The 116336-nt window shown below is 42.6% G+C and overlaps 3 protein-coding genes across 5 annotated transcripts; all 3 read right to left on the bottom strand.

Moving 5' to 3' along the window:
• Window positions 1-819: 819 nt before the first annotated feature.
• LOC106568507 (AF4/FMR2 family member 1) lies at window positions 820-72966 on the bottom strand. Of its 3 annotated transcripts, none has more exons than XM_014138925.2 (19): window positions 72738-72966; window positions 62839-62956; window positions 53258-54088; window positions 29467-29526; window positions 28815-28901; window positions 28461-28497; window positions 27135-27189; window positions 22988-23141; window positions 20547-21512; window positions 14809-14903; window positions 11007-11211; window positions 10730-10821; window positions 10560-10623; window positions 10298-10434; window positions 9947-10018; window positions 9666-9759; window positions 7072-7118; window positions 4936-5168; window positions 820-4669 (listed from the first exon to the last, which is right to left on the bottom strand). In XM_014138925.2, exons 1-19 carry the CDS (start codon window positions 72752-72754, stop codon window positions 4545-4547), a joined length of 3489 nt encoding a protein of 1162 aa, XP_013994400.2. In that variant the 5' UTR covers window positions 72755-72966; the 3' UTR covers window positions 820-4544. The 3 variants fall into 3 exon arrangements, with proteins under 3 accessions (XP_013994400.2, XP_013994401.2, XP_013994402.2); XM_014138926.2 differs by having other exon boundaries at window positions 4936-5165; XM_014138927.2 differs by having other exon boundaries at window positions 29467-29508; window positions 72738-72965.
• Window positions 72967-95930: 22964 nt separating this feature from the next.
• On the bottom strand, window positions 95931-98629 carry LOC123726114 (uncharacterized). Its single transcript, XM_045692627.1, has 2 exons — window positions 98267-98629; window positions 95931-97585 (listed from the first exon to the last, which is right to left on the bottom strand). Exons 1-2 carry the CDS (start codon window positions 98499-98501, stop codon window positions 97236-97238), a joined length of 585 nt encoding a protein of 194 aa, XP_045548583.1. The 5' UTR covers window positions 98502-98629; the 3' UTR covers window positions 95931-97235.
• A 3648-nt stretch (window positions 98630-102277) lies between these two features.
• On the bottom strand, window positions 102278-110843 carry LOC106568506 (dorsalin-1). Its single transcript, XM_014138924.2, has 5 exons — window positions 110311-110843; window positions 108910-109067; window positions 105828-105914; window positions 105450-105592; window positions 102278-103535 (listed from the first exon to the last, which is right to left on the bottom strand). Exons 1-5 carry the CDS (start codon window positions 110436-110438, stop codon window positions 103398-103400), a joined length of 654 nt encoding a protein of 217 aa, XP_013994399.1. The 5' UTR covers window positions 110439-110843; the 3' UTR covers window positions 102278-103397.
• Window positions 110844-116336: the final 5493 nt, after the last annotated feature.

Here is a 116336-nt window from a genome sequence, read left to right as displayed (position 1 = left end):
TTGAGAGTGCGCTGATCCTGGTGCTAGAGGGGGTAACGCAGCTGGAGGTTGAATTTTAAGGGGTACGGGACTATGAAAAGTTTGGGAACCACTGGTCTACCGTATCAAAAGCTTTGGCCAAGACAATAAAAATAGCAGCACAACATTGCTTAGAATCACGGGTAATAGTGACAATCATTGAGGACCTTTAAGGTTGCAGTGACACATCCATAACCTGAGCAGAAACCAGACTGCAGAAAGCTGATCAGTTGATTATTGACAAGTTTTTCCAACACAAACAGGGCAAAATAGAAATAGGTCTATAACAGGTAGGATCAGCAAGATCTCCCCCTTTAAATAAAGAACAAACTGTGGCTGCCTTCTAAGCAATGGGAACCTCCCCAGAAAGGAGAGAGGTTAAAAAAGGTTAGCGATATGCTTGGTGATGATAGGGGCAGCAACCTTAAAGAAGAAAGGATCTAAACCATCTGACCCAGATGTTTTTTTGGGGTCAAGTTTAAGGAGCTCCTTTAGCACCTCAGACTCAGTGACTGCCTGCAGGGAGAAACTTTGTAGCTGGGCAGGGGAAAAAGAGGGAGGAGCATCGGGGAGAGTCGCATTAGAAGGGGTGGGAGATGAGGAAATGTTGGACGGGCAAGGAGGCATGGCTGAGTCATCAGCAACACAGTAGTTCATTCAGTTTTTTGAAAGTATCCGGGGTTACATGTTCTTGCATTGAATTCATGTTTTATAGCAGACGTCATAATTATGAAATAAATCAGAATGTTATAGTTCGATGTGGCACTGTACTTATAGCAAAAATAATTCACAGAGCCAGCACATTTTCCCCAAAGTTTATTGCCTCAAACATTTTACAGTGCAGGGGGTCTGGTCTAGATGTACTGTTGAGCCAGTTAAAACATTATCAACAACTCATCAGCTACAGCAGCCAAGTTGCAAAAGGTCTGCAAAACAGCATCTTTGGGGGAAAAGGAACTTGAGTCAAAGAAAACCAAAATTCATTGTCAAATCAGTCTTTATACATCTCTGTACATTGCAGCTCAAACTATTTACATATTTCCACAAGGCAAAAAAGTTTAATTACAAAAGATTTCTACACATTTTCCCAGTAAATGACCAAGGTGACGTTGTTCCTTTTAGTGTGATATCATATATTTATGGACAATAATTCTAAATTCTGCACACAATAACTACAACTGAAGCGCAAAAAGAAAAAAAGATTGAAATGAAGCATGACAATAAAGCTTCACAAATATGAAAAGGACATGTAGCATGACAGAAACCAGAGCAACGTTTTAGTAAGTACAAAATGTAGAATGTCATATCAAAACAGGACAACATTTCATTTCATGTGCAGTTTGACATCCAAGTTGGGTAACTCAAAGTATGATTGATTACCTACAAAGCAGCCTACTTTGGAGGAAAATATATTTTAAAAAAGCCATGTTACCAGTATAGTCTATTCATACGGTTCATATTTGTGATAAAATAAATACATGAACGCATTTTTCTTTTGTGGTTCCATGTGCAGCCCTTATATATTTGCACGCCAATAGAAATAGCTTTTCCAGTGAGCTCCAATTTTTTTTTTTTTTTAAACAGTATAGTAACAATAAAACAATTCAATCAACTAAACGGCATAGATTTAGTCCATTTTAAGCAAAGCATGGTGATGTAAACCAATCTCCAATCTTTCATCAAAAACAGTATTTTATTTAATGTTCTATGTATTGTTTTGCATTCGCCGCTCTGTTTTATTGCTCTTAACCAAAGTCTTACAACGAGCAAGAGGACTGTGACACGTCATCGTTGTCTTTTCTGTCCAACCCGGAGGAGGAACACTGAAGGAAACCGAAAATACACTGAAACAAGTGCAAACGATACACGTTGTTTTATCTTGCTGTAAGCATTGTGTTAATGCTGAAATGAGAGAGGCAGGGTTGTATAGGATTAAATATCAGAATATTGATTGACTGATACAAAATAATAAGGACCACTAGTATTTCGCCATCAATAACATCCGTTAAACATTAAATAAACCACTGATTTAATCAAATACAAGTGTGTAATTGTAATAGCGTCAAACCCCCAACCTTTTTGAAATCAGAAAAACAAATACCAAGTCATTCATTCTACAGAAATTGAACAGGGCGCTTTTTAAAGGGAAATTATGTCAATTCATTCTACAGAAAGGCATTGTCTAGGTGTGGTAATCTTTGATCTCCATGAATAGACGGTGCTGAACACACACGATGTAGATAAATGTCCAAGATAAAAATGTAATACTCCTCTAGAGACATTGTCTATGTCCCAAATTGGACCATGTTCCCTACATAGTAGACTACTTGGTCAAAAATAGTGCACTATATAGGGAATAGGGTGCAATTTGGGACGCATATCTTGTCATCTAGGGAGTTGTGTGGTCTAAAAATGGTGGTAATAGGTACTGAAGAGATAAAATGGGCAATAGGGTCAAAGGCCAGTTGTAAGATTTAGCCAATCATTTGCCCAGCCACTTCTGTTGACCTGTGTGGTACATAAATTGTAGTTTCGAATACCGTACAAAAAAAAAAAAAAAACATCAATAATTTAGATGTGTTGACAAGTGTTATTTTCAAATGACTTGGGCTGTTATTGTATGTACGCACAGGATGTGACACCAGAGCTACGCAAAGGGTGTAAACAAAACAGCCCGTCAACGCTTCCTCACAGGTTGCCAGTCCTACAGTGAATCATTTCCAACTGTCATGGCTGTTAGTAAAGAGAAGAGTATCCTGCTTTCAATACTCCTACCACATACTCAATCTACTTTTGACTTCAGTTAATGGGACTTGCTTTGTCAATGATCAATACAAGATGATGATATATTCAATAAGTATTTCATTTGGGAAGACAGACGCAAGTGTCCTTTAAAAAAAAAAACATTAAGGCACTTTTATTTCTACTGAACGATGCCATGTCTGTATAAAAACTGGTTTGATGCGCAGCTTCAGCCTGCGTGTTAAAAAGCATGTACGCTGAATAGATTGCAGAACTAGAGAAAACGCTCTCAACCATCACATTAGGCCACAGTCCCTCCCTCTCTCCCCTACCATCAGACAGCGTTGCTCTGCTTCCCATGTGCAGTGAAGATGAGGTAGTTACTTCCTGCTTCCTGTCTGAAGAGTAGGGACCAGGGCTACTGGTCAAATCAGACTATTTGGTTTCTTATCTAAATGTCTTAGATGAACAGTTATTGTTGATAAAAAAAGGGAAAGTAAGTACAAAATCCAACTGAAATCATATTTCTGTTATGACTGATTGAACATAGTGGACCCACCCTGGCACGTAGAATCCATCTCTTTTGAAGAGTGAAAAAAAATTAAAATGGGAAAAAGAATAATAAATCGTCACAAAAAGCATCAAGGACCATCTTTGACTCCTTTCAAGAATACTGACGTCCATATTTCAGGACAATGCATCTAGTCACTTTAAAATACTTTATGGTAGATCAGAGACATACTAACTATATCCTGCCGAATTCGACCAGTATTATTAGACGTGTCTGGGATGCATAGATCCCTGCTATAGGACCTTTTAGTTGGCTGTGAAGTAAAACATTGGCCATATCAACGCTTTTGATCAACAAAAAAAAAACATCAACAACATATTTATAGTGATATAATAATAAAGATCAAGATAATGAGGCTAATAAATAAGCTTTTTTTTGTCATCACTGCTTTGCATTACCACAGGAGAAAAGGTGAGAAAGCCTCTGAACCCCAACCAAAAAAAAACAAGCAGGTATCTTCAGACAACCATCCAACAGGGACACGCCCTCACTGACCTCCAAGACAGACAGGACCCAGAGGGGTGGGGCAGGCCACGGGAGACACCCCTACTGACCCCCAGAGGGGTGGGGCAGGCCACGGGGAGACACCCCTACTGACCCCCAGAGGGGTGGGGCAGGCCACGGGGAGACACCCCTACTGACCCCCAGAGGGGTGGGGCAGGCCACGGGGAGACACCCCTACTGACCCCCAGAGGGGTGGGGCAGGCCACGGGAGACACCCCTACTGACCCCCAGAGGGGTGGGGCAGGCCACGGGGAGACACCCTTACTGACCCCCAGAGGGGTGGCAGGGCCAGTCAGCTGGCTGTGTGGCCCGTTGTTGAGAAAGGGAGGGAGTCCTATTCAGCTCAGCCTCCATCAGCCCCCCCTGAGCTCCAGAGGATGTGGTAGTTGTTTGTTAATGGAACCTTCAATGTGACCAATAGAGGACAGGGACCCGGAAATGCATGTAATCCGTGTGTGTGTGTGTGTGTGTGTGTGTGTGTGTGTGTGTGTGTGTGTGTGTGATATATATAGATATATGTAGTTGAGAGAAAATGAAATAAAAGGTGACTTGATATCAATGTGAACAACTTGTAGAGGGACTTGGGATCCTGCATTCATCTGATGGCCCGTCTATAAATAAAACCAAAAAGGATGTTGTGGACAGGGAAATCCAGGGCAGGGAAATCCAGGGCAGGGAAATCCAGGGCAGGGACGGGGATGAGAAGCGGTCACTGTGTCTCGCGGGTGTCCAGTCGGAGCCACTGCAGTCCCTGCCGTGTGTGACGCACCAGAGAGGTCATGGTGGACGTCAGGCTCAACGGGCCCAGAGCCAAGTCCAACTCAGACAGCAAACCTAGAAAGATAAGGAAATAGACAGTAGGAGTAATGAAAACACTCACATGAATATTACTACAATCAAAATCTAATTTATTTATAAAGCCCTTTTTTACATCAGCCGATGTCAAAGTGCTGTACAGACACCCAGCCTGAAGCCTCATCACCAGTATCTGTTCCCCACAGTGATCATGACCTCCAGTGGTGACATACAGAACTACAGCTATAAAGAATCCATTCCTGTGACTTTAACCCTCCCTTCCTTCCTTCCTTGCTCCTCCTCACCACTGCCTTTGTGGGCCAGCTCGTCAGCCTGCTCCCAGATGTCGTGAGCACTCAGGAAGAGTGCCGTGATGTTGACGTAGGAAGACGCCACCTGCTGGATGACCTGTGGAATGGCCACGGTGCTGACGGTGCCTGCCCCCGCCCCGCTGCTGCTGTGGTTGGAGCCCGGCCCAGAACTGGCTGTGCTGGCAGGAGATGGCATGGGAGACATGGGGGATGGGGTACCCGTGCTTCTGGGGAAGAGAGAGCAAGCCAGGGCATGAGACTGAGGGACAAATCATTCACTAAACCCTAAAACTCAACTAAATCGTCTAAGAAATATATGTGGAAATTGAGCAAGTTGAGGTGACTAAACTGCTTGGATTGTAAACGGTCATGGTCAAAAAACATACTGATACAACAGTAGCTAAGAAGGGTAGAAGTCTGTCCATAATAAAGCGATGCTCTGTCTTCTTCAAATTTCAAATCAAATGTATTTTTATATAGCCCTTCGTACATCAGCTGATATTCTCAAAGTGCTGTACAGAAACCCAGCCTAAAACCCCAAACAGCAAGCAAAGCATGTGAAAGAAGCACGGTGGCTAGGAAAAACTCCCTAGAAAGGCCAAAAACCTAGGAAGAAACCTAGAGAGGAACCAGGCTATGAGGGGTGGCCAGTCCTCTTCTGGCTGTGCAGGGTGGATATTATAACAGAACATGGTCAAAATGTTAAAATGTTCATAAATGACCAGCATGGTCAAATAATAATAATCATAGTAGTTGTCGAGGGTGCAACAAGCACGTCCGGACGTTCTTAACAACACAATCAACAAGGCAGGTCCTACATGCCCTAGTTTTGTCACACCTGGACTACTGTTCAGTCGTGTGGTCAGGTGCCACAAAAAGGGACTTAGGAAAATTGCATTTGGCTCAGAACAGAGCAGCACAGCTGGCCCTTGGATGTACACAGAGAGCTAACAATAATGTGCATGTCAATCTCTCCTGTCTGAAAATGAAGGAGAGATTGACTTCATCACTACTTTTATTTATGAGAGGTATTGACATGTTGAATGCACCGAGCTGTCTGTCTAAACTACTGACACACAGCTCGGACACCCATGCATACCCCACAAGACATGCCACAAGAGGTCTCTTCACAGTCCAGAACAGACTATGGGAGGCACACAGTACTACATAGAGCCATGACTACATGGAACTCTATTCCACATCAAGTAACTGATGCAAGTAGTAAAATCCGATTAAAATAAAAAACAGATAAAACTACACCTTAGTAGATTCAGATTTTTTTTTTTTTTTTTAAATAGATAAAATACACCTTATGGAACAACAGGGACTGTGAAGCAACACAAACATAGGCACAGACACATGCATACGCACTATATACACACACACACACTGTAGATATGTGGTAGTAGTGGAGTAGGGGCATGAGGGCACAGTGTGCTGTGAAAGTATTGTAACATTTTTAAGATTGTATAAACTGCCTTAATTTTGCTGGACCCCAGGAAGAGTAGCTGCTGCATTGGCAGGAACTAATGGGGAGCTATAATAAACCCCAGGAAGAGTAGCTGCTGCCTTGGCAGGAACTAATGGGGATCCATAATAAACCCCAGGAAGAGTAGCTGCTGCCTTGGCGGGAACTAATGGGGATCCATAATAAACCCCAGGAAGAGTAGCTGCTGCCTTGGCAGGAACTAATGGGGATCCATAATAAACCCCAGGAAGAGTAGCTGCTGCCTTGGCAGGAACTAATGGGGAGCTATAATAAACCCCAGGAAGAGTAGCTGCTGCCTTGACAGGAACTAATGGGGATCCATAATAAACCCCAGGAAGAGTAGCTGCTGCCTTGACAGGAACTAATGGGGATCCATAATAAACCCCAGGAAGAGTAGCTGCTGCCTTGGCAGGAACTAATGGGGATCTATAATATAAACAAACACAGATCTACAACAGTCCATATAGGTATTATGTGGGTTCACTGGGCTGTATACTTCACTGTCAATCAATCATTACTTATAAAGCCTTTTTCATATGAACAGTTGTCAAAGTGCTATTGATTGATTGTGTATTAGAGAAATGGTACATGTCTAAAAGGAGACAGGCTGGAGAGAAGACACATTAGGTGAAATTACTTACTTTGAGACACATGGTGAAGGAGCCTGGGCTGCAGACTTTAAGGAACTCTGAAAAGGAGGATGTGAAACAATGTCTTATTTTAATTTCAAATGTTTAAATAAATACATAAATAAAACATAGGTTGACTGCTCCAGAGATCAGTATCCCCAGAATCATATACTGAACAAAACTATAAAAAACGCAACATCTAACAAATTCAACAATTTTACTGAGTTACAGTGGTCTAAGGCACTGCATCTCAGTGCAAGTGGCGTCACTACAGTCCCTGGTTCGAATCCAGGCTGTATCACATCCGGCCGTGATTGGGAGTCCCACAGGGTGGCACACATTTGGCCCAGCGTCATCCAGGTTTGGCCGGCATTGTAAATAAGAATTTGTTCTTAACTGACTTGCCCACTTAAATAAAAAAGGGTAAAAAAAAATATTTAAGGAAATCAGTCAATAGAAATAAATTCATTAGGCCCTAATCTATGGATATCACGTGACTGGGCAGGGGCACAGCCATGGGTGGGCCTGGGAGAGCATAGGCCCCCCACTGAGGAGCCAGGCTCAGACAATCAGAATGAGTTTTTCCCCACAAAAGGGCTCTAATACAGACAAAAATACTCCTCAGTTTCATCAGCTGTTCGGATGGCTGGTCTCTCCTGCAGGTGAAGAAGCCGGATGTGGTGGTCCTGGGCTGGCATGGTTACACGTGGTCTGAGGTTGTGAGGCCAGTTGGACGTACTGCCAAATTCTCTACAACTACGTTGGAGATGGCTTATGGTAGAAAAATTCACATTAAATTATCTTCCAACAGCTCTGGTGGACATTCCTGCAGTCAGCATGCCAATTGCACGCTCCCTAAAAACTTGATATCTGTGGCATTGTGTTGTGTGACAAAACTGCACATTTTAGAGTGGCTTTTTATTGTCCCCAGCACAAGGTGCACCTGTGTAGTGATCATGCTGTTTAATCAGCTTCTTGATATGCCACACCTGGGTGGGGGGGACGTGTTTGCCTGCGCTGCAGACGGCTATATCGGTCAGCTAATACAAGACTATTAAAGGCCCAGTGCACTACTTGTGAAAAAAAAGTCTTCAGATTTTTCAGAGTGCTACATCATCCTTAGCGCCCCTACTTCCCGCAGCGACGATGGGCCCAACACCTTACAAGTTGCGTTTATCGATCAGAGTACTATGGGCTTAGGCGTGTGCCCGAGTCGACCGAATGCTTTATTTTCTTTCGTCTGTTTACCTAAATGCAGATTCCCGGTCGGAATATTATCGCTTTTTTATGAGAAAAATGGCATAAAAATTGATTTTAAACAGCGGTTGACATGCTTCGAAGTACGGTAATGGAATATTTAGATTTTTTTGTCACGAATTGCGCCATGCTCGTCACCCTTATTTACCCTTTCGGATAGTGTCTTGAACGCACGAACAAAACGCCGCTGTTTGGATATAACGATGGATTATTTTGAACCAAACCAACATTTGTTATTGAAGTAGAAGTCCTGGGAGTGCATTCTGACGAAGACAGCAAAGGTAATAACATTTTTCTTATAGTAAATCTGACTTTGATGAGTGTCATTGATCTAGATCTGAAAAAAAAAAAAAAAAAAGCACTTCAACAATGATATTTTTTATAAAATAAAAAAATCTTAGCTTAGTTATCTTCATTAAACTAAGTCAAGCTGGACCACGACTTATCGTTTCCAATGGGAGCAAATTAATCATATTGGGCAGAACAAGCAAGGAGGTGGGCAGTGCCAAGCACGAGCTAACGAGATCCTATTGTCGCGTTCTAGCATGTATTTGCATATTTCCGTTAGGGAACATCTACTCTGAAGTGAATGTGTGCAATAACTCAATTTACCCTTCCACTCATAAACAATGCAATTTTTGGCAACTTGGGCAAACAGGAAATAAAACAATAAAAGATGTAGTCCACTCTTCATAAAAACAGATTCTAGTTTTGGAAACAGAAAACTGTATGGAGATCCAATGTTTAAATCGATGAGAAAATTAGCAGAATGACGGTCCAAGTCCATTGCTCCATCTTCATCCACTTCCTCTCGTCACAATATTTAGTGGTGAGTGGAAATGCCAACCGGATGCTTCAGATTTATACATCCGGTGAAACCTCAGAACTCAGGACTCCCCCCGCTGCTCGACTCCTCAGGACTCCCCCCGCTGCTCGACTCCTCAGGACTCCCCCCGCTGCTCGACTCCTCAGGACTCCCCCCGCTGCTCGACTCCTCAGGACTCCCCCCGCTGCTCGACTCCTCAGGACTCCCCCCGCTGCTCGACTCCTCAGGACTCCCCCCGCTGCTCGACTCCTCAGGACTCCCCCCGCTGCTCGACTCCTCAGGACTCCCCCGCTGCTCGACTCCTCAGGACTCCCCCGCTGCTCGACTCCTCAGGACTCCCCCCGCTGCTCGACTCCTCAGGACTCCCCCCGCTGCTCGACTCCTCAGGACTCCCCCCGCTGCTCGACTCCTCAGGACTCCCCCCGCTGCTCGACTCCTCAGAACTCCCCCTGCTGCTCAACTCCTCAGAACATGTGTGTAGACTAAGAAACAAAACGACAAATACGTAATCCTAGAAGCCTACCTTGAAATGATCTGTGAGGGTCCTTGAATACTTAAGTGCTGCTTCTCGTTTGTAGCGAAACATGGCCATCTGTAGAAGGGACAGGCCCCTCATACTGCCAGACAGAAAATAACAAGGTTACATTCTCATAATCCTCTCCAAGGAACATTTCATTTAAATTACTTTCTGAGGTAAAAAATGTATCCAAAATGTGCCACTACTTTACATTTCGGTTACATTTGGTAAACTATTATGTGGTGTAGCAGGGTACACATTAAATATAGTTGTGGTTATCCATTTACCATAAAACTGTAAAGTCCTTGTCTGTAGCAGGGGCCGAGGGGTTGACAGAGCCCTTTAGTTTCAGTATGAACCTGTGAAGACCGGCAGATGTGGTATTTAAAAAAAAAACACAACTAGCCGAAGCACAGCAAACACAGTAAAGCAAAAGGAGAGTTTCACATCGTGTCCTAGATCACACATCCAAATTGTGTTACGTCAGCAGTCAGAAAGGGGACAGTAGAGGGAGTACTTTCATCATAGTTTCATTCCATTTTTCTTGTTTCTATTATTCTGTGGATAGTCTCAGTGCGTAGACTACTCACTACAGCTAAGAAGCCCTATCTAGAACATATTTGTTTTCGGTTGCTCACCTGATCAGATCCAAGGTTTCAGCGAACATCGTATATGCCGACTTCGGGGTCTGGGGATCGGTTTCCATAGCGATGCCGCTCTCCACGAAGGACATGGCAGCATCTAGGTAGTTGAAAGCTTTGCCCACCTTATCCGGCTGGATTAAAACACACAGACCTTGATTTAAAATTGGGACACCGAATCCACTGAGCTCGTCTCTTATGAGAAAGTGAAACAGAAATGTAGAATTGAGAGAGAATGAGAGAAAGACTGGACAGTTACCGTGGCATCTGCTTTGTGCTTGAGTGTTTTGGCTTCCTTCATATGATACTCCACTGGCTGCTGCCTGTGGGCGGCAGGAACAGAGTTACTGATCAGACACAACAACACCCCTCGGAGAGATGGAGAAATGGCCACTCGTACAACAATGACAAACAGGGAGGGACGTTTACCTGTCTTCAAACTGGAGCAGGGGTCTGGAGGACAGGGCAGCCCTGGTGGGCTGAGAAGGCACGGAGAAGGCAACGCTGCTCTTGGGGGCTTTCTGCCAGAACCACAGACGAGAAAGTATTAGAACAGCCTTCATATCAACATCTGATTTTCATTTATTTCATATAAGCTTCATACAACCAATTAAATGCTACATAAAATACTGAGCTTCTTTCCTTTGTATAACATCTGACACACATGCGTTAATGTATAACATCAAAACGGACTCAAATATACTACCTTGGCATGCTCTGTGCGTTGTTTTCCAGTGCTCTTCTTGTGCTTGACCGGTGTGGAGGCCTCCCTGTCCCTGCGGTGGGTTGCAGATGCTGTGCTCGGCTCTGGGGCATCCACCTCGTGCCGTTTGTGGCCCCCCTGCCCTTTCCCAGGGTCCTGAGTGGTAGTGGGCTGCAGCAGAGCCCCCTTGGACCGCTTCTTCTCAGTCCTGTGAGAAAGCAGGCCAGACAGCATGTTACAGAGGGGAGAGTAGAATGAGGGGAATAGGAATGCTGTTGATCTCTACTGGGGGGGCGGGACTTTCCAAGTTTGACACCCAGACCAGTCTCTAGGGTGGCATATGGCCAAATGAGAGGTAATTAAGGTGCTTGGAAATCACCAAACCTTTTCTTTGATGCATCTCCAATATCTTTGTAATGTTAGAAGGTAAACAAGAAGAATGATATACCAGAAGTAGTTTGGGGCAGAGAAGCTATGGAAGGATGGATCCGCTGCATAGATATGAAGACACTAACTAGGAGGAGAGAGAGAGAGAGAGCAGGTGTAGTGTTACTCACTAGATAGGAGGAGGAGGAGGAGAGAGCAGGTGTAGCGTTACTCACTAGCTAGGAGGAGGAGGAGAGAGCAGGTGTAGCGTTACTCACTAGCTAGGAGGAGGCGGAGGAGAGAGCAGGTGTAGCGTTACTCACTAGCTAGGAGGAGGAGGAGAGAGCAGGTGTAGCGTTACTCACTAGCTAGGAGGAGGAGGAGAGAGCAGGTGTAGCGTTACTCACTAGCTAGGAGGAGGAGAGAGAGAGCAGGTGTAGCGTTACTCACTAGCTAGCTAGGAGGAGAGAGAGAGCAGGTGTAGTGTTACTCACTAGCTAGGAGGAGGAGAGAGAGCAGGTGTAGTGTTACTCACTAGCTAGCTAGGAGGAGAGAGAGCAGGTGTAGTGTTACTCACTAGCTAGGAGGAGGAGAGAGGGAGCAGGTGTAGTGTTACTCACTAGCTAGCTAGGAGGAGAGAGGGAGCAGGTGTAGTGTTACTCACTAGCTAGCTAGGAGGAGAGAGAGAGCAGGTGTAGCGTTACTCACTAGCTAGCTAGGAGGAGGAGAGCGAGAGAGCAGGTGTAGCGTTACTCACTAGCTAGCTAGGAGGAGGAGAGCGAGAGCAGGTGTAGCGTTACTCACTAGCTAGCTAGGAGGAGGAGAGCGAGAGCAGGTGTAGCGTTACTCACTAGCTAGCTAGGAGGAGGAGAGCGAGAGCAGGTGTAGCGTTACTCACTAGCTAGCTAGGAGGAGGAGAGAGAGCGAGAGCAGGTGTAGCGTTACTCACACTAGCTAGGAGGAGGAGAGAGAGAGAGAGCAGGTGTAGCGTTACTCACACTAGCTAGGAGGAGGAGAGAGAGAGAGAGCAGGTGTAGCGTTACTCACACTAGCTAGGAGGAGGAGAGAGAGAGAGAGCAGGTGTAGCGTTACTCACACTAGCTAGGAGGAGGAGAGAGAGAGAGAGCAGGTGTAGCGTTACTCACACTAGCTAGGAGGAGGAGAGAGAGAGAGAGCAGGTGTAGCGTTACTCACACTAGCTAGGAGGAGGAGAGAGAGAGAGAGCAGGTGTGGCGTTACTCACACTAGCTAGGAGGAGGAGAGAGAGAGAGAGCAGGTGTAGCGTTACTCACACTAGCTAGGAGGAGGAGAGAGAGAGAGAGCAGGTGTAGCGTTACTCACACTAGCTAGGAGGAGGAGAGAGAGAGAGAGCAGGTGTAGCGTTACTCACACTAGCTAGGAGGAGGAGAGAGAGAGAGAGCAGGTGTAGCGTTACTCACACTAGCTAGGAGGAGGAGAGAGAGAGAGCGCAGGTGTAGCATTACTCACACTAGCTAGGAGGAGGAGAGAGAGAGAGCAGGTGTAGCGTTACTCACACTAGCTAGGAGGAGGAGAGAGAGAGAGCAGGTGTAGCGTTACTCACACTAGCTAGGAGGAGGAGAGAGAGAGAGCAGGTGTAGCGTTACTCACACTAGCTAGGAGGAGGAGAGAGAGAGAGCAGGTGTAGCGTTACTCACACTAGCTAGGAGGAGGAGAGAGAGAGAGCAGGTGTAGCGTTACTCACACTAGCTAGGAGGAGGAGAGAGAGAGAGCAGGTGTAGCGTTACTCACACTAGCTAGGAGGAGGAGAGAGAGAGCAGGTGTAGCGTTACTCACTAGCTAGGAGGAGAGGAGAGAGAGAGAGCAGGTGTAGCGTTACTCACTAGCTAGGAGGAGTAGAGAGAGAGAGAGAGAGAGAGAGCAGGTGTAGCGTTACTCACTAGCTAGGAGGAGGAGAGAGAGAGAGAGAGAGCAGGTGTAGCGTTGCTCACTAGCTAGGAGGAGGAGAGAGAGAGAGAGCAGGTGTAGTGTTACTCACTAGCTAGGAGGAGGAGAGAGAGAGAGCAGGTGTAGTGTTACTCACTAGCTAGCTAGGAGGAGAGAGAGAGAGCAGGTGTAGTGTTACTCACTAGCTAGGAGGAGGAGAGAGAGAGAGCAGGTGTAGTGTTACTCACTAGCTAGGAGGAGGAGGAGGAGAGAGCAGGTGTAGTGTTACTCACTAGCTAGGAGGAGGAGGAGGAGAGAGCAGGTGTAGTGTTACTCACTAGCTAGGAGGAGGAGGAGGAGAGAGCAGGTGTAGTGTTACTCACTAGCTAGGAGGAGGAGGAGAGAGCAGGTGTCGTGTTACTCACTAGCTAGGAGGAGGAGGAGAGAGCAGGTGTCGTGTTACTCACTAGCTAGGAGGAGGAGGAGAGAGCAGGTGTAGTGTTACTCACTAGCTAGGAGGAGGAGAGAGCAGGTGTAGTGTTACTCACTAGCTAGGAGGAGGAGGAGAGAGCAGGTGTCGTGTTACTCACTAGCTAGGAGGAGGAGGAGAGAGAGCAGGTGTAGTGTTACTCACTAGCTAGGAGGAGGAGGAGAGAGAGCAGGTGTAGTGTTACTCACTAGCTAGGAGGAGGAGGAGAGAGAGCAGGTGTAGTGTTACTCACTAGCTAGGAGGAGGAGGAGAGAGAGCAGGTGTAGTGTTACTCACTAGCTAGCTAGGAGGAGGAGAGAGAGCAGGTGTAGTGTTACTCACTAGCTAGCTAGGAGGAGAGAGAGAGCAGGTGTAGTGTTACTCACTAGCTAGCTAGGAGGAGAGAGAGCAGGTGTAGCGTTACTCACTAGCTAGGAGGAGAGAGGGAGCAGGTGTAGTGTTACTCACTAGCTAGCTAGGAGGAGGAGAGAGCAGTGGTAGTGTTACTCACTAGCTAGGAGGAGGAGGAGAGAGAGCAGGTGTAGTGTTACTCACTAGCTAGGAGGAGGAGGAGAGAGAGCAGGTGTAGTGTTACTCACTAGCTAGGAGGAGGAGAGAGAGAGCAGGTGTAGTGTTACTCACTAGCTAGGAGGAGAGAGAGAGAGCAGGTGTAGTGTTACTCACTAGCTAGGAGGAGGAGGAGAGAGCAGGTGTAGTGTTACTCACTAGCTAGGAGGAGAGAGAGAGAGCAGGTGTAGTGTTACTCACTAGCTAGGAGGAGGAGGAGAGAGCAGTGGTAGTGTTACTCACTAGCTAGGAGGAGGAGAGAGAGCAGTGGTAGTGTTACTCACTAGCTAGGAGGAGGAGAGAGAGCAGGTGTAGTGTTACTCACTAGCTAGGAGGAGGAGAGAGAGCAGGTGTAGTGTTACTCACTAGCTAGGAGGAGGAGGAGGAGAGAGCAGGTGTAGTGTTACTCACTAGCTAGGAGGAGGAGGAGGAGAGAGCAGGTGTAGTGTTACTCACTCGCTAGGAGGAGGAGGAGAGAGCAGGTGTAGTGTTACTCACTCAGACTTGCGGGAACCAGGACCTGAAGAGGAGGGTTTAAGATCATTCTGCAGCTTTGGCTTCTTCCTTGGCACGGTTTTCACATCCTTCTCAGCCTGAGAAACAAAACGTATTAGAGACACGCTCGCTCTTCTTCCAGTTCTAAAAAGGGCCAACCAAGCGACTATGGCGAAACCACCATTATCACAGTACTACCACTTTATAACGTCAGTCAACCATACAGGTTGGCAGCCCTCAGATGGGCAATGACACACAGCCTAGATAAGAGCCTTGTGAACGAGGCCAGGCTGCCCTGTACACCTCAACAGCAGAGAGCCAAAGAAAACAAACCAGATACTGTACATAACAATTCGACTCAATTTTTTAACTAAGCCATAGACTGGTCTCTCTAAATGCAATCAAAAATCGGACGAGTACACATATTATCATAGATGCAGCTAAATGTTTCTGACTTCAACAGTGCAGCAATACCTAACAATACACACAAATTACCAAACTACAAAGAAAGGAATAAATAAAAAATAAAAAAACGAGCATATGCAGAGTTCGGAATACATATATAAAATGGTGTGTATAGACAGCAGTTACAATAGGCTGGTGTGTATAGACAGTAGTTATATAGGATGGTGTGTATAGACAGTAGTTATATAGGATGGTGTGTATAGACAGTAGTTATAATAGGATGGTGTGTATAGACAGTAGTTATATAGGATGGTGTGTATAGACAGTATAGACAGTAGTTATATAGGATGGTGTGTATAGACAGTAGTTATAATAGGATGGTGTGTATAGACAGTATAGACAGTAGTTATATAGGATGGTGTGTATAGACAGTAGTTATATAGGATGGTGTGTATAGACAGTAGTTATATAGGATGGTGTGTATAGACAGTAGTTATATAGGATGGTGTGTATCGACAGTAGTTATATAGGATGGTGTGTATAGACAGTATAGACAGTAGTTATATAGGATGGTGTGTATAGACAGTATGGACAGTAGTTATATAGGATGGTGTGTATAGACAGTATAGACAGTAGTTATATAGGATGGTGTGTATAGACAGTAGTTATATAGGATGGTGTGTATAGACAGTAGTTATATAGGATGGTGTGTATAGACAGTAGTTATATAGGATGGTGTGTATAGACAGTAGTTATATAGGATGGTGTGTATAGACAGTATAGACAGTAGTTATATAGGATGGTGTGTATAGACAGTATAGACAGTAGTTATATAGGATGGTGTGTATAGACAGTATAGACAGTAGTTATATAGGATGGTGTGTATAGACAGTAGTTATAATAGGATGGTGTGTATAGACAGTAGTTATAATAGGATGGTGTGTATAGACAGTATAGACAGTAGTTATATAGGATGGTGTGTATAGACAGTAGTTATATAGGATGGTGTGTATAGACAGTAGTTATATAGGATGGTGTGTATAGACAGTAGTTATATAGGATGGTGTGTATAGACAGTAGTTATATAGGATGGTGTGTATAGACAGTATAGACAGTAGTTATATAGGATGGTGTGTATAGACAGTATGGACAGTAGTTATATAGGATGGTGTGTATAGACAGTATAGACAGTAGTTATATAGGATGGTGTGTATAGACAGTAGTTATATAGGATGGTGTGTATAGACAGTATGGACAGTAGTTATATAGGATGGTGTGTATAGACAGTATAGACAGTAGTTATATAGGATGGTGTGTATAGACAGTAGTTATATAGGATGGTGTGTATAGACAGTAGTTATATAGGATGGTGTGTATGGACAGTAGTTATATAGGATGGTGTGTATAGACAGTAGTTATATAGGATGGTGTGTATAGACAGTAGTTATATAGGATGGTGTGTATAGACAGTAGTTATATAGGATGGTGTGTATGGACAGTAGTTATATAGGATGGTGTGTATAGACAGTAGTTATATAGGATGGTGTGTATAGACAGTATGGACAGTAGTTATATAGGATGGTGTGTATAGACAGTATAGACAGTAGTTATATAGGATGGTGTGTATAGACAGTAGTTATATAGGATGGTGTGTATAGACAGTAGTTATATAGGATGGTGTGTATGGACAGTAGTTATATAGGATGGTGTGTATAGACAGTAGTTATATAGGATGGTGTGTATAGACAGTAGTTATATAGGATGGTGTGTATAGACAGTAGTTATATAGGATGGTGTGTATAGACAGTAGTTATATAGGATGGTGTGTATAGACAGTAGTTATAATAGGATGGTGTGTATAGACAGTAGTTATAATAGGATGGTGTGTATAGACAGTATAGACAGTAGTTATATAGGATGGTGTGTATAGACAGTATGGACAGTAGTTATATAGGATGGTGTGTATAGACAGTAGTTATAATAGGATGGTGTGTATAGACAGTATGGACAGTAGTTATATAGGATGGTGTGTATAGACAGTAGTTATAATAGGATGGTGTGTATAGACAGTATAGACAGTAGTTATATAGGATGGTGTGTATAGACAGTATGGACAGTAGTTATATAGGATGGTGTGTATAGACAGTATAGACAGTAGTTATATAGGATGGTGTGTATAGACAGTAGTTATATAGGATGGTGTGTATAGACAGTAGTTATATAGGATGGTGTGTATAGACAGTAGTTATATAGGATGGTGTGTATAGACAGTATAGACAGTAGTTATATAGGATGGTGTGTATAGACAGTAGTTATATAGGATGGTGTGTATAGACAGTAGTTATATAGGATGGTGTGTATAGACAGTAGTTATATAGGATGGTGTGTATAGACAGTAGTTATATAGGATGGTGTGTATAGACAGTAGTTATATAGGATGGTGTGTATAGACAGTAGTTATAGAGGATGGTGTGTATAGACAGTATAGACAGTAGTTATATAGGATGGTGTGTATAGACAGTATGGACAGTAGTTATATAGGATGGTGTGTATAGACAGTAGTTATATAGGATGGTGTGTATAGACAGTATGGACAGTAGTTATATAGGATGGTGTGTATAGACAGTATAGACAGTAGTTATATAGGATGGTGTGTATAGACAGTAGTTATATAGGATGGTGTGTATAGACAGTAGTTATATAGGATGGTGTGTATAGACAGTAGTTATATAGGATGGTGTGTATAGACAGTAGTTATATAGGATGGTGTGTATAGACAGTAGTTATAATAGGATGGTGTGTATAGACAGTAGTTATATAGGATGGTGTGTATAGACAGTAGTTATATAGGATGGTGTGTATAGACAGTAGTTATATAGGATGGTGTGTATAGACAGTAGTTATATAGGATGGTGTGTATAGACAGTAGTTATATAGGATGGTGTGTATAGACAGTAGTTATATAGGATGGTGTGTATAGACAGTAGTTATATAGGATGGTGTGTATAGACAGTAGTTATATAGGATGGTGTGTATAGACAGTAGTTATATAGGATGGTGTGTATAGACAGTAGTTATATAGGATGGTGTGTATAGACAGTAGTTATATAGGATGGTGTGTATAGACAGTAGTTATATAGGATGGTGTGTATAGACAGTAGTTATATAGGATGGTGTGTATAGACAGTAGTTATAATAGGATGGTGTGTATAGACAGTAGTTATATAGGATGGTGTGTATAGACAGTAGTTATATAGGATAGTGTGTATAGACAGTAGTTATATAGGATGGTGTGTATAGACAGTAGTTATATAGGATGGTGTGTATAGACAGTATAGACAGTAGTTATATAGGATGGTGTGTATAGACAGTAGTTATAGAGGATGGTGTGTATAGACAGTTATAATAGGATGGTGTGTATAGACAGTAGTTATAGAGGATGGTGTGTATAGACAGTAGTTATATAGGATGGTGTGTATAGACAGTAGTTATAGAGGATGGTGTGTATAGACAGTAGTTATATAGGATGGTGTGTATAGACAGTAGTTATAATAGGATGGTGTGTATAGACAGTATAGACAGTAGTTATATAGGATGGTGTGTATAGACAGTAGTTATAGAGGATGGTGTGTATAGACAGTAGTTATATAGGATGGTGTGTATAGACAGTAGTTATATAGGATGGTGTGTATAGACAGTAGTTATATAGGATGGTGTGTATAGACAGTAGTTATAATAGGATGGTGTGTATAGACAGTAGTTATAATAGGATGGTGTGTATAGACAGTAGTTATATAGGATGGTGTGTATAGACAGTATGGACAGTAGTTATATAGGATGGTGTGTATAGACAGTAGTTATATAGGATGGTGTGTATAGACAGTAGTTATATAGGATAGTGTGTATAGACAGTATGGACAGTATATGAATAGAAAAGGTGTGTACAGCAGTAGTTATACATTTATTAGGTACACCACACCCTTTATGAAAATGATTTGCTCCTACAGACAGTGAGTCACGTGGCTTGCTATATACTATAAAGCAGGCAGACATTGAGACTTTCCATTACGGTTTGATCGAACGCTAAAATGTGCAACAACGAGTGACCAAAGCGTGGTATGATCGTCAGCGGCAGCTCTGTGGGCGAAAAAAAACTGCTTGTTGATGAGAGACAGGTCGAAGGAGAATGGTAAGAATCATGCAAGCTAACAGGCGGACCCACAAACAGGCAAATAACGGCGCAGAACCACAGCGGTTTGCAGAACGGCATCTCAGAACGCACAACTCATCGTTCCTTGTCACGGGATTGGCTATTTGCAGCAGACGACCACACAGGGTTCCACTCCTATCAGCTAAAAAACAAGAAGAAGAAGAGGCAGCTCCTGTGGGCACGAGATCACCAACACTGGACAATTGAGTGGAAAAAACATCGCCTGGTCCGACGAATCCTGGTTCCTGATGCGTCATGCTGATGGCAGAGTCAGGATTTGGCGTATGCAGCATGAGTCCATGGACCCCATCCTGCCTGGTGTCATGGTGTGAAGAATGGTTTTCCTTGCATATGTTAGTCACTAAGGTGCAGGGTAGAGTACTGGGTGATAGCTAGCTAGTGACAGTGACTGATGTTCAGGGCGGAGGCCTGCTAATGGTGACTGTTTAACAGTCTGACTGTCTGGAGATAGAAGCTGTTTCTCAGTCTCTCGTTCCCAGCTTTGATGCACCTGCACGGTCTCCGCCTTCTAGATGTTAGCAGGGTGAACAGGCCGTGGCTCAGGTGGCTGAGGTCCTTGATGATCTTCTAGATGGTCGCAGGGTAAACAGGCCGTGGCTCAGGTGGCTGAGGTCCTTGATGATCTTCTAGATGGTAGCAGGGTGAACAGGCCGTGGCTCAGGTGGCTGAGGACCTTGATGATCTTCTAGATGGTAGCAGGGTGAACAGGCCGTGGCTCAGGTGGCTGAGGTCCTTGATGATCTTCATGGCCTTCCCTGTGACACCGTTGGCTGAAGGTGTCCTGGAGGGCAGGTAGTTTGCCCCCGGTGATTCGTTGGGCTGACCGCACCACCCTCTGGAGAGACCTGCGGTTGCGGACGGTGCCGTTGCGTAACAGGAAGGTGTACAGGTAGTACGGGACACGGTGTCTGCCGGTATGATAGCAAGCACAACCCCATTGTGTTTTAGCACTGCTGATACACCTACACCGGGCTAGGAGTGGGAGAAGGTTACTACTAATACAAAGGGCTGCTGAACCAAGACCAGCTCATCAAGCAAAAAACAACAACCACTACTAACCTGCAACACCATACCATTTCATCATAACAATAAAAAGCCAACATACCGGTCTCTTCTTGCAGACTTTGGTAGGGATGGGGGCAGCAGGGTTGGTGTCCCCCCTCTCTGGGGCCGTGTTGGGTCCCTTCCTGATGGCTGGCTCCTGGCCCCCTGAAGGAGGCCTGGAGCCCTGGGAGGGCACCCTGGACAGCAGGCTCAGTTCTATCTTTACCAGCAGGGCCCGTGTTGGCCCCTGGCGGACCCTGGAAGCTTTGGCTGAGGACTCCCGCTTGGCCTTGTGTGACGGGTCTAGAGAGTGGCGCCGGGGCTTCTTTTGGCCCTTCTGAGGGGCCGGGAGGGTCTCTGTCCTGACACTGGTGGTCTTCACCACAGCTGGGGCTGGCTGGTCTACCTCCTGGGCAGGGTTGGGACTAGGAGACTTCTCCCTCTTACAGTCCAACACCAGAGTCACCTTGGGGCCACCCTGTGACTCTGGTTGTTCGGTCTTCTTCTCAGAGGCGCCACGCTTGGCAGGCTTCCTGCTGTTTGTTTTGGCTCCGCTGCTCTTGCTACTGCTGTGGCCGGTTTTCGTTTTGACCTTTGGCCTGTCTGTGAACGAGGAGTCTTTGTCACGGGGGACCACCTCCACACTCTCCACCTGTAACCCAGCCTGAGGGTCTTCAGGGCGGGTAGCCTTGGCTGGTCTGGAGGGGTGTTTGTTCCCCACTGTCTTTCTCTGGCTGCTGCTGCTGTTCCCAATGTGCGAGGCGGCCGGGGACTTGTGTTGGACATGCTGGTTGTGGGCAGCGCCTTCACTGCGTTGAGGTTTGGCTTCACCGTCACTGAACTCTGGGCGATGTGGGGGTGTGTGGGATTTGTAGTCCCTGGGAGGAATGGCCTCCTCCTCATGGCTCTGCTGCTGTTTGTGTAGAGGGCTCAGTAGAGTGTCACTCTGGCTCTCTGTGCTGGGGTTCTGCTGGCTCACTCGGATCCAGTTGTTCAACTGCCAGTTAGTCACCACGGGGCCCTCCGTCTGGACAGACAATATAGGATCAATGAAAAGAAACACAAATATATATTAGCGGAGGCTGCTGAGGGGAGGACGGCTCATAAGAATGGCTGGAACGGAACGAATGGAATGGCATCAGACACCTGGAAACCATGGAAACCATGCTACTCCAGTCATTACCACAAAAATAAATAAATAAAATATATATATTTTAGTACCAGTCAAAAGTTTGGACACCTACTCATTCAAAGATTTCTTTATTTTTAATATTGTAGAATAGTGAAGACATAAAAACTATGAAATAACACATGGAATCATGCAGTAACCAAAAAAGTGTTAAATAAATAATTTCAATTTACAGGTGTGTACCTTGTTAAAAGTTAATTTGTGGAATTTCTTTCCTTCTTTAATGCGTTTGAGCCAATCAGTTGTGTTGTGACAAGGTAGGGTTGGTATACAGAAGACAGTCCATTATTAGTTTAAGACATGAAGGTCAGTCAACATGGAACATTTTAAGAACTTTGAAAGATTCTTCAAGTGCAGTCGCAAAAACCATCAAGCGCCATGATGAAACTGGCTCTCATGAGGACCGCCACAGGAAAGGAAGACCCAGAGATACCTCTGCTGCAGAGGTTCAAGTAACAGACACATCTCAACATCAACTGTTCAGAGGAGACTGTGTGAGTCAGGCCTTCATGGTCAAATTGCTGCAAAGAAACCACTTCTAAAGGACACCAATAATAATAAGAGACTTGCTGGGGCCAAGAAACATGAACAATGGAACGGTGGAAATCTGTCCTTTGGTCTGATGAGTCCAAAAATCTCAAACGACAGATTTCTACTGAAAGAAACTTTCAAAGTTCTTCAAATGTTCCATATTGACGGTCGTTTCCCTTTGCTTATTTGATCTGTTCTTGCCATAATACAGACTTGGTCTTTTACAAAATAGGGCTATCTTCTGTATACCACCCCTACCTTATCACAACACAACAACTGATTGGCTCAAATGCAATACGGAAAGAAATTCCAAGAATTAATTTTTAACAAGGCACACCTGTTGATTGAAATGCATTCCAGGTGACTACTTCATGAAACTGGTTGAGAGAATGCCAAGAGTGTGCAAAGCGGTTATCAAGGCAAAATGGTGGCTACTTGGGAAGAATCTCAAATATATTTTGATTTGTTTAACACTTTTTTGGTTACTACACGATTCCATATGTGTTATTTCATAGTTTATGTCTTTACTAGTATTCTACAATGTAGAAAATAGTACAAATGAAGAAAAACCCTTGAATGAGTAGGTGTGTCCAAACGTTTGACTGGACCAGGCACAGATTAGAGGACTAAATCTAGTTCTGAGATTGTCCATTGAGCAATTTTTTTTAGTCCAGGACTTTGTGGGGTCAGTTTCCTGGACACAAATTAGTGTATATATGATCAAAGCACATTTATTTAAGTGTTCTGAGTGCATGACTAATCAGTGTGCTGTGTGATTGTACCTTTGTCACAGGTGGGCTGCTACTCCTGAGGGGCTGTGGTGGGGCCTCTGTCCCACTCTCACTGCTCTCACTGCCTGACTCTGACCCTGAGCTGCTCTCAGAGTCACTGGAGCTGGCTGACTCCACCCCACTGGAATGTGCTGCTGTAACCGTACTGAGGGACCAGAAAGAGAAAGAACAGGGTTACAACCAAACTGAGACAGAGTAGGGTTACCTGCAACCAGAGAACACAGAGACAGACACAGATTAAAATCAGATCAGCAGGTTAAGATAGGACAGAGAATGAAAGTCTCATATCCTGACACAGCATGACCAACAAAAAAAACAATACTGTTTAAAAAGCAAATGTAATGAGTTACGATTAGGGGTGAATCGGTGATGACATTTTGTCAGCCGGTTATGGTCATGCAGATGACTCCCGGTCTCACGGTAATTGACCGTTAATTAATAAAACACGTTTAGCATCTCTAGGCTTCCACACATTTAAAAGCCACTGATATGCGCCGTTGGAACATCTACATTTAAAAATGTCTAATAAAATCCATTTAATATTCACCATCACTAAAAAAAAAGTGGATTGCAGTCAGATGGAACAGAGTAAATAGGCATTTTAACGTCATAGATTTAGCCGGTGGTAATTTGTGGAATAGACACTGGCTGGAATGCGGTTATCACTAACTAGCATTCAGGATTAGACCCACCCTTGTATAAGTGGCTGTGCACCATGCCACAGGCTGTAGGACAGTCCATTGCGGAGCGAGTGCTCATATGAAGTGGCTATGTTGAGCATAAAAGTGATGTGTAGCACAAAGTAACCAAGTCCATCCACTATACATAGATGTGGGCTTATTTACCTGATGATAACATTTTGTAGCGCATTTATTAATAATAGATTGTGTATATAAACACGCTGTTTGAGATGTACTGTACATTTACAGTCCACACTCAAAAAGGTGATTACTAGAATGATTAATTGTGGAGTATAGGCTTGCTAGATCAATTATGACATCTTACAATTCACAGTGTAGGGTGCCGTCTTTCAGATGGGACGTTAAAACTGGTGTCCTGACTCTCTGTGGTCACTAAAGATCCCATGGCACTTATCGTAAGAGTAGGGGTGTTAACCCCGGTGTCCTGGATAAATTCCTGATCTGGCCCTCATACAATCATGGTCACCTAATCATCCCCAGCTTCCAAATTGGCTCATTTATCCCCCCTCCTCTCCCCTGTAAATATTCCCCAGGTCGTTGCTGTAAATGAGAATTTGCCCTTGTCAACTTACCTGGTCAAATAAAAACGGTTAAAAAAATATATATTTGTAAATGTTTTTCTGCTGTGTGTGATATGCAGTAGGCTGATTGGGCTCATATATAGGCCTATTCATATGGGTGTTTTGAATTTAATCACCTCCTTAGAAAGTGCTGTCCATTTCAATAGGTTAGGCTTTAAAACAACATCCACAAGGACCATGTTTTACACTCAGTTTCAACCTGCTGTTGAACTTCCATCTTTAAAATGGATCAAATCACAGTGAGGTGAGTTTTAAAAGCACGATACAGTGTTTGATGTGATTTTAGATTTAATTTGCATTGATGTCAGAGTGGTTAGAGGGAAAATAGAGTCCTGACTAACAGGCCAGTAGCGACCTGAGGATCATTAGCGAGTTGGGTACTACAAAACGCATGTCCATAGTGCATAACAGGAGATTACGCAGACCCAACGGTCACATAAATGTATAATTCTTGTGAAATGTATATTTACAGGCTACATTTAGGTATTTCTTTTCATTCTTTTTGGCTATCTGGCATCATTGACTAAAGCCTAAGGCTTAGGGCCTAACTGCATGTGCGCCAAATAGCCAACAAGCCAACTGCCAAATCCTTTTGGGGATGGGCAAAATAAATAAATTTTTAAAAAAGTTAACATCGATCCACGGTGGCAAAAAAGGACAATGTCGGAGTTTAAATCAGTAAGAGAAAAAGAGAGTTGAAAATAAATAATGTTTTTAAAAAAGTTGGTGACGTGGTAAAAAAAGGATGATAGCAGTGATGTTATGCGTGATGATTGTGAGGCGCCAAACATATTCGACAGTCACAAGACGGGTACTTCTAATAGGCCTAAGGGAACTTGCAGGCTACTGTTCAGATGTAAACTGAAATCTGGATACTGACTGTGCATCTTTAACCTCTCATATTGCCTTAATCTTAACTCCTGCAGATTTAAGCATTCCTTGCATTATCATGACACACCAAATTAAATTAAGATTTTCACTCGGGAACAAGAGTGGAGAAATAGGATTTCTTTCTTTCAGAATCTTGAGAGGGTGTGAATGTGCAGTTCGATACCATCTGTACAGGTGCTTTCTTCACCAACGTCATAAAAGCTGACATCTTAATTTATACTATTCATCCAGGCCGAACTGAAATATGATCAGAAACATGTTGAGTCATTTTTCACAGCTTTCTATTTCCTTACAACCAGTCAAAAGTTTAGACGGAAAATCTTTTTTTGTTATTGCATTTTCTCCCCGGTCCCTAAATGTCTTTGCTCCACGAAAGAAGCAGAGATGACAAGGAAAACTTTACAGTTGTCAACTAAATTGAAGCATTCATTCTATCGATTTATGACATTCTGGTGAGCAAGAGTTGATTTAGTCTTCTAGGGCAACATATAATGACAGAAGAGAAGCTGTATGTATCCAATTATAGTCAAAGTTGACTAACAATTAGCCTACCAAAATGTTAGAAATGATAAGCAGGAACATATCTAAAATCAGACAAAAAGAAATCCTGCAGGCATGCCTGTCACTCTGACAGAGCTCCAGATTTCCTCTGTGGAGATTCACATTTACATTTAAAAAAAAACAACATTTTAGTCATTTAGCAGACGCTCTTATCCAAAGCGACTTACAGTTGTGAATGCATACATTTCTTCTCTCCGTACTGGTCCCCCCGTGGGAATCGAACCCACAACCCTGGCGTTGCAAACACCATGTTCTACCAACTTGGAAACCTTCCTGTTTTCAGGTGTAGGTGAGTGAAAGGGGGTTACTGTAGAGCTCTTTCACCATCCACCCAACCTTTATTTTACTGCGGTCATGACTCCCGGTGTGGCGGTAATACGGTCACCAGAACAGCCCTAGTAAAGACGGTGATTTTCCCCCTGCAACATCACTATATACCCTGAATTGAGGGCTACCTACACAAATTCATATAGCCTAGGCTAGGTGGCATAGCTGCAATTTGACAAGAGATGAACACATTCCATGAGCTAGCAAAAAAATGTTTGGCCCCCTAAGAGTGAGTGGAGGTTAATGACGCGCGTGTTGACTCATAACCAGTGGTCAACCGCGGTTATATCCGCCGGGCGGACGGGTTTACGGTCATTAAATATTGTGTGGATGAAGGGTTGAATAAAGAGAATACAATTCCTTAAAAACAAGGTGTAGGTGAGTGAAAGGGGATACTGTAGAGCTCTTTCACCATCCATCCAACATGTACTGTAGCTATAAATAGGATTGTCAGCCCACCTGTCTATTGTAATAGGACTGTCCCCTGGGTGCATACCCCAACAGAAGCCGTTTACGCTTGGGGCCCACTAGCCTGAGCCCTCAACTCCTTCCTGTGCTCAGGTGGCTCAGGTGTTGTGGGGGGGGGAGGTCACCTGGGGGAAACTTTGTTTCAGAGGTCCCCATCACACACAGGTGAGGAGCATGCATGACATGGCGTTTTTGTATGTCATATTGTAAGGGGGAATTCATCTCACCTCAAAAAGTTTTGGTACGTAATTTCGCGGCTGTTTTTTGACCATGTCCTCACTGACGTTAAAGAGACGGGGTGGGAATTTCCCAGCTGTGTTCTACTACAACACATAGAAAGATGTTTAGGTAAGAAACCGTGACACACACGGCTGTGTGAGGACGCTGGCCCTCTGCAGGCTCAGTCTGTAAAGAGAGAAATGGAGTATGTGGCACTCATGCAAATGGCACTCCCACATGTGACTAGAGGCTCTATGTGTCCCTGCCGGTGAAACCTCTAATCTGAGAGCGATCTATACAATTTTTTCAACCCGAACGGAAGGCCAGGGCCTGGGGCACAGTGTAGCTCCTTGTTGGGGACTTGACACAGGGTGAAGAGTGTATACTCACCCTGAGCTCTGTTGACAGATGGAGGGCGGGTCTAGTGGAGGTGATCCATAGTGTTCTGGGAAGAGAAGAGATAACACCAAACATCATTACTAAAACGCAGACAGAATAAAGGATGCAGCACTAAACAGCATCACGGCCCGTCACCAAATCAGTGAGCTCAGTGGAGGAGATTCAGGCATAGTGAGCGCAAGAGAGAGAGAGAGAGAGAGAGGGCGGGCGAGAGAGAGAGAGAGGGCGGGCGAGAGAGAGAGAGGGCGGGCGGGCAAGAGAGAGAGGGCGGGCGAAAGAGAGAGGGCGCGAAAGAGAGAGGCGGGCGAAAGAGAGAGGGCGGGCGAAAGAGAGAGGGCGGGCGAGAGAGAGAGAGAGAGAGAGAGAGAGGGCGGGCGAGAGAGAGAGAGAGAGGGCGGGCGAGAGAGAGAGAGAGAGGGCGGGCGAGACAGAGAGAGAGAGGCGGGCGAGAGAGAGAGAGAGGGCGGGCGAGAGAGAGAGAGAGGGCGGGCGAGAGAGAGAGAGAGGGCGGGCGAGAGAGAGAGAGAGAGGGCGGGCGAGAGAGAGAGAGAGGGCGGGCGAGAGAGAGAGAGAGAGCGGGCGAGAGAGAGAGAGAGCGGGCGAGAGAGAGAGAGAGAGAGAGGGCGGGCGAGAGAGAGAGAGAGAGGGCGGGCGAGAGAGAGAGAGAGGGCGGGCGAGAGAGAGAGAGAGGGCGGGCGAGAGAGAGAGAGAGGGCGGGCGAAAGAGAGAGAGAGAGCGACAGGAGTGGAGGAAGTGACCATTCTCCAGTAGTTTTGATGTTAAGAGGCCATGGGAGGGTTTTAAAGTCTCCTCTGTCATGAGGATAATACAATCTGACACCAAAAGGGAAGGTGTCGTCGTGGTGGATTGAGAGAGAGAGAGAGGAGTGAAAGGGAAGGAAGGAGAGGGAGCAAGACACACAAGAGGAACAAATGTAGATAGAGAGAGAAAGCAAGAGAGGGCACCCAGGTGGTATTTAGAGCACAACCACGGAAACAGAGCTGCACAAGAGCGACCCCCCCCATCAACTGCCAATGAGCTAATAAAAGCCTTGTTCTACTTTGAGAAGTACATTGCTGAGCTAGTGTTTAACTTCATGCTGTAATATGGTATATCCAGTGACTATAGACTCCCAATCCCCCACATTAACGTGTTGTAATATGGTATATCCAGTGACTATAGACTCCCAATCCCCCCACATTAACGTGTTGTAATATGGTATATCCAGTGAGTATAGACTCCCAATCCCCCACATTAACGTGTTGTAATATGGTATATCCAGTGAGTATAGACTCCCAATCCCCCACATTGACTTACTTTGTCCTGGAGATGCAGGTGGGACATGCTGTGCTTCCTGTGAGGGGGACAAAGTAGAGGCAACCAGCCTTAGTGACACTAACATAGACTCCCACACACACGACAAGGGAGGCGTTATGCTTTCCCTCAGAATCTACGACAACAGACTACAACACTGATGATTAATGTATGTAGTGTAGGTGCTGTGAATGACTAAGTGGAACATGCGTAAAAGGACATTTTTGGGGGGGGATTCTGAGTTGCTATTTAGAGTAGAACCCATGGCCTGAAGTGTTTTGAGGTTGAATACCTAAAGTGAATACTAGTTACAGTAGGTTGTGCAGCTCAGGCAATGCAGAGGGCCTTCAGGCTCACCTTGACTGGGAAGGAGAACTTGGAGGGCTCAACTGTGCTGGGTGTCTGGATGGCAGTCAGGAGAGGAGGCCAAGAGTGGGTCATTTCCTGAAGGAGGGAGAGAGGCAGAGAGAGAGAGGGGAGTCAACCCAGAGAGGAGGAGGACTAACTACCCTACCCAGCAGGACCCAGAGACGAGGAGGACTAACTACCCTACCCAGCAGGACCCAGAGAGGAGGAGGACTAACTACCCTGCCCAGCAGGACCCAGAGAGGAGGAGGACTAACTACCCTACCCAGCAGGACCCAGAGACGAGGAGGACTAACTACCCTACCCAGCAGGACCCAGAGAGGAGGAGGACTAACTACCCTACCCAGCAGGACCCAGAGAGGAGGACTAACTACCCTGCCCAGCAGGACCCAGAGAGGAGGACTAACTACCCTACCCAGCAGGACACCTATGACTCATTCATACAGCACATGAAGTGGGGTTCTGTCCTGAATAAATGCTAGCTAGCTAGCTAGCTCTTTAAACATGGGTTGGATTTAACACAAGAATGTGAAAAGTGCTCAGCGGCTAAATCCCTATTTAGCCATGATGATAATGAACACTAGCAAACTGAGCCACCTCCACCTCTCCACGATTCATTAGTAAAGATTTGAGAAGTGCTTACCCTCAGAATGTCTTCCACACAGTCAGCTTCATTTGACGGCGTCTGGAAGGCAGCACAACACTGTTTGAGTGACACAGAAACCAGCCAATAGGGGAAGCTTGAACAAAACACATACATAACACAGGCATGGTGGTAAATGCTCTGAAACAACTACGATCATGTGACTTTCCCCTGACACACACACACACACACACACACACACGATACAGCCCAGTGAGCTTGAGAAGAGGCCCCTTCTCAGAGGTCAGTCTGAGGCCAGGACAGGGTGTGTGTGTGTGTGTGTGTGTGTGTGTGTGTGTGTGTGTGTGTGTTCTCCATGATTGGAATCTCAGAGCTCAAAGATGGTCACAGGATTTCAGTTCAAGTTCGGACAATCAAAGAATTTGCCTTTTTGGGTGGACTTTCATATTTAACAACTTGCCTTTTTAGTTCTCTCTCTCTCGTCATTGTATGTCACACAAACAAATAAATGTTCAAGATTTGGGATAATTGTTTACAGCAACTTTTTAAGTTGTTTCTTATAAGAACAGCAATGTCTTGAGTGCACAGACGTGTCAACTAAAAGGCTTACATGATTTAGGCTATTCATTGATAGGAATGTAAAAACAAGGCAGGAACGATGTAGCGGCGCATCAAATTATTTTATCAGATTAACATTGTGGGACACATTCTGACAAAACAAAACAACAGTATTCAGTTGTCACTTCAGCTTAGTCAGCTGAGCCAGGCAGTTTTCAGTGAAACATTTCAACTGCCTGGTTTCAGTAGCCTATAGAGTACCAAAGACAGACTTTTAAAAGATGTAGGCCTAAATTACATCATGTCAGGGATTTTTCTGCCATTGTAATCCTTGGGCGGGCCACCTAAGCGGTTTTTTCAGGGTCGTCTAAGTCCAAACAGTGTTAAAAACATATATATTTTTTTAAAACTATACATTGGGGATGAAAATATGCTTTCAGTGTAAACTTCAACTACATCCAGATATAAAAACAGGTAGATATCTAACATGAAGAAAAGATAATGGATCACTATATTATTAAATAACCATCTTCGGGAACTAACAAAAATCACCAAAATAAAAGCTAAACCAGGGGGTTCCCAAACTTTTGACCCTTGACCCCATTTTGATACAAAAAAATATATAGATATGCAACCACACCATGTAGAATGATGTAATCTAATGCCAATGGTTCTTTAGTTGTTTTTTGTTTTAATTGGGGTTATGACAGTCAATTACAAATCAGTCTAACAGTACTTTTGACGGTCTTTTATTGTGAAAGAAGTATGGTTTGAAGTGACAAATAATTCAGAAAAGGTATTGGGAAGTTCAAAAGAATCATCAGGCAATAATTTTTTTAAATGAATTTCTGTGTAGAAAAGCAGCTCATCATTGAGGTTCTTTCCCCCCCCGGTCTTAGTGTCTGGTCTCGTCCACTCTGTTCTAATGAGGCTTGTGGACATTGTAGAGGGAAACAGAAGGTATATAGAGTGCATTCGGAAAGTATTGAGACCCCTTGACTTCTTCCACATTTTACGTTGTTACAGCCTTATTCTAAAATGGATTAAATGGGTCCCCCCACCTCAATTTACACACAATATCCCACAATGACAAGCCAAAAACTTTTGTTTGTTTGCAAATGTATAAAAAAAATAATTAACTGGAAATATATTTGCAAAGGTATTCAGATCTTTTACTCAGTACTTTGTTGAAGCACTTCTGGCAGCAATTACAGCCGAGTCTTCTTGGGTATGACGCTACCAGCTTGGCACACCTGTATTTGGGGAGTTTCTCCCATTCTTCTCTGCAGATACTCTCAAGCTCTGTCTGGTTGGATGGGGAGCATTGCTGCACAGCTATATTCAGGTCTCTCCAGAGATGGTCGATCGGGTTCAAGTCTGAGCTCATGCTTGGCCACTCAAGGACGTGTCCCAAAGCCACTCCTGCGTTGTCTTGGCTTAGGGTCATTGGCCTGTTAGAAGGTGAACCTTCACCCCAGTCTGAAGTCCTGAACAGGTTTCCATCGAGGATCTCAGCTATTTGCAGGTCTTTCCAGAGATGTTCGATTGGGTTCAAGACCGGGCTCTGGTTGGGCCACTCAAAGAGCAGGTATTCATCAAGGATCGCTCTGTACTTTGCTCCATTGATCTTGCCCTTGATCCCAACTAGTCTCCCAGTCCCTGCCGCTGAAAAACATCCCCACACAGGCACGTTCACACAGATGAGCAGGGACCCTGGGCATCTTTCTTTTGGTGTTTTTCAGAGTCAGTAGAAAGGCCTCTTTAGTGTCCTAAGTTTTAATAACTGACCTTAATTGCCTACCGTCTGTAAGCTGTTAGTGTCTTAACGACCGTTCCACAGGTGCATGTTCATTAATTGTTTCTGGTTCATTGAACAAGCATGGGAAACAGTGTTAACCTGTTAGGGCTAGGGGGCAGTATTGACACGGCTGGATAAAAAACATACCGATTTAATCTGGTTACCACTCCTACCCAGTAACTAGAATATGCATATACTTATTACATATGGATAGAAAACACCCTACATTTTCTAAAACTGTTTGAATGGTGTCTGTGAGTATAACAGAACTCAAATGGCAGGTCAAAACCTGAGAGATTCCTTTACAGGAAGTGGCCTGTCTGACCATTTCTTGAACTTCTTTTCCATCTCTATCATTTACTAAGGATCTCTGCTCTAACGTGACACTTCCCACGTCGTCCATAGGCGCTCAGAGCCCGGGAAAAAACAGAATGTCGTCATTCCAGCCCCAGGCTGAAACACATTATCGCCTTTCTCAAGTGGCCGATCAAGGGACACTGGGCTTATGCGCGTGACCCCGACCGCCCCCGCCTTTGGGATTTTTTCCTCTGTTTGCCGAAAAGGAGATTCCCTGTCGGAATATTATCGCTTTTCTACGAGAAAAATGTCGTAAAAATTGATTTTAAACAGCGGTTGACATGCTTCGAAGTACGGTAATGGAATATTTAGAATTTTATTGTCACGAATTGCGCCATGCGCGCGACACTTCTTCACTATTTCGGATAGTGTCTGGAACGCACAAACAAAACGCCGCTATTCGGATATAACGATGGATTATTTTGGACCAAACCAACATTTGTTATTGAAGTAGCAGTCCTGGGTGTGCATTCTGACGAAGACAACAAAAGGTAATCAAACTTTTATAATAGTAAATATGATTATGGTGAGTGCTAAACTTGCCGGGTGTCTAAATAGCGAGCCCGTGATGGCTGGGCTATGTACTTAGAATATTGCAAAATGTGCTTTCACCAAAAAGCTATTTTAAAATCGGACATATCGAGTGCATAGAGGAGGTCTGTATCTATAATTCTTAAAATAATTGTTATGCTTTTTGTGAATGTTTATCGTGAGTAATTTAGTAAAATGTTAGCGAATTCCCCGGAAGTTTGCGGGGGTATGCTAGTTCTGAACGTCACATGCTAATGTAAAAAGCTGGTTTTTGATATAAATATGAACTTGATTGAACAAAACATGCATGTATTGTATAACATAATGTCCTAGGGTTGTCATCTGATGAAGTCATCAAAGGTGAGTGCTGCATTTAGCTGTCTTCTGGGTTTTGGTGACATTATATGCTGGCTTGAAAAATGGGTGTCTGATTATTTCTGGCTTGGTACTCTGCTGACATAATCTAATGTTTTGCTTTCGTTGTAAAGCCTTTTTGAAATCGGACAGTGTGGTTAGATTAACGAGAGTCTTGTCTTTAAATGGCTGTAAAATAGTCATATGTTTGAGAAATTGAAGTAATAGGATTTTTAAGGTTTTGAAAATCGCGCCACAGGCTGGCAGTGGCTGTTGGGACGCAAGCGTCCCACCTAGCCCATAGAGGTTAAAACCCTTTACAATGAAGATCTGTCTGTGAAGGTATTTGGATTTTTACTAATTATCTTTGAAAGACAGGATCCTGAAAAAGGGACATTTCTTTTATTGCTGATTTTATATTTGACAACATTTACTTAACTACATTCCTGAAGAAAATAAACGTACTTTTTAATCCATACATTTTCGCTAACACCCAAAAGTACTTTTTTTGAATGTTGAATGCTTAGCAGGACAGGACAATGGTCAAATATATGCATTCATCAAGAAAACATCCCTGGTCATCCCTACTGCCTCTGATCTGGTGGACTCACTAAACACAAATGCATCGTTTGTAAATTATGTCTGAGTGTTGTAAATAAAACAGTGCTATCTAGTTTGCTTAATATAAGGCATTTGAAATTATTTATACTCTTACTTTTGATACCTAAGTATATTTAAACCCCAAAACTTTTTTTCAAGGGTGACTTCCACTTGACTCATTTTCTATTATGGCATCTTTTACTCAAATATGACACTATGGTACTTTTTACATCACTGCTGCCAAGTGCCTTTTACCGAGGAGTGGCTTCCGTCTGGACACTCTACCATAAAGGCCTGCTTGGTGTAGTGCTGCAGAGATGGGAGAACCTTCCAGAAGGACAACCATCTCCACAGAGGAACTCTGCCAGAGTGACCATCAGGTTCTTGGTCACCACCCTGACCAAGGCCCTTCTCCCCCGATTGCTCAGTTTGGTCTGGTGGCCAGCTCTGGGAAGAGTCTTGGTGGTTCTAAAACATCTTTCATTTAAGAATGATGGAGGCCACTGTGTTCTTGGGGACCTTCAATGTTGCAGAAATGTTTTGGTACCCTTCCCCAGATCGGTGCCTCGACACAATCCTATCTGAGCTCTACGGACAATTCCTTCGACATCATGGCTTGGTTTTTGCTCTGACATGCACTGTCAACTGTGGGACCTTATATAGACAGGTGTGTGCCTTTCCAAGTCATGTCAAATCAATTTACCACAAGTGTACTATAATCTATTTTTTCAAATATCAAGGATGATCAATGGAAACAGGATGCACCTGAGCTCAATTGAGTCTCATAGCCAAGGATTTGAATACTTGTGTAAATCTAAAAAATGTTTTGCGCTTTGTCATTATTTGGTATTTTGTGTCGATTGCTGAGCAAAAAAATAAAATAAATGAATATTTTCCAAGGCACTGCGCGTTTGGAGTTCCATGGTTGTCGGGGGAGATAGGACAGTGTTCCTGACGCATCTAGCAGCTACTGAGGTAACCTCGGTTCCATGAACCAAGCGCAAATGTATTTTAATTCACAGTGTCTCGTGACCCATAGCTTGGAAACACTGAGCTAGACAGTCAGCATGAATTTAAAAAAATTCCAAAAACCCAAGAATTTAGAGAGTATTGATTATATTATTTTGTTTGAGCAAAATAACACTAACCATGACAAAATGCACAGAATTGCAGCAAAATTAGCTTTAAAAATAAAATAAATCTACTTCATATTTATCTCCAGCACAACCAACATGTGAAAATTACACATTATGTTTCATAGTAAAGATAGAGGACAATGTGTTTTCAATGACAGCGGTGTACATCGTGTGGTTTTAACCAATTATGAGTAAGCATTGCCTACTAACTGGTTGATGTCATTGGAAATTATTATCTTCCTCCATCTTTTTTTCACTACAAAATTTTGAGAGGGATCGATTCTCAAGACATTATTGTGAAGTAAACTTGCAAAATTCTCACGTCTCGTGCGCTAACGTTACCTCCGGAGGTCGTGCCCGACAGTTGCCTCGCTCAAAGCAGGACTGTGTAAAACAGAATCTCGTTCAGCCCAACACTCCTACAGTATAAATGGTAATAGCAAAGCAATGTTTCTGTATAATCTGTAAAATGTAGAAATGTTCTGAATATTTCAGAGAGTTTAAACTGGAAAGTGCAGTATGTTAAATTCAGCAGTAGCTGCCTAAAACTATGGAACCCCATCCTCACCGCCAACTTTGTAAAATATATATTTTTATGACGATACCATCTAAACATATCCTATTTGTATTGTCTTTCATTTGTAACATTGTGGTGATTTCAGCGGTTGTCGTCGGTAGGCTGCTCTAGGCTACCTGCGGTTGTCGTCGGTAGGCTGCTCTAGGCTACCTGCGGTTGTCATCAGTAGGCTGCTCTAGGCTACCTGTGGTTGTCATCAGTAGGCTGCTCTAGGCTACCTGTGGTTGTCATCAGTAGGCTGCTCCATGCTACCTGTAGCTGTTGTTATCAGTAGGCTGCTCTAGTCTACCTGCAGCTGCGTGGTTATCAGTAGGCTGCTCTAGTCTACCTGCAGCTGCGGTTGTTATCAGTAGGCTGCTCTAGGCTACCTGCGGTTGTAATCAGTAGGCTGCTCTAGGCTACCTGCATCTGTCAACCTGACGTGAATTCACTTGTACCCCCGTTTTCTGTCACAATTTGCTTTTACCATATGTAATGATTTGCATGATATTGATAAAAATGCAGTCTGGTTAGTTGTAATGTTGTACAGTAAGTGTACCGTACTTTAACGATTAACCCTCTCATATGAATATGTATTTTTTAATAGGCTAATGTTACTTAAAGACATGCTGTTAACAACTCTGCACTTTTGTCTTGAAGATAAAAATGAAAGGAGTGTAGCCTACAGATGAGAAAAATAAACTCTTTGTCTGCACATGCTTGTTAATTGTTGCATTACTCAAGAGTGTAATGTGGTTAAGATGAAGTCGCTTGCATAGTTCCAGCACCCCTCTACACACAACAGTGAGTTAAATTAGATTTAATTCAACTGTGTAGGTGTTTTGTCTGTCAGACAGACTGACTCATCAACATAACAGCACTCAGACAATTACCCACTGACTCCTAGGCTACACCCCCAAATAGTGCACTATTTTTGACCAGGACCCTATGGTTTCTAAATCAAAAGTAGTGCACTATGTAGGGGATAGGGTGCCATTTTGGGACAAACACCACAAAACAGTAGAGATGTCAAACCACAGGCAATACAAATCAGACTTCTTCTCCTCAGACTACTGCTGCACAATAACAGTGGTTAGGGGTTAGTGACCAACTACTGTACTCCAACATACCATCTTGAAGTGAAATATTTGTTTATAAAAACTGTGGAAGGGATTATGTCTCCGATACGGTATTTCTACTCAACAACAAAAAGTTTCAGCAGAAAACATGGTGTTGTGTGACAAGTCTTTCGCTGTGTCCCCCCCCTCCCCCTCCCTCAGGTTTCCATGTTTCAGATAAGGGGACTAAAGTGGTCCTCACTCAGCTCACAGCAATAGTTACGTAAGGTGGTGATGACAAAGCAAATGTATTGTGCTGCTGAAGGGAGGGCTGAGTGGAGAACTGCTGCTGGCAAGCTCTCAGTGGCAGCTGAGGTCAATAGCTGCCTGGCTGGCTACCACACAAACAGCACTAAGCGTGGAGGGGTGGGGGAGGGCTTTTCTCTCTGTTGGAGTGAACAATGCCACACCACAGCACAAACACAGCCTGGACCGGAGAGCCACTTAATACTTAGCCAACCAGTGCTGACTAGGTCATTAAATGTAGATAGCCACACATCAAGGGTTCCAGGATTTAGTCTTTAGAAAAGGAGGGGAGTGTGTGTGTGTGTGTGTGTGTGTGTGTGTGTGGGCGTTCGCTGGCTACTACTGCTCAGACAGAACTACACCACCTGGGGCTGGGCGAAGAGAGAGGGGCATCCCAACCTAACATGTAAATCAAAGTTTATATGTGGCATACACAGATTTGTGGATGTTATCGCAGGTGCAGCGAAATGCTTATGTTTCTAGTTACAACAGAGCAGCAATATCTCGCAACACACACATCCACAAGTTTATAAAATAATTAAGACAGAATGAGCAGTATCAAAAAGAGCAATGTGAGTCCGGAATATAAATATATACAGTTGAAGTCGTAAGGTTACATACACTTAGGTTGGAGTCATTTAAAACTCGTTTTTCAACCACTCCACAAATGTCTTGTTAACTACTTGCGGACTAGTGGGATGCTAGCAATTTCCGGTGGAATTGCAGAGCGCCAAATTCAAATGAAATTACTATAAACATTAAACTTTCATGAAATCACAAGTGCAATACATCAAAATAAAGCTTAACTTGTTGTTAATCCAGCCGCCGTGTCAGATTTCAAAAAGGCTTTACGGCGAAAGCAAACCATGCGATTATCTGAGGACAGCGCCCAGCACACAAATGCATAACAAATCATTTTCAACCAGGGAGTTGCGACACGAAAGTCAGAAACAGCGATATAATATATGCCTTACCTTTGAAGATCTTCTTCTGTTGGCACTCCAAAAGGTACCAGTTACATTACAAATGGTCCTTTTGTTCAATGATGTCCTTCTTTATATCCATAAAAACTCAGTTTAGCTGGCGCGCTTCAGTCAAAAATCCACTCGGTTTCACTCCTTCAAAATGCATACAAAATGAATCCCAAACATTACCAATAAACTTATCCAAACAAGTCAATCAACGTTTATAATCAAACATTAAGTACCCCAATACGCAAATAAATGATCAAATTTAAGACGGAGAATCGTTATTGTCTTTACCGGAAAAAAATAACAAAGAACTCGCTCTCATTCACACGCTTGGAAACACTACAGCCAAAATGGGAGCCACCTGGAAAAACTACAATTTCTGGCTCATTTTTCCAAAAACCAGCATGAACCTCTTTCTAAAGACTGTTGACATCTAGTGGAAGCCCTAGGAACTGCAATCGGGCACGATTTCGCCCCATTATAAAAGTGCCAGCCATTGAAATCAGTTGTATGATGAAATCCTTTTTTGGGGGGGGTGTCCTCGGGGTTTCGCCTGCCATTTCAGTTCTGTTATACTCAGACATTATTTTAACAGTTTAGAAACATTAGTGTTTTCTATATGCATATCCTAGCTTCTGGGCCTGAGTAGCAGGCAGTTTACTTAGGGCATGCTTCTCAACCGGACATCAAAATACCGCCCCAAAGAAGTTAACAAACTATAGTTTTGGCAAGTCGGTTAGGACATCTACTTTGTGCATGACACAAGTAATTTTTCCAACAACTGTTTAGACAGATTATTTCACTGTGTCACAATTCCAGTGGGTCAGAAGTTTACATACACTAAGTTGACTGCCTTTAAACAGCTTGGAAAATTCCAGAAAATGTCATGGCTTTAGAAGCTTCTGATAAGCTAATTGACATCATTTGAGTCAATTGGGGGTGTACCTGTGGATGCATTTCAAGGCCTACCTTCAAACTCAGTGCCTCTTTGCTTGACATCATGGGAAAATCAAAAGAAATCAACCAAGACCTCAGAAAAAATATTGTAGACCTCCACAAGTCTGGTTCATCTTTGGGAGCAATTTCTTAATGCCTGAAGGTACCACGTTCATCTGTACAAACAATAGTACGCAAGTATAAACACCATGGGACCACGCAGCCATACCGCTCAGGAAGGAGACACATTGTCTCCTAGAGATGAACGTACTTTGGTGCGAAAAGTGCAAATCAATCCCAGATCAACAGAAAAGGACCTTGTGAAGATGCTTGAGGAAACCGGTACAAAAGGTATCTATATCCACAGTAAAACAAGTCCTATATCGACATAACCTGAAAGGCCGCTCAGCAAGGAAGAAGACACTGCTCCAAAACCCCCATAAAAAAGCCAGACTACGGTTTGCAACTGCACATGGGGACAAAGATCGTACTTTTTGAGAAATGTCCTCTGGTCTGATGAAACAAAAATAGAACTGTTTGGCCATAATGACCATCGTTATGTTTGGAGGAGAAAAAAAATTAAAAAATGGGGAAACTTGCGAGCCGCAGAACACCATCCCAACCGTGAAGCATGGGGGTGGCAGCATGTTGTGGGGGTACGTTGCTGCAGGAGGGACTGGTGCACTTCACAAAATAGATGGCATCATGAGGCAGGAAAATGATGTGGATATGTTGAAGCAACATCTCAAGACATTAGTCAGGAAGTTAAAGCTTGGTCGCAAATGGGTCTTCCAAATGGACAATGACCCCAAGCATATTTCCAAAGTTGGCTTAAAATTGCTTAAGGACAACAAAGTCAAGGTATTGGAGTGGCCATCACAAAGCCCTGACCTCAATCCTATAGAAAATGTGTGGGTAGAACTGAAAAAGTGTGTTTGAGCAAGGAGGCCTACAAACCTGACTCAGTTACACCAGCTCTGTCAGGAGGAATGGGCCAAAATTCACCCAACTTATTGTGGGAAGCTTGTGGAAGGCTACCCAAAATGTTTGACCCAAGTTAAACAATTTAATGGCAATGCTACCAAATGCTAATTGAGTGTATGTAAACTTCTGACCCACTGGGAATGTGATGAAATAAATCACTCTACTACTATTCTGACATTTCACATTCTTAAAATAAAGTGGTGATCTAACAGACCAAAGACAAGATATTTGTTACAAGGATTAAATATCAGGAACTGTGAAAAACGGAGTTTAAATGTATTTGGCTAAGGTGTATGTAAACTTCTGACTTCAACTGTATGTATGTCAATGGTGTGTATTGACAGTATGGACCGTATATGAATAGAAACAGTGTTCAGCAGTAGTTATATAGGATGATCCATGGCTAGAATACTGTAGGCTTGGGCGGTATCCAGATGGTCATACCGGGATATTTGGCACTGAACACAAGGGCCTCTATTTTCAAAACCCCACTGGGCTTCTGTAATCCGAAGGTCAGCAATGCTAACAAGTGTATGTAAAAACATCCTATAGAGAAACGCTAACGAGCGCATTGCAAACATTTTATACAGTCCGAAAACTATTTGTAGGACAGACATCCCAGCTCATAAAGTTATACAACTAACTAAAAAAAAAAATTACTCTGTTTGCTGCACGCACAAACCAAATATTAGAGACAGCAACGCTCTTGATCCAGGAGGGGATTCTCAGCTGTTAGCAAGGTTGCTTTTCAAATATTTGTATTTTATTAGGATCCCCATTAGCGTTTGCGAAAGCCACCACTACTCTTCCACATGTCCACACAGTACATTACATAACAGAGCATTAAAAATAGACAAGAACAGAAGTACACACATTTAAAAAAACAGCACATATATGATAGATAGATGTATATCTATCATATATGTGCTGTTTTTTTAAATGTGTGTACATACATACACACACACAATCTAGGTCTAATATATATATATATAGTCTATCAATTAGAGGTAGACCGATTAATCGGAATGGCCGATTAATTAGGACCGATTTCAAGTTTTCATAACAGTTGGTAATCGGCATTTTTGGACACCGATCATGGCTGATTACATTGCACTCAACGAGGAGACTGTGTGGCAGGCTGACCACCTGTTATGCGAGTGCAGCAAGGAGACATGCTAAGGTGCTAGCTAGCATTAAACATATCTTATAAAAAAAACAATCAATCTTAACATAATCACAAGCTAAATACACATGGTTGATGATAATACTAGTTTATCTAGCTTGTCCTGCGTTGCATATAAATCGATGCGGTGCCTGTTAAATTTATCATTGAATCACAGCCTACGTCGCCAAACGGGTGATTTAACAAGCGCATTTGCGAGAAAAAAAAGCACTGTCGTTGCACCAATGTGTACCTAACCATAAACATCAATGCCTTTCTTAAAATCAATACACAGAAGTATATTTTTTTAAACCTGCATATTTAGCTAAAAGAAATTCATCTTAGCAGGCAATATTAAACTAGGGAAATGGTGTCACTTCTCTTGCGTTCATTGCACACAGAGTCAGGGTATATGCAACAGTTTGGGCCGCCTGGCTCGTTGCGAACTAATTTGCCAGAATTTTACGTAACATTCAAGGTTGTGCAATGTAACAGCAATATTTAGACTTAGGGGATGCCACCCGTTAGATAAAATACAGAACTGTTCCGTATTTCACTGAAAGAATAAACGTTTTGTTTTTGAAATTATAGTTTCCTGATTTGACCATATTAATGACCTATGACTCGTATTTCTGTGCGTTATTATATTATAATTAAGTCTATGATTTGATAGAGCAGTCTGACTGAGCGGTGGTAGGCAGCAGCATGTTCGTAGAGCACTCATTCCAACAGCACTTTCCTGCGTTTGCCAGCAGCTCTTCACAATGCTTCAACCATTGCGCTGTTTATGACTTCAAGCCTATCAACTCCCGAGATTAGGCTGGCAATACTAAAGTACCTATTAGAACATCCAATAGTCAAAAGGTATATGAAATACAAAATGGTAGAGAGAGAAATAGTCCTAAAATAACTACAACCTAAAACTTCTTACCAGGGAATATTGAAGACTCATGTTAAAAGGAACCACCAGCTTTCATGTTCTGAGCAAGGAACTTAAACATCAGCTTTTGTACATGGCACATATTGCACTTTCACTTTCTTCTCCAACACTTTGTTATTGCATTATTTAAACCAAATTGAACACGTTTCATTATTTATTTGAGACTAAATTGATTTTATCGATGCATTATATTAAGTTAAAATAAAAGTTCATTCAGTATGGTTGCAATTGTCATTATTACAACACATACATACATAAAAAATAATAAAAATAAATAAATAAAATAATAAATAAAAAATAAATGAATAATAAAACAAAAAAAAAAAATAATAATCGGCATGGACTTTTTTTGTCCTCCAATAATCGATATCAAAAAAATCATAAAATCGGTCGACCTCTAATATCAATACATACACACAAACTATCTACGTCAAATCAGGGAGAGGCCTTGTGTCGTGAGGTGTCGATTTATATATTTTTTTAAACCAGGTTTGCTGTTTATTTGAGCAATATGAGATGGAACAGAGTTGCATGTAATAAGGGCTCTATATAATACTGCAGGCCTTCTTGAATTTGTTCTGGATTTGGGGACTGTGAAGAGACCCGTGGTGGCATGTCTGGTGAGGTAAGTGTGCGTGTCAGAGCTGTGCGTTATCAACACTTTCTTATAAAAAGAAGAAGTGATGCAGTCAGTCGCTACTCAACTCTTAGCCAAGAGAGACTGGCATGCATAGTATTTATAGTAGTATAGTATTTATAAAATCAGCTCTCTGACTATAATAAAGAGCAAGACGTGCCGCTCTGTTCTGGGTCAGCTAAAGCTTAACTATGTATTTTTTAGCAGCACTTGACCACATGACTGGACAATAATCAAGATAAAACTAGAGCCCGCAGGACTTGCTTTGTGTTGTGTGGTGTCAAAAAAGCAGAACATCTACTACGGACTGACCTTTCCCCATCTTTACAACCACTGAATCTATATGGTTCTAACCATGACAGTTTACAAGCCAAGGTTACACCAAGCAATTTCGTTTCTTGAACTTGTTCAACAGCCACACCATTCATTACCAGATTCAGCTGAGGTCTAGCGCTGAGGGAATGATTTGTACCAAATACAATGCTTTAAGTTTTAGAGATGTTTAGGACCAGCTTAATACTGCCCACCCATTCCAAAACTGACTGCAACGCCTCGTTATGGGCTTCGGTGACTTCATTAGCTGTGGTTGCTAACGTGTACAGTACCAGTCAAAAGTTTGGACACCAACTCATGCAAGGGTTTTTATTTTTACTATTGTAGAATAATATTGAAGAAATCAAAACTAAGAAATAACACATATGGAATCATGTAGTAACCCAAAAATATATTTTGATTTCTTAAGTAGCCACCCTTTCCCTTGACAGCTTTGCACTATTGGCATTCTCTCAACCAGCTTCATGAGGAATGCTTTTTCAACAGTTTGAAGGAGTTCCCACATATGCTGAGCACTTGTTGGCTGCTTTTCCTTCACTCTGCGGTCCAACTCATCCCAAACCATCTCAATTGGGTTAAGGTTGGGTGATTGTGGAGGCCAGGTCATCTGATGCAGCACTCCATCACTCTCCTTCTTGGTCAAATAGCCCTTACACAGCCTGGAGGTGTGGCATGTCGCTGCAGAACGCTGTGGTAGCGTGTGCCTTGAATTCTAAATAAATCAGAGTTTCACCAGCAAAGCACCATCATACCTCCTCCTCCATGCTTCACGGTGGGAACCACTCGTGGAGATCATCAGTTCACCTACTCTGCGTCTCACAAAGGCAAGCTCAGATTTCCACCGGTTAATGTCCATTGCTCGTGTTTCTTGGCCCAAGCAAGTCTCTTCTTATTGGCATCCTTTAGTTGGGGTTTCTTTGCAGCAATTTCACCATAAAGGCCTGATTCACACAGTCTCCTCTGAACAGTTGATGTTGAGATGTGTCTGTTACTTGAACCTCTGCAGCAGAGGTAACTCTGGGTCTTCCTTTCCTGTGGCAGTCCTCATGAGAGCCAGTTTCATCATGGCGCTTGGTTTTTACAACTGCACTTGAACAAACTTTCAAAGTCTATGAAATTTTCCAGATTGACTGATCTTCATGTCTTAAAGTAATGGACTGTCGTTTCTCTTTGCTTATTTGAGCTGTTCTTGCCATAATATGGACATGGTATTTTACCAAAATCGGGCTATCACCCCTACCTCATCACAACACAACTGACTGGCATTAAGAAATTCCACAAAATTCACTTATAACAAGGCACACCTGTTAACTGAAATGCATTCCAGGTGACTACCTCATAAAACTGGTTGAGAAAATGCCAAGAGTGTTCAAAGCTGTCATCAAGGCAAAGGGTGGCTACTTTGAAGAATCTCAAATAGATAAAGAACAGGCTTTAATGCCAGTGGCGTGTCGTCGGTAAAATATTTCAACTAGAGGGCCTACATGTTTGACATCCCATTAAAGAAAACCCTCAGTTCTATTAGATACATAGCTCTGAATCCACGATATAGCAAAGGTTGAAAAGCCATAAAACAAGTTCTCAACAGGCTGCACTGAAATCTAACAGTACAGCTCCCACAATCATTTTATCGTCAATATTTTGCAACCAATCAGTCATGTGTATCAGTGCAGTCAGAACATGTTGATTGCCTTTTTCTACAAGCCTGTTAATTTGTTTACTGAGCAATAGCATTGTATTTGGTAAAAAAAAAATAATATCAAACTGTTTACTAAGAGCTGGCAGCTTATAGGTCTGCTGTTAGAGCACGTAAAGGCCGCTTTACCACTCTTGGGTAGCGGAATGACTTTGGCTTCCCTCCAGGCCTGAGGACAAAGACTTTCCTCTAGGCTCAGATTAAAGATAGGAGTGGCTATAGAGTCAGCTACCATCCTCAGCAGCTTTCCATCTAATACCCTGACTACACCGCGTTGCGTACGCGAGCGTTACAAAATACATTTAGAAATCTATATTATCCAATTATTGCACCCACACTGCTCATGCGCGCCAACGAGCATCTGCGTTGCCAAGGGCTAAAAATAGAAGTCAGTTCTATTTGTGACACAGATCGCGCTGCAAGTCCTGCCTTTCCTATCTCCTCATTGGTTTATAGAAGCAGGTACCCACGTGCCATCGGTTATACCCACGTTGGTGACTGAAAGACGAAAGGTCAGTGGCGGTAATGCACCTAATTTATGAAAGTTGCCAATCGCAATATAAAGTCCAGAGAAGAAAAAGCCTGAAAGGAGGAGAGATGACTAGAAACGAGTCGGTTGACCGTTTTATGTGTGGATTAATTGCCGGAGTGGAGGACCTTGTGCATTTCAGGTAAAATAACTCAATGTTTATATCCCAGGACAAATTAGCTAGCAACAGCAGACAAATTAGCTAGCAAGTGCAAGCTAGCTAAATTGCCATAAATATTTCATGCTTTTCGACCTGTCCCCAAATTAATGTAATTGGTTCAGAGTTTGTTTTGATATTTGAACCTGCGTGTCCTGATCGCGTTTGGTGTTGGGGGACAAAATAAATTGATGCACGATGGCGCAGCCGGTTTGGGTTCCGTGTTAGTTGTCAATGCCAGGAGTTGTCAGTATTGAGCAATCATTTTTCCACCTGTCCCACACTAACTTTACAAAATTATAACTTACAATGCTTTTCTTTCATTATTATTTTTTTTTATTTTTATGCATGAATACATGGCTCACTGTTCGTTGTTGGCATTTCCTGCTTAAGTTCACCCACTTTGGCAATGAGGTAATCATTAAAATAATAGCCAATATTACATAGTTTTGTCATGAATAAGCCATCTGATTCAGCGAAAGGAAGCCATCTGATTCAGCGAAAGGAAGCCATCTGATTCAGCGAAAGGAAGCCATCTGATTCAGCGAAAGGAAGCCATCTGATTCAGCGAAAGGAAGCCATCTGATTCAGCGAAAGGAAGCCATCTGATTCAGCGAAAGGAAGCCATCTGATTCAGCGAAAGGAAGCCATCTGATTCAGCGAAAGGAAGCCATCTGATTCAGCGAAAGGAAGCCATCTGATTCAGCGAAAGGAAGCCATCTGATTCAGCGAAAGGAAGCCATCTGATTCAGTGAAAGCGAAAGGAAGCCATCTGATTCAATGGAGTTCAATGTGTCTTTCCACCCATAACGTAATTTAAAGTATGCCAAAGCTGTTTTCCATATCATTGATATTGGCTTTATAACCGTTTCTTATTTTGTTAAGTTTAGTCACAATTTCCAGTAAGTCGGCCAGACTTAACCACTCCCTTTGACTGACCCCCCCCCCATATTTCAACTCCTCATTAATCCATGGAGCCAGTTTAAAAAGTTAGTTTAACAGTTGCATGTTTATCAATAATTGGAAGAAGCAATTTCATACATTCATTAAGGAGTAGCGCCTGGATGTTCCTTATTAAATCACGCCAAACCAACACATTTTTTACACCATTCACATAAGAGTCACAGCAATAACTTTGGTATGATCTCTAACACTATTTTAAGGCCCCGCTTTAGGAACCTTGGTTCTCCTAGATATAGTCACTATATTGTCATCACTACATCCAATGTGTGTGTGTGTGTACACAGCTTTAGAATAGAGTTCTACAGTATTAGTAAACATGTGATCAATACATGTGGATGATCTTGTTCCTGTAGTGTTTGTAAACACCCTGGTAGGTTGATTAATAACCTGAACCAGATTACAGGCACTGGTTAGTGAAGCGTCCTTTTGAGCAGACAGCTTGATGAAAGAGTCAATATTCAGGTCCCCAAGAAAGTACACCTCTGTGTTTACATCACATACACCATCTAGCATTTCACACACATTATTTAGACACTGACTGTTAGCACTTGGTGGCCTATAGCAACACCCCAAAATAATAGGCTTTAGATGAGGCAGGTGAAGCTGCAACCACAACACTTCAATAACACTTGACATGAGATTTTCTCGAACGAACGAACATATACATATACACACATACATATATATATATACACACATATATAGCAACACCTCCCCCATAAGCATTCCTGTTACTACTGCAGTATAAAAGGAATTATCTAAGCGAGTCTCAAAAATAGCTAATATATGAATGCTATCTGATGTTAGCAATTTATTGATTTCATGAACCTTATTTCTAAGGCTACATATTAATATGGGCTATTTTCAGCCCTTTCCTGGGTAGCTTCTCCAAGATAGTATAATATGGAGAAGAGCAAACAAAGCTAAATATACATTTTGTCCATTAATCATTTGGTGTGTGTGTGTGTGTGCGTGTGTGTGCTGCGGGGTTGAAGCTACGAACCCATAGGCTTGGTTCTCTCATTACTTCCAGGCTCCTGGGAGGGAGGGTGGACAATGAGCCGGTCATATCAGATGTAAGTAATGTCCCCACGCGCTCTGGCAGCTTTCATGGCCGGGATAGTTATTTTCTCTTCTGGCACACAGCTTCAGGATAGTCCTTGTTGAGGAAGATGTTTGCTCCTTTCAAGTTCTTGGCTCTTTCCAGAACCGCTACCATGTCCTTGAACCTCAGGAACTTGACCACTATCGGCCTGGGCCTGTCACCTGGGCCTGTCACCTGGGCCGGTGCTGGGTTTTCCAGTCCTGTGGGCGCACTCCAACTCAGATCTTCCTGTGGTCCATCTTCAGTTTCTCCGAGATCATTTCCCTCACATTGTCCTCAGACTCCGTCTAATCTGGAATAAGCTAACCACTTAGCTTTCTAGCTAACTAGCTAGTATATTAGGTTTGCTAATCAATAAATTAGGGCCTAATAAAAAAAGGTATTTAAATTGACTAATTTACTTTTATGAATTGTAACTCAGTAAAATCATTGAAGTTTGTTCTTCAGTATAGATAATGTATGGAAAAACAGTATGTAAACATTATTCAAGTGACCAGTGTTCAATGAATATGTATATAGGGCAGCAGTCTCTAAAGGGACAGTGTAAGGTTCTGGGCAGGGTACCGGGCAGAGGCCGGCTAATGATTGGCTAATGATGGCCTGGAGATAAACAGCTTCTATCAGTCTCTCGGTCCCAGCTTTGATGCACCTGTACCGTCTCTGCCTTCTAGATGGTAGCAGGGTAAACAGGCTGTGGCTCGGGTGGCTGAGGTCCTTGATGATCTTCTAGATGGTAGCAGGGTGAACAGGCCGTGGCTCAGGTGGCTGAGGTCCTTGATGATCTTCTAGATGGTAGCAGGGTGAACAGGCCGTGGCTCGGGTGGCTGAGGTCCTTGATGATCTTCTAGATGGTAGCAGGGTGAACAGGCCGTGGCTCGGGTGGCAGAGGTCCTTGATCTTCTTGACCTTCTACCTTCTTGTGACACCGGGTGCTGTGGATCTCCTGGAGGGCAGGCAGTGTGCGGTTGCAGGCAGTGCAGAATGTTCTCGGTGCATCTGTAGAAGTTCGTGAGGGTCTTAGGGGGTCAAACCGAATTTCTTCAGCCTCTTGAAGGGGGGGGGGGGGGTTGACAATGTCGCAATATAATTTTTGCGCTAGTTGGCTGCATCTGAACCGAAATCCCAGTATTTTTCCATAGCTTGTTCTCCATCTTGTTTTTAAATAGGGAGCAAAAAAAAAAAGAAAAGTCTGCACTATTATTTCCATGACTGATCAAAACTAGTTCTCTCATGTCTCTGCAGCAGACATATGCAGCAGACATATGGTGAGCAATGTTTGGAACATCGAATTACAATACATATAGAATCGTAACACACATTGTATCAGCACCTAAGTATCGTAACGATATGGTATCATGAGGTCCCTGGCAATCCTACAGAGTATGCCTCGAAATGTCAAGATTAATTTTTTTTTTTTTTAACTCAGTAGCCAAGATGAATCATATTTACTGTTAACACGACACACCCTTCTTTCCAAACCCCATACTACTGTAGTCGGCCACCAGACTACTGCTCAGCCACATTCCAACACACACACACACGACTAACCAACGCTGGGGATTTAGGATGGGGTACAATGGCATGGACTGTTTCCAAACAGGAAGCCGGTCTGGATCACAACATAAACAATCACCATAGCAACACCACCTCACTGCATTCCTTATGTGTACCATACAGGTAGTAGTATAGTCTAGCTACTTTGAGCATTGCAGTTCTAGGTGAGAGACTTAGGCTGTGTTTACATAGGCAGCCCAATTATGGCCAAACGATCTGATCTGATTGGTTAAGAGACCAAATAGTAGAAAAAACAATTTGGCTGATGTATAAATACAGCCTCAGAAATGTACAGCTGTGTGATAAAAATCTAGGAATCCGTTTGGCCTACCTTGAGTTTGGCCAGTGGCTACAGAGAAGCCTCCTCAACAACCATGTATTACTACTGACTGTGATCGTCTCACTGCGTGTTAAACAATCACCAGAATGCTGGGCCTAATGACAGTGCGTGCGTGTGGGCGTTTTGCTGAAGTGCAAAGCCACACAAACACACACACCCATTTCTCGGAGCGCCTTTACTTCAACCTCGTCACTGACCCCAGAAGACTTTCCCGACTGTCCGCACTACTAAGCGTACGTCATTATGGCCAACATGTGTGCTACAGATCCAACGCTTTACTATGTTTATTACTATGTTTAGTCTCGGCTTCACTTTTGTAAATCAGTACTTTATTTAAAAACAGCAAACATTTGCTGAGCGTATTGAAGATCGTTCACAAGCAGGCATTTCTTTAGTTTTAGTTCGTAGGTCTATGTGGAAATGTACTGAACCAAACAGTTTCTCTCAGTACCTTCAGCCACACTCTAAAGTTCCCGGGTGTCTCAGAGTCTAAGTTGCCCAGGCAAACAACCAGAGAGAGATTATTGTGCTAAATTCCATTCTTAAAAATAAAAATAATAATAATAAAATAAAAATAATTTAAAAAAAAATAAAATGGCAGAAGCATTACACTACTGTATGACTGAGGCAGGGCTTAGACAGCAGAGTAGAAGCACAATGCTTCAAATTATCCGGGGAGGGAGAGCGCAGGCAGCTTCAAGCTCGATAACCAATGGAACCCCAGACACAAAACACCTGAACATCACCCACTCTCCAAGACATTCACTATGGATTCAAAATCAATGGAACATCAGGGCTGCATGTGTTCAGTAAGACGTAACATTGTGGAATGTTCAGATAGAAATATATAATCTAGAACAGATGTGCCCCTCTGACAATGACTAGGGGAGTTATCTGACCCGTCAGCTTTTTTCGTGTCCAGTTTGTAGAGTGAGGGGGTGAGTTGAAGGGTCGGGGTTATGAGTCACTACACAGCTATCCTCTGCTGGATTAGCGCCCGCAAATGGGTGGAAACGGCAGCCTGCCAAATCAGCACTGCTGGGTTAGTGTCCACGTGTACCAGGGCCAGGCGAGGCAGGGGCCAGGGCAGGGCGAGAAAGGGGCCCCAACAATGAGCAGAGCTGCTGCAGGTGCAGCCTGGGCTGTGGGAGGGAGGGTGAGAGGGGGTAGAGGGGGAGGACAGGAGATTGGCCACATTCCACACAAGAGAGACGTTTAATATAACTGGATTGTGGACAGCCTTGGAAAGGCTGGCTTAATAAAACTATGACGTGTGCTGCTCTGCTCTCAGAAGATGTCCTCTCTAGGTGGAGAGAAAGTTAGAGAATAATCTTGGCTCTAAACAGTATCGTCAACAAGCTCAGCTCTTCCAGGGTTATTTTATGCATAGAAAAGTCTTGGACAGGCAACATAAAAAAAATACAAATTGAAAAGGAGACTCTAAAATTCCAAAAAATGTCATGATTGGTTTTGCTATAATGTTTGAGTCACTCAGAATAAGAATACGGCATAAACCATCGCAAAATGTGTCACACCTTCGCCATGCCCACCACCTAAGCCCCATTTTGATCCGGAAAAATCCCTGTGAAAACAACCAGACGGAGAATTCTCTAGTTGGATTTGATGAGGGCCATGAGGTGATTAGTGAAATTGGTCCAAATCTAGCCTGCATAGCTCTGAAAATGGATTCAAACGTTACAAAATCTATTGATTATATTACATTCTTTCTACCCTCCAAAAATACATAATCTTTTGTGACAATTGATGAGTCTTCTTCATTGAGTGACAACCCATGTCACTTCCTTGGTTACTGGTCATCTAATTGTGTTTTACTGGAATAAAAGTAAGCTACCGAAGACAACTCGTCTGTCTGTCTACCTGCTGAACGGGGCTGACAATAGATTTTACTTGGATTGTTTCATTTCACCATCAGCAATAGCTTTGAAAGTGTTTCTTTAAACAAAATCAGTGTATATGGTCATTTTTAGATATGAAATTATCAACTAAACCCTGTATAACGAGGAATCTTTTGCAAGGCGCACTGCATGGACGAAGCGAGAAGATCACTCCATAAAAACTTCCAAACGGTCAAAAACCATTTGATTGTGCTATACACAGTGCATTCGGAAAGTCTTCAGACTCCTTGACTTTTTCTACATTTTGTTAAAATTACAGCCTGGTTCTAAAATGTATTAAAATAAAAATCCTCATCAACCTACACACAATACCCCATAATGACAGAGAAAATGGTTTAGAAATTTAAGCAAATGTATTAAAAATAAAAATAGAAATACCTTATTTACATAAGTATTCAGACCCTTTGCTATGAGACTCGAACATTGAGCTCAGGTGCATCCTGTTATCATTGATCATCCTTGAGATGTTTCTACAACTTGATTGGAGTCCACCTGTGGTAGATTCAATTGATTGGACATGATTTGGAAAGCCACACCTGCCTATATAAAGGTCCCACAGTTGACAGTGCATGTCAGAGCAAAAAACAAGCCATGATATCGAAGGAATTGTATAATAACTGCAACCAAATATTTCTTTACTGGGAATATTGAACCACCAAATAAGGAACTAAAGTAGACATGGCACATATTGCACTTTTACTTAAATTTTGCATTATTTAAACAAATAACATTCATTATTTACTTGAAACTAAATAATGTATTATATTAAGTAAAAATAAGTGTTCATATATATATATATTATTTTTTTTAAATGGCCGATTAAATCGGTATCGACTTTTTTTGGTCCTTCAATAGTCAGTATCGGTGTTGAAAAAATCATAAATTGGCCGATCTCTACCTAAAACAAGGCCAATTCTACACTGGAGTTTCCGACCAAGAAGTAATGAATGTTCCCGAATGGCCGAGTTACAGTTGTGACTTAAATCTACTTGAAAAATCTATGGCAAGACTTGAAAATGGACTCACAACTGCCGAAGGTCACTGACATGCATTGACTCTGTGTGTATGAATACTTACGTCAATTAGATATTTAACTTTCAATAAAATGTGCAAACATGTTTTCACTTTGTCATTATGGGGGTATCCTGTTTCCATTGTAGTGTGTGAGATTTATTTTGAAGAAAAAAAAAAAAAATGCATTCATGCTGCAATAAGTGGAATATGAACACTATCTTAAGGTAATGCATCTTATCCATTTAGCGCTGATCCAGAGAGACAGGAGCAATTGCTCAAGGGCACAGACAGACATTTTTCTTTTTTTAACCAAGTCGGATCAGGGATTCGAACTAGTGACCTTTTGGTTACTGGCCCAATGCTCTTAACCGCTAGGCTACCTAGCGACCCTGTATCAAGACACGCGTGAAATCATCATGAAAAAGAGAAAGATGCACAACCCTAACGACTAGGCTAATTATGCCAGAATTCACTTATTGAGACAAATTGTCACCCGTCTGTCTCGGTGAGCATTCATTATCATTGGAGACTACTGTAATGACCATCACTACAGGACACACGTGTGAATACACTAAAGTTAGGGGACAGATTATTTCGCTGTTGGTGTCCGTCTTCTGTTCTTCCCGCAGGTAAACAGGCAGGATGAGGTCCCACCGCAAAGTCTGCTTCCCAAATGGCACCCTATTCCCTTTATAGTGCACTGCTTTTAAATCAGAGCCCTATGGGGTCCTGCTCAAAAGTAGTACACTAGGTAGGGAACAAGGTGCCATTTGGGAAACAGACAAAGTCTCATCAATGCCAATTATGGAAATATTCCCCCATAGAGAGAATAGGACTAGACTAGAGCATGCAAATCTGACATTTGGTTCTGCATGATTTCCACTGAGCTGACCTAGCCTCACAGGGTGTGTCAATAAGCTACATCGACACTGGACATGAATGCAGTCTCTCCAAAAATTGTCATCCATCTGTAGTTTTAAGCTGATCAAACATCGAAGTGCTACTTTCCAGAGCAAGTCGAGTCACACAAAAGTACAATATTAACCAACTAAGAAACAGGTCCATCTGATACATGTTCCATTTTAGGATATGTTCAAGGTTTGTTAGTTTGATGTTTATCTTTCTCTTTGCTGACCAACTATTTCTTCCATCTAAAGTCCACCGTCCAGTTCTTATCTAAAGTCCAGTTCAAACCCAATCTCCCAGGCTTGTGTGTTCATTATGCGTCTGGTATTAACTGATATTTCTCACACAGCAGGCTATATAGGCTAGTCAAAAAAAGGAACACGCACACACGCACACGCACACGCGGTTAAAAACAGAACATGGTTCTGCTTACCTCTATAGACTGTGATGGTATCTTCAGTTTGGAAAGGCTGGGCTTGGTGCTTTTCAAGTCTGGTAAAGGTTCATGATAAGACTGCCCATGGAAGTCTTCTGGGGAGGGCTTGAGGTCCGGAGACTCGCTGGTCACCTGGTCTTGGCCGTCCATGGGCCGGACGTAGGCTGTGGGCTTCTGGGGCATAACCAGGTTGGGTTTGGAGGCCAGCGGTGGAGGGAAGGTCTGAGAGGGCAGGGTTGTCCCCTCGATGGCCGGAGGCGGGATGTCTTTCTGGGGGTCATCCAGGGGGGACACCATGGGGAAGTGCGAGTCGGGGTGTAGGGGAGAGGCCGGGTGCCTCTCAGGGTGCAGGGGGGAGTCCTGGTGTTCAGAGTCGCTGGGGTCACTGGAATGTAGGGGGGATAGGGGCTCGGCTGGGGGGGACAAGGCGGAGAGGACTGGAGGAAGACTGGCACACTCCCTCAGGTCTGGCCAGAGCTCAGTCTTTCTCTGGTGTGGGTCTGGGCAGGCCTGGCCCTGGCTGAGACCCAGGGAGGACTGGGTGTAGGAGGAGGAAGGACCCTGGATCTTCTTCAGAGGCTGGCCAGAGTGGCTGCCACGGGGAGGACCACCACTCTGGCTCTGGCTTGCCCCGTACTGAGGAGGGTTCTGGAATGGAGGCTTCGCTCGGTCTCGGCTGCGAGATGGCCGCCCATACTTTGTGGTGACGTGAGATTGAGGGTCCTTAGAGAAGCTGTCCAAACACTGGTGAGTGATGGGATTGTTCACGTCTTCATAACTACCCAGCATCCTCTGGATACGGCTGGACAGCTCATCTCCTTTGTTCGTCTGAAACAGAAAAGAAAAGGTTACTCAGGTACATCAGTGTTGTTAAGAAGATGGATCATAGCAGGGTTCTTATCAGCTCTGCAGTAGTTAGCCTTGAAAATGAATAAGAACGATACAGTCTGAGACTGAGGAGGAGAATAACATCTTGCTACACGCTCTTTGTTGTTGCGAAAGTTGACCTGATACTGCTAAAATGTTTACTTTGTGTCGCTGAGTCTACCTTTAAAAACCAAAACACCGTAACATGCAGTGAGGATGAAACTGTTGTTTCACAGATAGAAAAATCAGCTAAACTGTGTTCTTTCTAGATAGTTTAACTATCTAAATATTACTGTTGCCCTTCGTCTCTGTATGTAGCTGACTTTTTTGGCAACCAATCAATATGACCTTTAAAAAGCAGGAGAGTAGACAAGACGAAGTTCTCTGTTACATTAGCTAGCTAACCCCACAGGCTGTGGGTTGCATGTATGGGCTCACTGCATCACACCAAAACATCCTCCTCAGAAAAAGGGCAACGTTGGGCTGTGGTTCAGGAAATAGAAAAATAGCCTTCACCAACACACTCCCTGTCATGGATTTTTTTTAAAGTATAGGATTGGCGTAAGCATTGGCTTGAAGGGAGTTTCCACTATTGTGGAATGCATGGCGGGGAGTGTGCACAAGTACACGTCAGGAGAAGGGTGGAGAATAAGGTTGCCAAAGTACCAACAGTAGAAGACACAGAAACCGAAGAGAAAGCGAGACAACTCGCTGGCTCCTTATTTCTGGTTCATATACAGTCAATGAACTAAGTAGACCAGGCCAAGCTGCAATCGCATTGGTGCCTATGGGAGAGCCACCCCTTAAGCAGATGGGAACTGTGCCAATTTTTGGGGTCAAAATGGTGAAAAAAACCCAGCCTAAGACATCTTCATTTATCCAGCACCTTTGGTACAGCATCACCTCGTGAAGACCAAGAATTCACCTACGCTTTGCTTCACCATCAATTCACATGGCCTGGGCAAGTACAATGCCTGTCCCTAAAAGACTCCTACCTCGCCTCTCTCTGGTCAATATGAGACGCTATGCATTGTGAATCAACCAGCAGTACCTAACCCTAAGCCTGGGATGTTAGTGACAGCTAATTCACATCCTACAACATTGTTCACCTTGAGAGGCTGGCCTTGTTCACAGACCCAGCTGACGACAACGCAACATAAGGATTTGCCAGAATGAACCAAATGCATCACAACAGGCAGCCGACCAAGGAAACAGAGCCTCCCATTCATCCACTGAACAAACAAAGCAATCAGCTTAGCCATGGTAAAGGGATATACTTTACAGCTGCCAGCCACCAAGGGAAAGTAGTGCTTCTTTATAAGAAATAACTGAGTTAACAGGAGAAAAGACTGAAAGAAAGTGATTGAGACGGTGTTAAGTAGAAAGGGTGGACTATAAAATGATCTAATAACATTATTAGGTTCATATTTTCACAATCATTTGTAATTTTCTATTTTTTTTTTTTAAGGATTGCTTAGAAACGTCTCAAGCCTTAGCCTACTTCCCTGACCACACACACACACACACACACACACACACACAAAATGCATCACTTCCCATGTGCCCAATAATGTTTTGTACCATGTTTTGTGCTGCTGCCATGTTGTTGTCATCGTAATGTGTTGCTATCACGCTTTGTTGTCTTAGGTCTGACTATGTAGTGTTGTGGTGTCTTGTGATGTGTTTTGTTCTATATTTGTAATCCCAGCCCCTGTCCCAACAGGAGGCCTTTTGGTAGGCCGTAATTGTAAATAAGAATGTTAACTGACTTAAATAAAAGGTTTAAAAATATATATTATACAGCCTCTCTCTCACGGACCCACTGGACACCAAGGCCAACCAGCACACAGACACGGAATTAAAAAAGAGCCTCACCAAATTGCATTATTTTAAGCTGCACCCTCTTATTTTCTAGGAGCCTAAATAGCTAACTGTGTTCCTTTAAAATCAGGGGTGGACAACTTTGATTGTAACTCATGAGGAAGAGGGTCTGCGTACCCACATCCATACCGACAAAAGCCCTAGCATTTTGGGGGACCGAAGTTGTGTTTTCCGGGGCACCCCCCCCCCACCTTGCAAGCAAAACATTTTATCAGCCCCACTTGACTGCAGAGATTCATGCAGAGTTCTTTTTCTGCAATTCTACACATTTTGCCATTGGGCAGAGAGAAGATTTAGCAATTTTATAACTAATTTCATGGTCGGTAATTTGACCATGATTACTACAAATTCAGATATCTGAACCTTTAGTCTAAATAGCTTTTGTCAAATTGACAACAAAAATGTATTACTTTTTGTATTTTAGCTAACCCAAACCATTTTCCTAACCTTAACCTAATTATCCTGATCTGCCATGTCAATTCTCCCAACTTGCTGCACAAGTTATATTAACCTGCTATGAAAATAAGTCAATTTAGACTAAAGCTGTATCCATTCTAGACAAAACCATCCCTGCTTTAAATAACAAGCGGCTGCTGGAGCTGACAGGTTCTGACGGGGGACAGAACCAACTGGTTGGTCCTCCGGTTTAGAGTACTCCTCAGGGGTTCCCATTCCCTCCTGAGTAGTGGCTCCAAGAGGCCTCATTACCCGAACAGCTCCATGGTCTACAGAAGAAGTGGCTGGCTGGGGATTCCATCTATTTCCAGAGGACATGGCTGACTGGGGGTTCCCATCTGTCTCCAATCACAGGCTGGGATTTCCATCCACATGGCCCCATCCTCAGTGATGTCATCAATAAACCAAACTGTGTGAGGCAAACCTATCAAAATCTCATAGCTACTTGCATAGCCTACTCTCTGTAGTCTGTTAGGCAGAGGTTCTCAAAACCATGTGTTTGATCTACAACCAGAGCTGGCACACCTGATTCAACTTGTCAACTAAATCATCAAGCCCTTGACTAGGTAAATCATGTGAGCTAGTTCAGGGCTAACAACAACATTGTAAACCGTCTAGGATGAGTTTTGAGAACCACTGCTGTACAGTGTATGAGGATGTAGTACTATAAACAATTCCTCATGAAATGCTATTATAAAATCATTTAGGCACCGTTTCCTTGCTACAGCTTGCTAGAGCTCCTCAAGGTGTGAGTACTATGAAACATGCACAATAACATATTAGCTAGATGTGCCTCGTAACGGACTCCCCTGTTACAATCTGATATGGATTTTCTGCAGTACACAACTGAAAAGCAATAAAGTAGTTCCTCTAACCTGGAAAGGCCCAGATTTAATCCTCTGGTATATAAACAACTTACTTTTGGTAAAGTGGACACCTGCTCATCCAACATCTCATTCCAAAAATAATGGGCATTAATATGGAGTTGTTCCCCCTTTTGCTGCTATAACAGCGTCCACTCTTCTGGGAAGGCTTTCCACTAGATGTTGGAACATTGCTGCGGGAACTTACCACAAGAGCATTAGTAAGGTCGGGCACTGATGTTGAGCGATTAGGTCTGGCTCGCAGCCGGCGTTCCAATTCATCACAAAGGTGTTTGATGGGGTTGAGGTCAGGGCTCTGTGCAGGCCAGTCAAGTTCTTCCACATCGATCTCAACAAAGCATTTCTGTATGGACCTCGCTTTATGCACAGGGGCATTGGCATGCTGAAACAGGAAAGGGCCTTCCCCAAAACAGTTGCCACAAATTTGGAAGCACAGAATCATCTAGAATGTCATTGTATGCTGTAGCATTAAGATGTAACTTCACTGGAACTAAGGGTCCAAACCATGAAATACAGCCCCAGACCATTATTCCTCCTCCACAAAACTATAGTTGGCACAATGAATTGTGGCAGGAAGTGTTCTCCTGGCATCCTCCAAACCCAGATTCCCAAATGGTGAAGCTTGATTCATCACTCCAGAGAACACATTTCCTCTACTCCAGAGTCCAATGGTGGCAAACTTTACACCCTTCCAGCCTGCGCTTGGCATCGCGCATGGTGATCTTAGTCTTGTGTGCTGTTGCTCGGCCATGGAAACCCATTTCATGAAGCTCCCGATGAACAGTTCTTGTGCCGATGTTGCTTCCAGAGGCAGTTTGGAACTCGGTAGCGAGTGATGTCAGCCGAATCCACTAATTTGAAGGGGTATCCATATACTTTTGTATATACACAGTGCATTCGTTTCCATATACACAGTGCATTCGTATCCATATACTTTTGTATACACAGTGCATTCATAAAGTTCAGACCCCTTGACTTAACATTTTCTTACGTTACCACCTTATTCTAAAATGTATTAAATTAGTCCCCCCCCCTCAATCTACACACAATACCCAATATTGACAAAGCAAAAACAGGTTTAGAAATGTGTAAATGTATTCAAAATAAAGTGAAATATTACATAGGTATTCAGTACGTTGAAGCACCCTTAGCAGTAATTACAGCCTAGAGTATTCTTGGGTATGACGCTACCAGCTTGGCACACCTGTATTTGCGGAGTTTCTACCATTCTTCTCTGTAGATCCTCTCAAGCTCTGTCAGGTTGGATGGGGAGCGTCGCTGCACAGCTATTATCAGCTCGCCTCAGATGTTCGATCGGGTTCAAGTCCAGGCTCTGGCTGGGACACTCAAGGAGACTCCTGCGTTGTCTTGGCTGTGTGCTTAGGGTCATTGTTTCATTGGAAGTGGACCTTCGCCCCAGTCTAAGGTCTGGAGCAGGTTATCATTAAGGATCTGTACTTTTCTCTGTTCATCTTTCCCTCGATCCTGACTAGTCTCCAACATCCCCACAGCATGATACTGCTACACTTCACCGTAGGGATGGTGCCAGGTTTCCTCTAAACATGATGCTTGGCATTCAGACCAAAGAGTTCAATCTTGGTTTTATCAGACCAGAGAATATTGTTTATCATGGTCTGAATGTCCTTTAGGTGGCTTTTGGCAAACTCCAAGTGGGCTGTCATGTGTATTTTACTGAGGAGTGGATTCCATCTGGCCACTCTACCATAAAGGCCTGATTGGTGGAGTACTGCAGAGATGGGAGAACCTTCCAGAAAGATGACCATCTCCGTAGAGGAACTATGGTCACTCTGCCAGAGTGACCATCAGGTTCATGGTCCCCTCCCTGACCAAGGCCCTTCTCCCCCGATTGCTCAGTTTGGTCTGGTGGCCAGCTCTGGGAAGAGTCTTGGTGGTTCTAAAACATCTTTCATTTAAGAATGTTGGAGGCCACTGTGTTCTTGGGGACCTTCAATGCTGCAGAACGTTTTTGGTACCTTTCAACTGTGGGACCTTGTATAGACAGGTGTGCCTTTCCAAAATCATGTCCAGTCAATTTGAAATTTTACCAAAAAGTGGACTCCAATCAGGTAGTAGAAACATCAAGCATAATCAATGGAAACAGAATGCACCTGAATCAATTTGGAGTCTCAAAGCAAAAGGTCTGAATACGTAAATAAGGTATCCGGTAATCCTGTTTTCGCATCATCATTATGGGGTATTGTGTGTAGATTGAAGAAAAACATTTAATCAATTTTAGAATAAAAGCTGTAATGTAACCAAATCTGGAAAAAGTCAAGGGGTCTGAATACTTTCCAAATGCATGTATATAGGCCCTGCCCCCTACTCATTTCAGACCTCCCTAAGAATGACTCAAAGCCAGGGCACTAGGCCTATTCCCTACATCAGGGACGGGTAGCTCCAGTCCTCCAGGGCTGGAGGGGTGTCACACACTGTCCACATCCCTAGTCAACACAGCTGATTAAACTAATTGCATTCTAAACTGAAGGTCACGATTGGAGTCAGGTGTGTTAGCTGTGGCAAAAGTGTGATACCAATCAGGCCCCAGAGAACTGGAGTTGCCCATCCCTGCACTAGGCTGAGACAGTTACATAAGAGAATATCAAAAAACGCCCTTAAGCCTGGAGCTAGCCTTTACTACAGCTGCATCAATGAGAGCATCTTGACTGGCTGCGTCACCGCTTGGTATGGCAACTGCTTGGCATCAAACCGCTACAGAGGGTTGTGTGCACGGCCCAGTACATCGCAGGGGCTAAGCTCCCAGCCAATGAGGACCAAGTGGTGTCAGAGGAAGGCCCTACAAATTGTCAAACACTCCAGCCACCCACATCATAGACTGTTGTTTCTGCTACCGCACGGCAAGCAGTACCGATGCATCAAGTCTGGACCCAACAGGACCCTGAACAGCGTCTACCCCCAAGTCATAAGATTTCTAAATAGCTAACCAAATAGCTACCTGGACAATCAGCATTGACCCTTTTGTCACTAACTCTTTATTATCCATGCTGTTGCCTAGTCACTTTAGCCCTACCTATACATACATCTCTACGTCAATTACCCCATACCCCTGCACATCGACTCTGTACTGGTACCACGTTACTCATTGTGTATTTATTCCTTGTGTGTTCTCGCTGCATTGTTGGGAAGGGCCCGTAATTATGCATTTAACGATTAGTCTACACCTGTTGTTTAGGAAGCATATGACAAATCCATTTTTTTTTTCAATTTTATTTGACTTCCGTGGTAACTAGACCTAGGCCACAGAGGGGGGGTCACGGTATGAACTAGAGGTCGACCGACTAATTAGGGCCGATTTCAAGTTCTCATAACAAATCGGTAACCTGTATTTTTGGACACCGATTGTGGCCGAATTTAAAAAAATGTTTGAACACCTTTATTCAAACTAGGCAAGTCAGTTAAGAACACATTCTTATTTTCAATGACGGCCTAGGAACGGTGGGTTAACTGCCTTGTTCAGGGGCAGAACGACAGCTTTTTACCTTGTCAGCTCGGGGATTCGTTTTTGCAACCTTCCGGTTACTAGTCCAACGCTCTAACCACCTGTCTTACATTGCACTCCACGAGGAGCCTGCGTGGCAGGCTGACTACCTGTTACGCGAGGGCAGCAAGAAGCCAAGGTAAGTTGCTAGCTAGCATTAAACTTATCTTATAAAAAACAAACATAATCACTAGTTAACTACACATGGTTGATGATATTACTAGTTTATCGTGTCCTGCGTTTCATATAATCGATGCGGTGCCTGTTAATTTCTCATCGAATCACAGCCTACTTCGCCAAACGTGTGATGATTTAACAAGTGCATTCGCGAAAAAAAGCACTCATTGCACCAATGTGTACCTAACCATAAACATCAATGCCTTTCTTTAAAATCAATAGACAAGTATATATTTTTAAACCTGCATATTTAGTTAATATTGCCTGCTAACATGAATTTCTTAAAACTAGGGAAATTGGGTCACTTCTCTTGCGTTCCGTGCAAGCAGTCAGGGTATATGCAGCAGTTTGGGCCGCCTGGCTCGTTGCAAACTGTGTGAAGTGCATTTATTCCTAACAAAGACCGTAATTAATTAGCCAGAATTGTACATAATTATGACATAACATTGAAGGTTGTACAATGTAACAGCAATATTTAGACTTAGGGATGCCACCCGTTAGATAAAATACGGATCGGTTCCGTATTTCACTGAAAGAAAACGTTTTGTTTTCGAGATGATAGTTTCCGGATTCGACCATATTAATGACCAAAGGCTTGTATTTCTGTGTGTTATGTTATAATGAAGTCTACGATTTGATATAGTAGTCTGAGCGATGGTAGGCAACAGCAGGCTCGTAAGCATTCATTCAAACAGCACTTTTGTGCGTTTGCCAGCAGCTCTTCGCTGTGCTTCAAGCATTGAGCCGTTTATGACTTCAAGCCTATCAACTCCCGAGATTAGGCTGGTGTAACCGATGTGAATGGCTAGCTAGTTAGCGGGGTCCGCGCTAATAGCGTTTCAAACGTCACTCGCTCTGAGACTTGGATTAGTTGTTCCCCTTGCTCTGCAAGGGCTGCGGCTTTTGTGGAGCGATGGGTAACGATCCTTCGAGGGTGGCTGTTGTCGATGTGTTCCTGGTTCGAGCCCAGGTAGGGGCGAGGAAAGGGACGGAAGCTATACTGTTACACTGGCAATACTAAAGTGCCTATAAGAACATCCAATAGTCAAAGGTATATGAAATACAAATCGTATAGAGAGAAATAGTCCTATAATAACTACAACCTAAAACTTCTTACCTGGGAATATTGAAGACTCATGTTAAAAGGAACCACCAGCTTTCATATGTTCTCATGTTCTGAGCAAGGAACTTAAACGTTAGCTTTTTTACATGGCACATATTGCACTTTTACTTTCTTCTCCAACACTTTGTTTTTGCATTATTTAAACCAAATTGAACATGTTTCATTATTTATTTGAGGCTAAATTGATTTTATTGACGTATTATATTAAGTTAAAATAAGTGTTCATTCAGTATTGTTGTAATTGTCATTATCATTTTATTTTTTTTTAAAGTCTGATTAATCGGTCGACCTCTAGTATGAACGCAGGTCATCATGTCCAGAGCAACGCCTAAATACATCAACGAGATGTTCTGAAGAGTTTCTAATAAAAAAGGTTGGAGTCGGGTTCACAACAGCTCATCTCTTAACAGCAACACACTGACAGGTGGACTGTGTTACAAAACAAACTGTTACATTATCAACATGCAAATGCATTGGTCATGATGTCATCAAGCAAAACACTTCCTCTGGCCTCTAATTCTCTTATTTCAAATAGAATGGAATAATGAATAGCATCATGAAATAACCTGCATTTTGGGAATACGTCGCATGTTTGTAGTTGTTAGTATGTCCTCCTGCAGTCCTAATAAGGGCCTAGAGAAAAGGGGGGGAAAAAAACAGGAAGTAGTCTGACCTTATAGGGTTCCCCAAACAGGGGAACGGTCTCCTGGTAGAACTCCTTCTCCTGGAAGGTTCCCTGATTCCGCCGCTCCCGCTCTCGGATGCGAAGGAGGTTCCTCTCTTCATTGTAGCTGTGGGGAATCAGACAGATAGGTTTAGAGTGGTCACTTAGAACAGTACACATTTCTGAAGTCAGTATACACTTAAGATTTCAGTCAATTAAATTATGCACAGATATCAAAAATGGAAGACTTGGGTAGATCTCAGGTTAAGATTTGGGCTTTATAGGAGAGCAAGTTGGATTGATAATTGATATTACACAAAGTACACCATTACCAGAAAAAAAATATCCAATGACTGACGAAGGATTTTGAGGGTCCAAAATCACTTCGGTGTAACAGGGGATGTGTTCGCATCATTTCTGGGGACAGGTGTAACAGGGGATGTGTTCCCATCATTTCTGGGGACAGGTGTAATTGGGGGGGGGGGGGGGTGCACATCATACAGTGAGTGCCTTCAGTAAGTATTCACACCCCTTAACGTTTTCCCACAGTGTTGGGTTACAGCCTGAATTTAAAAAGTGATTCAATTGAGAAAACACATTTCACTGGTATACACTCACAATACCCCATTGTGTCACGAAAATGTTTTGAGTTAATAAGTATTTAGACCCCTTTGTTTTATGGCAAGCCTAAATAAGTTCAGGACCCCCAAAAAAATGTGCTAAACACGTAAGTTGCATCGACTCACTGTGAGCAATAACTGTTTAACACGAGGTAGTCATTCAAAAATCATCTCTGTACCTCACACATACAATTATCTGTTAGGTCCCTCAGTAGAGCAGTGGATTTCAAACACAGATTCAACCACAAAGACCAGGGAGGGTTTCCAATGCCTCACAAAGGGCACCGATTGGTAGATGGGAAAAAAAAGGGAAAAAGAGCTGACATTAAAATATCCCTTTGAGCATGGTGAAGTTATTAATTACGCTTTGGGTGGTGTATTGATACAGCCAGTCACGACAAAGACACAGGCATCCTTCCTAACTTAGTTGCCGGAAAGGAAGGAAACTGCTCAGGAATTTCACAACGAGACCAATGGTGACTTTAAAACAGTTAGAGTTTAATGGCTGTGATAGGAGAATACAATGTTGATCCATCAGTTTTTACTCCAAAAATACTAACCTAGTGAAAAGGAAGCCTGTACAAAATAAAAAATATTCCAAAACATGCATCCTGTTTGCAACAAGGCACAAAAGTAATACTGCAAAATATTTGGCAAAGAAATTGACTTTTGGTTATGAATACAAAGCGTTAATTTCATATTTAAGCATGCTGGTGGCCGCATCATGTTATGGATATGGGAATTATTTTAGGATAAAAAGAAACGGAATAGAGCCAAGTACAGGCAAAATCCTAGAGTAAAAAACTTGGTTCAGTCTGCTTTCCAACGGACACTGGGAGACAAATTATTCTGCTGAAAGGTGAATTAAGTAAAACACAAGGCCAAATTAACACTGGAGTTGCTTACCAAGAAGACAGTGAAGGTCTTTCAGTTAATCTACTTTAAAATATATGCCAAGACCTGAAATGGTTAAAAATGATCAACAACCAATTTGGCAGAGCTTGAAGAATTTTGCAAATAAATAAGTGGGCAAATGTTGCGCCGTCCAGGTATGGAACCCAGAAAGACTCACGGTTGTAATCAATGACAAAAGTGCATTTAAAGTATTGACTCAGGGGTGTAAAAACATTTGTATGAGATATTTCTGTATTTCATTTTCAATAAATTGGCAAAAATGTCTAAAAACATGTTTTCACTGTCATTATGGTGTATTGTGTGTAGATGGGTGAGAGAGAAAATATATTTTATCAATTTTGAATTCAGGCTGTAACAAATGTGAAATAAGTCAAGGGGTATGAATACTTTCTGAAGGCACTGTATCTGGAGACAGGTGTAATTATAGACATACAGTCCTATGGGGTTGACATCATCGGTTTCAAACACTCCCTCTAGAATGGCACGCTGCCAGAATACATGTAAAAAGGACAACGACTTACTTTACTGGATTTAAAAAAAAAATCTTTAAAAAAAAATCAGCTCTGTTGAAGTAAGAAGGGTGTGGATCACTTGATCTGGGTGGAGAACTTGGATGTAGCTTCAATTGTCATTTGGAAATCTGGCAACAAAATATAGACTGCCCTCAAACAGCTAGGCTATCGTCCTGCTCTGCCCGGCATCAAGTAATTTTATAGGAGGTTCCTAGAACACACTCACAATCCAGTGGTATAAAGTACTTAAGTAAAAATACTTTAAAGTACTACTTAAGCAGTTTGAGTATGTGTACTTTACTATTTATATTTGACAACTTTTACTAAACTACATTCCTAAAGAAAATAATGTACTTTTTACTCCATACATTTTCCCTGGCACCTAAAAGTACTCGTTGCATTTTTTTTATTTTTATACTTAACCATTTCTCTGTCCTGCTAAATTCACACCCTTACCAACAGAACATCCCTGGTCGTCCCTACTGTCGTTGATCTGGCGGACTCACTAAACACAAATGTTTTATTGGTCATTTCTGTCTGAGTGTTGGAGTGTGCCCCTGGATATGCATCAACAAAAAAAAAAACGTTTTAAAAATACAAAATATTAATATAGTAATTAATATATTGAGCTCATGTGCATCCTATCCCCATTGATCATTTATTTAAACCTTTATTTAACTAGGCAAGTCAGTTAAGAACAAATTCTTATTTACAAAGGACTGCCTACCCCGGCCAAACCCGGACGACGCTGGGCCAATTGTGCACCGCCCTATGGGACTCCTAATCACGGCTGGATGTGATACAGTCTGGATTCAAACCAGGGACTGTAGTGACGCCTCTTGCACTGAGATGCAGTGCCTTAGACTGCTGTGCCACTCGGGAGCCCATCATCCTTGAGATGTTTCCACAACTTGGTTAGATTTCACCTGTGGTAAATTCAATTGATTGGACATGATTTGGTAAGGTCCCACAGCTGACAGTGCATGTCAGAGCAAAAACCAAACCGTGAGGTTGAAGGAATTGTTCGTAGAGCTCCGAGACAAGATTTTGTCAAGGCACAGATCTGGGGAAGGGTACCAAAACATTTCTGCAGCATATAAGGTCCCCATTGACTCATCACATACAGTGCATTCGGAAAGTTCAGACCCCTTGACTTTTTCCACATTTTGGTTACATTACAGCCTTATTCCAAAATTGATTAAATAGTTTTTTCCCCCCTCACCAATCTACACGCAATACCCCATAATGACAAAGCATAAAAACGTTTTTCGAAAAAAAATGTTTTTTTTTTTATAATCATCATATCACATTTACATAAGTTTTCAGACCCTTTGCTTAGTACTTTGTTGAAGCACCTTTGGCAGCGATTACAGCCTTGAGTCTTCTTGTGTATGACGCTACAAGCTGGTCACACCAGTTTTTTGGGAGTTTCTCCGAATCTTTTCTGTAGATCCTCTCAAGCTCTGTCAGGTTTGATGAGAGCGCCGATGCACAGGTCTTGCCAGAAATGTTCGATCGGGTTCAAGTCCGGGCTCTGGCTGGGCCACTCGAGGACATTCAGAGACTTGTCCCAAAGCAACTCCTGCGTTGTCTTGGCTGTGTGCTTAGGGTTGTTGATCTGTTGGAAGGTGAACCGTCGCCCCAGTCTGAGAACCTGCTCCAGAATGCACAGGACTTGAAAGATCTCTGTACTTCACTTCATTGATCTTTCCCTTGATCCTGACTAATCTCCCAGTCCCTGCCGATGAATAACCTCCCCACAGCATGATGCTGCCACCACCATGCTTCACTGTAGGGACGGTGCCAGGTTTCCTCCAGACGTGATGCTTGGCATTCAGTCCAATCTTGGTTTCATCAGATCAGATAATCTTGTTTCTCATGGTGTGAGTCCTTTAGGCAAACTCCAAGCGGGCTGTCATGTGCCTTTTACTGAGGAGTGGCTACCGTCTGGCCACTCTACCATAAAAGCCTGATTGGTGGAGTGCTGCAGAGATGGGAGAACCTTCCAGAAGGACAACCATCTCCACAGAGGAACTCTGAAGCGCTGTCAGAGTGACCATCAGGTTCTTGGTCACCTCCCTGACCAAGGCCCTTCTCCCCCAATTGCTCAGTTTGGCCGGGCGGCCAGCTCTAGGAAGAGTCTTGGTGGTTCCAAACTTCTTCCATTTAAGAATGGAGGCAGGCAACTGTGTTCTTGGGGACTTTCAATGCTGCAGAATCTTTTTGGCACCTTCCCCAGATCTGTGCCTCAACACAATCCCTTCTCGGAGCTCTACGGACAATTCCGTCGACCTCATGGCGACATGCACTGTCAACTGTGGGACCTTATAAATACAGGGGTGTTCCTTTTCAAATCATGTCCAATCAATTGAATTTACCACAGGCGGACTCCAATCAAGTTGTAGAAACATCAAAAGATGAATAAAAACAGGATGCACCGGAGCTCAATTTCGAGTCTCATAGCAAAGGATCTGAATACATATGTAAATAACGTAAATATTTTTTTTTTGTTACTGTTTTTGCTTTGTCATTATGGGGTATTGTGTGTAGATTTCAGGAAAAACATTTATTTAATCAATTTTAGAATAAGAATAAGGCTGTAGCGTAACAAAATACAGGGGTCTGAATACTTTCTGAATACACCGTACACTGCTGCTACCTATCTGTCACTGTATTCCTAGGTATACCTGTATGTATACTGAACAAAAATAAAACGCAACATGTAAAGTGTTGGTCCCATGTTTTATGAGCCGAATTAAAAAGCCCCAGAATATTTCCATTGGCACAAAAAGCTAATTTCACTGAAATCTTTAGCACAAATTTGTTTACATCTGTTAATCCAGCCACCTGACAGGTGTGGCATATCAAGAAGCTGATTAAAAAGCATTACACAGGTGTACCTTCAGCTGGGGACAATAAAAGGCCACTCTAAAATGTGCAGTTTTGTCGCAACACAATGCCACAGATCACCCAAGTTAAAGGAGCATCGATGTGCATGTAGCATTTATATATATTTGTTCAGTATACATCTACCTCAATTACCTGGTACCCCATGTATATAGCCAAGTTATCATTACTCATTAGTGCTACCCCATGTACAGTTGAAGTCGGAAGTTTACATAACTTAACCAAATACATTTAAACTCAAGTTTCACAAATCCTGACATTTAATCCAAGTAAAAATTCCCTGTCTTAGGTCAGTTAGCATCACCACTTTATTTTAAGAATGTGAAATGTCAGAATAATAGTAGAGAGAATTATTTATTTCAGCTTTTGTTTCTTTCATTACATTCCCAGTGGGTCAGAAGTTTACAAACACTCAATTAGTATTTGGTAGCATTGCCTTTAACTCTTTAGGGATAGGGGGCAGCATTGGGAAGTTTGGATGAAAAGCGTGCCCAGAGTAAACTGCCTGTTACTCAGGCCCAGAAGCAAGAATATGCATATAATTAGTAGCTTTGGATAGAAAACTAAGGTTTCCAAAACTGTTAAAATAATGCCTGTGAGTATAACAGAACTCATATGGCAGGCAAAACCTCCTTTTCACACAAAACCGGATGTTAGTTTGAGACAATGCATTTCTGAACATAACGTGCCAATTTCAAATTAGGTATTTGGACATAAAGATAAACTTTATCGAACAAAACAAACATTTATTGTGTAACATGGAGTCCTGGGAGTGCCACCAGATGAAGATCAAAGGTTATTGATTAATTTTAAAGCTATTTCTGACACCTCTCCTTGGCTGGAAGATGTCTATGGTTTTTTGTGGCTAGGCGCTGTCCTAACAAACGAATGGTGTGCTTTTGCGGTAAAGCCTTTTTGAAATCAGACACTGTGGTTGGATTAACAAGAAGTTTATCTTTAAAATGGTGTATAATACTTGTATGTTTGAGGAATTTTAATTATAAGATTTCTGTTTGAATTTGGCACCCTGCAATTTCACTGGCTGTAGGCCAGGTGTTCCGCTAGCGGAACCCCCTTCCCAGAAAGGTTAAATTGTTAATCTTGGGTCAAAACGTTTCGGATAGCCTTCCACAAGCTTCCCACAATAAGTTGGGTGAATTTTGGCCTATTCCTCCTGACTGAGCTGGTTATAACTGAGTCTGGTTTGAAGGCCTCCTTGCTCGCACATACTTTCAGTTCTGCCCACACATTTTCTATAGGATTGCAGTTAGGGCTTTGTGATGGCCACTCCAATACCTTGACTTCGTTGTCCTTAAGCCATTTTGCCACAACTTTGGAAGTATGCTTGGGGTCATTGTCCATTTGGAAGACCCATTTGTGAGCGAGCTTTAACTTCTTGACTGATGTCTTAAGATGTTGCTTCAATATATCCACATAATTTTCCTGCCTCATGATGCCATCTATTTTGGGAAGTGCACCAGTCCCTCCTGCAGCAAAGCACCCCCACAACATGATGCCGCCACCCCCATGCTTCACGGTGTTCTTCGGCTTGCTAGCACGGGGGCGGGGGCGCTTCAAGGTTGGGATGGTGTTCTCGGCTTGCAAGCCTCACCCTTTTTCCTCCAAACATAACAATGGTCATTATGGCCAAACAGTTTTATTTTTGTTTCATCAGACCTGAGGATATTTCTCAAAAAAGTACAATCTTTGTCCCCATGTGCAGTTGCAAACCGTAGTGTTTTTTTATATGGCGTTTTGGAGCAGTGACTTCTTCTTTGCTGAGCGGCCTTTCATGTTATGTCTATATAGGACTCGTTTTACTGTGGATATAGATACTTTTGTACCTGTTTCCTCCAGCATCTTCACAAGGTCCTTTGCTGTTGTTCTGGGATTGATTTGCACTCCGCACCAAAGTACGTTCATCTCTAGGAGACAGAACGCGTCTCCTTCCTGAGCAGTACGACGGCTCCATGGTGTTTATACTTGCGTACTATTGTTTGTACAGATAAACGTGGTACCTTCAGGTGTTTGGAAATTGCTCCCAAGGATGAACTTGGTCTACAATTGTTTCTGAGGTCTTGGCTGATTTCTTTTGATTTTCCCATGTCAAGCAAAGAGGCACTGAGTTTGAAGGTAGGCCTTGAAATACATCCACAGGTACACCTCCAATTGACTCAATCAGAAGATTCTAAAGCCATTACATCATTTTCTGGAATTTTCCAAGCTGTTTAAAGGCACAGTCAACTTTGTGTATGTAAACTTTTGACCCACTGGAATTGTGATACAGTGAATTACAAGTTAAATAATCTGTTTGTAAACAATTGTTGGAAAAATTACTTGTGTCATGCACAAAGTAGGATGTCCTAACCGACTTAGAAAAACTATAGTTTGTTAACAAGAAATTTGTGGAGTGGTTGAAAAACACTTAGGTTGGAGTCATTAAAACCTGTATGTAAACTTCCTACTTCAACTGTATATAGCCAAGTCATTACTCAGTACTGGTACGCCATGCATATAGCCAAGTTATCGTTACTCAGTACTGCTACCCCATGTATATAGCCAAGTTATCATTACTCAGTACTGGTACCCCAGTGGTGGTCTGATGCACACTAACCCCTAGGTCCCCTTAAAACTGATTACCCAAAATCTCATCTTACATCTATTCTTCTCCTCTCCTGTCTCTTACATTAAAGCACAAGAACACACCAGACTGATAAGGACTAGAATGATCATTCATCAAGCTAGGCCTACTTCTAAATCCAGCCGTCCCATAGATGTAGACTATGTGTCGTGTCTGGCTTTTCAGAAGGGATGCAAGAATGAGCCTTTATCCAAAATGTAGGCCTATAACACAACCATGTCTGCATGACATCATTAAAATACAAACTGCATACTATAAGCTAACGTAGGCCTAGCTGAGGGGCCTACAGGCAAAACCTTGGCAGGCGCCTGCACTGAAATTCCTTCGAACCACAAAAGTCGGCTGATGGCAGGCTTTTAAGTTTTATAAGAGGCGCAGGGCTGTCTGTAGTTAGCAAAGTAGAAGCAACACGCAGCATACTAGCCTCAACTAAAGAGAAGGGCTGTGTGATGAGTGGGGGAGGGGAAGGACAGAGAGACTCCTTCCCCTGCAGTGGGCAAAGGTCAACATGTGGTTCACCCTGTATCACTACTCACAATCCACTGACTCTAGTATACATTGGAGGTGAAAAGATATTCAGCCACTGATGGTAAACAAAGGAAGTTTGTTTCAGTAAAAAGATGGCTTTTTTTTTTAAATTAGCCAAATATCTTTATTCCACCTTGGTTGGTAAGCAAGGTGCAACAGCATTTATTTTTCTCTAGTCTAGATTTAAAAATCAACTATTTGTCACATGCGCAAAAGATGCGTGTCGACTTTACAGTGAAATGCTTAAAGAGTGATTTGAAGAGACTACTGAGTTGATATCTAAGCCCAAATAGCTACATTCTTTATATAAACATGGGTCCATTTCTCCTGCGCTACACCTTTAAGGTTTAGCTTCATGAGGACAGTTTATCCCTCGACATCAGCTGGTGCAATTGTTTCTCCCAGTAGTAGACAAGGGTAGGGTTCAATGCTATACAAAGGCAGTAGACGGAATTAACTTTCATCAACCTAAACACAGGTGTGTGTCTGCATGGGATGTGTGGGCCTGTACTCAATGTAAGGATGTGATTGCAGGGTACTGTGGGCATAATTAACTTTGATTGGCCTAATAAGGCAAATAATACATCTATATCTACGACTATTATGGCTTTACGCAGAGAGACAGTATGGAGAGTTTTAGACAAGGGACTATCAGCAACTATTGATGGGTTTGGTCAACAATAAACAATGCTCATTCACGTGAATGAGACGCTCCGTTTCTAAAGTCAGTGGTGTAGTGTCCGACAACACTGTGAATCACTTGCAATTCATTTCAAACCTGATAAAGTTGTTGAGTAACTAAAAATAAGAATACTTTAAAAAGGTACAATGAATGGGGACATGGTCAACTCGCATTCCTTCCTTTTCCTGCATTTAGGGAAATTGGGATTTATTTGCAAAACAAACAAGTTTCGATTTGAGACCTCTAAAAATGCAGTCAGCTGTTCATGCGCGGTGGTTAGCTATTCGCCATATTCAATTCTGCTGGTTAGCAAATAAAAATGTATACCAAGGAATGATTGAAAGTACACTAGTAGCTAGTTCTTCTGTACGAAGCTTAACTACGGTTAACGTTACCGATCAGTATCAAGTTAAAACGCAAAAGCTAGTTATAAAACAGCCTACGAACTGCTAGATAAGAGCTAGTTAGGCATCCCACTAACACTGCCAGGCTGGCTACGAGTGAGTGAATTATCAAACTTCTGACTTGCCAATTAAATACCTAGTAGCTAAATTCATGAGTAACGTTCGCTAACTAGCTAGTTAAAACTCGCAGGACCACGTTACATAATGGCCAGTTATTTTTGTTATCCCAAAAAATATTGTTGTTAGCTAGCAAACTATATATATATAAATATATATATATAATTATTTATTTTTTAAACACGACGGAATTGTTTTTAAAATGAGCTAACTAAAATGTTAGCTACTATCTAAAAATACACTGACATCGTCGATCAGCTGGTTAGCAGTGGCACCAGCTTGCAAGCTAAATCACACCACAGCTGTGGGAGTGAGCAGGCTACTTCCAGCTGATTCCACCTTCTTCTGCTACGCTAGCTGCGTTACCATTCAGTTTTAGTACGCTTAAAAATGGCAAATAACTTTGCCAAAATCTGTTTAAAAAAAAAAATAATTACAACACGCTTCTAGAGATATCCAAAACGTAATTATCAAAAGTAACAAGCCAAACTCAACTTTTGGACTAGCGTCTTTTAGCTAGCTATGGTGTGTACATTGATTTGAGAGTTCGTAGGCTAGCTAACGTTATCGTTGTCTGCTTACCTTGAGCGAGCTGCCATGGTGCGCCTCAAAAAACAAATTGCAAGTTGCTTGCCATGTGTTTCTGACAATCCTTGATTGGATAATCTCCCCTCTTGATTACATTGTTTACCAGTCAAATGCCATCGAAATCTTTACATGAATTAACTGTTCTTTCATAGTTCTCTGCTAGTAACTGTGCATATGGATCCTGGTCTCAGGGCATACTGGGTTGTTCCATTTCATGCAGTCATCCAGGGGGACACAGTGGAGTCTGATACGATGGCCTTTGTACTTAAACAGAAAAGCAACCTGCAATAAACACCAAACGACTGTTCATATTCACTTATTTCCAAATTGTATATTATTATTTTTTTGTATATTATAGAATGTGTTTTCTTTCTTGCGTTTTTCAATTGTCAACTTTAAAACAAAGTTTGCACAGTTCCCCCCTGCACGTTGGAAATGGTACAGCCACACCATTCCTATTATGGACATGTTATTCTTCTCTCTGAATCACCTCCTAAACTATTGCTAGGGACAGCATTCAACAGTTTTATTTTATCTCTGAACTGAGAATTACACATACCATTAGACAGCACAGGCTACTGCTGGATACAGAATTATATTGAAAGAGTTCATCTTAATTTCCCCCAATTAAATTAAAATTACTGATATATTTTATGATTATGTGTATATTTAAAATATGCCTTGCTATAAATGAATCTAAGTTATTGATAAATGTGAAGAATCAATCTGATAATGGCATCCCATAGATCCTGAACAACATTCCAATAGTCGTTTTTTTTTTTTAAATAAATTATATTTTCGTAGAGACACTCATTGAATTGAATAGAGTGATATGAAAAACAAAGTTCAATGGAGCCTTAATGTGTAAGGCCTGTAATTCATACCGTGTCGCAGGAGAGAACGACTGCCCCCTCTCAATGAAGCCAAGGAAGAGAAAGGCCGACCTCATTGCTGCAGAAAACAGGATCACCATTATAGACCAACTATGGATTGTTTTTTACATTTACAATTTTCGCCATTTAGCAGTGCGCTCCTATCCGCAGAGACTTTAATTAGTGTTAAGTGCCTTCCCCAGGGTACATCGCCAGATTTTTCACCTCGTCCAACTCGAGAATTCCAACCAGCGACCTTTCAGTTAGTTACTGGCCCAATGTTCTTAATCGCTAGGCTACCTGCCAACATGTAAGCTATATCTCTAATATTAATAGAAAATATAAATACATTTGCACAATGAGCACTTGTTAGATATTGTGGCACTGTCAGTACTAGAAGCACAAGCATTTCGTTACACTTGCAAAAACATCTGCTAACCATGAGTATGTGACCAATAAAATTTGATTTGATTTGATGATTTGATTTGATTTGTCTCTCAAATACATTGTTACAGTTGTTGGTTAGCTATCTAGAGAATTTGAGCTATATTAGCGTAGACATGAAATCAGTCAAAACACCTCAAAACAAGACATGGTATCAAGAACAAGATGAAACGAGGCCCTTACGACTCACCACATGTCAGCTTCTTGTAACTCTTACTAACAATCTGGCCATCGAGAATCACAACAACACGCTTCTGCCCCATGAAAGCGCGCACATCGTTTTCGTGAAGTCGCCAGCTAACCCTTCTTATAGTGAATGGACAAACGGCAATCTTCGTGGTAATCCTTCGTGTAAATACAAAACAAATTCTAAGGCAATAATTGCTTCTAATACACCAGATGTACGTCCTTGAACCGATTATTATACAATCACACACAGAAGAAGTTAAAAGGATAATTTAGGACCTCACGAGTGGCGCAGCGGTCTAAGGCACTGCATCGCAGTGTTGCGGCGTCACTACAGCCTGGGGTTCTATCCCAGGCTGTGTCACAACCGGCCGTGACCGGGAGTCCCATAAAACGGTGCACAATTGGCCCAGTGTCGTCCAGGTTAGGGGAGGGTTTTGCCAGGGGGGCTTTACTTGGCTCATCGCACTCTTGTGGTGGGCTGGGTGCCTGCAAGCTGACTTTCGTTGTCAGTTGAACAGTGTCATTCAAAATGGTTACATTTCCGTTTCATTACAAGGGTTCTATATCTTGCTGTAAATGTTACAGGTGCTGTACTCTGAGCCTATACTGTTCTCTTGTACCTGTTTTCATTTCGAGGACCTGTGTCCTTTATTACTCATACAGACTTCCCAGAGCTGAGATTTAGAATTGTACAGCTACATCGTCTGTTTTTATTATACATTGGTGCGGCTGGCTTCCTGGATAAGCGAGTTGGTGTTAAGAAGCACAGCTTGGCGGGTCATGTTTCGGCAGATGCATGACTTGACCTTCGCCTCTCTCTCGAGCATGTTGGGGAGGTGCAGCAACGAGACAAGATCATAATTGGATCACAATTGGATATCATGAAATTGGGGAGATAAAGGGGGAAAAATTACAACAACAAAAAAAAAGGATAATTTAGTTGCTGTATACTGGTCGGCCTTCCACTTGAGTTACTCAATGAGAGGGGGCAACATGGCAATGTACTTTCCTGGAGTAGCTCAAACTGCGCATGTTATGTCTCCATGAGACGCCATCTTAACCAACTTAATTTGGCTTCAATGTGCTATTGAGTCTTCAGATAGGAATGAATTGTGTCACGTGATCGATGGCTTTGACCATTCATATATAGAGTTGAAGTCGGAAGTTTACATACACTTAGGTTTGTGTCATTAAAACCCATTTTTCAACCACTCCACAAATTTCTTGTTAACAAACTATAGTTTTGGCAAGTTGCTTAGGACATCTACTTTGTGCATGACACAAGTAATTTTTCCAACAAATGTTTAGACAGATTATTTAAATGTATTTGGCTAAGGTGTATGTAATCTTCCGACTTCAAGTCATTGCTGTGTAGGCTACTGGAGCTGTCGCTTGGCCTAGGCACCTTGGGGTTAATACTGTAAAGAGTTGGGAGGAAAAGCCTTGCCTGACGACTCAAACTGAATCCTTTCACTGCCCTGTCATTCAGTGCATACTTTAGTCTTTAGTCATTGAAGTCGTTTGTGGTGACATAAAAATTAGGGGTTTTGTACAAAACAAAGTCATCAGCTATTGGATCATACTCTAACCACGCAGAGTATCAAAACCAACGACGAATTTTCAAAATGTCACTTTACCCACGTGTGTTCTGGCTCTGGCCCAGCACATTGGTTTCTGGGACAAATCAGACAGTCTAGAATGGAAATCCATTCTAGAAATTGTCGGGGAGGTACTCAGATCCAGACTCATTGAGGAGAAGAAACGAACATCCATGGATATGGCGTAGCATTTGGCCGGAGAAAGGAGTTTGGGTAGCCAGGAAAGGAGAAGCCTGGAACAGACCGCACACAGCAACACAGCAGGCAATGGTAGTGAATATCAGTCGCCAGCAGACTTTGCACCGGGATTTTAAAGGTCACTGTACCCATTCCACCTCCCCAGTCTGGAACCTTGAAGCTCAGAATAACACCAAATGTTATTTTCTTACTGGACTAGGTCAGTGTTGATAATAATGGAAAAGGCATATCCCATGTTTATTACTCTAATCATGTTAATATAATGTTACAATAAATCAAGAGTGTAAAACATTATTATGATTTTAATACAATCTAAAATCTATGTTGTCAATAAGTTATCTTAATTGTTGTGGTATTGTGCCATTAGATAACTGCGCGCAGGGAGTTTTATTATTCATCCGTTCTATTCACACAATCATGCTGAGTTGGAAAACAAAATAACTGATCAGACTGTTGTACTTGATGTTACAGAGTTCATTTGTCACTTGGTTCTAAACCTTGAAAGTAAGTCTTTTAAAAAACACATACTAGATTTGTATCAGTTATTCCACAATTACCAGTTCACCACAGCTTGGAGAGGGAGCTTCACTAAATGTATGTTCAAATGTCATGCATGAAGTCACTGTGTTGTATCTGTAACTGCCATGGACACAGATATTGTGATTGGGGACAGTAAATCCTCATTGCTCAGGTAAGAAATCATTTGAAAGGCAACTGTACTGTATGCTGTATTAGCCCGCTCTTACATAACCTGATGTGAATGAAGCACAGTGTTTAGATCCTACTGGATGTCTCTCCAGCTGGCAACACGTGCACCGCTTTTTTCATAGCTAGGGCTGTTGTGGTCATGTGATCAGGTCAGGCTTCTATGTTGAAAAGCTCTTAAGCCCTGTTTCTCCTCACCTCCCCATGGTGGAGACTCAGAAATCCCCAGGTCTCTAGAGCTAGAGCCAGTAGGCAACATAAGGGCATGACTCTGTAGCATAGTGGCAGCCTGACCCACACAGAGACAGACGTAGATAGACAGACCAGACTGTAGTAGGCAATTCTATCTATCATCCTAACAAATCGGTTGGAGCCAGAGACAGAACACACATCCAACCTGTCCGTTGAGAGAAGCCGTGCCGTTACTGTATCAGTGAGCGGACCAGCAGCCATTAAAATAATCACTGGGTCATTAGCCAGCCGGCTGCTCTTTTTGTTGTTGAATTGTTAGATGCAACAGAATGTTGTGTAAGATTGTTTTAATGGCAGTTATTTTGGTTAAACTACACTGACCAAAAATATCAACACAATATGTAAAGTGTTCGTCCCATGTTTCATGAGCTGAAATAAAAGATCCCAGAAATGTTCCATATGCACAAAAAACATCTTTACATCCCTGGTATTGAGCGTTTATCCTTTGCCAAGATAATCCATCCACCTGGCAGGTGTGGCATATCAAGAAGCTGATTAAATAGCATGATCATTACACAGGTGGACCTTGTGCTGGGGACAATAAAAGGCCACTCTAAAATGTGAAGTTTTGTCACACAACACAATGCCACAGATGTCTCCAGTTTTGTGGGAGCGTGTAATTGACATGCTGACTGCAGAATGTCCACCAGAGCTGTTGCCAGAGAATTGAATGTTAATTTCTCTGCCATAAGCCGCCTCCAACGTCGTTTTAGAGAATTTGGCAGTACGCCCAACCGGCTCAGCAGACCACATTTAAGGCATCATGTGGACGAGCAGTTTGCTGATGTCAACGTTGTGAACAGAGTGCCCCATGGTGGCAGTGGGGTTATGGTATGGTCAGGCATAAGCTACGGACAATGAACACAATTGCATTCTATCAATGGTCATTTGAATCTACAGAGATACTGTGACAAGATCTTGAGGCCCATTGTCATGCCATTCATCCACCGCCATCACCTCATGTTTCAGCATGATAATGCACTGCCCCATGTCGCAAGGATCTCTACACAATTCCTGAAAGCTGAAAATATCCCAGTTCCTCCATGGCCTGCATACTCATCAGACATTTCACCCATTGAGCATGTTTGGGATGCTCTGGATTGATGTGTATGTCAGCGTGTTTCAGTTCCCGCCAATATCCATCAACTTTGTACAAATCAAATCAATTTGTCACATGCCCCGAATACAACAGGTGTAGACCTTACAGTGAAATGCTTACTTACAAGCCCTTAATAACCAACAATGCAGTTTTAAGAAAAAGTAAAAAGTAGATAAGTAAAAAAGAAAAATAGAAAATAGTTAAGGAGCAGCAGTAATTTAACAGTAACGAAGCTATATACAGGGGGTACTGGTACAGAGTCAATGTGCAGGGGAACAGGTTAGTCGAGGTAATTGAGGTAATATGTACATGTAGGTATGTAGGTTGTAGCTGCTTTGCATGATGTATTGTTGTCTCTACCTTGTTGCCATTTGTGCTGTTGTCTGAGCCCAATAATGTTTGTACCCTGTTTTGTGCTGCTTCCATGTTGTGCTGCTGCCATGTTGTGTAGCTACCATGTTGTTGTCATGTTGTGTTGCTACCATGCTGTGTTGTCATGTGTTGCTGTCTTGCTATGTTGTTGTCTTAGGTCTCACTTTATGTAGTGCTGTGTTGTCTCTCTTGTCGTGATGTGTGTTTTGTCCTGTATTTTTATTACATTTTTAATTTTTAATCCCAGCCTCTGTCCATGCAGGTGGCGTTTTGCCTTTTGGTAGGCCATCATAGTAAATAAGAATTTAAAAAAACTGTAGAGTTAAAGTGACTATGCATAGATAATAAACAGAGACGGTGGCAGACACATTATATACAAAATAAGTTACAAATAACGTGAAAAAACACACAATAGCACAATTGGTTAGGAGACTGTAAACCAGCAGCCATCTCCTCTGGCACCAGTCATTAAAGAGGAGTGGGACAACATTCCACAGGCCACAATCAACAGCCTGATCAACTCTATGTGAAGGAGATGTGTCACGCTGCGTGAGGCAAATGGTGGTCACACCAGATACTGACTGCTTTTCTGATCCACACCCCTACTTTTTATTAAGGTACTGTATCTGTGACCAACAGATGCATATCTGTATTCCCAGTCATGTGAAATCCATAGATTAGGGCCTAATGAATTTATTTAAATGAACTGACATCTTATATGAACTGTAACTCAGTAAAATCTTTGAAATTGTCACATGTTCTGTTCATATTTTTGCTCAGTATAGTTTAATGATTTCGTATGTCCCTTTAATTCACCAGAAGGTATTAGGCAAATGTGTAGTTTCAATATGACTCAAAAGCTATAATCCTTTAGGTTTAGGATAAAGAAGAAAAACACCTTTACAACACTTGAAATCCCTGAAACCATTTTATAACCCCACACAGTGTAATTTGAGCAGTGGAGGCTGGTGGGAGGAATTATAGGAGGACATGCTGATTGGAATGGAATAAATGAAAACCACATTTTTTGACTCCGTTCCATGAATTCCATTCCAGCCATTACAATGAGCCCGTCCTCCTATTGCTCCTCCCACAAGCCTCCACTGAATTTGAGCCTGAGTTGTGGGGTAGCAAACTGCTCAGTCATGTGTCCTGCTGCACGTGTAAACTTCATGTGTGACGTGAACTCCCCCTGCTTAACTGTGACTCTAGTCTTATTGTTTATCCCACACAGCGGAGAGAGAGAGAGAGAGGGACACCTGACCACTGTGACTGAGACAAAATTAAGAACATTCTTGACTATGTACAGACTCAGTGAGCATTGCTATTGAGAGAGGCTGCCATAGGCAGACTGCCCACAAAATGAGGTGGAAACTGACCTGCACTCCCTAACCTCCTGCCAAATGTACAACTATATAAGATACACATATTTCCCACAGATCACACAGTTCCATAAAGAATTTGAAAAGAAAAATCAAATATTGATAAACTCCCATATCTGTTAGGTGAAATACCCCAATGTGCAATCACAGCAGCAAGATGTGTGGCCTGTTGCCATGACGAAAGGGCAACCAGTGGAGTACACACAGTATCGTAAATACCACCAAAATGTATCTGTTTATTTATCTTCCCCTACTATTCGTACTACAACTATTAGCACATTGCTAAAACACTGTAGATAGCTGCTATTATAACACTTGATATGTCTTTATCTTTTTCAAACCTGTTTACTGTTCATCTCTAACAGTTTGTTGTTAAAGTTGTCTTTGTTTCTTCTCACTTGTGTTCATTGTTTATTTCACTTGCTTTGGCAATGTAAACATGTTTCCCATGCCAATAAAGCCCATTGGAATTGAATTGAATTGAGAGGAAGAGAGAGAGACCCCACTGCACAGTCAGGGGGCCAGAGAGAGAGAGAGAGAGAGAGAGAGAGAGAGAGAGAGAGAGAGAGAGAGAGAGAGAGCTATTTCACTTGATTTGGCAATGTAAACATATGTTTCCCATGCCAATAAAGCACTTTGTTTTCCAAAGGAAGCTGGTCCTGTACCCCAGCCGGAAGCATTGCTTTAATGTCTCATGGAGGAGCTTTAACACTAATCAGCATGACAACCCTGGAATGGAATGCAAAGCTTTTTTTTGTTTCACAGAGGAGATAATGTTAAATGGTAGTTAAATGCAACTGATTCCCAAGTGTTTTTTTGAAGTCTTAAAATGTGGAATGTTCAGTTTTGGGGACGAGTCCCAGGGACTGCGGTTGAAAATTAGCCGGCTGGCTAAAACCGTCACTTTTACTGAAACGTTGATTAATGTGCACTGTCCCTTTAAAAATAATAATAAACTCAAACTAAACTCAAGCCCTAGATTTATATTTATATCTCGTTCAGCCTGTAAATGAGATCTGATGCCTATTGTGTGCTATACATGTGGCTATATGTCACATAGGGATCATATGGCTGGATGTAAAGATGCCTGGGTAGAAATATGATCCTGAGTGTGTTTAGACGACAGAACAAAAACACTGGGCTGGATTAAACCAATCAAATGTGTGCCTCTCCCTCTGTGCATGGCTACTGGATGGCATTGGGCCAAGGCACGTCAGGCAAGCAAATAATGTCTGTGAGCTGTGCAGCCAGTCCTTAATACGCCCAGAACGAAGTCTGCCTGCCTAAGAAAGGTCAGTCACTGGACACGCTCTCTCTCTCTCTCTCTCTCTCTCTCTCTCTCTCTCTCTCTCTCTCTCTCTCTCTCTCTCTCTCTCTCTCTCCCTTTCTCTCCCTTTCTCTCTCTTTTTCTCTCCATAGGGCTGTCTGGCAGGCTGCCGAGAGCCAGAGCAGATAAAAATCTGTCGGCGTCCTAAATGGCACCCTATTCCCTAGTTCACTACTTTTTCCCAGTTTGCTATATAGACCCTGGTCAAAAGTAGTGCACTAGATAGGAAATAGGGTGCCATTTTGGACGGAACTTCCCCTCACCTCGCAGGCTTGGCTGTGTTAGGGCCTTACCTCCCGCTCTGCTGTTCTGCTGCTCTGCTCTGGCTGAGGGATTACATACAGCACTGCTGCCAGAAACTATTTATCCGGAGAAGTGTTGGAATACGCAGGTCGCTCAGGGGTGGGAGGGTGCCTCGCTCGAAGTGTGTCACAAATATGCTGTAACTTATTGGCTGTGGGGCAGTGGAGCTCCGTCAATCTTGACATTTAGAGTCAGGCCCTGAAGGCTCTCTCTCATCCTCTCGCTAACATTATTATTGCCTTCCCAGCTGACATCAAACGTTTTCCACAACTTTAGAGAACGTTCCCTGAAAAGTCTCGTTGGGACATTACCTAATGTTTTCATATGAATGTTCCAGTGACGTGCAAGAACTGTTTCCAAGAGACCATTCCTTTAATGCTTAACAGAACTTAGCCAGAATGTGGTTACCATGTTCTAGAATATTCAATATTCTGTTCTAGACAAGTTTCATGGGAATGTTGCAAGAACATTCTTGTGTACAGTTTTTTAAGGGTTAGGAGAATATTCCATCAATGTCCCACCAAACATACACAGAACACTGTTGCCATGTTCTCAGAATATAAAATATGAATGTTCTAGAAACTTTTCATGGGAACGTTGCAAGAACATTCCTGTGTATCAGTCATCAAGATGTCGCCCTTGATGGTATACATATTTTCAAGCATAGTGGTGGTTGCATCATGTTATGGGTATGCTTGTAATCGCTAAGGACTGGGGAGTTTTTCAGGATAAAAAGAAACGGAATGGAGCCAAGCACAGGCAAAATCCTGTGCTTGGTTCAGTCTGCTTTCCACCAGACACTGGAAGATTAATTCACCTTTCAGCAGGACAATAACATAAATACAAGGCCAAATCTACATTGGAGTTCCTTACCAAGAAGACAATGAATGTTCCCGAGTGTTCCGCAACCAATACTTTTTGAAAGAATAATTGGCAAATGTTGCACAATCCATGTGTGGAAAGCTCTTTGAGACCCAGAAAAACTCACAGCTGTAATCGCTGCCAAAGTTGCTTCTACAAAGTATTGACTCAGGGTTGTTAATACTGAAGTAAATTAGATGTTTCTGTATTACATTTTTTTTATACATTTCTAACATTTCTAAGAACATGTTTTCACTTTGTCATTATGGGGTATTGTGATGTCATTATGGGGTATTGTGATGTCATTATGGGGTATTGTGATGTCATTATGGGGTATTGTGTGTAGATAGGTAAGACATTTTTTTATGTAATCCATTTTGAATTCAAGCTGTAACACAACAAAATGTGAAATACATCAAGTGGTATGAATACTGTGGCACAAGGTGCTGTATCTAGTGTTCTATATCCTTAGCTCTTTAATCCCACCCCTCTGCTACTCTCTGTCCATCCCACCTATCATGAGCTCTTTAATCCCACCCATCTGCTACTCTCTGTCCATCCCACCTATCATGAGCTCTTTAATCCCACCCCTCTGCTACTCTCTGTCCATCCCACCTATCATGAGCTCTTTAATCCCACCCCTCTGCTACTCTCTGTCCATCCCACCTATCATGAGCTCAACTGTGCTGTGACGTCTTACATAATCTTCAATTTTTATAATTGTTTAGTATCCACAGATTGTAAATTAAAGAGTAATATTTTTCCTAAGAGCATTATTATATTGTTGATTGATTGACTATGGCTTTCCAAATTGCCCAACACTGCTATTTGTAGATTTCATTTTAAATGAACGTTGTGAATTTTCAGCTATTCCTGAACCTGTGACCAGAACCAATCTACATGGGGGACAGTACCAGAATAAATAATCTGTTGATTCTGTTTCTTCACACAAAATCTACAGAGCTGAGATTGTTGTATATATATATTATATTATATATTATATTGTATATATATATATATATATATAAAACATGCTATTGCTGGCATGAAATGTTCATAATCATTTAAATTTAAGAACTTTAAGTGTTGAATGAAGCGTGGTTTTGTTTATCAGTTCATATACCATGTGCCATGGAATCATAACAACAAAAATCTCTTCCCAGTTATTTTGCAAGCTCTGAATTTATTATTCTTAATTTTTTATATATATATTTTTTATTGTATTTTTTTTCCCTCCCCAATTGGTAGTTTACAGTCTTGTCCCATCGCTGCAACTCCCGTACGCACTCGGGAGAGGCGAAGGTCGCGAGCCGTGCAACCTCCGAAACATGACCCCTGCCAAGTCGCACTGCATCTTGACACAATAACCGCTTAACCCAGAAGCCAGCCTCACCAATGTGTCGGAGGAAACACCATACACCTGGTGACCGTGTCAGCGTGCACTGCACCGGGCCCGCCACAGGAGTCACTGGAGAGCAATGGGACAAGGACATCCCAGCCGGCCAAACCCTCCCCTAACCCGGACCAATTGGACCAATTGTGCGCCGCCTCATGGGTTTCCCGGTTGCAGCCGGCTGCGACACAGCCCGGAATTGAACCAGGATCTGCAGTAACACAGCTAGCACTGCGATGCAGTGCCTTAGAAAGCTGCCCCACTCGAGAGGCCCCTGCTGTGAACATTTTTGTCCTCAAATGAAACTGGTATATTTGTCTATTTATGACAATCTTCTTCAGCCAATGTTGGTCTTTAATATATGACAGACAAACCAAGCTCCCTACCTTCTCCCCCTTTAACTTGTCTCCTCCATTTTTCCGGTAATGCTGCAATCAGTTGATTGTAATTTTGGATTGAGCAAACATTCCCATTTACATTGCCCTCCATAATTATTGGGACAGTGAAGATTTTTTTTGTCTTTGGCTCTATACTTCATAAGTTTGGATTTTAAATTAAACAACGACCATATGAGGTTAAAGTGCAGATTGTCAGATTTAATTTGAGGGTATTTTCATCCATATCGGTTGAAGAGTTTCGAAATTACGGCACTTCTTGTACGTAGTGATGAATTGTGAAATGATGATGAGTGAGAAAGTTACAGATGCACAAATATCATACCCCTCCCCAAAAAATGCTAACCTCCCCTGTTATTGTATTGGTGAGAGGTTAGCATGTCTTGGGGGTATGATATAAAATGCTAACCTCCCCTGTTATTGTAATGGTGAGAGGTTAGCATGTCTTGGGGGTATGATATAAAATGCTAACCTCCCCTGTTATTGTATTGGTGAGAGGTTAGCATGTCTTGGGGGTATGATATAAAATGCTAACCTCCCCTGTTATTGTAATGGTGAGGGGTTAGCATGTCTTGGTGGTATGATATAAAATGCTAACCTCCCCTGTTATTGTATTGGTGAGAGGTTAGCATGTCTTGGGGGTATGATATAAAATGCTAACCTCCCCTGTTATTGTATTGGTGAGAGGTTAGCATGTCTTGGGGGTATGATATAAAATGCTAACCTCCCCTGTTATTGTAATGGTGAGAGGTTAGCATGTCTTGGGGGTATGATATAAAATGCTAACCTCCCCTGTTATTGTATTGGTGAGAGGTTAGCATGTCTTGGGGGTATGATATAAAATGCTAACCTCCCTGGTATTGTAATGGTGAGAGGTTAGCATGTCTTGGGGGTATGATATAAAATGCTAACCTCCCCTGTTATTGTATTGGTGAGAGGTTAGCATGTCTTGGGGGTATGATATAAAATGCTAATCTCCCCTGTTGTTGTATTGGTGAGAGGTTAGCATGACTTGGGGGTATGATATAAATTGCTAACCTCCCATGTTATTGTAATGGTGAGAGGTTAGCATGTCTTGGGGGTATGATATAAAATGCTAATCTCCCCTGTTGTTGTATTGGTGAGAGGTTAGCATGTCTTGGGGGTATGATATAAAATGCTTACCTCCCCTGTTATTGTATTGGTGAGAGGTTAGCATGTCTTGGGGGTATGATGATCATTCTTAGTAATCTACTGGAGAACCAGTTCGGGTTTAAGTATGCTTCTGTATGAGTGAAGCTTTTAGTGAGAGGTTTAATACTTTAATATACTTTAATAATTTCAGCCCTCAGAATTTGTATTCATGATATAAGTAGGCATGTTTAATTTTGTCTGGTTTAGAGTTCCAAATAAAGTGAAATATTTTTTGCTCATATGATTTAAAAAGGGAATTGTCTGGAGTAGTCGGATCCATAAGTAATCTGGAATATGACTAAAGAGTTAATCAGGATGAATTTCCCACCATGGTAGCAATATTTGATCTATTTTTGCTAACTTTCTATTAAAATGTATTGTATTTTATTGTCATTTATTTCGGATATGAATTCCGAGTATGTCCACTTCACCGTCAGACCATTTAATTGGTCAACTACACGGTAATGTAAAACTTGTATTTTTTTGCGATCCAATAGGTAATATGGTACAGTTGTCATAGTTTAGTTGTAATACAGAGGTTAGTGCCACGGCTGTCAAAAGGAGAGGACCAAGGTGCAGCGTGTGTGTAGTTCCACATTTTATTTACTCTGTGAAACTATGCAATACATCAAAAAACTGAATAGACAAAACAACAAACCGTGACGCAGAGGAGAAACAAACACTACTCAAAAATAATCACCCACAAAACCCAGGAAGAAAAACCCCTACTTAAGTATGATCTCCAATTAGAGACAACGAGGACCGGCTGCCTCTAATTGGAGATCATCCCAAACAAACCAACATAGAAATACAAAAACTAGAACCTAAGAACATAGAAATAGAACACATAGAATAAACCCCCCTGTCATGCCCTGACCTACTCTACCATAGAAAATAACAGCTTACCATGGTCAGGACGTGACAGTTAGAGAAATTATCTAGATCCTCAAAGTGTCACTCCCTGATCTGTTTCACCTGTCCCTGTGATTGTCTCCACCCCCTCCAGGTGTCGCTTATTTTGCCCAGTGTATTTATCCCTGTGTTTCCTCTCTCTCTGTGCCCGTTCGTCTTGTTTGTCAAGTCATCCAGCATGTTTTTCTGTGCGCCTGCTTCCTCTACTATAAAGACTTGGATTCTTTTATGTTTCATATTATTTCAAGTAATTGAGGTATATTTTTTCCAATGTATCGTCCATGTAAAAAACCTGTCTGATCAGAATTAACAATATCTGGCTAAACCTATTTTTCTTTTAACCTTTATTTAACTAGGCAAGTCAGTTAAGAACAAATTCTTATTTACAATGACAGCCTACTGGGGAACAGTGGGTTAACTGCCTCGTTCAGGGGCAGAATTACATAATCTTTTATTTTTTTTACCTTGTCAGCTCGGGGATTCAATCCAACAACCTTTCAGTTACTTGCCCAACGCTCTAACCGCTAGGCTACCTGCCGCCACACATTTTAAATTCTATGTGCTATGCGTTTTGCCAGGATTTTAGCAACATTGAAGTATTTTTTTATGGACTGGATCTTTATACTTACCCCCTGGCTCCTGTTTCAGTAATAGTGCAATCAGACCTTCTTGCTGAGCACCAGATATTAAAAGTTATTTATAGGAGTAGTTTAAACATGCTAATAATGGATCTTTGAGGACATACACATTTTTTAGGACATCAAGCCCTGGGGTTTTTCCAGACTGAAAGGATTTAATTGCCTCAAGAAGTTCCTCCTCTGTAAGTTGGCCTTCGCACAAGTCTTAATTAAGTTTTACATTTTACATTATTATTTTTAGGAAATAAATCCTTACATCATTCAGTGGAGATTGAGGAGACTGAAAAGAAAACATATATTTAAAATATTTTGCTTCCTCTATCAAAATATAATTTGCTCAATCATGTATGACTTCGTCATTTGTAACGGGTTTCTGTAAATCATTTTTGGAATCATTTAGATGTTGACATTTTTCATCCAGTTCGCTTTATTTTTGTAGTAAATTGCACTTGATTGTTCTTGAATAGGTTCCTCCAGTTCTTTTTGTTTTTCCTCTAACTTATTCTGTGCCTCTATAGTACAGTTGTTATTGCTACATGTTCCATTAGTTCCTCTATTTCCTTAGTCTTTTGATAGAAACTGAATTTGTTTTAAAGATGAGTATTGAATTGAATGGCTTCTAAAGGTGCATTTGAAAGTATCCCATACAACAAGGGGATCGGTATTTAAGCCTCCATATATCCACAGGTTCTAATGTGTCCATGATAGTTGTGATCTCCTTAAGTGCATGAGGGTGATAGTTTGTAGTGTGATTTCCTTTATGGTCCATTGAAGTACTCAAAACCGTGTTATAATCTTCCAAAAATAATAATAGGCTTGTTTGTTGATTCTGATAGATTGTTAGAAATATTTTAGAAGATGTGTGGATCATTATTTGGACCGTATAGATTAATGAGCCAGATTTATTTATCGTCCACTAGCATTTTGAAAAGGATTGGAACGTATACGCTTCGCGTCAGGAAGCAGGTGCAGAAGGTATGTTTAATGATAAGAAAGGTAGATAACAAAAACAGGAGAAGCGTATTGAATGTGACAAAAAAACAATACTGCCTGAACACGGACGCTACTGGCTCCAGACGCATGGCTCCAGCCGCAGGACGACGCCGGCCAGGGGGGTGGCCCCGAGGGTGAGGAGAGGGCCGGTCCAGACAGCGGAGATGGGGTCCAGGATGCTGGCTGCCGGGACCCAACGGCTCTCCTCTGGGCCGTATCCCTCCCAGTCCACCAGGTACTGGAGCCGACCCCCACAACGTCGGCAGCATAGGTGGGGGTTCAATCAATGTCCAGGGGAGGCAGAGGGGTGTCGCGGGGGACGGCACCAGCCAGGGGACCAGGAACCAATGGCCTGAGGAGGGCAACATGAAAAGATCCGGTAGTTGATGGGGAGTTGTAAATGATATGTTACCTCATTGACCCTCCGGAGGACCTTAAAGGGTCCCACAAACTGGGGGCTCAGCTTCCGGCAGGGAAGGCGGATTGGGAGGTTCATGGTTGAGAGCCAGACGCGATCACCAGGATGGAACACAAAAGCTTCACTGCGGTGGCGGTCCACCTGCACCTTCTGGTGGGGACAATGCGTTGGCGCCTCACATAATCAGTGATCCAAACCTCCACTGCGCGCCAGAACCACTCGTCTACTGGAGGGGTTTCGGTCTGGCTCGGGGTCCATGGGGCCAGGGCCAGCTGATATCCCAGGGCGTACTGGAGTCAGCCCGGTAGAGGAGTGACAAAGTGAGTATTGGGCATACTCTGCCCAGGGAAGGAACCGGGCCACTCCCCCTGCCGGTCCTGGCACTGACTCCTAAGCAACCTCCCCAGCTCCTTGTTGGTCCTCTCCACCTGCCTGTTGGACTGAGTCCGGTACCCAGATGTGAGGTTGGCCTTTTCCCCGAGCTTCTCCATGAAGGCTCTCCATACCCGCAACGTGAATTGGGGGCAACGGTCAGAGACGATAGGGCAGTAGGGAGACCAGAGAGAGGGATACAACGGCAGGATTTGGAAAATCTGTCCACAACAACCATAACAGTGGTGAAACTATCAGACGGGGGAAGATCAGTAACATAATCTATGGCAGATAGGACCAAGGCCGCTGAGGCACGGGAAGGGGAAGGAGTTTCCCTGCTGGAGCGTGCCAGGGAGATTTGGTTTGGGCACATATGGAGCAGTTGACGTAGCGGGCGACATCTTGCACCAAGGTGGGCCACCAGTACTTTGCAGAGATGGATTGAATGGTGCGGGCGATATCTGGGTCTCCAGCTGAAAGGGATGTGTCCAGGTCAACAGCCAATCCCTTACCTACGTGGGGATGTAGGTGTGCTCTCGAGGGTAGGTAGCAGGCGCGGGGTTCCTACCTCTCCAGCACATTTACATTTACATTTACATTTAAGTCATTTAGCAGACGCTCTTATCCAGAGCGACTTACAAATTGGTGCATTCACCTTATGATATCCAGTGGAACAACCACTTTACAATAGTGCATCTAAATCTTTTAGGGGGGGGGGGGGGGTTAGAAGGATTACTTTATCCTATCCCAGGTATTCCTTAAAGAGGTGGGGTTTCAGGTGTCTCCGGAAGGTGGTGATTGACTCCGCTGTCCTGGCGTTGTGAGGGAGCTTGTTCCACCAAAGGGGTGCCAGAGCAGCGAACAGTTTTGACTGAGCTGAGCGGGAACTGTGCTTCCTCAGAGGTAGGGAGGCGAGCAGGCCAGAGGTGGATGAACGCAGTGCCCTTGTTTGGGTGTAGGGACTGATCAGAGCCTGAAGGTACGGAGGTGTGAGGGGAACGATTCGGGAGGGCGGAATGAAAGGCACACTCAGAACTGGAACCTCTCCCGAATCGTGGGTTTGATGTTCTTTGAGCCTGGGCAATATGACAGGGTGAAGAAAATCTCGTGAAAAAAAGGACCCACCTTGCTTGGGGCGGGTTCAGCCCGCTGAAGCTTCTGATAGGCTAATTGATATCATTTGATATCATTTGAGTGAATTGGAGGTGTACCGGTGGATGTATTTCAAGGACTACTTTCAAAATCAGTGCCTCTTTGCTTGACGTTATGGGATAATCAAAATAAATCAGCCAAGACCTCAGAAAAAGAATTGAAGACTTCAACAAGTCTGGTTCATACTTGGGAGCGATTTCCAAACGCCTGAAGGTACCATGTTCATCTGTACAAACAATAGTACGCAAGTTTAAACACCATGGGACCACGCAGCCGTCATACCGCTCAGGAAGGAGACGCGTTCTGTCTCCTAGAGATGAACGTACTTTGATGCGAAAAGTGCAAATCAATCCCAGAACAACAGCAAAGGACCTTGTGAAGATGCTGGAGGAGAAAGGTACAAAAGTATCTATATCCACAGTAAAACGAGTCCTATATCGACAAAACCTGAAAGGCCGTTCAGCAAGGAAGAAGTCACTGCTCCAAAACTGCCATAAAAAAGCCAGACTACGGTTTGCAACTGCACATGGGGACAAAGATCGTAGTTTTTGGTCTGATGCCACCGACATGGCCCGCTACCCTAGCCGCATCCTCAGAGCATGCGCAGACCAGCTGGCTGGTGTGTTTACGAACATATTCTGGGCCCTGGACTTTCTGACGGGCCGCCCCTAGGTGGAGAGGGTAAGAAACAATATCTCCACCCCGCTGATCCTCAACACTGGGGCCCCACAAGGGTGCCTTCTCAGCCCTCTCCTGTACTCCCTGTTCACCCATGACTGCGTGGCCATGCACGCCTCCAACTCAATCATCAAGTTTGCAGACGACACTACAGTGGTAGGCTTGATTACCAACAACGACGAGACGGCCTACAGGGAGGAGGTGAGGGACCTCGGAGTGTGGTGTCAGGAAAATAACCTCACACTCAATGTCAACAAAAGAAAGGAGATGATCGTGGACTTCAGGAACCAGCAGAGGGAGCAGCCCCCTGTCCATATCGACAGAACAGTAATGGAGAAGGTGGAAAGTTTTAAGTTGCGTACACATCACGGACAAACTGAAATGGTCCACCCACACAGACAGCGTGGTGAAGAAGGCACAACAGCGCCTCTTCAACCTCAGGAGTCTGAAGAAATTTGGCTTGTCACCTAATACCCCTCACAAACATTTACAGATGCACAATTGAGAGCATCCTATCGGGCTGTATCACCGCCTGGTACGGCAACTGCACCACCCTCAACCGCAAGGCTCTCCAGAGGGTAGAGCGGTCTGCGCAACGCATCACCGGGGGTAAACTACCTCCCCTCCAGGACACCTACAGCACACGATGTCACAGGAAGGCCAGAAAGATCATCAAGGACAACAACCACCCGAGCCACTGCCTGTTCGCCACACTATCATCCAGAAGGCGAGGTCAGTACTGGTGCATCAAAGCTGGGACCGAAGAGACTGAAAAACAGCTTCTATCTCAAGGCCATCAGACAGGCTGCGGCCAACATACAGACTCAAATCACTGGTCACTTTAATAAATTAATTTAACAAAGGTATAACTAGTCACTTTAAATAATGCCACTTTAATAATGTTTGCATATCCTACATTACTCATCTCATATGTGTATATACTGTATTTTATTCCATCTATTGTATCTTGCCTATGCCGCACGGCCATCGCGCATCCATATATTTATATGTACATATTCCAGCCCTTACATTGTGTGTATAAGGTAGTCATTGTGAATTTGTTAGATTACTTGTTAGATATTACTGCATTGTCAGAACTGGAAGCACAAGCATTTCGCTACATTCGCATTAACATCTGCTAACCATGTGTATGTGACCAATAAAATTTGATTTGATTGATTAATGGAACTCTCATTTTAATATGGTGAAACTTGAGTTTTCAAGGAAGGCATTTCCCTGTATGTGTGCATGTGACATTAAAACTTGAAACTTACTTTAAAATAACTATTCTAATAGTAAAATCATGGTGTAAAGTCAGGTGAGCTGGTTCTACTCTGTTCGACCATTTTCTGGTGTTTTGTGTTGTAAAACTGAGCGGGTTGAGCAAAACACGTCAACCCTGTTCCCGATAGGCTAGAAATACTTTAGCAATGTTTTAGAAATTGCTTTTTTGTTGTTGTGAAGATTGCATTCATTGACCACTCCCTGTTTCACACAACAAGCTTCCATTCCCCTGTCACAAGGGGATTTATGGCTGATTTTAAGATGAAATCGTCATCCCTGTTACGGTCAACCCTGGTAAAAAGATAAAATAGATTTCACCTAATTTTAACATTCTGTCATAAATAGCACAAGTTCACAAAAAACATGTCTTCCCAAGCTACACTGTTAAAATGAGGTGAAATCAACAACAATAAATCTCCCATGTTACACTTCTCAAAAAGCATCGGAACTGTTGGAATGACACAGTTGTTTACATTAGGTCCCGTGGGTCAAAGGTCATGTACACTACAGTGTGTTTATGCAATGTCTCTTTCTGTTTACTGGGGGTGTGACAGTTTTCCAAATGTTTGGAAGCTTGTCATCTCTTAACATCTTTCACACTGCCACATTCAAGGAGCAGAAAGCTCATTTGGACGCTTCTAAGAAATCCTGATACGCCCTCCGACAAACCATCAAACAGGCAAAGCATCAATACAGGAGTAAAATCGAATCCTACTACACTGGCTCTGATGCTGGTCGGATGTGGCAGGGCTTGCAAACTATCACGGATCACAAAGGGAATCCCAGCCGTGAGCTGCCCAGTGACGTAAGCCTACCAGACGAGCTAAAGGTTTTTTATGTTCGCTTCGAGGCAAGCAACTAAGTAATCAATCTCTCCGTAGCCGAGGTGAGTAAGACCTTTAAACAGGTTAAAGTACAGGGGATGTCAAAAGGGAAACAAGGTTTCTGGGTCACTGCTCCAGCAATGCAGCACCATCTGTAAAACAGCATCAACATCCTGTTGCGCACTTCTTATTCTGGGTCGTTCCACGAAAATACTGCCTTTTGCATCCCTTTTGATATTTTAAGTAGAAATTGTGCACCAATATTGAATTTTAAATGTCCTTTATATTAAATAAAGTCCCCTTTAATATGGACCACATGAACAGATCAATAAGTCAGATTTGTAATGTAAATAAAGACTTGCTAAAATGCCAAGATTAAGTATTTTGACATTTTTCCTTCATGCACCATCTGTGACTTCTAGGAAGATTTTAACCCACTCAACCCCAACATTTCTCCCAAGTTATCACCGTCATTGTAAAGCCCTAGTTGGTCTCCCGAGTGGCGCAACTGTCTAAGGCACTGCAGTGTTTGAGGCGTCACTACAGATCCGGGTTCGATCCCGGTCTGTGTTGCAGCCAGCCGTGACCTTAGACAGTTGCGCCACTCGGCACCCCAATGGTGGAACAAGCTCCCTCACGACGCCAGGACAGCGGAGTCAATCACCACCTTCCGGAGACACCTGAAACCCCACCTCTTCAAGGAATACCTGGGATAGGATAAAGTAATCCTTCTAACCCCAACCCCCCCCTTTAAAGATTTAGATGCACTATTGTAAAGTGGTTGTTCCACTGGATATCATAAGGTGAATCCACCAATTTGTAAGTCGCTCTGGATAAGAGCGTCTGCTAAATGACTTAAATGTAATGTAAATGTGACCGGGAGACCCATGATGCGACGCCCAATTGGGCCAGCGTCGTCTTGGTTATGGATGGGTTTGGCCGGCCAGGATGTCCTTGTCCAATTGGGCTCTAGGGACTCCTGTGGCGGGCCGGGCGCCTGCAGGGTGACTTCGGTCACCAGTTGGACAGTGTTTCCTCCGACACATTGGTGCGGCTGGCTTCTGGGTTAAGGGTCGCAGTGTGTCAAGAAGCAGTGCGGCTTTGCTGGGTTGTGTTTCGGAGGACGCATTGGCTCTCGACCTTCGCCTTTCCCGAATTCGTACGGGAGTTGCAGCGATGGGACAAGACTGTGTTTACCATTGTATATCACGGAATTAGGCAGAAAAATAAGTAAATAAATAATAAGACCTAGTTATTGTGTTGCTTTGACAAAGTCATTTCTGGAGATTATTATTTATTCATGTGATTTGTGATTCATTGAAGTCTGTCCCTCGTTTAAGGTTAAACAGTACAACCCTGGTACGTGAACTGAACTCTCATTTTAAGAAGGTGAAACGTACTTTTTTCTTTTTTATTCAAAAGAAACATTGAACATCTAATAGTCAAATCATAGTGTAAAAGCAAATGAGCTGGTTCTACACTTTTTGGCCATTTTCTGGTGTTTGTGGTGGAAAACTGAGCAGGTCAAGGATAACACGTCAACCCTGTTACCTGTAGATAGACAGGCTAGAATTCTTTTTACAATTAGCTTTTTTTTTCTTGTGAAGCTTGCCTTCAACTGCCACTCCCTGTTTCACACAACAAGCTTCCATTCCCCCGTCACAAGGGGATTTATGGCTGATTTTAAGATTAAATTGTCATCCCTGTTACGGTCAATCCTGTTACGGTCATCCCTGTTACGGTCATCCCTGTTACGGTCAATCCTGGTAAAAAGATAAAATAGATTTCACCTAATTTTAACATTCTGTCATAAATAGCACAAGTTCAACTTAATAAAAAACACGTCTTCCCAAATTACACTGTTGTAGGTGAGGTGAAATCAACAAAACAATTCTCCCAAGTTACACTTCTCAAAAAGCATCCAACTTGTTGGAATGACACAGTTGTTTACATTAGGTCCCGTGGGTCAAAGGTCATGTACACTACAGTGTGTTTATACAATGTTTCTATCTGTTTACTGGGGGTGTGACAGTTTTCCAAATGTTTGGAAGCTTGTCATCTCTTAACATCTTTCACACTGCCACATTCAAGGAGCAGAAAGCTCATTTGGACGATTCTAAGAAATCCTGATACGCCCTCCGACAAACCATCAAACAGGCAAAGCATCAATACAGGAGTAAAATCGAATCCTACTACACTGGCTCTGATGCTCGTCGGATGTGGCAGGGTGTGCAAACTATCACGGATTACAAAGGGAATCCCAGCCGCGAACTGCCCAGAGACGTAAGCGTAGCAGACGAGCTAGAGGTTTTCTATGCTCGCTTCGAGGCAAGCAACTGTGTAATCAAAAGTATTTCACTTTTAGTCTACACCTGTTGTTTACGAAGCATGTGACGAATACAATTGTATTTTATTTTATTTGACTCTACTGCACTTGCACTGCATGTCCCTCACTGGTTCACTGCATGTCCCTCACTGGTTCACTGCATGTCCCTCACTGGTTCACTGCATGTCCCTCACTGGTTCACTGCATGTCCCTCATCAGTTCACTGCATGTCCCTCACTGGTTCACTGCATGTCCCTCATCAGTTCACTGCATGTCCCTCACTGGTTCACTGCATGTCCCTCATCAGTTCACTGCATGTCCCTCATCAGTTCACTGCATGTCCCTCATCAGTTCACTGCATGTCCCTCTCTGGTGAAAACTCTTCAGGGGACATACTGTTCCAGTTCAGTGTACAGTCCAGGCACGAGTCTCTCTGAAGATTCTTCCTGGCACCACAATCAAAAGAGGCCAGCTTGGTGGATGCTAGATCTTCCTACGTGTTTTGCAAACAGTAGTCTTTCTTATACTTGACATCAAATTGTATACTCCCTATTCAGCTGTGTAGAGAATTAGAAATGTGTAGAATTATGTGATAACAGGGAATAAGTGGGTGGCTGCAGGGTTTCCCATAGCTGGGAGTGGGGACCAGGGCTGGGGTCTATTGGAATTGAAAGCAGTCAATTCAGGAAGGGATTTTATTTAACATTTAAAAAAAATAAAAAACATTTCAAATAAATAGCTTCTTCTCCTATTGAGAAGTCATTGAACATATATTTTTTTCAAGTTAGAATTTTAATTTCAGCTCTGGTGGGGACCATAATGTGCTTTGTGCCACGCTGAGTAAAATAGGGCAATGTAGGCATGTGCATGATACTGTGTTTCTGCCAGCAGAGGGAGCTATAGTCAATATAATGCTCTCTACAGCTCGCTGTGGTGAGGTAACGCCCACTGTTGTTGCAAACTGTCCACCATTTTCCTCTTTCTTGCTTCTATATAAAGTGTAAAAAAAAATCCAGGTCTGAAACAGTTCCTATTCTCTCAATTTTTAATGATTTGTTATGGTAAGATCAAACTATGGCCTTCTTTTTGTGCAAGCTCACAGACATACACAATCACGTGAAGTTGTTTTAATGTTGTGGATACTTGACATGGTTGGAAAAGCATTCTAGTAAAGCTCACAGTTTACATCAAACCAATTAGTGTGGTGTTATAGCAAATTAAAGTAAATAAAATAAAAGTTAAAGTAAATATAATAAAAGTTAAGTAAAATAAATGTGCTTTAGGACAGTTTCTGGTGTTCACACACTTAAATTAGTAACTATGTATATTTCATATAAGAAGCTTATACATTCTATATACATATGTACCATCAAATGTTTGCTCCACACAATAGAGCACAAATTAACACAAAGGCCTTATTATTATTTGAAATGTCATCTCAATCTAGAATCAACTATTGACCCAAAAGCACACATCCATACAGTATATTAACAATGATCTATCTATCTATCTATCTATCTATCTATCTATCTATCTATCTATCTATCTATCTATCTATCTATCTATCTATCTATCTATCTATCTATCTATCTATCTATCTATCTATCTATCTATCTATCTATCTATCTATCTATCTATCTATCTATCTATCTATCTATCTATCTATCTATCTATCTATCTATCTATCTATCTATCTATCTATCTATCTATCTATCAAATACAACGGTTAATTTTCACCTTCCATACATTTACCTCGGGTTCTGCTCATTCCTTCTCAACGTCATCCTTAACATCTCAGAGTTAAAGATTCGCTGCCAAACTGAGTCCATTTCAAGTCATCGTTAATTGTACTCCATTTAGTCAACAGTCTTGTGTCAAAAAGTTCTGGGTATTTCATCGGACAATCCGTTGTTTTAACTGACTTTCCATTTGAATCGGACATCCTTTTTTCTTTTCCATAAACATGATATAAGCTACTGTGACTGTTACAGTGTCGCCCCCCTAAAGATTTCTTTCAGCAGCAGTGACAATGGTAGCAGGAATCTAAAGACCAAATATACGTCGTAACTTGTCACTCTATATTTTTTTGGGGGGGGGGGAGTGGCGGGGCACCGCTGCTAAATCAAAATATGAAGGAAACACTGTGTTATATACAATATGATGCTGACGAGATAGATAGCTGTGAAATAAGCAAGACTATCAGATCCAGATGCATTTACAATAGGAGAAGGGTTACCTAACAATTCGGACAAAATAATCTTGATGCCATTAAACATTTTGGATGGTCGTCGGTTTAACAAGTCCATTTCATCCCCCTCCGTTGCTTTGTAGGTTACTTATTCAGCCTCTGCCACATCGTCACCAGGAAAGGTGGGCATCTAATAGGCATTTTGTTTTCCAAGGTGCTCTGCTGTGGGACAACCTGCACGCAGAACATTGGCGATCTCTTTGTCATGGTGAACTGGTCTGTGATGTCAAAGCGGAGGCCACAGAGTTTGGAGAGTGGCGTGGGACCGTTGTGAGGCGTTAGTATGTTGTTATGGTGGGGGAGAGTAGCTTTCAATCCAAGGGTATCCTCGTTAACCAGTGACACATCCACAGGTAACACGATGTAGGCATGAATCAGGCTCTCTCCAGGGCTACACTTCGTTCTCATGGACCAGCAGTATTCTCCATGCTCACCTGTAGAAAAAGGGGATGGTCTTAGCATGGTACATGGTATATGATATATGCCACTTAGCAGTTGCCAGCCCCACACTCCTACCAACTGAGCCACACACAGCACCACATTCTGCATATCCTTTAAATCAGTGCCAAAAAAAAATAGTTTTCTAGAAATGAATGCTTTTTATTCTCAGCAATCAGCAATTCCCTTAGAGTATGATATATCATGCTATATGGTGCCTAATATCATATTTTTAGCGGTGGGCACCAATATCGATAATTCAATATGATATTGATATCATTTGATATCGAAATGAGCAAGGCATATTGTGTAATCAATCGTTTTTTTCTTCCTGGTAACCTACACTGTTCTGTAAGAAAAGCATACATGACTCTTCCTGCATGAACAAAACCCTCTGGACTTAACATACTGAACTGCCTGCTGATGGTCGATCAACAGTGGATGGGCTTCCCATTGTAATTCAAACTGGTTAGGTAAGTTTATGTTACCAGAAAATTCCCAAATGGAAAATCTGCAATCAGTTGTCTGGACTTCACAGAAAAGTGAACAGTCACACAGTTTCAATGTATTTTCTACAAACCGATTTGATATCAACATTGAATTGAAAAATACAACTGATATTGATATCGATTTTCCATATCAGTGCCCATCACAGAATATATCTATCATGTTCTCACCTGCTGTAGAGTCTTTGAAGCGTACAGTCTGTATATTTTGGGTCTCCAGCATAGCTCTGTAAGTCAGTCCAGTGCAGCCTAGCACACACTCCGACGGTGGGTCCAGATCTTTGGATATCTCTGTCAGTAATCTGTCCTTGTCTGTACATTCCATCCCACCATCCAGTGCCCCCATGGCCAAGAGCATGGTAGACAAAAGCCCACAGAAAACCTGAACAGACCAGTAGTTAGCCATTCTGACCCAAACCAGCCAAAAGTCAAGTCAGGAAAAAAGGTTGAGCTGCTGCCTCTTGCAGCTGCTGTGCTGTGCTGTGTCGTAGCAGCTGTGGACATGTATCCAAAATCCAATAAGCATTTTCATTGCTCATCACTCCCACCCCAAAAAGATTTGTTTAGAAAGCAAATGTTGGCACTGCTGCTGAAATAGCAGTTGGGTCATTCCACCAATTCGGTGCCTTTTGAGAAGTGTAACTTGGTAAAAAAAAAAAAGGATCAGTGCAGTTAAAAATATGTATTTCCTTCATTTTGTAAATAATATTTACACACTAGAAGGTCAAAATAACACTCGTAAATTGTGAAAATTAGGATAATGCCCTTTTTGTGTAAAAGCTGTTTGAAATAAATCCCGGGAATTTCTGCCTGTTCAGGTGGGATGGAACTTTTGGCCCACGTCATGACATCACAACATGATCTGATGTTCCTTACCATGAAAGGCTTAGTTACAAGCCCTTAACCAACAATGCAGTTCAAGAATTAGAGAAAATATTGACTAAATAAACAAAAATATAATTTAAAAAAAAGTAACACAATGAAATAACAATAATGAGGTTATATAGAGGGAATACTGGTACCGAGTCAATGTGCAGGGGTACAGGTTAGTCGAGGTAATTTGTACATGTAGGTTGGGGTAAAGTGACTATGCATAGATAATAAACAGCAAGTAGCAGCAGTGTAAAAACAAAGGTGTTGTCGTGTCCTCTTCACTTGGTGTGTTTGGACCATGATAGTTTGTTGGTAATGTGGACACCAAGGAACTTGAAACTCTCAACCCGCTCCACTTCAGCCCCATCGATGTTAATGGGGGCCTGTTCGGCCCACCTTTTCCTGTAGTCCACGATCAGCTCCTTTGTCTTGCTCACGTTGAGGGAGAGGTTGTTGTCCTGGCACCACACTGCCAGGTCTCTGACCTCCTCCCTATAGGCTGTCTCATCGTTGTCGGTGATCAGGCCTACCACTGTTGTGTCGTCAGCAAACTTAATGACAGTGTCCTGTGTGGCTCAGTTGGTTGAGCATGGTGTTTGCAACGCCAGGGTTGTGGGTTCGATTCCCACGGCGGACCAGTACGGGGGAAAAAAATGAAATGTATGCATTCACTACTGTAAGTCGCTCTGGATAAGAGCGTCTGCTAAATGACTAAAATGTAAAAAAAATGTGTTGGAGTTGTGCTTGACCTCGCAGTTGTGGGTGAACAAGGAGTACAGGAGGGGACTGAGTACACACCACTGAGGGGCCTCAATGTTGAGGATCTGCGTGGCAGATCAAGTTAACTACCTAGACAATTGTTCCCCTGTTAGATACTAACAGCTAGTAATAGTGATGCTTGGCCTATTTGAAACATTGCCTTCTGGCAGCATTTACCTGCCTACCCAACAGTTAGAAAAAAACAAGATCATTCATAATGGTTTTTATTCCATTTTAGTTCGTTTTGGAGTCAAATATAATAGTTTCAGTTTAGTTAAACTTTTTCTAATGGGTTTCAATGTCTGCTTAAATCAGCCATAAATCCCCTTGTGACAGGGAGAATGGAAGCTTGTGTGCAACAGGGAGTGGCAGTTGAATGCAAGCTTCAAAAAACTATTTAAATAGTTAAAAGTGAGCAGCTCGTGCCTGGATTTACATTTGTAATCCGTGATAGTTTGCAAGCCCTGCCACATCCGATGAGCATCAGAGTCAGTGAAGTAGGATTCGATTTTACTCCTGTATTGATGCTTTGCCTGTTTGATGGTTTGTCGGAGGGCGTAGCAGGATTTCTTAGAAGCGTCCAAATGAGCTTTCTGCTCCTTGAATGTGGCAGTGTGAAAGATGTTAAGAGATGACAAGCTTCTAAGCATTTGGAAAACTGTCACACCCCCAGTAAACAGAAAGAGACATTGCATAAACACACTGTAGTGTACATGACCTTTGACCCGCGGGACCTACTAAATATAAACAACATTCCACCAATTCTGATGCTTTTGAGATATGTAACTTGACAAAAAAAAAAAAATGATTTCACCTAATTTGAACATTCTGTCATAAATAGTACATGTTCAACTTAATAAAAAACACATTTTCCCATCTCCAAAAAATAAAACAAGATTAAAGTAAGTACCTATTAAGTGCCAAATAAAGTAACAGGGTGACGATGTAATGTTTAACCAGCCATAAATCCCCTTGTGATAGGGGGAATGGAAGCTTGTTGTGTGAAACAGGGAGTGGCAATTGAATGCAAGCTTCACAAAAAAATCTAGCCTGTCTATTTATGGGTAACAGGGTTGACGTGTTATGCTAGACCTGCTCAGTTTTCCACCACAAAACACCAGAAAATTGCCAAAAAGTGTAGAACCAGCTCATCTGCTTTTACACTGACTGGACTATTAGATGTTCCCATATGGATTCGGGAGAGGCGAAGGTCGATAGCCAATGCGTCCTCCGAAACACGACCCCGCCTGTCAAGTGTCAGTGTGTAGCGGGTCGGACGAAGTCAGGCGCAGGACACAGAACTGAGTATAAACTTAACTTTACTCTAAAATAAACCAAACATATATTCCAGACTGGGAAACACACCAGCTCACAGAAATACTGACCACTTCACAATGAACAAACACACACAAAACCATGTGGGAACCAGATGGGTTAAATAGGGAGTAAATTACAACGTAATGGAAACCAGGTGTGTACAAACAAGACAAAACAACATAGAAAAAGAAACGTAGATCGGTGGCGGCTAGAAAGCCGGTGACGTCGACCGCCGAACGAACAAGGAGAGGCACCAACTTCGGCGGAATTCGTGACACCGCCAAGTCGCACTGCTTCTTAACCCGGAAGTCAGACGCAACAATGTGTCGGTGGAAACACTGTCCAACTGGCTACCGTGTCAGCGTGCATGCACACGGCCCGCCACAGGAGTCGCTAGAGCGCGAATGGACAAGGACATCCTGGCCGGCCAAACCCACCCATAACCAAGACAACGCTGGGCCAATTGTGCGTCGCCTCATGGGTCTCCCGGTCGCGGCTGGCTGCAACACAGACCGGGATCGAACCCGGATCTGTAGTGACGCCTCAAACACTGCAGTGCCTTAGACAGTTGCGCCACTCGGGAGACCAACTAGGGCTTTACAATGACAGTGATAACTTGGGAGAAATGTTGGGGTTGAGTGGGTTAAAATCTTCCTAGAAGTCACAGATGGTGCATGAAGGAAAAATGTCAAAATACTTAATCTTGGCATTTTAGCAAGTCTTTATTTACATTACAAATCTGATTTATTGATCTGTTCAAGTGGTCCATATTAAAGGGGACTTTATTTAATATAAAAGGCATTTAAAATTCAATATTGGTGCACAATTTCTACTTAAAATATCAAAAGGGATGCAAAAGGCAGTATTTTCGACGGAACGACCCAGAATAAGAAGTGCGCAACAGGATGTCGATGCTGTTTTACAGATGGTGCTGCATTGCTGGAGCAGTGACCCAGAAACCTTGTTTTCCCTCTTGGCGTCCCCTGTACATTTAGGTTTCCTGTCAAACTGATCCCACAGCCGGGGGCTATGAATCACTACCTCTATTAAGAGGTCACTGTATAAATAGTTATTAACTTTTAGGTTACACTTCAAATGCAGTGTTAAAATGTCAGTGAATAAAGATACATTTTGACAGCATTTATAAATAGTAAGAATTGTCCAATACATAAAAAAATAAATACTAATATTTGACTGTTTAATCTCGGGAAATAATGAAATTGGAATCCAGAATTCTTGTAGTAGCGTTTATTAAAGAATTTAATCAGATAGACATATAATTGATACAAATTCTCAAACTGTGTGATCAATGCCAATAACACATTTCACCACATTTTTTTTAACCAAAACTTGTTAGTGAAGCTGTGACAACCTCTGGCACATTCCATATCGTGGTGATAAATATTATGATGAAAATACATTGTGAAAAAGGTGACAATGTGAGGTAAATGTAAAAGGAAAACATTTATTTAGTGTATCTCAAAGAAAATATAAAAATAGTATATATTTATCCAACTGCTAAAACCAGAAAATGCTGTGGACCTAGTTTTGGACTTTTTGTGGGGACCCATGGAGTAGCACTGCTTTAATCCCTTGCCAGTCTAGAGCTTCAGGGTTGTGAAATATCGTCGTTAAAAATAGCATCAAAGCACATATGAAATGTCATTAAAGCAAGACTGCCAACGTTTCTTCAACCAGAACTAATAGCCGTCAGTTGGCTGCAGATCTGATTTTTCTCAGACCTTTTTTATTTTGAGACCGCCTAAATGTCCCTAAGCTTCTCCGCATGTGCAGGATTCTCTTGGTCTATTTTTTTATGTAGCTACTTCTTACAGTAAATCCCCCTTCTGGGAAAAGAGAGGAGAGCAGGGTTTCATATGGGAACTAGTCTAGAGATTCTATGAAGCCACAATTATCAATTTTCTTTATGCTCCTCAAGATTAACATATTTCAATATTCAAATGTTTCTGAAAATTAACTAGGAAATAACTAGGAAATAGCCATAATCTATTTTGGAATGTAGGCTATGTGCCAAAACAAAGCTGCAAGCCAAAACCTTCACATTTAAGGTTGCAAAGTTCCTGTAATTTTCCCAAAATTGACAGATTTTCCAGAACTCCTGATTGGAGGATTCTGAATTTCCTGCAAATTCCTTCTTGATTCTGGGAATCTTCGAAATGGGAATTCTGGAAATCCTGGGAATTTTGGGATAATTACCGGAATGTTGCAACCATGTCCACTCTATAGGTATTTCATGAGCAGAAGAGGGGGATGGGGTAGGGGGACTCCCTGGGATGGGGTGGGGGCTCCCTGGGATGGGGGCTCCCTGGGATGGGGTAGGGGGGGTCAATGATCAGTCCTCAGCCGGCAGTTGGGGGTTGCCTGGGCCGCAGGCACGGGTGAGCTGCACAGAGGAGATGGTGAGGGTGCTGAACTCATCCATGTAGAGGAAGGGCACATGCTCTGTAGAAGTGGTCTGGCAGCACGGCATCTGGGGTTAGGGTTAAAGAGAGGGAGAGGGAGGAGTCAACATCTGGGGTTAGGGTTAAAGAGAGGGGGGGAGGAGTCAACATCTGGGGTTAGGGTTAAAGAGAGGGAGAGGGAGGAGTCAACATCTGGGGTTAGGGTTAAAGAGAGGGAGGAGTCAACATCTGGGGTTAGGGTTAAAGAGGGAGAGGGAGGAGTCAACATCTGGGGTTAGGGTTAAAGAGAGGGAGAGGGAGGAGTCAACATCTGGGGTTAGGGTTAAAGAGAGGGAGGAGTCAACATCTGGGGTTAGGGTTAAAGAGAGGGGGGGAGGAGTCAACATCTGGGGTTAGGGTTAAAGAGAGGGGGGGAGGAGTCAACATCTGGGGTTAGGGTTAAAGAGAGGGGGGGAGGAGTCAACATCTGGGGTTAGGGTTAAAGAGAGGGGGGGGAGGAGTCAACATCTGGGGTTAGGGTTAAAGAGAGGGGGGGGAGGAGTCAACATCTGGGGTTAGGGTTAAAGAGAGGGGGGAGGAGTCAACAATAGAGTATCATATAGTAACCTGAACACAACCTTCGGAGTTGAAGTGCTGTCTGGAAGACTTCTAGTAGCCTTCTTTTAACCTAGACAACCACTAGCATATACAATATATTTACATGGGGAGGAGTCTATATTTAAGCCATAAGGCCAGAACGGCTGTGGTATATGGCCAATATACCACGGCCAAGGGATGTTAAGCACGACGCAACGGGGAGTGCTTGGATACAGCCATTAGCCGTGTTATATTGGCCATATACCACAACCCCCCGAGGTGCCTTATTGCTATTATAAACTGGTTACCAATGTAATTAGAGCAGTAAAAATACATGTTTTGTCATACCCGTGGTAAACGGTCTGATATACCACGGCCGTCAGCCAATCAGCATTCAGGACTCGAACCACCCAATTTATAATAAATCTTTTTTTTTTTAGCAATCACACACTTTTAGTATGTTACAAATTTGAGGATCCCATTGATAATTTGGTTTGTCTGAATCCCGTGTCACTTGGTGTTAGTCAATTTAAATGAAGGGAAATAACATTATGAGCAAAATTATGAATCATGTGCCTTTAGTAAACGTTTTTTTAAAGGGTTAATGACCTTAGATTTGAGCATCTGTGACCTCCTTTGAAGAAAATCCTCAATAACCTAAAATTGGTGTCTCAATGGTGGTCCCAGTCCTACTGGTGGCACAATGTTATCTTGATGGAAACAGTATTTAAAGTCATTAAGCTGACGTATTAGTGGATTTAGAATGGCAAGTTTTAGCCAAATACATTTAAACATAAATTGTATATAAAAAAAAAGATGTTAACAGTAAGTTGAAACACTGCGAGAAACGTGACAAGTCTAAAGCTGCTAGATGTTCCTCATGATCGACCTTGCACCTGGCTGAGCTGCTTATTTCCACAGATACCTAGACAAAACATTGATATCTCCACTAGCACAGCCTGTGGTCTCTCCAGGACACTCTGTTTCCGTGCTGTTTTCCCAGACCTGAGACAATTTCTCTTTATCTTGATGTGCGCCTGATTCTTTTTTTAGCTTTACTGGTATGTAGGGTGGGAAGTCTTTGCACTTTCCTACTGTACCAGGCAAGCTGATGACTTCAAGTATTTGAGTGTTTTTGATTCATGTATTTGGTCCGCTGTTTTCCTAGGAACTAAACTGAACATCGAGCTTGACTTACGGACTGACTAAAATGGAAACCAGGTGTGGATCTCGGGGTAGCGGACCAACTCAGAATCCAATTATCCAATCGAACAAGCCAAAAACCTATTATAGTAAGCTTATTCACATAATGCTAATACATTGATCTTTATCATAATCCACACAAAGGCACTTTACTGGTGTGTAGTAGGACATTCTTTTTTAAGAAACATGAAGGGTTGTTTGACCTTTGAGGGGCTGTCCTGTGCGGGGGGAGATGTGTGAAGTGATGGGCAGCGCGAGGGGCTCAGATCCAGTTGGGAGTTGCAGGGTGAGCACTGGACGTAGGTGAAACTCTCAGGGTAGATTACCCAGTTGTCCCAGCCAAGATCTAATAGAGAAATGAAGACAGATAGCACAGAAGGCTTAAATGCTATGGTGATGGCCACAGATATGTGCATGCACACACACACACACACACACACACACACACACACACACACACACACACACACACACACACACACACACACACACACACACACACACACACACACACACTCACAATTTATGTTTCATAGATGAACAGTGTTTTATTAAATTTTTGTGTGAACAGAGCTGGTCACCTTTCAGGAAGATCTGTGAGGCCAGCGGACAGCATTTCAGACCACTACTGTTGTCTGCTGCAGGACCCTCAGCCTGGGGTACAGCCACTATGGAGAAAGGGAAAGAACATATATCAATCAATATGAAACATTGAGATGATGCTCTGCATCAGAATACTAGAAGCAGAATACTGTAATGATCATATAGCCCTCTTAAGCCCATTACAAACTGGCTAGCACACTTGCACGTTTGGTCAGGCGAACCGGGTTTTATTCTCCGCATTGGAAGCTACTCACATCTCCTATTATCTACAATTAGGATGGTACTGAAGTTGGCACCACTTTATTAGGATGGTACTGAAGTTGGGAACACTTTATTAGGATGGTACTGAAGTTGGGAACACTTTATTAGGATGGTACTGAAGTTGGGAACACTTTATTAGGATGGTACTGAAGTTGGGAACACTTTATTAGGATGGTACTGAAGTTGGGAACACTTTATTAGGATGGTACTGAAGTTGGGAACACTTTATTAGGATGGTACTGAAGTTGGGAACACTTTATTAGGATGGTACTGAAGTTGGGAACACTTTATTAGGATGGTACTGAAGTTGGGAACACTTTATTAGGATGGTACTGAAGTTGGCAACACTTTATTAGGATGGTACTGAAGTTGGCACCACTTTATTAGGATGGTACTGAAGTTGGCAACACTTTATTAGGATGGTACTGAAGTTGGGAACACTTTATTAGGATGGTACTGAAGTTGGGAACACTTTATTAGGATGGTACTGAAGTTGGGACCACTTTATTAGGATGGTACTGAAGTTGGCAACACTTTATTAGGATGGTACTGAAGTTGGGAACACTTTATTAGGATGGTACTGAAGTTGGCAACACTTTATTAGGATGGTACTGAAGTTGGGAACACTTTATTAGGATGGTACTGAAGTTGGGAACACTTTATTAGGATGGTACTGAAGTTGGGAACACTTTATTAGGATGGTACTGAAGTTGGCAACACTTTATTAGGATGGTACTGAAGTTGGGAACACTTTATTAGGATGGTACTGAAGTTGGGAACACTTTATTAGGATGGTACTGAAGTTGGGAACACTTTATTAGGATGGTACTGAAGTTGGGAACACTTTATTAGGATGGTACTGAAGTTGGGAACACTTTATTAGGATGGTACTGAAGTTGGCACCACTTTATTAGGATGGTACTGAAGTTGGCAACACTTTATTAGGATGGTACTGAAGTTGGCACCACTTTATTAGGATGGTACTGAAGTTGGCACCACTTTATTAGGATGGTACTGAAGTTGGCACCACTTTATTAGGATGGTACTGAAGTTGGGAACACTTTATTAGGATGGTACTGAAGTTGGCACCACTTTATTAGGATGGTACTGAAGTTGGCACCACTTTATTAGGATGGTACTGAAGTTGGGAACACTTTATTAGGATGGTACTGAAGTTGGCAACACTTTATTAGGATGGTACTGAAGTTGGGAACACTTTATTAGGATGGTACTGAAGTTGGGAACACTTTATTAGGAAGTTGGCACCACTTTATTAGGATGGTACTGAAGTTGGGAACACTTTATTAGGATGGTACTGAAGTTGGCACCACTTTATTAGGATGGTACTGAAGTTGGCAACACTTTATTAGGATGGTACTGAAGTTGGGAACACTTTATTAGGATGGTACTGAAGTTGGGAACACTTTATTAGGATGGTACTGAAGTTGGGAACACTTTATTAGGATGGTACTGAAGTTGGCACCACTTTATTAGGATGGTACTGAAGTTGGGAACACTTTATTAGGATGGTACTGAAGTTGGCAACACTTTATTAGGATGGTACTGAAGTTGGGAACACTTTATTAGGATAGTCCTTAGTAAATGGTTTGTAGATAGTCAGTAGATGTTCAATAACTGTCAACAACATTTCAACTAAACATCCACTAACCCTAAACTTAACCCATACCCTTACCCTAATTCTAAACTTAACCCATACCCTTATTCTAAACTTAACCCATACCATTACCCTAATTCTAAACTTAACCCATACCCTTACCCTAATTCTAAACTTAACCCATACCCTAACCCTTAACCTAACCCTAAACTTAACCCATACCCTAACCCTTAACCTAACCCTAAACTTAACCCATACCCTAACCCTTACCCTAATTCTAAACTTAACCCATACCCTAACCCTTACCCTAACCCTAAACTTAACCCATACCCTAACCCTTACCCTAACCCTAAACTTAACCCATACCCTAACCCTTACCCTAATTCTAAACTTAACCCATACCCTAACCCTAATTCTAAACTTAACCCATACCCTAATTCTAAACTTAACCCATACTCTAACCCTTACCCTAATTCTAAACCTAGCCCATCCCTAACCGTAACCTTAGCAAGCAATTGCTTATCAAAAGATAGTTTGTTGATAATTTGACCATCTGATGGTATTTGTATTGTGTATTTGTGTTTATTATGGATCCCCAGTAGTTCCTGTCAATGTAGCAGCTACTCTTCCTGGGGTTTATTATGGATCCCCAGTAGTTCCTGCCAAGGCAGCAGCTACTCTTCCTGGGGTTTATTATGGATCCCCATTAGTTCCTGCCAAGGCAGCGGCTACTCTTCCTGGGGTTTATTACGGATCCCCATTAGTTCCTGCCAAGGCAGCAGCTACTCTTCCTGGGGTTTATTATGGATCCCTATTAGTTCCTGCCAAGGTAGAAGCTACTCTTCCTGGGGTTTATTATGGATCCCCAGTAGTTCCTGCCAAGGTAGAAGCTACTCTATGTGGGGTTTATTATGGCTCCCCGTTAGTTCCCGCCAAGGTAGCAGATACTCTTCCAGACACATTAAGACACGTATATCACACATAAAATAAAATATAAAACAGTACATCATATAAACACTGTCACACCACCACATATCCAGAATACAAAATGTGTGATACCACTGTACAACAATATTATAATGTACGTGTGTGTATCGTGTTAGTCCTATACAGTAGACCAGAGGATCATACTATCTAAATTAAGTTGGATCCTGAAGTTCTATTGCCCTCAAACATGTGGCTACCTGCTTTGTCCTGGGTCTTGTGAGAGATGGCAGAGAATGCTGTCTTCCATTGCTCTCTGATGGAAGTAAGTCTGTCAGTCGCCACCTGGGGTTCCTGCTGCAGGTTGAGGGCTCCAAGAAGGGTCTTTCTGATGCCATTCAACAACTCTCCATGGCACCTGCACACGGAACAGAAACAGACAAATTAGTTTATTGCAAATCAAATTAGTTTATTTGTAAATCAGTCATTTGAACTTGATTTGCTTATTTTCTAAAAATAAAATATTTTCAGCATTCCAGTTGTCTTTTTTATTTTTTATTTATTTTCAGTATATGGTCATGGAAATACTTTATAAAACAATTTCTGGTGACATTTTTAACATAATTTGTGTAGACTTTTTTTTACACAATTCCTGGTGATTTTTTAACACAATTCCTGGTGACTTTAAAAAAAAAAAGTTTTATTTGTAATTTTTTTACTAAGGCATCTTTGGTAAGTCAAATAAAATTGCAAAATGGCAGAATTTGGCCCATGGGCCTAACCATGGATACTTTTGAATCTCTTGCATCCATTTTGTGAGATCTGGCAATCTCTAAAAGAATCAACAGCAGCATTTTGTAAGTGAAATTTTTGGGGTGGACTTCAATCAATGTATTAATGGCATGCTGTTAAATTGGGGGTAATGTAGGTAATTTAATGGAATAGATTTAACCTGAAGATGATTTTACAAATCCAACCAGTTCAACCTTTAAATTCTAAAGTATTAAAACAGCTTGTTCACTCAGACTAAAGTTGGCTGTGCTACCAAAGCACGCATTGTTAAATCTATAACCGGAGGCCATACTTTTTCAGGGAGTTTGTTCTCACAATCTCTATTTGAGGTGGATCGGCTCCATGTCTAAAGATAGTGTTGCGGACAGCGTTGCTCTGTCTCTATGCCCTGAATGTTGTCATGTAAGAAAGATTGATAGTGTTGTTCATGCCTGAGGAGAACACAATGTTACACTTAGAACTGTAAGGTCAGCTCTCTCAAATCTAGATGCAGCCAAGTAAACCTCTCAAACAAGCCCTGGCTCATTTCACGAGGCCTCAGCAAGCATCCATCAACTGTGAGCTAGCAAGTCATGTTATAACCTGGTGCAGCTGTATGGGTCATCAAGATTTAAAATAGCCTATCACTGGTTATGGTTGGCTATTTCAAGTCTTGATGACCCGTAGAACTGGGCATGTAATTTAGAACATAGTTTATGTCAGAGATTGGCACAATGAGAACATACTGAGTTTCTGTGTTGGTTAGACGGACAGATTGCATAACCAAAACGCCATTTTGAATGAAAATTTCATTTTCAGAATTGATGTGTCCTCTATGACCTTCTGACTATCTAGTGATGTGTCGTCCAGCGAGGGGTGATAATACTAACCTGTCAGGGTGGAGGACTGCAGAGCCAGTGGAAGCAGCAGGTTCCTTCTCCGAGGGCTGGAGGACAAACGACTTTCCCAGAGAACAACCAAAGAGCACCAGCATCATCACAAAGTGCGCAAAATACATTTTGGAAAGATGGTGGTCAGTCTGGCCACTATGCAACTATCAGAGCAAATACCACCAACTTCTGGTTTTGTGGCAATAAATGAATTTGACTCTGTTCAGTAATGGAGGAAGAACTAGGTGTTCTTCAGTTGGCAGAGGAGGAGGCTGTACTGGTCTGACTGATAATGATGCTCTGGTAGAGGTCTGGGTATCCAATGGAAGCTCACAACGGGGCAGGAAGAGAATAGCTATTGTTTGTATTGGCCTGGAAACCTCAGCTTTATCTCCTCGTACACCAGGTTGTCCTTGGAATATTTTTCATTTTGTTTATGTCCTGCAAGTATGAAACAGTGTTGGGGTGATAGAGAAGGACCAGAGAGAAAGAGAGAGAGAGCTGAGAGAGAAAGATTAGGAGAGACAGAAAGATTGAGAGAGAGCTGAGAGAGAAAGATTGAGAGAGAGAGAGAGAGAGAGAGCGAGAGAGACTACTTACCGTAGTTGTATAGACAAAGAGCATCCTGGGTAATGTGCGTTGAGACTGAGCACATTAAATGGTTGAACTGATTCCTGTCTCATCGTTATTGAATTGTTATAAAGACGTGGTTATGAAACCAACAGGAGATAACGGTCTTGTCAAGTGGGTAATACATAATGTGTGGCTGGCTGTTACCTCAGAAGAGATGTGTGTGTAACCGTTATTTAACTAGGCACGTCAGTTAAGAACAAATTCTTATTTACAAATGACGGCCTACCCCGGCCGACGCTGGGCCAATTGTGCGCCGCCCTATGGGACTCCCAATCACGGCCGGTTGTGATACAGCCTGGAAGAATAGATAATAGGATACAAACATTAATTTGCAGGTGTTTCTTAAATAAAATAAATGAAATAGCCTACTTCTCATGAATGAAACTAAATGATGTAATGTAATATGTTGAAGGAGGGGGAGATGCTTCTTTCATGGAGAAGAGCAACCGTGTCTACGATATCTGGTACAACACCTGAGAGTACAGCTGCTGTTATATGCTTTGTATTTAAAACTTTATATTTGATATTACTTTACCTGAATCATCTGGCATGGCAAACTAGCTTCACATGAAACATCCAGCAAGCTGGGACACCAGCAAACAAGCTACACATGAAACATCCAGCAAGCTGGGACACCAGCAAACAAGCTACACATGAAACATCCAGCAAGCTGGGACACCAGCAAACAAGCTACACATGAAACATCCAGCAAGCTGGGACACCAGCAAACAAGCTACACATGAAACATCCAGCAAGCTGGGACACCAGCAAACAAGTAACATGAAACATCCAGCAAGCTGGGACACCAGCAAACAAGCTACACATGAAACATCCAGCAAGCTGGGACACCAGCAAACAAGCTAACATGAAACATCCAGCAAGCTGGGACACCAGCAAACAAGCTACACATGAAACATCCAGCAAGCTGGGACACCAGCAAACAAGCTTCACATGAAACATCCAGCAAGCTGGGACACCAGCAAACTAGCTTCACATGAAACATCCAGCAAGCTGGGACACCAGCAAACAAGCTACACATGAAAAAAAAACAAACACAAAAGATACCATTGATTGAGCTTTGGATTTTTTTTCAGCCCATCATCGAGGGAAGCGGAGAATCATAAGATCGCTCTTTATGAAGGCTCCGTCTCCAATGGCACCCTATTGCTTATAAAGGGCCCATAGGGCTCTGGTAAAAAGTAGTGCACTATGTAGGGAATAGGGTGCCATTTGTGACTCAACCTGTTGATAATAATAACTCGCCGTGAAAACTGGGAGTTGGATTCATAACCAGACAGTCCTCCTTGTTAAAGGGGACTGCAACCATCACCTCCCTATAGTGCTGGCCCAACATGAAAAGGTGGCAATCTTCCTCTGATAACCAAGAAAATGTTATTTTTGCTTTGCACCTGCCATTCAAGGACATAAATTCCAGAAACCAGCCAAACTGTCTGAGAGAGTTAAATAGAAGTTATGATTACAGCTACTGTAGCGTCTGTTACTGTGGATCTCACATGATCAGTCCAGATCTCGTTACAGAGACTCAAACTGGGTCAGTCAAAGTAAACATTCACACACATGACCCGAGATGAACTTTAACTCTCTCTCTCTCTCTCTCTGACACTTCAAATACTTCAAATAGCCAGAGAACCCATGAACCATAACATCAACAGAGACATGTCCAATTTGTAAGTCGCTCTGGATAAGAGCGTCTGCTAAATGACTTAAATGTAAATGTAAATTTAGACAAGCTGATACAGAACATGCAGGGTTTCTTCATCCAGAACAGCCTAAGCTGTATCTGATAGACATCACAGGAAGACCCTGGCCTACAAATGGGGTCTTTAGCAAGCTTGACATGAACCGATATGTCAGTTAGAGGTTCAACTAAGGGGAAAGGATTAATCTGACATCACTATCACTGTAGTCTTTTGTGACCGTCCTATCGGTGAAGAGTGAGAGTGAGATTATTTATATTGCTCAACGTTGCTGGAACAATCAGGGGTGGAAATGTCCTCTTAAACATCTTAGATCTGGTAGGCACAGCCAGATCGCTCCAATATACCCAGCGTTACATCCTTTTATATAGTCAGGATAGCTTGTTCCCCCTTGGGCCATTGATTTACCACTATTGTTATCATAGTATCAAAGTTGTCCATCATCATGTAATATCCTTTTCTGACTCTTACCATACATTTTCCAATAGGCGACCCAGAGAGAATATCCATGTACAGCTGTGATATTTAAAGACTCAAGACTTTCCTGTGATCACTGTAGGCTAAGAAGGCATTTTTACTTGTATACTGAACAAAAATATAAATTCAACATGTAAAGTGTTGGTCCCATGTTTCATGAGCTGAAATAAAAAGATCCCAGAACATTTTCATGTGCACAAAAAGCTTATTTCGCTCAGATTTTGTGCACAAATTTGTTTACATCCCTGTTAGTGAGAATTTATCCTTTTCCAAGATAATCCATCAACCTGACAGGTGTGGCATATCAAGAAGCTGATTAAACAGCATGATCATTACACAGGTGCACCTTGTGCTGGGGCCAATAAAAGGCCATTCTAAAATGTGCAGTTGTGTCACACAACACAATGCCACAGATGTCTCAAGTTTTGAGGGAGCGTGTGTCACAGGGTTCGTTGAAAGGGGACCAAGGCGCAGCGTGTAAAGTGCTCATATTTCCTTTATTTTATGATAACACTTAAACAAAATAACAAAACGACAGCCAACAGTTCCGTAAGGTACACTGACAAAGAGAGAGCTGTTGCCAGAGAATTGAATTTCTCTACCATAAGTCATTTTAGAGAATTTGGCAGTATGTCCAACCGGCCTCACAACCGCAGACCACGTGTATTGCGTCGTGTGGATGAGCGGTTTGCCCCATGGTGGCAGTGGGGTTATGGTATGGCCAGGCATAAGCTACGGACTGTTACGCACGCCTCTAGGAAGAGGGAACGCAATGCCCTGCTGCTCTCTCTCTCTCTCTCTACACCAACCAACCCCCCACACACACACACACACACACACACACACACACACACACACACACACACACACACACACACACACACACACACACACACACACACACACACACACACACACACACACACACACACACACACACACACACACACACACACTCATCATCTCCCTTCTGAGCAACAGAACACTGGCTTATATAGCTGGAGAAGGAGTCTGTAATGGGATACAGCTGTATCCTGACGAGAGGGCGGGGTCATCTCCAATTAGCAATGGGGCCGACCAATCAGCTGCTTGGGGGAATTTCAGAAAGCCATCCTGAAACACACACATAAAAACAAAACCACAACACAGGAACTGAGGAATGTAATACGCCCACCACAGAACATGCAAACATACAGTTTGCAATAACAAAAACCAACGCATCCCCAGTTACTAAACCCACGACATTCGCCGAACCCTTCACATAGGCTATTTGTACATTGTATCCTTGTACAATCAGAGCCCACCACATAAGGCGGCGGTTCTGATTGTACATTTGCTTCAAAACACCAAAGGATTATGGTCCGTGAAGACCAGTATAGGCAAGGCACTGGAGCCCACATATACTTCAAAAAACTGTAAGGCTAGCAATAAAGCCACCGTCTCTTATTCAATGGTGGAGTACCTTGACTGACACGAGTTGAACTTATGGGAGAAGAAACTGACGGGCCGATGCACTCCATCTTCCTGCAAGAGAACCGCACCCACCCCCACTATACTAGCATCTACCTCCAACTTAAAAGGTTTGTCAAAGTTGGGGGCGGCAAGCACTGGGGCACTACAAAGTAGCGGTTTGGCGGACTCAAAACCATAGTTACAGTCCTGGGACCACATAAATGGTACCTTGGGACTAAGCAGAGATGTAAGGGGAGCTACTACCGTTGAGAAATTCTTACAGAATGTACAATAGTACCCTACCATCCCCAGGAATCTGCGCAACTGGCGGCAAGGCGTGGGAGCTGGAAAAGCAACAATTGCTTCCACTTCGCCAGTTACTGGGCGCACTTGACCTCGTCCCACTTGTTTCCCTAAGTAAGTCACTGTAGCCTTCCCAAACTCACACTTTGCCAAATTGAGGGTTAAAGGAGCATCCTCCAACCGCTGAAACACACTTTTCAAGGTGGAGAGATGATCAGACCAAGTAGACGAATGAATCGCCACATCGTCTAGGTAAGCAGTACAATTTGGCACATTCGCGAACACAATGTTAACTAGATGCTGAAAAGTAGCAGGTGCATTACACATTCCACAGTGTATTGTACGAAGTTATCAGACATAACGAAAGCCGAGATGTCAGAAGCTCGAGAGGTCAGAGGCACCTGCCAATAACCTTTTAGCAAATCTAACTTACTTACGTAAGAAGCAGAGCCAATTCTATCAATGCAGTCATCTAAGCGAGGTAGAGGAAAAGAATCAGACTTTGTAACCACATTTACTCGACGATAGTCCGTACATAAGCGGGACGTACCGTCAGGCTTAGGAACAAGAATACACGGGGAACTCCAAGAGCTGTTACTGGGTTTTGCCATGTCATTCTGTAATAAATAAGTTACCTCACTTTTCATTACCTCCCTTTTCTTTGCATTAACCCGGTATGGATGCTGACGTACCGGAGCAGCATTCCCCACATCCACGTCATGTTCCAAGATGGACGTGCGACTTGGAACGTCCTGAACACATTGAGAAAACTATTCCATTTGAGAGGGTAACTTTTTCAGCATCTCTGAATTACATAAGCGTTCACACTGCTGTAACGTATGGCGTAACTCCAACCCGTACTCCTTATCCTCCTCTAGGTCCCAGCCAGGCTTCAGCACCACCGCAGCCACACTGGAGACGGCGGGCTGGACCGGCTTACCTGAGGAACTGTTGAGAGAATCCCGCACATAATATGCTTTCAGCATTTTAGCATGACACACACAGGAAGAACGCCTTCGATCCGGGGTCTTTATCACATAATTGGTGTCACTGAGTTTCTTTTCCACAAGATATGGCCCAGAAAAACGTGCTGACAGAGATGAGCCAGGGATTGGCAACAAAACTAAAACTTGATCCCCTGGTGCAAAAGAACGGCCAACATCCTTTTTGTCATAATGCAACTTCAGGCGTTTTTGAGACAAGGAGAGAGACTTTTGGGCTAATGCACATGCGGCGTGCAGTCTCTCCCGCATCTTACTGACATAATCCAACACATTTTTAGGGGCGCTACTGGGTGTAGGAGATAGGATATGCTCCTTCAAAACTTTCAGCGGACCCCGTGGGGTGTGTCCAAACACAAGGTCAGCAGGGCTGAACCCTAAGGACTCTTGTATGGTTTCCCTGATAGCAAATAGGACAAAGGGCACCCCCTCATCCCAATCG

The sequence above is a fragment of the Salmo salar genome, chromosome ssa13, assembly GCF_905237065.1.
Source record: "Salmo salar chromosome ssa13, Ssal_v3.1, whole genome shotgun sequence".
Lineage (NCBI taxonomy): Eukaryota > Metazoa > Chordata > Actinopteri > Salmoniformes > Salmonidae > Salmo > Salmo salar.
This window is presented reverse-complemented; position numbering and strand designations above follow the sequence as displayed.

Bases quoted from the DNA above. Each gene is read 5' to 3' on its own strand.
- LOC106568507 (XM_014138925.2), bottom strand. The intron at 10,435-10,559 runs GTAACTGTCCAG...GTTTTAATCCAG, and splicing joins AGCACAAAGCAGATGCCACG to CCGGATAAGGTGGGCAAAGC. The intron at 4,670-4,935 runs GTGAGGAGGAGC...TTATCTTTCTAG, and splicing joins GCTGGCCCACAAAGGCAGTG to GTTTGCTGTCTGAGTTGGAC.
- LOC106568506 (XM_014138924.2), bottom strand. From the start codon at position 110,438: ATGTATTTTGCGCACTTTGTGATGATGCTGGTGCTCTTTGGTTGTTCT. The intron at 109,068-110,310 runs GTTAGTATTATC...TTCCGTGTGCAG, and splicing joins GCAGTCCTCCACCCTGACAG to GTGCCATGGAGAGTTGTTGA. The intron at 105,915-108,909 runs GTAGCCACATGT...CTTTCTCCATAG, and splicing joins CAAGACCCAGGACAAAGCAG to TGGCTGTACCCCAGGCTGAG.
- LOC123726114 (XM_045692627.1), bottom strand. From the start codon at position 98,501: ATGGCTAACTACTGGTCTGTTCAGGTTTTCTGTGGGCTTTTGTCTACC. The intron at 97,586-98,266 runs GTGAGAACATGA...CTTTTTCTACAG, and splicing joins CTTCAAAGACTCTACAGCAG to GTGAGCATGGAGAATACTGC.